Here is a 144,179-nt window from a genome sequence, read left to right on the forward strand (position 1 = left end):
AAGCCGTATGCACCCCAACAACCCCAACAACCTTCGGCATCATCTCCTTCAGGTACGTCCTTGGAAAGTGATCAAGCTATGCAATTACTAACCTCTATTTCGCAGGGGTTGCAAAATCAAAACAACCGGATAGCAAATAACGAGAAGGAGATGATGGATATGAAGAAACAAATAGGGCAGATTTCTGAGTTCCTTGGACAGATTAGAGAGCAAGGAAAGCTTCCTAGCTCAACCACAGTCAATCCAAATGGAGGATTCGAATCCGCTAAGGCCATCACCCTAAGGGGTGGAAAAGAAGTTGGGACCGAGCCAAACAATCCCAAATCTGCCCAGAAAGTAGATGAAGAGACGACACAACCTGAGGAAGTGTCTAGCTCACCCACGGCAAGGGTGAAAAACCCAATGCCGCATGCCCCCAATCACCCTAACTTGGCCAAATCAGGTAATTTAAGTTCAAATTCATGTACTTCACGTCCTAATCTGCCCAATGTACCTTTTCCTCGCAGGTTCATGCAAGAAAAAAAGGAAGAAAGCGAGAAGGACATTCTTGAAACGTTCCGGAAGGTGTAAGTGAACATACCGCTTCTCGATGCAATCAAACAGGTTCCAAAGTATGCTAAATTCCTCAAGGACCTATGCAATACAAAGAGAAGAAGGGCAAACAAAGAGGTAGTGAAGGTAAGCGAGAATGTGTACGCTGTTTTGCAACGTAAACTGCCTACCAAGTGCAAAGACCCCGGTAGTTTCACGATTCCTTGTGTGATTGGACATAATCGTTTTGAACATGCCATGCTTGATTTAGGTGCATCCATAAATGTCATGCCTTATTCTATTTATGCATCTATGAATTTGGGTGAATTAAAATGAGATGGTGTAATTATACAATTGGCCGATCGTTCTAACGCATATCCAAAAGGAGTTTTGGAAGATGTGCTTGTACAGGTGAACCATTTAATTTTTCCGGCTGATTTCTACGTCCTACACATGGAGGATTCAGCCCATTCTACATCTTTGCCGATTCTCCTTGGTAGGCCATTCATGAAGACGGCCCGAACGAAGATTGATGTATACAAAGGCACCTTGACAATGGAATTCGATGGGGAAGTGATTGATTTTAATATTTCTGAAACTATGAGATATCCCGTTGATGACCATTCTTGTTTTTCCATTGATGTTATCGATTCTTTGGCGCAGGTATACCTTGAAGAATTGAACGAGGACGCCCTGGAAACAACCATCACTAAGGCCATAGAGTGCAAAAATGAAGGATTTGGGCCAATGCAAGGCCACGGCAAGGAGGAGGAATTCTTTGCCATGGGTTCTAGTGAAGAAATAATTGAGGTTGTGGCAGCCCTTGAGTCATTGCCACAACAATATGGTAAGGTTCCACTCTCACTTTCAAATTCAGTTTCCACTAAGATGCTACCTTCTGTTGTTCAGGCACCATCGCTTGAACTTAAGCCGTTGCCGGACCATTTGAAGTATGTGTTTTTGGGAGAAGGTGAAACATTGCCCGTCATCATTTCATCAAGTCTCACGGCAATGGAGGAGGAGAAGCTTGTGAGGGTGCTGCGAGAACACAAAACGGCCATAGGGTGGACTTTGGCCGACATTAAAGGAATAAGCCCTACCACATGCATGCACCGTATACTTCTTGAGGAGGGGACTAAGCCATCCCGAGAGGCTCAACGCCGTCTCAACCCTCCGATGATGGAAGTGGTGAAGAAGGAAATAATCAAGCTTTTGGATTGCGGAGTGATCTACCCTATCTCCGATAACCGTTGGGTCTCTCCAGTTCAAGTCGTTCCCAAGAAGTCCGGAGTAACTGTTATCAAGAATGATGAGAATGAGCTCGTGCCTACACGCATTCAGACTGGATGGCGAGTATGTATCGATTACCGGAAGCTAAATGCCATGACTAGGAAAGATCACTTTCCTTTGCCATTCATCGACCAGATGCTCGAAAGGTTAGCCGGTCATGCTTTTTACTGTTTTCTTGATGGATACTCTGGATATAACCAAATTGTGATAGCCCCGGATGATCAAGAGAAGACCACATTCACATGTCCCTTTGGAACATTTGCTTATCGTCGCATGCCATTTGGCTTATGCAACGCACCGGCCACTTTCCAAAGGTGTATGGTAAGTATATTTTCTGATTTTGTTGAAAAGATCATTGAGGTTTTCATGGATGATTTCAGTGTGTTTGGGAGTTCATTTGATAATTGCTTGGATAATCTGACCTTAATTTTGAAACGATGTGTTGAAACTAACCTTGTCTTGAATTGGGAGAAATGTCACTTTATGGTGAAACAAGGTATAGTTTTAGGACATATTGTTTCAGAAAAAGGAATTGAAGTAGATAAATCGAAAATAGACCTTGTACGTCACTTACCCTCTCCTACTTCGGTTAGAGAGGTACGTTCGTTTCTTGGCCATGCAGGGTTCTATAGGCGTTTTATCAAGGACTTCTCCAAGATGTCCAACCCTCTTTGCCAATTGCTTCAAAAAGATGTGCCATTTAAGTTTGATGAAGAGTGTAATTCGGCATTTAACCAACTCAAGGAGAAGCTAGTCTCGGCCCCCATTATTGTACCTCCAGATTGGAGCCTTCCGTTCGAGCTCATGTGCGATGCATCCGACTATGCATTAGGAGCTGTTCTAGGACAAAGAAGAGACAAGCGGCCGCATGTCATATACTATGCCTCTCGGACTCTCGATGATGCCCAATTGAACTACTCCACGACGGAAAAAGAACTTCTAGCTGTGGTTTTTGCTTTAGATAAATTCCGTTCATATTTAATTGGTACTAAAGTAATCGTTTATTCTGATCATGCAGCTTTGAGGTACTTGCTCACGAAAAAGGAAGCAAAGCCGAGGCTTATCCGTTGGATTCTTCTTCTTCAAGAATTTGATATTGAAATCCGGGATAAGAAAGGAAGCGAGAATGTAGTGGCTGACCATTTAAGCCGAATGATCCACGAGGAGCATGAACATGCCGTACCTATCCCTGAAACTTTTCCCGATGAGCAGCTGCTATCCATTAAGGTAAGTGAACCATGGTATGCAGATTTAGTGAATTACTTGGTGGCTAAACAATTTCCAAATGAACTAAACAAGCACCAACGTGATAAGCTTAAAAATGATGCACGTTTCTATGTTTGGGATGACCCTTATTTGTGGAAGTATTGCTCAGATCAAATTGTACGTAGATGTGTGCATGATTTTGAATTTCACTCAATTCTAAGCTTTTGTCACACATATGCATGTGGTGGTCATTTTGGCACACAACGCACTGCCCTCAAGGTTCTAGAGTGTGGTTTTTATTGGCCGACTATATTTAGGGATGCTAGAACCTTTTGTATGTCTTGTGATCGTTGCCAACGAATGGGTAACATAGGTACCAAGGACCAAATGCCGCAAACCCATGTCTTTAATGTTGAAATTTTTTATGTTTGGGGCATTGATTTCATGGGCCCTTTCCCTCCATCTTATGGTTTCACTTATATCTTGCTAGCCGTTGATTATGTTTCTAAATGGGTGGAAGCAAAAGCCACCCGTACTAACGATTCTAAGGTGGTTGCAGAATTCGTGAAAACTAACATTTTTGTTAGGTTTGGAATGCCGAGAGTAATCATAAGTGATGGAGGGTCTCACTTTTGCAATCGGACCATTGAGGCGTTGCTAAGAAAGTACCATGTCAACCATAAGTCTCCACACCTTACCATCCTCAAACAAATGGCCAAGCCGAGGTGTCTAACCGAGAAATCAAAAAAAATTTGGAGAAGACCGTTGGACCAACAAGGAGGGATTGGAGCTTACGTTTAGATGATGCACTGTGGGCATATCGTACGGCGTACAAAACACCTATTGGGATGTCACCTTTTCGGCTCGTCTATGGTAAGCTATGTCATTTGCCCGTAGAGTTAGAGCACAAGGCACATTGGGCCGTGAAGACTTTCAACATGGACATAGATGCAGCGGGAGTTCATAGGAAGCTCCAATTGAATGAACTTGAGGAGATTCGGAATGAAGCCTATGAGAATGCCCGGATGTACAAAGCCAAGACCAAAGCATTCCATGATAAAATGATTCGAACCAAGACCTTCACAGTTGGGCATAAAGTGTTACTTTTCAACTCTCGCCTACGTTTGTTTCCTGGTAAGTTGCGTTCTAAATGGATTGGCCCATTTGTTGTTACTAACGTTTTACCTTATGGTGCAGTCCACATAAAAAGCTTAAGGAATGGCGTAGAATTCAAGGTGAACGGGCATCGGTTAAAGCCATATTACGAGCATGGTGTGGGGCAAGTGGTGGAAGACATTCCTTTCCATTCCGTGAGCTCAAATGAAGATTGAAGAAGGTCTCGTCCGACTGCAAGATGTAAAAGAAAGCGCTTCGTGGGAGGCAACCCAATACAGTGAATAAAGCTTGTTTATTGATTTCCGAGTGATTACAAAAAAAAAAAAGAAAAAAAAATGGCAGAAAGATGGAGCCTTCACAAAGGTTGTGTACGTGAGGTCCCACTAAGTGGCAACACTCTCGGAGCAAGAGGCATCGGAGCAGAAGGCATCGGAGCAGAAGGCATCAGAGCAGGAGGCATAGGAGCGGGAGGCACCGAGGATAGATCATTCAAGGCCCCAAACCTTGGTGGAACGCTGGATGACCCAGGAAAGAGGTGCCTCTGGAAGAAAGCCGCAAGCTTTTGACAGTCATCAAGCTCATCAAGCTTCCTCTTCATGCCTGACGAATAATTGTTGCCAAGCACGTGCAAACTTCGGTTCTCGTACTTAAGCTGTTTGATCTCCTGCTTAAGACTCTCCACCTCCGCCATCAAGGATTCAACCTGACGGGAGCGAGCAAGAAGGCGTTGGCCCATGTTGGACACAGAGCCAGCGCACTGAACACTCAGAGCCAGGGATTCTTGAACGGCCAACTCATCGGACCGTCCTGAAAGCAGCTGACTGTCTTTGGGAGTGAGGAGGTTCCGAGCCACTATCGTAGCCGTTGTTGGATCCGTCATCACAGAGTCCTCATCTGTAAGAGGGCCATGAGAAGATAAGAAAGACGGGCACCATACCTTATCCTGACGAGGCGCGACCGGGTCACTGCTTAGACTCAAATCTAAGCAAATGTTCGATGGGTTGGATGAGCCAGCCATTGTTCAAGAAGTTAAAAGAGAAGGGTTGGATGGAGGAAAATCTCGACGGGCCGAAGATGATTTTTGGGAAGTCTTCAAAGTGTGCAAATAGAGATGATCGATCACCTCTATTAAAGGAGAGGCGTTCACCGATTCAGAAATGAAGAGACACCACTCTTCAAAACCGGATTTCCTGGCGTAAAGATCGCCAGCTCTTCAGACGCAATCCAGGCTTTTCAGAAAACGTGTGCAAATTTGTCAAAAGCTCCCAGCTTTTCAGAAGACGCGTGGAAGTGATAGGAGCATATTCATGCGACTTAATTAGCTTGTTCTCGTGCATTTATGTTGTGTTTACTTATCTATTTCAGTGTTTAAGGCCACTTTTGTGTATTTTCAGATTATAAGGCCAAAGTGTGCAAGAAGATGCAAAGTGGAGCTTTTTGGAGCGAAAGAGGAATGAATGAGTTGAAGACGTGAAGAAACGACGAATTCCTACTCCAACGATGAATTCTTACCAAAACGAGGAATCCTACTCAAACAAGGTTTCCTATTTTAGGAAAGTTAACCCTAAGTTTCCCGTTTTGGTAACCTTTCCTAATCTTAAACGTCCGTATTTTCTAGCCAATTTGAAGTCCTTGTAGGCGCCTTAGGACACAAAACGAATGCCCTAGCCCAAATTCCAACCAATGCCGTGGGCTTTAGCCCAAGTCCCTTCCCTTGCCGTGCAAGGGGGGGGCATTTTAGGCCCTTTTATGCATTTAAACCCTAACCCTATTAACCCTAGTTCTACAATAAGTTGAAGCCGCACCCTAATTCAAATTGATGCACTTTAATTCATTTTTTTTCAGCCACCATATATCCCATATTCATTCCATCCGTGGGTTCCCTTTTTCTCCATTTTTTTATTCAGCCATTATCTCCCATTCCTCTCCATAATCCATGCACTTCCACATATATACCTATCATTCACACTAAAAAGCCCATTATCCCATTTTTTTGGCTTTTAGCCGCAAGCATTCCATCTTAAAATAACCCTAATCATTCAGCCATTCTTCCATTATCACAAACAGCCGCAACTTTTGATTCATTCCACCAAAACCCGTGCATACCATCACCCAAATCAAAAAAACCCGTGCATATCCCCTTAAATTCCAGCCGCCATCTCCACCACATCATTCATCCATCCAGCAGCCACATTCACATATTTTTAACCCATTGCCGCAGCCAACCATCATACATTCTGTCCAGCCGTGCCATCTCCACCACTCCCCTTCACAGCCGCAACTTTCCCCCATAATTCCACCACCTTGCCGCACCACCAATCCTCCCTAAATCCATCCCCAACCCAAAATAACATCTAAATCATCCATTTAACCTCACTGCCGCAGCAAGGAGAAGAGGAAAGAGGACTTAGACGCGCAGAAATTCAAGTGGATTCATTGGGCGTTCTAGGTGTAATCCATCCTTTGTTCTTTATGTTTAAATTCAATTGTATTTTTCTTGTTGTGAACATGAGAGGCTAAATCCCCCTAGTTAGCTAGGGGGTGATTCGAAACCATGTTTATGCTTGCAATATGAATTGATTATTTTTTGTTGGAATTTCATGAATGGTGAATTCAATTTGTTTAACTGCTTGTTCGATAACTTATTTATGTATGTTGATTGAGAGTGCACGCTTAATTTTCATGCATGAATATGATGCTAGAGTATAAGTGAATTTCACCTAATAGTTATGAACTTATATTCACAAGTAGTGGAGGTTGCTTATAAACAATCGCGTTAAATGAATTCTTGGCACTAGTTTCATGCTCATCATAGTAACGAATGCCTCGTCAACACTTATAGTTTTCATGATGCTTAATGATCTTTGATTGTATCTTTATTGTGCTTTTCACGTAAAGGACTTTTGGAGAATGTTTTGAATTGCGTTGCGCTAACCCATCCAATTCATCAACTTAAGGAGAACTTGACGGTTAATTTAAGCGGACCTAATTAACCTGGGGTGTTGAGTTTCATAATTTATCGAAAGACCAACTGAAAATCATTTTGTATGCAAGTGTAACATGTGTGGAGAAGAACCTTCTAGCTAGCATTCATTCCATATTTCATCACATTCATATTTAAATTCTGCATTTAAATTACAATTTGTGCATTTAATTTATTTTCGTCAAAATCTCAATCCCCCTTTACCTTAGTGTCTAATTTAGTTAGAAAGTGTCTTAATTTGTGTTTATAAGTGTTTTGTATTCTTTGAGTCTTTTGGTTTGTTTTAGTGTTCTATTGTTTAGCTTTGCATTCTTTGAGTCTAGTTTAGTGTTTTTAACGTTTGTTTTACGTTTTTGAGTCAGTGTCCAAGTGATTTAGTAATCCCTCCTAATCCCCGGTCTAGAACGATCCCTACTTGCATCTTTACTACAATTGTCACAAGAGGGTTTTAATTTGTGTGCTTACTTAGTTCGCATCAGGAAGGCGAGAAATCAGCTGCACACTTTAGCCGACAAACGTGGGTGACAAAGTCGAAAGCTCCCGGCTTTTCAGAAAGCGTGTGCAAATTTGTCAAAAGCTCCCGGCTTTTCAGAAAGCGTGTGCAAATTTGTCAAAAGCTCCCGGCTTTTCAGAAGACGCGTGGAGGACATTGCCGCATCCGCACTGCCATTTGCCATTACAATTCTTATATACATCAACATTCATGGCAAGGCATACACCCACAAATGCATAACTTTCTTTCTCAGCCGAAAATGTAAGCTGCAACCAACCCTCTCAAACATGTTCAGTTTTCTCCTTCTCTTGAGAACACACTTTCAACCATGGATGTATCCCCCAAAGAAGATACCAAATGCCTGGAGTACAAAGGAGGCAAGAGGAAACGGTGGATCGAAGCATGTGGATTCATTCGCTGCCTCTTCGAAAGCAAAGGTATCTCATATCATCAAGGGCGAAAGCAAAGGTATCTCATATCATGCTCTTTCCCTGTCTTTTCCTTTGTGCTTGATATTATTTGCATGGCAAAGTGAAAGAAGCAATCAGCCGGCACTTCGAGTATATCTGGACTCTATTCCCTGGTTGCTTACCTAGCTTTGCTGAGCTATCCTCTAACCCTCTTCAATACGAATTGGAGAGATTGAACAAAGAAACAGATAAAAGGAGGAAACTCAGACCTTCGGGGGAGACCAAAAGAATCCTGCTGCCCAATTCAAGAGTAGCACAAAGGAAAATCAACGATCGGAGGAAACCAAAAGAATCTCCAGCTCAGTTCAAGAGTAGCCTGTGGAAAAACTCAAGATGAAGCCTCACTACAATCACCAAGGAGAAGATGGAATTTACAATCCATAACCAGATTTGCATCCCTAAACTCTTCTCTTTGTTAGATACATTCTGCCATGTTTAGTATGTTTAATTGCTGTTTATATGTTTGCTTGTGTTTAGTGTGGTTTTAAGCTTAAAACATTGAGGACAATGTTTGATTTAAGTGTGGGGGAGTTACTAAAGTGTTTTGATGCAAATTCTTAGGGTTTTATCCACCATAACTTCAAATGTTGTTTCTTGCTGTTTTTAAGTATGTTTAGCGTTTAGCGTGTTTTGACTTAAAAATTTGAAAATCACATAAAATTTGGAAAAAACATGTTTTGAAAAGCCTAAAAAGAGTGTTTTGAGTCGTTTTTGTGTCATAGGTCACCTTCCAACACAATGATAAGGATTTGGTTTCTAATTGCATGACTATTAAAAAGAGTTATAAACATAGAGAAAAGTTTGATTTACTCTTGGTATATGCTTGGTTATGGTTATAATGTATGACTTCACATGCAATCATAAAAAATAAAAAATAAAAAAAATAATTAGTTATGTAACATGCTTGAAGGAAGGAACTCAAACAAACGCTACAACCCTGAGAGACTTGAGCCTATAACGTTCTTTGGAGAGTATAATCTGTGATTTCTTGTTTTCTAAAGTCGTTGCATGATCTCATTATTCTTTGCTTGGTTACTACTTAGAATGCGTTTCATCATATAGTTCCAAATGCTAGAACTCATGCCCATTTCATTCAAAGCATGTTATTGATTTGCATAACATATATCAAGATGAAGTTGTGTAGTTGCCACCATAGCCAAATAGCCTCACTTCCCATATTTCGTATATGTTGTAAGTTTTACCCCCGTTGAGCCGTGTTAGCCCATGTTCTTTGTTAACCCACTTTATCCTCACCTAACCTAGAATATGACCGTCCTTACCCTTGTTCTTGAAGCATAGTAAGCAATGAATTCCTTTTGATTAAGGTAATGCAGAAAATAAGTGTGGGGGAGTTACTAAAGTGTTTATGTAAGTTGATGTGCCATAGGCACGGCCAAAAAGAAAGAAAAAAAAAATTAAAAAAAAAAAAAAAGAGTTGAAAAGTATTGTTGGTTGAAGTAAGGGCCCAAAACAATAAATTAGGCCCTAAGAGTTGTTGAATCTCCCCCTTATGTCTATAAGTTGATTTCTGCATGCCAAGTGAATTATAAGCCTTAATTTCATTACTTTGCTTGCTATTGTTTAAAGAACTTTTGTTTATCCCTACCTTTCCTTGTGAGCCAATATCCCAAGCCCCGTTACAAACCTTGACTTCTATCTTGAGTGTTGTGCATTTCAATTGTCGAGTTTGAATTTGGTATGAGCATATGGTGTCACTGGTTCTCGCGTCTAAGTAGTAGCATTCCATTCATGAGATCATATCTAAACATGCTTATTAACTCCAGAAATTGCATTCTTTGTGATACATATATGTGAGTGTTCGTTTTCATGTTTACATCAATCTTCTCACATATGACTAGATTAGGGTGTGTAGTTAGAAATTCTGAGTGAAAATCGAGTGCATATCTTGTAAGGAATTGAGCAAATTCTCTAAGGCATGTTACTACATTCAAAACATGGTTTTAAATGCTTAATTGTGAACTAGTATATGGTGAATATGATTAAGAATGTACTTAAATGTGAAGATGACTAAAATCTGTGAGAATGATGATTTTTAACATGTCATGTGCATTGGAAATCCCTAAGACGGTTGTTGGAAGGTTTAAGTTGTGTTTTACGTGTTTAGTGTCGTTTTGTTTATTTGTTTTTATTCTGTTTTGCTCGAGGACTAGCAAAAGTTAAGTGTGGGGGAGTTTGATAGGAGCATATTTAGGCGACTTACTTAACTTGTTCTCGTACATTTACGTTATGTTTCTTTAGTTATTTTAGTTCTTTATGCTTCTTTTGTGTGTTTTCAGGATTATAAGACGTGTTTGACGAAAGGATGCATTGTGGAGTGTTTTGGGGCCTTTTTGGAGCACTATTGGGCTAAGGATGGATAGCTTATTCTTGGAGCCCAAGTGTTGGATGAAATTGAAGGCCTTGTATGCACTTGAGGACACAAAACAATGGCCCTAACCCAATTACAATCACATTGCCATGGGCTTAACACAAACACCATTCCTTGCCATGCAAGGGGGAGCAATTTGGGTCCATTTCATGCACTTAAACCCTAGCCCAATTACACACCATTGCAGCCAAATCCATTATTTGTCATGCACATTCACCACCAATTCAACCACATGCACTTATTCCTCCATCATTACACACCATTGCAGCCACATGCACAAAACACATTCCTTGCCGTCCAAACACATGCATTTCCCTTGCCATTTTCAGCCATCACACTTCATCATTGCAGCCACCATTCATCCTAGTTGTCAATCACATACTTTCCCATTGTATAATTCATCCACATGCATCTTTAACCAACAAACAAATCAGCCACAATGCACCAAAACACCCATGCCGTGACCTTCCTAGCCATTTCCAGCTTTTCCCTTTACAATTCACATGCATTCCATACTTTTCCTAGCTGTTTTCCATCATTATTTCAACCACCATTCACTCTTTAACCCACACACACTTCACACAAACAACATTCACATGCATTCACATGCATTTCCAACACAAAACACACTCAAAACCGTGGCCACCTTTGCATTTCAGCATTCCCATTTGCATTTTCAGATTTCCAGCTTTCCAACCTAGCCAAGTCACATGCATTCATTCATAATCATTCACCAAACATGCAGCCACATTTTCACCCACCTCCTAGCTATCATGTTCCCTCCATTACTCCTATAAATACCCTTGCATTCATTCATTCATTGATTCATTCCATTCACAACACAACACACAACACAAACACACATCCCTTGCCGTGCATATCCTTCCATTTCTGTGCAGTTTTTCTCCTCCATTGCAGCCACTATCCAACCACTTCCCATCCCTCCAAAACACTTCACACCATCACACAACCTATCCTTAGACCTTGTGCTACAACAACGAGGAAGAGAATAGTGCCTAAACGTTCATACAATTCAAGTTTGAGTTGTTGGAATGTTTAGGTGTTTCTTTGATTTCAAGGTTTAATTTCAATTCTCTTTGTTTTGTAAGTATGAGGAACTAAACCCCCCTTAGCTAGGGGGTGATTCGAAATATATGTTTATGTTCTAGGTGTAATTCGTTTTATGATTTCAATGTTTAATTTATTTTCCTTTCATTTTGCTATGAACATGAGTGGCTAAACCCCTATTGGTTAGGGGTGATTTCGAAGCCATAACTATGTGTGCAAGTTGATTTGATAAATTCCAGTTATGAGTTCTTGAATCGTGAATGCAATTAGCTTAACTGTGCGAGTAATAACGTATTTGTGTTTGTTAATTAGGGGTCGACACTTAATTGGCTTGCATGAATATGATGCTAGAATATAAGTTTGTTTCACATAATTGTCACACACTTATATTCACAAGTAGTGAAGGTTGCTAAGTCACAATCGCGTTAAGTTCAATTCCTAGCATAAGTGTCATGATGTCATAGTCACAAGTGTTTTGTCAATGCTTATAGTTTTCATTGAACGTAATGATCTTTGATTGTATCTTTATTATGATGTCATGTAAGGAACTTTTGAAGAATGCTTTGGGTTGTCGTATGATGTCATCCAATTCAATAACACAAGGAAAACTTGAGAATTAACTAGTGATGTCACGGTTAATTTGGGGCATTGTCATTCATAATTCTATGAAGGAATAACTGGAAATCGAGTCATTTGCATACTTGTCATGAGTGGAGAAAGAACCCCTAACTAGTCCATCATCCATTAAAAACCCCAAAAACGTTTCAAAATCAGTTTTACTTTGCAATCTGTTTTCTCAACTTTAATTTCGTCCAAATCAAATCCCCCTTTACTTTGAAGTCTCAATTTAGTTAGAAATTGTTTTGGTTCATGTTTTTAACTTTGTTTTGGAGTTCTTAGGTCAGTTTTCAAGAGTTTAGCAATCCCTCCTAATCCCCGGTTTTGAACGATCCCTCACTTATCCATTCTACTACAATTGTCAAACGAGGGTTTAATTTGTGTGCGTATAATTCTCGCATCAATAGGAAGCGGCCTCACTTCCACATTCACATAGGTAAGACTATCAAGGATATTCCTGTAGCTAGATATCCCACTCAACATAGAGTATAAACCTTATTAAGAAAAAGAATCTCAACCTAAAAACGCTTCAGGATGTCATGCTTCTTAGGGATGGACATGGAATAATATTCCAAATTAAAATTAGCAAGACTTCACTCATATCACTTGTGACTTGTTATTACCCTATGAACCTATTTCTTGGGATCTCCAGTCTATAGGTTGGGTTGCTATCACAAATGACTCAATTTTCTAGGGGCTTTAGTCCCATCCATTTTGAGGTTTTCCAAACCTTTTCTCGTACTAGTCCTTTTGTCAAAGGATCAGCCAAGTTTTCTTCAGACCGTATATGATCCACTCTTATAGCTCCATAAGAGATTACGCTGTGCTATCACAATGGATCAAAACTGCTGGAATCAATTTCTCCCATAAAGGTGTATCTAACAGTAGGTTCATAAATTTTAGAAGAATTAGAACCCCCACTATTTCGAAGATTAAAGGAAATTTATTCTCATAAAAATCAACATCAAGTGACCCAATTATGACATTTTAATAGCATCAACATTCAATTTAAACATTCCATGAGTAGCATATCCCTTTTCCCACAAAAACCCCATTTTTAGTAAGAGTATACATATCTGCTCCAATGGTTTGAGTAAATCTAGCCTTGTTGAGAAGAAAGCCCGAGACTAAATTCTTCCTTATCGCTGGAGCATGCATCACGTCTTTCAGTATCATGGTTTTTCCAGAGGTGAACCTCAGCTCCACCTCTCCAATACCAGCAACATCAGTTGAGTGTGAATCACCCAACAACACCTTCCTTCCCTCAACCACAGAATAGGTCTTGAAAAGGGAACGATCATAGCAAACATGGCGAGAAGTGCCAGTGTGCACCCACCACCCCTCGGATCCATCAACAAATTTGATTTCTGATATCATTGCAATCAATTGCTCTTCAACAAGATTTGCTTGTGGAGCAGGGCTTTTCTTATTTCTGCAATTCCAGGCAAGATAGCCTAGCTTGTGACAGTTATAGCATTCAAACTGTCTCAAATCAGAAGCAGCACATGAGGGAGGTTGGTACCTATTCTGAGGATGAGAGGGATTTTGATTCTGAACCTTGTTTGTGTTGTTGTTGAGTTGCTTATTGTGATTCTTGTTTAGAATCTTCATGTTCTTCCCATTTGGCTTCAGCACAACTAAAGTCAGGTTCCGGTTAAAGTTGGTAGCCTTCTGGTTGCTTGACACGACTAGAATTTCCTCCTTCAATTCTTATTTCCTAGCCTCTTCCTCAATGCTAAGTCGAGTGATCAAACTTTCTAGGGAGAACTATTTTGTCTTTCTGGCGGAGTGAGTTCTTGTAATTTTTCCAGGTTGGTGGCAATTTATCAATGATGACAGCAACTTGAAATTGATCATCTAAAACCATGCCTTCATAAATAATTTCATGAGAAATTTTCTGTAATTCATGAGATTGTGCTTCAACAGATTTATCATCAACCATCTGATATTTCAAATAACGACTAACAACAAATTTCTTAGCCCCAGTTTCCTCATTGTCATATTTTTTCTGAAGTGCCTCCCATAAATCTTTAGCAGTGCCATAATCAGAGTAGTAATCATAAAGGTCATCAGAGAATCCATTAAGAATATAATTCTTAGCAAGAAAATCATTTTCAATCCAAGTTTGTGAAGCTTTGGTATGTGCCATAGTGGGCTCTTCAGGGAGAGTTGGTTTGACAGTGGTGCAAAATGAAGCCAATTTTTTTGTGGTGAGAAAAAATAACATCTTCTGCCTCCAACGTTTAAAATAGAGACCCTTAAACTTGGAAGGCTTGTTAAGGTCAAGTGTGGTGTTATTTTCAGATTCCATGGCAGATTGATAACGTCTTAAAATTGTTGAAAACTAAAATAGAAAAGGAACGAAGTTACCCGAAAAATGTAGAAGCCTTGAGTGGTGAATGATTATTGGGATGAGTCGCGGACTAAGTTGCTCTCTTTAAGATGTTTCACGGCTCTGCCAAAAGTGTGCAACCAGTTCACAAACATCATGTCATCCCTAGGATAAAACAGCCCAAAACCTTCTTTTTCTGATAAAGTTCTTCCTTGCACAGTGGAAGAACCTTCGAACTCACACCCTCTCAATATGTTGCTTTTTAAATCAATATTTGTAAAACTTTTTTTCTCATATTCTTTTTTGTGCCATCGACCTATATATATAAGTAGACATTGTGGGGTGTACGAACATAAGAAATCAAGGGAGTTAATAGGGATTTATGGGGTGCATAACTGTCTACAATCAAATGCAGAAGAAAACAAAATGGACAAAATCAAAACGGAATAAAAAAATTTATGTAAATAGACTTGATCTTCTTCTCTATTCAGAGAAGGAATCCCATCTTTTCAAACTTAAAAGGAGATAACTCCTTATCTAATTGAAAAGTCAATGGCATGTTTCAAACTTAAAAAGCTGTAACTCCTTATCTCATTGAAATGCCAAAATCAATTGGCTATTATGTATAGAATAATGATAATAAAATAAAACCATTATGTATATCATATTGGTAATAAAACAAAACATAAATATATAAACATATATATTATTAAATAAAAACATATTTACTCCAACAGTAACAAATTCCAATTGCTAGGGCAGGACCACGAGCCTTAGCAATAATATGTAGTTTCTTTTCAATTTACTTATTATATTATGCATGCAAATTTTGAATTATTAATCACCGTGTTGAAACTATCTATTTATCTTAGTGATTGGCCACCATTAGGATATTTAGAAAAGTAATTTGATTCAATTTTGGGGGAGGGATGTCCCTAAAATTGACTAAAACTTCTTGTGGTTAATATGTGTAACTTCTTAGGATGAACGACACGTCTTAAGGGTTGTATGGTTTTTCAAAAGGTCTTCACAAAACTTAATGAGTCTTGCATGTTCATATTCGATCTGGACGCCACAGACGGGTTGCATGTTTGATATACGTTCTATGTTGTAGGTTTCAAGTAGAGCATACTTTGGGAAAACCTAACCTTCAAAATGTGCATGAGTAATTTATAAGTAATTGGAAGAACTACGTAGGATTGTTAAGGTGATGGTGGAACCCTAGTGCTTAAATTTATTTTTAAAACTATTTTCTTTTGTTTCCTTTACTTTGCCGATTTATTTAATTATTTTTGTTAAATTCGTTTTTATTATTTTAAATCACAAAAATACCTTTTTCCCAAACTTTGTTGGATGTAATTAATTAAGATTTAGTTTAATATAAATTATTCATTCAATTCCTGTGGAGAACAATCTTGCTATAGTTGCTATACTACAATTATCTTGTACTCTTGCAAGTATTTTAGGTGTTTTTATCCCTACTTTTGCAGGTGGTAAAAATCCTATCACACAAACTCATGGTGGAGGGAACATACTGAAGGAAAAATTTTGTCCTAGCTAAGAACATGTAAGAACATTTGAATACATATGCAAACTAATAACACTTTAAAGTAGGCATGCATTCAAAAACAATTCATAAAACCCATGACTTTCAAAGCCTAGTATATGGTGAACCATAAGACTCTTTAACAATATTAAAGAGAATAAGAATTTTAGAGATTCTTTACCCTTGAAGCTCATCCTTGATTGCACAAGGGATTCACCCAAGTGGAGGGCCTTCAAGTCACCTCCTTGCTCCTTGGATCTTCCTTGTGTTTTTCTCCCTTTTAGTGCTCCTTTTCTTCTTTGAGGATTTGAGGATTTGTTCTCCAAAACACCAAAAGTTTGGTGTCTCTAAGTCTCCACACCAAAGATGTTGTGTGAAGATGAAATGGATGACTTAGGGAAGAAAGATTGCTAGATCTCCCTCCCTAAGTGGCCGGCCTCCCTTAATGAAAATAGAGAGAATAATTTCATCAAGAAAAAACCCTTAACAAAATAAAGTTATAATTTTGAATTTATACTTCATTTCTTGTGAGTGGCAAACTTGTAATTAACACAAGTTTGGTACCCCTAACTATCCATGGCCGGCCTCTCTTAAGTGTTTGGGCTAATTGCCCATTTTGTTTTAGTTGTCATACAACTTAAACATAATGGGCCTTGTGGACCAAAACACTTTTGGGCCCCTAAACCGAAAACCAACTTAGAAGTCCAATACGAACGTTTCGTATAATTAATTAACTAATTAATTAACTTTGACCATACTTCAATTAACCATTTAATTGCTTATCCATTCCATTTAATTTCCTCACTTTCATCCTTACTCGGTGTACGATCCATTAGGTTCCAATTAGCGAGGCAGTGGGCAATGTTACTCTTAACTATCGATTGTGAATTTAAACCATATTTCAATTCTCCCTTAAGATTAGTGTTTGCTAATCTTTAGGGCTTCCACAAACCATGAGTGACACCTAGCAGCATGTCATGGTTACCTAAGCTAAGTAGAAGTGGTTGGAGAACCTATCCAGTTACAACTACAATGCAATACGGTCCTTCTCTAATACAATACTCTTAATCACATTGTTGAAGTGATAGTTTGTTTCATGTCTACTATCCAATGTGATACTTCCCTATATGATTCGCTTGAATAAGATTTGGAACAAACTTCCTCTAAGTCATATTCTTATGCTTTGTCCAAAGACTCTCGAATCATATCTTAGAGTATTCTCCTTCCACCATGGAAGGTTAGAGATCCCTTGTTGTGCATTCATATGCCTACATGACTAGATAGCTTGACCCCAACCATGCCGTGGACACTCCAAAGGAATGCCATTTGACACGATCAAAGATCAAGGACCTAACCATTAGACATCTATGATGCCTCAGGTCAAAGGACTACTTTGCATATTGTAACCATCGAGTTCTTACATGACATGTATGTTTGAACTCTCTTTTGATCATAGTTCAGTGTACTCGATTACTCTTTCGAGCACCTATGTGTTTGTCTTAGTGTCCAACACTAAATGACTTGAGACTTGTCATATCCATACTTGAGTCGACATAACACATACTAACCTTAGCGGATTGTCAATGCCCAATTGGCAACCCTATGGCTAGGAACGTTTTAGGAATGAACATAAGAGAAAGGTCTCGAAAATCTAACTTACTTAGATCACTTATCTCTTAGATCAAATACATTCCTTGGATTCCCTTATTGCTTAAACACAAGATACAATAAATAGTGATTAATAATAAGCTTTGCCCTTCATTAAACATATAAAAGTTTAATACATTAAGTATTCCAAAAAGCTATTACATCAAATGAGTGGCTTTGTGGGCATACTTCCAACACATACATCTATCACTAGCCAACACATACATATACCACTAACCTAATGGTTTTTGTCATACGGTGGCGCTTATGTATGTACTTTCTTACAAGCTATAGGCTTATACACTCTGATAAAAGCATATTTATGCGACTTTGTTATCTTATTTCTTTGCATTTACTTAGTTAATTTCCATTTATTGTAGTAATTTAAGTTATTTTCGTATTATTGTAGGTCCAGTTGGTAAATATGACAATAAATAGCCAAATGGAGCAATTTGGATCAGTTTTGGACTTGGATTAGATAGCATGCATGGATAGCATATGGGCTGGACATTTTTTGTGTTTAATAGGTGTTAAACATGTGCTAAACTTTGGAGAAATTAAAGTTGAGGCTTGGATGACAAAGAATTACACAAGAAAGAGGAATCCTAGTTGGAGAGAAACATTATCTTATCCTATCTTATCTTATCTTATCCTATCTTATCCAACATTATCTTATCTTATCTCTAGCTGCAAGGAGGAATCCTAATCACATTCGAACACTTTCTACTTGATTCTTAGAGTTCTAAAATAATTTAAAATGCCAAAACCCTTTCCTCCTTGGATTCAGCCATTCCCTCCCTATATATGAAACTCTTGCACTTTTTATCGTATGTCATGCCTACCTTTCATTCATCGAAGTTGCTAGAATTTCAAAGTTCTTTCTGTCTTTGTTTTAAGTTTCAATGTTTATTTTAAATTGTTTTTCAATTATGATGAAAATGTGTAACTAAGTTTCTTTTTAGCTAAAGGTGAATTCGAAGCCATGATCATACTCTCACATGATTATTCTAATCACAACCCAAAAGAGATGAGGAGATACCTCAAGAAAAAGTACTTAGGAATTAAGAAGTGGGAAAGACAGTGAAGAGAATGACAAAAAAAGTGGAGAGAAATTTGGGAGGAAAATAAAAGGGGGAAAGAAAGGAAAAAAAAAAAGGGAGAGAAGAAAAAAAAGGGAAACATTAGAATGATATATATAATATATTAATTAGTAGAAAAATAAATTTGAGAATTATATATATAAAAGAATGACAAAAGATTATATTTAAGACTTGTCACATGGCGAGTTTTGAGTGAATTGTAGTGCCACTTAGTGAAGTCCAGTGGCAAGGCAAGCCCCACATAAGTTTTTCTCCCAGTATTGAATGCCTATAAAATAAAACAATAGAATTTAGTTCATTTAACCCATTCATATATACAAAATCCAAAGGAGATATATGATAAAATATATGAAAATATGACCACGTCAAATTTATCATCTAAATGTTATCTCTCACCATTCCCCACTCCCAGCGCAGCCCCACCCTACCATTCCAACCCAATCCAGATCAACTAGACCCAATCTCTCCCGACCATTACCAATTGAAGAGGTGTTAGTGTAATGTCTCAAACTTGAAGGCGTTATGTGAAAACTCGATAAACCACAAAAGGTGTTAGTATAATTAACCCATAGTTGCATCCATCATGTTATTTTTGTAGTTTATTTTCAAAATAGAGCTAATATTGTTAAATTTGTTGCAAAATAAATAATGATAATCATTAATTCTTAAAAATCTCATAAAGGTTGGATTTCAGTGAATTTTCATTTTTACACTGATTTAATCTTTACTGGAATTAGTCCTTTATTTTTTATTTTATTTTATTTTTGCTAAAGAACAAAGAACTTCATTTAAAGAGTAAAACCCTTTATTATAACCAATTCCATTACAATCAAATGATGCGAGATTTTATACGCGCACAAATTAAACCCTCTTTTTGTCAATTGTAGTAAGTATGTAAGTAGGGATCGTTCTGGACCGGGGATTAGGAGGGATTGTTAATCTCTTGGAAACTGACTCAAAAACGTAAAAACAATATAAAACACTAAACTAGACTCAAAGAATGTGAAACTAAACGTTAAAACACTAAGACAAACCAAAAGACTCAAAATGCTTTAAAAACACAAACTAAATTGATTTCTAACTAAATTGAACATTAAAGCAAAAGGGGGATTGAGGTTTGACGAAAATTGAAATAACGAAACAAATTAATAAACTAGACAGAATGTAAATATGAAATTGATGAAATGGATGCTAGCCAAGGGGTTCATCTCCACACATGTTACACTTGCATAATAAAAAGATTTCCAATTGCATTTCAATGAATTATGAAACTCATCACCCCGGGTTAATTAGGTCCGCTTAAATTAACCTTCAAATCTTCCTAACGTTATTGAATTGGATGATTGCATATGACAACCCAAAACATTCCCCACAAGTCGCCTACATGATTGCATAATAGAGATACAAGCAAGAATCATTACGCTCTATGAAAATTATAAGTGTTGACGAGGCATTCGTTACTATGATTGCATGAAACTTATGCCAAGAATTTGTTTAACGCGATTGTTTATAAGCAACCTCCACTACTTGTGAATATAAGTTCATAACTATTACGTGAAACTCACTTATATTCTAGCGTCATATTCATGCATGAAAATTAAGCGTGAACTCTCAATAAACATACATAAATAGATTATCAATCAAATAGTTAAACAAATTGAATTCACAACTTATGAAACGCAATTAGAAGTAATCAAATCAAAACGCAAGCATAAACATATATTTCGAATCACCCCCTAGCTAAGGGGGGTTTAGTTCCTCATACGTACAAAACAAAGAGAATTGAAATTAAACATTGAAATCAAAGAAACGCCTAAACATTCCAACAACTCAAACTTGAATTGTATGAAAGTTTAGGCCCTCTTCTCTTCCTCTTTATTGTGGCACAAGGTCTAAGGGATGTTGTTGGTGTGTTGAATGGATTGGGGAATTATGGAAGTGGATGAGGAGTGGTGGAAATGGAAGAGGATTGGTGTTTTGGATTATAAGGGAAAGATGGGAAGCCACGGTAAAGGAAAGGATGGAAGTGTTTGTGGTGTGTTGTGTATGAAATGAGATGTGTTGAATGATGGGAATGCAAGGGTATTTATAGGAGGAGTGGAGGTGTATATGGCTGTTTGTTTAAGGTGTTTATGTGGAGGAATGATGGAAAAACAGCTAGGACAACATGTGAAAGCTGCAAATGGCATGTGTTTGCATGTGTATGTGCTGGAATTGGGGTGTGTTTGCACGACATTGAGTGTGGGATGAGTGATTTGTGGTGCAATGATGAAGAATGCATGTGGAATGGATGCAATGATGAAGGAATAATCTGGAAATGCAAGGTGGAAAGCTGGAAAGCATGTGAAGAATGCTGGAAAGGCAAGGGAAGTGCACGGCATGGGTGTTTTGGTGCATGTGTTGGCTGTTTTGTTTGTTGGTTAAAGCTTGTGTTTGCATGTGAATGTTGTTTGTGTGAAGTGTGTGTGAATGCATGTGGATTAAAGAGTGAATGGTGGCTGAAATAATGATGGAAAACAGCTAGGAGAAGTATGGAATGCATGTGAAATGTAAAGGGAAAAGCTGGAAATGGCTAGGAAGGTCAAGGCATAGACTTCTTTGGTGCAGAAATGGGTGTTGTTTGCATGTGAATTGAAGTTAGGGTGAATGATGATGAATGTATGTGGATTAAAGAATGAATGGTGGTGTAATGATGAAGTGTGATGGCTGAAAATGTCAAGGGAAATGCATGTGTTTGCACGGCAAAGAGGGAATGTTGGTGTGTGTAATTGCATGTGTGTGAATGTGGGTTAAAGTGATGCATGGCTAGGAAATGTGAGTGAATGATGTGCATGTGTGTGAATGCATGTGGAATAAAGAAGAGTATGGAAGTGAATAAATCATAATAGGGCTGCAAGTTTAAAGGGCTAGGGTTTAAGTACATAGAATGGGCCTAAAATAGGTTGGTTTGCATGGCATAGAATGTTTGATTGGGCTAGAGGTTTTCCATGGCTCAAAGGATTTGTTTGATTGGGCTAGGCCCTTTGTTTTATGTCCCCAAAGAGCATACAAGGCTTCAATTTCGTCCATCCTCTTTGCTCCATGATTAAGCTATCCAATCCATGCCCAAAAATGCCCCAAATAGCCTCAAAATGCACTTTCTTGCTCCCTAAGCCCTTAGAACCTGAAAACACACAAAAGAAGCATAAAGGACTAAAATAACTAAAGAAACATAACGTAAATGTACGAGAACAAGCCATTTAAGTCGCATGAATATGCTCCTATCATCAAACAACAAGACAAAAGAAGCAGAGATAGACCTATCCCAAACATGCATATCAAGAATATAAAGATTATGCTTCCACTCAACAATATCTTTAGTAATTGGTCTTTAGTAATTGGTCTCAATCTCCAAGGAATGTAACAATTATTTGGATAACACCAATAACAATCTTAGAATCTCCGTCCATACAAATATCATGAAAGCTCATCTTCTTAGCAAATTCTAAAGCATTATCCAGAGTTAAAGCATTCGTCATTGGGAAAGTGTTATTTCCCAGGTTCCTAGGCCCAAAGATCATAGGCTGCCCATTTTCATCTCTGATCACTAAATCAACAGCTGCATTGTTTCCCACCACAGCACCATCAAAATTGATCTTCATAAATGTGGACGCCGAGGGATGCCATTTGATGACACCGTAACCTGTCTTCTTCGTGTTATCTAGCATTGAACTTAAAGAAATACAAACCAACAACAATAGATAAGGAAATTGTTTTAGATAATATTACAGATTTTGGAACAAAAGGGTATTTTGGTAATTTCATTGGGATTGGGCTAGATATTTTGAATAGGTTGTTTTTTATCTTAATTTGTGTGCCTTGTGGGGCCATTTCTTTTGGATTTTATTCCCCCTAGCCCAACTCTCCTTTCTCCTCTCCCTTCCCCGTGACCTCCCTTATCTCTCTCTCCCCCTCACTTTACCTCTTTCTCTTTGGCTCTCCTCACCTCTCCTAACCTACATACACATGGCACCACTACCACACCATCTCTGGCGAGCCCTTAAACCACACCCCCAGATCACCACCCCTTGACGTTGGACCTTGTGAGCCATATGCCATGGAACCCCACAGTGACAGAGTCATTGTTCACTAACTTTCCCAGTGAGCTCCGACATAGTTCGTGGTATCTCCAACAATGGTAAGCTCCTAGAACCCCATAGATTGTGTCTTGGAGTGAGTTTGAGACGTCTTTGAGTAGTTTTTAGACAAAGAACCCTCGATAAAAGGCACTCCCCAGCTTTCCAACGAAACTTGAAGCTTGCAGGCCATTTTCTGGCCAACTCCGACCGCAACACGTCTTGAAATTGGTACGAATCTCTTCCTTGTTCCTAGGGCTTCATTTTGGTATATTGCATCATAGGTACCTTTATGTGCTTTGGTGCAATTATGTATGGCATTTCCATCCTCTCTTGTTTGCATGGCTCTTCGAAACTCTTCCGACCACAGCTATGACATCGGTTTACCGACATTCAACCGTTTTAGTATAGTTTTATTAATTGGTACCTTTATGTGCTTAGGTGCAATTGTGTATGGCATTTCTGTCCTCTCTTGTTTGCATGGCTCTTCGACGACAAAGTATCTGTGAATGGACCCCTTCCCAAATGCATACATGAAAAACATGATTTGTTGGTTACGTTTTATGAAACATTTATGAGTAAATTGGATTTACACTTTATGATATATTATGCTTTATCGACTTTACGTTCTTTGTGGTATATATGATTGAGTCATATACCTACTTATGAACGTGGTTTTATGATATGACTTTTTAGCTACTGGGTTCCGATTGAGATATATATAGAGGGAAGTGTTATTGGCACTCCAAAAATCTCATTCTACACTCCTCAGAAGTGTATTTTTCTTTCCAAATATAGAAAGTTTGGAGTGTAGAATGACATTTTTGGAGTGCCAATAACAATTCCCTATACATACATACATACATATGTATATTAGAAATATTATGTTTATGTTTATGTACTTATTTAGTGGTTATTCATATGAACTGCCTACAAGTGAATGATACTGCCTACAGCATGAATGATATCTATATATGGCTTTAGTCGGATGATGTAGGGGCCTATAAGTGAATGATATCTATATATGGCTTCGGTTGGGTGATGTAGGGGCCTACGGGCGAATGAAGGTTTGTATATTGGCTTTGGCCAAGAGATGTAGTGCCTACAGGCGGAAGATATTTATATTGGCCTATGGGTGGGAGATGTAGTACCTTCGGGTGATGCGAGAATTATACGCGCACAAATTAAACCCTCTTTTTGACAATTGTAGTATGGATGTAAGTAGGGATCGTTCTGGACCGGGGATTAGGAGGGATTGTTAACCACTTGGATTTGACTTCAAAAACGTAAAAACAAGATAAAACACTAAACTAGACTCAAAGAATGTGAAACTAAACGTTAAAACACTAAGACAAACCAAAAGACTCAAAATGCTTTAAAAACACAAACTAAATTGATTTCTAACTAAATTGAACAATAAAGTAAAGGGGGATTGGATTTGGACGACTTTAAACTAAAAATGGAAACTTGGAAACAAAACAAATTGTAAATATGGATTTGACGGAAATGAATGGATGGGAAGCTAGCTAAGGGGTTCATCTCCACATATGTTATACTTGCATACAAAACGATGTCTAATTGCTTTTCAATAAACCATGAATTCTCAACGCCCCGGGTTAATTAGGTCCGCTTAAATTAACCGTCAAGTTTTCCTTAAGTTAATGAATTGGATGATTGCATACGACAATCCAAAGCATTCCTCACAAGTTCCCTACATGAATTGCATAATAGAGATACAAGCAAGAATCATTAAGCATCATGAAAACTATAAGTGTTGACGAGGCATTCGTTACTATGATTGCATGAAACTTATGCCAAGAATATGTTTAACACGATTGTTTATAAGCAACCTCCACTACTTGTGAATATAAGTTCATAACTATTACGTGAAACTCACTTATATTCTAGCGTCAAATTCATGCATGAAAATTAAGCGTTCATTCTTAATAAACATACATAAATAGGTTATCAATCAAACAGTTAAACAAATTGAATTCACAACTTATGAAACGTAATTAAAAGTAATCAAATCATATTACAAACATAAACATAGTTTCGAATTACCCCCTAGCTAAAGGGGGTTTAGTTCCTCATAACTTTGAAATCAAAGAAACACCTAAACATTCCAACAACTCAAAACTTTGAATTGTATGAACGTTTAAGCACTCTTTTCTTCCATTTTTCATACGTACAAAACAAAGAGAATTAAAATGAAACTTTGAAATCAAAGAAACACCTAAACATTCCAACAACTCAAAACTTGAATTGTATGAACGTTTAGGCACTCTTCTCTTCCTCGTTGTTGTAGCACAAGGTTTAAGGATAGGTTGGTTGGGGGGATGGAAGTGTTGGGGAATTATGGAAATGGATGAGGATTGGTGGAAATGGAAGATGGTTTTTGGATTCTAAGGGAGAAAGGAATGTGTTTGTGGTGTGTTGTTGTGTTGTGAATGAGATGAGATTTGAATGAATGAATGCAAGGGTATTTATAGGAGGAGTGGAGATGTATATGGCTATTTGTTTAAGGTGTTTGTGGTTGCAATGATGAAGAATTGCATGTGGAAATAAAAGGGAAAATGTGGTGAAATGATGAAGTAGGAAGGTGGAAATGCATGTGACTTGTTTGTGGAATAAAGAATGAATGGTGGAATGATGAAGAGTTGCATAAAGAATGCATGTAGGGTTAGCTAGGTTGGCTTTGTTTGGGTGCATGTGTGTTAATGGTGGTTTTGCATGTGAATTGATGGATTGTTTTTTATGGAATGGATGGTTTTTTGCATGGCTTTTGAAGTGATTGTGGGCTTTGGAATTGGAAGGAAATGCATGGCCTTGGGGTTGGTTTAAGAGAGAATGGGCTAGGCCCTTTGTTTTATGTCCAAAATGAATACAAGGCCTTCAAATTCGTCCAACACTTTGGCTCCAATCATATGTTATCCATTCCAAGCCCAATTTTGCTCCAAAATGCTCCAAAATGCATCTTTTTGCTTCCTTAGCCATATGAACCTAAAAACACACGAAAATGGCTTAAACTACTAAAACAACTATGAATTAACAACATAGATGCACGAAAACAAGCTAAGTAAGTCGCCTAAATATGCTCCTATCAAACTCCCCCACACTTATCTTTTGCTAGTCCTCGAGCAAAACAGAATAAAAACAAACAAACAAAACGACACTAAACACGTAAAACACAACCTACACCTTCCAACAATCGTTTCAGGGATTTCCAATGCACATGACAAGTTAAAAATTATTATTCCCACAGAATTTAGCCATCTTTACCCTTAAGTACATTCTTAATCATAGTCACCACATACTAGTTCACAATTAAGCATTTAAAACCATGTTTTGAATGTAGTAACATGCCTTAGAGAATTTGCTCAATTCCTTACAAGATATGCACTCAATTTTCACTCAGATTTTCTAACTACACACCCTAATCTAGTCATATGTGAGAATATTGATGTAAACATGAAAACGAACACTCACATATATGTATCACAAAGAACGCAATTTTTGGAGTTAATAAGCATGTTTAGATTATGATCTCATGAATGGAATGCTACTACTTAGACGCGAGAACTAGTGACACCATATGCTCATACCAAGTTCAAACTCCACAAATTGAAACACATAACACTCAAGATTGAAGTCACGGGTTGTAATGGGGCTTGGGGCGTGTGGATAACAAAGAAGGGATATGGAAAACAAAGGTTCTTAAAGAAATAGTGAGCAAGGCAATTGAATCAACTTAGAATTCACTTTTGAATGAAAACTCAACTTTGGAACAAAAAGGGAGACAATTTAGGGCCAGAATTGGTGTTTTGAGCCCTTACTTCAATCACTCATTCTTTCATTTTTCAAGCTCTTTTTTCTTTCTTTCTTTTCTTTTCTGTTTTTCTTTTCTTTTGAAACTCAAAACATACTTAAGAACAAGCATTCCTTCTCCCACACTCATTTTCTTGCATAATGTAACTCAAAAGGAATTCAATTAAGTCATGCTCACTATCTTCTAAGAACAAAGGTGTGGATTATCCTAAACTAGGCTAGGTGAGGATAATGTGGGTTGACAAAGAATAAAGGCTAAACAAAGCTCAACGGGGGTAAAACTTACAACATATACGAAATATGGAAAGTGAGGTTATTTGGCTATGGTGGCAATTACACAACTTCATCTTGAATATGTTATGTAAATCAATAACATGCTTTGAATGAAATGGGCATGAGTTCTAGCATTTGGAACTATATGATGAAACGCCTTCTAAGTAGTAACCAAGCAAAGAATAATGAGATCATGCAACAACTTTAGAAAACAAGAAATCACAGATTATACTCTCCAAAGAACGTTATAGGCTCAAGTCTCTCAGGGTTGTAGCGTTTGTTTGAGTTCCTTCCTTCAAGCATGTTACATAACTAATTTTTTTCTTTTATGATTGCATGTGAAGTCATACATTATAACCATAACCAAGCATATACCAAGAGTAAATCAAACTTTTCTCCATGTTTCTAACTCTTTTTAACAGTCATGCAATTAGAAACCAAATCCTTATCATTGTGTTGGAAGGTGACCTACGACACAAAAACGACTCAAAACACTCTTTTTAGGCTTTTCAAAACATGTTTTTCAAATATTTTTTTTTTATGTGATTTTCGAATTTTTAAGTCAAAACACACTAAACACACTTAAAAACAGCAAGAAACAACATTTGAAGTTATGGTGGATAAAACCCTACGAATTTGCATCAAAACACTTTAGTAACTCCCCCACACTTAAATCAAACATTGTCCTCAATGTTAAAAACCACACTAAACACAAACAAACATATAAACAACAATTAAACATACTAAACATGGCAGAATGTATCTAACAAAGAGAAGAGTTTAGAGATGCAAATCTGGTTATGGAGTGTTCGTTCCATCTTCTCCTTGGTGATTGCAGTGAGGCTTGGATCTTTGTGATTCCACAGGCTTACTCTTGAATTGCGCTGCTCCCATCGTTGATTTTCCTTTGTGCTACTCTTGAACTGGGCAGCAGGCTTCCTTTGGTCTCCCCCGAAGGTCTGAGCTTCCTCCTCTTATCTGTTTCTTTGGAGTGCCAATAACAATTCAAAGTTTTGAATTGTAACAACATAGATGCACGAAAACAAGCTAAGTAAGTCGCCTAAATATGCTCTTCGAAACTCTTCCGACCACAGCTATGACATCGGTTTACCGACATTCAACCGTTTTAGTATAGTTTTATTAATTGGTACCTTTATGTGCTTAGGTGCAATTGTGTATGGCATTTCTGTCCTCTCTTGTTTGCATGGCTCTTCGACGACAAAGTATCTGTGAATGGACCCCTTCCCAAATGCATACATGAAAAACATGATTTGTTGGTTACGTTTTATGAAACATTTATGAGTAAATTGGATTTACACTTTATGATATATTATGCTTTATCGACTTTACGTTCTTTGTGGTATATATGATTGAGTCATATACCTACTTATGAACGTGGTTTTATGATATGACTTTTTAGCTACTGGGTTCCAATTGAGATATATATAGAGGGAAGTGTTATTGGCACTCCAAAAATCTCATTCTACACTCCTCAGAAGTGTATTTTTCTTTCCAAATATAGAAAGTTTGGAGTGTAGAATGACATTTTTGGAGTGCCAATAACAATTCCCTATACATACATACATACATACATATGTATATTAGAAATATTATGTTTATGTTTATGTACTTATTTAGTGGTTATTCATATGAACTGCCTACAAGTGAATGATACTGCCTACAGCATGAATGATATCTATATATGGCTTTAGTCGGATGATGTAGGGGCCTATAAGTGAATGATATCTATATATGGCTTCGGTTGGGTGATGTAGGGGCCTACGGGCGAATGAAGGTTTGTATATTGGCTTTGGCCAAGAGATGTAGTGCCTACAGGCGGAAGATATTTATATTGGCCTATGGGTGGGAGATGTAGTACCTTCGGGCGAATGAACTTAGTTTATACAAAGTTTTCCTTCAAGTGGTATCAAGAGCCTATGTCTAGTAGTTCGTGAACCATTTTGGGTTATCGATATTCATGGGTTTGATTTTGCTTCCATATTAAAAATGTATTAATGTTGGTTGCCTACTTTGTTTGTAATTTGATTTGGAAAGCCATGTATCTCAATAGTAGTAGATATGGGTAGAAATGAGCATGTATTTTGTAACTAAAATTTTGGAAAATTTTAGTTGGGGATTTTCAGCTAAAATGGGAAGTGTGGATTTTTGGGCTCCTATTGTCTTGTTACTTGAGAATTAAGTTGAAATAAGGATCCCTAAGGTAGCTACATAGTTGATAGCTTTGTTAACCATGTTACAATGGTTTTAAAATGAGTTGTGTGAATGAAAATGTGCATGGAACTTTCATGGGTTTTCTTTGAATGTTCTTCATTGTTCTTCATGAGTTCAAGAAAAGTGTTTGGATTTGATACACAAATGTTGTGGTCAACTTGATGGTGCATGTTTATGTGCTTTGTGTTCACACTACCACCATATCCTCGCACTTTTGAACTCTGAAAATTTGCAATTTTTCAATTTTCAAGTATGAATTTTGAAATTTTTGAAAACTTTGAAATTTTGAAGTTTGAATCTTGAAATTTCATCAAAATTTTCACTCATGCTCACCCCTCCAAATGAAGGAAGATTTGTGAAAAACATGTTCATTTAAGCAACATCAATAGCATGCAATTAATAATTAAAGGCGGAATCATGCTTGTATGCACTTAAAACAAAACATTTACCCATGAAATTCAAAGCCTAGTAGATAGGTGAACCAAGACTCAACTCAAAACAAAGTGAGTTGAGAAATCAATACCTTTGTAGATTCCTCTTTTGCATAAGCAAAGGCTAATCACCCAAAGAGAGGGCCTTCATTCCTTGCATCTTAGATCCATGGATTTGGATGGATGAAAAAGTTTCTCCAAGTTCCCAAAATTGAGAACCTCTAATGATTCATCACCAAGGCATAATGTAGAAGAAATAAGTGACCTTGGAGGAGTTTGACTGCTAGATGATCCCTCCAAGGTGGCCTAAATTTTAGAGAGAAAGGAGAGCTTGTGTTCTCATCCTTTCCCCAAAAATTACCATATGTAAATTTTTAGGCTATAAACGTCCTTTATATAGTCCCTTCAAATAAGTGACCTAACGGACCAAAAGCCCTATTCTTCTAACATGGCAAGCCTATAGGGTTTATTGGGCTTTCAAGCCTTTTGTTTATTCAAGTTGTCATACAACTTGAGTTAATGGGCTTGACATTCAAATCCCATTGGGCCTTGCGGCCCAAAACTAACCCGAGGTCTTTAACGAACTTATTCGTTTGATTAATTAACATATTAATTAATCCTAGCCTTAGATAAATAATTAAACCATTTCATTATTCTTACTCATCTCCGTTGTTTCTTCAAACTCTACCTTACTCGGTGAACGATCCATTAGGCTCCTTTTAGCGAGGCAGTGGGCGATTAAAACTCTTTCTAATCGATTGTGAATTGAAACTTACTTTCAATTCTCCCGTTAGTGATAATACACTTTTAGGGCTTCCACAAACCATGGTTGACGCCTAGCAGCATGTCATGGTTACCCAAGCTAATCAGAAGAGGTGGATAACCTATTCAGTTTTAGGATTACAAATGCAATACGGTCTTTCTCTAATACAATACTCTTGACCACATTGTTTGGTTTGATAGTTTATTCATGTCTACTATCCAATGTGAGTCTTGTGCTTGTATGATTACCTTGAATGTGATTTAGAACACATTCCTAAATCTCATTCATACTTTGGCCAAAGATTCTTAATCATATCATAGAGTATTCTCCCTCAAACAGTTTGAAGGTTAGAGATCCCTTGTTGCGCATTCACTTGCCTCCATGGCTAAGTGGCTTAACCCCAACGATGCCATGGACACCCTCCTGATGGCGTGACTTTGACATAATCAAAGATTAAGGACCTAACCACAAGACAACTGTGATGCCTCAGGTCAAAAGACTAATTTGCATTATCCCAACCATGAGTTCTCATGTGACATGAATATGAGAACTCTTCGTTGATCGTGTTCAGTGAACTCATTCTCTATTGAGCACCTACGTACTTGTCTTGATGTCACACACACCAATGACTCGAGACTAGTCACTCTCCCTGAGAGAAGACATAGCACGTACTGATCTTAACGGACTGTCAATGCCCAATTGACAATCCTATGATCAGGAACGTTTAGGATGTGTCAACGAAAGAATGGTCTCATGAATCTAACTTCTTTAGATCGCATTCTTCCAATCACATATTCCTTGGACTTATCGTTTAAGCATATAACATTTATATGAGACGGCTCAAACAATAATGTTTGCCCTTAATATTAAACTAGATTAGTTTAACATGTGAAATGTCCATAAAGTATCATCATATGATTGGTTTTAGGGCACATTTCCAACAATCTCCCACTTGCACTAGAGCCAATCAGCTTAGTCATCAGTGATGATACCTCTTCTGTAGTCATTTCATAAATGGCTGAGTAGTAGGCCTAAACAATGGATATCTATATGTTATCCATAGAAGCAACCTTGAGAATAACGACGTCACCATTATACATGATTGATAGGCGCATATTCATGCGACTTAATTAGCTTGTTCTCGTGCATTTATGTTGTGTTTACTTATCTATTTCAGTGTTTAAGGCCACTTTTGTGTATTTTCAGATTATAAGGCCAAAGTGTGCAAGAAGATGCAAATTGGAGTCTTTTGGAGCGAAAGAGGAATGAATGAGTTGAAGACTTGAAGAAACGACGAATTCCTACGCCAACGATGAATTCTTACCAAAACGAAGAATCCTACTCAAACAAGGCTTCCTATTTTAGGAAAGTTGACCCGAAGTTTCCCGTTTTGGTAACCTTTCCTAATCTTAAACGTCCGCATTTTCTAGCCACTTTGAAGTCCTTGTAGGCGCTTTAGGACACAAAACCAAGGCCCTAGCCGCACCCTTTAATCTTTCCCTCTTTAATTTCTGATTTTATTTCCTAAATTCTAGAAGCCTTTGAATTTATTTTCGTTAATAAAAATAAGCTAGGAACCAAACATATTTAAAACTCTAGGTTTTACATACTTAGCCGCACCTTTCCATATCCTCCCCTTAAATCCGTAGCCTTCCATTTTATTTTCATTTTTATAATAAAACAAAACAGCCACAAAAATCCCATTAGCCTTACAAGGCCGTGGCCCCCCCATTTATCAAAGTTAACCCTAATAAACCAAAAAGAAATCAAGGCCGTGATTATTCTCCCATAATTCCCATCTTCACGCAGCCACCAAGATCCCATTTTACTCCCTCACAACCCGTGCATTCCAAAAACCCTAGGCCATTCACTCCATTCATTCCCATTATTCATTCCAAAACCGTGCATTCCACTAACCCTAAATAAAATATTCAGCCATAATACCATTCCATTTAAGCCGCAAAAATCCCATTCATTTTTCCATTCTTTATTCAGCCATTCTCCCATTCAATCAATCCGTCCACACTAATCCATCATTCACACCCTAATTTTTACACATCCAGCCGCAGCACCATATATTTTATTTCTTCTCTGCCGTGCAAAGAGGGCAGCCATTCCACACTTTTTCCAGCATTGCCGCAGCCATTCCCCCCATTGCAGCCACCTTACAAGCCTTCCTACACCATCCACACCCATTGCCGAGCCATTAAACCACCATAAAACCTATCTATAACCCAGAAATTCACCCAAAAATCATAAAAACCCCAATCTGCCGCAGCAAGGAGAAGAGGAAAGAGGAGCTTCGACGCGCACCAATTCACGAGGATTCGTTGGGCGTTCTAGGTGTAATCAATCCTTTGTGCTTTATGTTTAAATTCATTTGTAATTCTCTTTTTGTGACCATGAGAGGCTAAATCCCCCTAGTTAGCTAGGGGGTGATTCGAAACCATGTTTATGCTTGCAATATGAATTGATTACTTTTGGTTGGAATTTCATAAGTTGTGGATTCAATTCGTTCATCTATTTGATTGATAACTTATTTATGTATGTTGATTGAGAGTGCACGCTTAGTTTTCATGCATGAATATGATGCTAGATTATGAGGGAGTTTCACCTAATAGTTACAATCTTATAATCACAAGTAGTGAAGGTCGCTTGAAAACGATCGCGTTGAATGAATTCTTAGCATAAGTTTCATGCAATTCATAGTAACAAATGCTTCGTCAATGCTTATGTTTTTCATAGAACTTAATGATTCTTGCTTGTATCTCTATTATGCAATTCATGTAGGGAACTTGTAGGGAATGTTTTGGGTTGTCGTATGCAATCATCCAACTTAATAACTTGTGGAAAAACTGAGGGTTAATTAGTGCAATTCACGGTTAATTTGGGGCGTTGAGTTTCATAATTTATCGAAAAACCAACTGAAAATCAAAGTGTATCCAAGTGTGACATGTGTGGAGAAGAACCTTCTAGCTAGCATTCATCCATATTTTCATCACATTCATATTTACATTCTGCCTTTAAATTACAATCGTTGCATTTAGTTTAATTTCGTCAAAACCTCAATCCCCCTTTACTTTAGTGTCCAATTTAGTTAGAAAGTGTCTTAGTTTGTGTTTATAAGCGTTTTGTATTCTTTGAGTCTTTTGATTTGTTTTAGTGTTTTATTGTTTAGCTTTGCATTCTTTGAGTCTAGTTTAGTGTTTTTAACGTTTGTTTTACGTTTTTGAGTCAGTTTCCAAGTGATTTAGTAATCCCTCCTAATCCGCGGTCTAGAACGATCCCTACTTGCATTTTTACTACAATTGTCACAAGAGGGTTTTAATTTGTGTGCTTACTTAGTTCGCATCAAATTTTTGGCGCCGTTGCCAGGGATTAGCAACTTTGCTAATCCCTTGGATTGTTTAATTTCTGTTTATTTATTTATTTTGTTGAAGTTTCTGATTTTGTTTTTTTTTCCTTGTTTTAGGTACTAGTGCATGACTCGGAGTTCTCAACCGATTTGTGAGCATATCTCAGACTTTGACAGCGATTTTGAGAGGACTTTGAGACGGACGAAGAAGCATCACGAATCAAATCCGCCAAGCCCGGAACCTGAGCTTGAAGAACAAGTTCTAGAAGAGGAAGAAGAGGCCACGGCAGGGATCTTTGAGGAACCCATGGCAAGGGCATTTGAAGAGCCACAAGTTATGGCCGTAGACAACCGGACACTTAAGGAGCTTTCTGCTTCCGGATTGGCTAATGCAGCACCTTTGTGCATTCAATACCCCCCGGCTGCCCAAGGTAAGACAGATGAGTTTGAATTAATGTCAAGTTTGCTTCATCATATTCCTAAATACCATGGCTTGTCCATGGAAGATCCTAACAAACATCTGAAAGAATTTGAAGTAGTTTGCTCTAGTATGACTCCCATCACTGTTGACGGAAAGATTTTGAAGATGAAGGTTTTCCCATTCTCTTTGATGGATAAAGCCAAAGATTGGTTATATGAGTTAGCTCCCGGAACCGTTACATCGTGGGAGAGCATGAAGAGGGCCTTTCTGGAGAAGTTTTTCCCAACTTCTCGCATCATCCTCCTACGCAAAAAGATAAGTGGAATCCAGCAAGAAGAAGGTGAGTCTTTCCCTACGTATTATGAACGATTTAAATCACTTGTTGCTTCTTGTCCACAGCATCAGATGAAGGAGGAGTTGCTCTTGCAATACTTCTACGAGGGGCTCCTACCTATCGAACGTCAAATGCTCGACGCATCGGCGGGTGGAGCATTGGTGGACAAAACGCCCAGGGATGCCAAGGTCTTGATCGCTAACCGAGCATTGAACGCTCAACAGTATGAGGGAGTAGGCCAAAGAGGACCTCCACGACACCAAGTACATGAGGTAAGTTCAACGTCCGATCTTCATTCACAATTGGCTAATCTTACTTCTATTGTTTCACAGATGGCCGAGGGAATGAAGATGCAAGGACCTGTGGTATGTGGTGTATGTTCTATCCAAGGACATGCCTCTGAAAAGTGTCCTCAACTCATCGAGAATGGCGGATGGGAGAGTGCGAATGCCATTGGGTTTTAAAGCCAAAATCAGTCAAGACATGATCCGTACTCCAACACGTATAATCCGGGGTGGCGAGACCACCCAAATTTCAAGTGGAGGGATTCCCAGCAACCTCAGAACCAAGGAGGCTTTAGGCAGCAACCCCCGGGGTTCTTTCCCAAACCTTACGGCCCACCCCAAAATCAAGCCCAATCCGGCCCAAGTGCCTCAGGTACGTCTCTTGACAATGATGCACTTCTTAAGATACTAACTAAGTTGTCTAATGGGCAGGAAGATCAAGCGAAGGCTATGCAAAATCAAGATAAGAGGGTGGATCAACTTGAGAAACAAATTGGGCAGATTGCTGAGTTTGTAGGTAAGTTTCGAGATCCCGGACAACTCCCTAGTTCCACCATTCCAAATCCGAAGGGAGGCTTCGAAAGCGCAAAGGCCATACAATTGAGAAGTGGAAAAGAAGTCGGGGCATGTCCTACACCATCACCATCAAGCCCCGAAGAGGATGAAAAACGAAGAATCGAAGAGGAAGAAACAAGGTTGCCCACGGCAAAGGTGATCCCATCATTGCCGCAAGTCCCTATGGTCCCAAATCTGCCCAATTCGGCCAATAAAGGTAAAAATGTGTTAAATTCAGTTCCTACTAATGTTTTCCCTTCGAATGTTCCTTTTCCTAGTAGGTTCAGGCAAACGAAGAAAGAAGAAGCTGAAAAGGACATCCTTGAGACGTTTCGTAAAGTTCAAGTGAACATACCCCTGTTGGATGCAATAAAGCAAGTCCCGAGGTATGCCAAGTTCTTAAAGGAGCTTTGCAACACTAGGAAGAGGATGTCGACCAAGGAAGTGGTAAAGGTAGGTGAGAATGTGTCCGCCATCTTGCAACGCAAACTACCGCCCAAATGCAAGGATCTAGGTAGTTTTACCATTCCTTGTGTCATTGGGAATACTAGATTTGAATCTGCCATGCTTGATTTAGGTGCTTCTATAAATGTTATGCCATATTCCATTTATGCATCTATGAACTTAGGAGCATTGAAAAATGATGGGGTAATAATACAATTGGCCGATAGATCTAACGCCTATCCAAAGGGAGTTTTGGAAGATGTTCTTGTACAGGTTAATCATTTGGTCTTCCCGGCGGATTTCTATGTCCTTGAAATGGATGAATCGGACCATGCTCCTTCGCTGCCCATTCTACTTAGAAGGCCATTCATGAAGACGGCCCGGATGAAGATTGACGTGTATAGTGGAACTTTGTCCATGGAATTCGATGGGGAAGTTGTTAATTTTAATCTTTCTGATTCCATTAAATACCCTAGTGAGGACCATTCATGCTTTTCTATTGATATAATTGACTCTTTGGCGCAGGGATATCTTGACGATTTGAATGACGATGCGCTTGAAAAAGTCATTACACGAGGCATGGAACTCAAAACAAAGGGGACAGATTGCATGCATGCCCACAGCACACACTCTCTACTCCATGCCGTGCCCCCTAGTGAGGAATTACTTGAAGTTGTGGCTGCCCTTGAGTCCTCACCTAAGCTTGATGGTAAGTATACTACCCGTGAGTCCATTCCCATTTCGACTAACAAATTGCTTCCATCTATAATTCAGGCACCTACCCTTGATCTCAAACCATTACCGGGCCATTTGAAGTACATTTTCTTGGGGGAAGAGGAGACATTGTCGGCCATCATTTCTTCATCACTCACGGCACAAGAAGAGGAGAAACTAGTGCGTGTTTTGAAGGAGTTCAAATCTGCCCTGGGTTGGACGTTGGCCGATATCAAAGGTATTAGTCCCACTACATGTATGCATCACATATTTCTTGAGGAGGGGGCCAAACCAACTAGAGAGGCTCAACGCCGTCTTAACCCTCCGATGATGGAAGTTGTGAAGAAGGAGATAATCAAGCTGTTAGATTGTGGAGTTATCTATCCTATCTCGGATAGTAAGTGGGTTTCGCCTATCCAATGCGTGCCGAAGAAATCTGGAGTGACAATTGTGGAGAACGCAGAGAATGAGCTAGTGCCCACTCGAGTCCAAACCGGTTGGCGCGTGTGCACGGATTATAGGAAGATAAACGCCACCACGAGGAAGGACCACTTCCCATTGCCGTTCCTAGATCAAATGTTGGAAAGGTTAGCGGGTCATTCATTTTATTGTTTTCTTGATGGATATTCTGGTTATAATCAAATTGTTATTGCCCCGGATGATCAAGAAAAGACTACTTTTCCATGCCCCTTTGGTACATTTGCTTATCGTCGCATGCCATTTGGTTTATGTAATGCACCTGCTACATTTCAAAGATGCATGATGAGCATATTTTCTGATTATGTCGAGAAAATCATTGAGGTTTTTATGGATGATTTCAGTGTGTTTGGTAATTCATTTGATGGTTGTTTGAGTAATCTTAGTTTGATTTTGAACCGTTGTGTTGAAACAAATCTTGTGCTTAATTGGGAAAAATGTCACTTCATGGTTAAACAAGGTATTGTTTTAGGACATATTATTTCTGAAAAAGGCATTGAAGTAGATAAATCTAAGGTAGACCTTGTTCGTCACTTACCCGCTCCAACTTCGGTTAAAGAGGTTTGTTCGTTTCTTGGTCATGCAGGTTTTTATAGGCGGTTCATTAAGGATTTCTCAAAGATTGCATAGCCACTCTGCCGACTGCTGCAAAAGGAGGTGCCGTTTGAGTTTGATGATGCATGCTCCACGGCATTCAAGCACCTCAAGGAGGCTCTCACTTCGGCTCCCATTATCACACCTCCAGATTGGAGCCTTCCATTCGAGTTGATGTGCGATGCTTCGGACTATGCGATTGGTGCTGTTTTGGGGCAGCGAAAGGACAAACAACCTCATGTTATTTATTATGCATCTAGAACATTAAATGATGCTCAATTAAATTACTCAACCACTGAAAAAGAATTACTTGCTGTGGTATTTGCATTAGATAAGTTTCGGTCATACTTACTTGGGACTAAAGTTATTATTTTTACTGATCATGCAGCTCTCAAGTATTTGCTCACGAAGAAGGAGGCCAAGCCTAGACTAATTCGATGGCTTTTGCTCTTACAAGAGTTTGACATTGAGATTCGGGATAAGAAGGGCGTGGAGAATGTGGTGGCTGACCACCTAAGCCGAATGGTGCATAATGAGGAGTCCCTACCCATTGCAGAGACATTTCCCGATGAACAATTAATGTCTATCCAGGTAAGTGAGCCTTGGTATGCCGATATAGTTAATTTTTTGGTGTCAAAACGTATTCCAAGTGAGTTCAATAGGCACCAACGTGACAAACTTAGGCATGATGCACGGTTTTATGTGTGGGATGATCCATACTTATGGAAATTTTGTCCCGATCAGATTATACGTCGTTGTGTGCATGATTCTGAATGTCATTCAATCTTGAGTTTTTGTCATACATATGCATGTGGAGGGCACTTTGGCACGCAATGCACGGCCCTCAAAGTGTTACAATGTGGATTTTATTGGCCTAGTATTTTCAAGGATGCTAGAACGTTTTGCTTAACATGTGATAAATGCCAAAGAATGGGTGGCATTAGTGCAAAGGACCAAATGCCGCAGGTTTCTATCCTAAATGTTGAAATTTTTGATGTCTGGGGTATTGATTTTATGGGTCCCTTCCCTTCATCGTATGGTTTCATGTATATTTTGCTTGCGGTTGATTATGTGTCAAAATGGGTGGAAGCCAAGGCCACCCGGACTAATGATTCTAAAGTGGTTGCAGAGTTTATTAGAACTAACATTTTTGCAAGGTTTGGAATGCCACGAGTGATCATTAGTGATGGAGGGTCACACTTTTGCAATCGGACCATTGAAGCGTTATTAAGGAAATACCATGTCACCCATAAGGTTTCTACACCTTACCATCCTCAAACGAATGGCCAAGCCGAGGTTTCCAATCGAGAGATCAAGCAAATACTCGAGAAGACTATTGGGCCAACAAGGAAGGATTGGAGCTTACGGTTAGATGATGCACTTTGGGCGTATCGTACGGCGTACAAAACTCCCATTGGGATGTCACCCTTTCGACTTGTCTATGGCAAGGCGTGCCATCTTCCCGTTGAATTGGAGCACAAAGCACTTTGGGCCATCAAGAAGTTTAACATGAACCTCGATAAAGCAGGAAGTCAAAGGAGATGGCAATTAAATGAGCTTGATGAGATAAGGCACGAGGCGTATGATAATGCAAGCATTTACAAGCAAAAGACTAAAGCTTTCCATGACAACATGATCCGTGGGAAATCATTCTCAATTGGGCAGAAAATGCTATTGTTCAATTCCCGTTTACGTTTGTTTCCTGGTAAGTTACGTTCTAAGTGGATTGGACCATTTGTTATTACTAATGTTTTTGTTCATGGTGCAGTCCAAATCCAAGGCTTGAAAACGGGACATGAATTCAAGGTGAACGGGCATCGTTTGAAGCCCTATTATGACACCTTTGTGGAGCATGCCGTGGATGACATACCCTTGGAAGCCGTGGGCCCTAGTAAGGAGTGAAGAAGGTTTCGTCCGGCTGGAAGACGTTAAAGCAAGCGCTACTTGGGAGGCAACCCATGCAATCAACAAAGGAAGAACTTGGGAATCGCTCCACACTCAGATTTGCGTTTCTAAACCCTTTCCTTTGTTGCTTACTTTATGTTTTGTGTAATGTTTTTAATTGTGTTTAAAACATTGAGGACAATGTTTAGTTTAAGTGTGGGGGGGTAACATTTTGTTTTGAGACTTTGTGCATGAAATTCGTAGGGTATTACCACCTAACATGTCTAAACTTGTTCTTTGCTGTTTTTAAGTGTTTTTAAGCTATTTTAGAGTGTGTTGTCTTAAAAATCCGAAAATACCATAAAAATTTGAAAAAAAGTGTTTTGAAAAACCCAAAAAGAGTTGTTTTTGTGTGTTTGTTTGTGTCGTAGGGTACCTTCCAACACAATGATGAGGATTTGGTTTTTAATTGCATGACGGTTAAAGAAAGTTACAAACATGGTTGGACGTTTGATATACTCTTTGGTTTATGCTTAGTTGTAGTTATAGTTTACGAATTCACATGTAATCACAAATGATAAAAATCAGTTTTTGTAACATGCTTGAAGGAAGGAACTTAAACAAACGCTACATCCCTGTGAGACTTGAGCCTAAACGTTATTTGGAGAGTTATAATCTATGCATCATTGTTTTCTAAGTCGTTGTATGATCTCATTATTCTTTGCCTGGTTACTACTCAGAAGGCGTTTCATCACTTAGTTCCAAATGCTAGAACTCATGCCCATTTCATTCAAAGCATGTTATTGATTTGCATAACACATATTCAAGATGAAGTTGTGTAGTGAACACCATAGCCAAATTGCCATATTTCCCTTTTCATTTGTTTTGTAGGATTTAACCCGTTGAGCCTTGTGTAGCCTATGTTCTTTGTTGACCCACATTCTCCTCGCCTAGCCTAGATTAGGACCATCCTTACCCTTGTTCTTGAAGCATAGTAAGCATGAATGAATTCCCTTTGATTAATGTGTGGCAAAAAATAAGTGTGGGGGAAGGATTATTGATGTGAGTTGATGTGCTATAGGCACGGCTAGAAAAAAAAAAAAAAAAAAAAAAAAAAAAAGAAAAAGAAAGAAAAAGAAGTGAAAAAGAGTTGAAAAGTATTGGTTGTTGAAGTAAGGGCCCAAAACAATGAATTAGGCCCTAAGAGTTGTTTGAATCTCCCTTATTTGTTTAAAAGTTGATTTCTGCATTCTAAGGGAATTCTAGGTCTTAATTTCATTACTTTACTTACTATTGCTTAAAGAACTTTTGTTTATCCCTACCTTTCCTTGTTAGCCAACACCCCAAGGCCCGTTACAACCCTTGACTTCTATCTTGAGTGTTATGCATTTCAATGGTGGAGTTTGAATTTGGTATGAGCATATGGTGTCACTGGTTCTCGCATCTAAGTAGTAGCATTCCATTCATGAGATCATATCTAAACACGTGTAATTACTCCAGAAATTGCTTTCTTTGTTATAACGTATGTGAGTACTAGTCTTTCATGTTTACATCAATCTTCTCACATATAACTAGTGTAGGGTGTGTAGTCAGAAATATCTGAGTGAAAATTGAGTGCATAACTAGTGAGGAATTGAGGGAATTCTCTAAGGCATGTTACTACATTCAAAATGTGTTTTAATTGATTAAATGCGAACTAGTGAATGGTGACTATGATTAAGTATGTGCTCGAGGGGAAAGAAGACTAAAAGCTATGTGAGTAATGATCTTTGACATGTCATGTTTCATTGGAAATCCCTGAGGCAATCGTTGGAAGGTTTAGGTTTTGTTTGTTTGCTTTGTTTCGTCTTGGTTACTTTAGTTGTTTTGTTTTGCTCGAGGACTAGCAAAAGTTAAGTGTGGGGGAATTTGATAGGCGCATATTCATGCGACTTAATTAGCTTGTTCGCGTGCATTTATGTTGTGTTTACTTATCTATTTCAGTGTTTAAGGCCACTTTTGTGTATTTTCAGATTATAAGGCCAAAGTGTGCAAGAAGATGCAAATTGGAGTCTTTTGGAGCGAAAGAGGAATGAATGAGTTGAAGACTTGAAGAAACGACGAATTCCTATGCCAACGATGAATTCTTACCAAAACGAAGAATCCTACTCAAACAAGGCTTCCTATTTTAGGAAAGTTGACCCGAAGTTTCCCGTTTTGGTAACCTTTCCTAATCTTAAACGTCCGCATTTTCTAGCCACTTTGAAGTCCTTGTAGGCGCTTTAGGACACAAAACCAAGGCCCTAGCCGCACCCTTTAATCTTTCCCTCTTTAATTTCTGATTTTATTTCCTAAATTCTAGAAGCCTTTGAATTTATTTTCGTTAATAAAAATAAGCTAGGAACCAAACATATTTAAAACTCTAGGTTTTACATACTTAGCCGCACCTTTCCATATCCTCCCCTTTAATCCGTAGCCTTCCATTTTATTTTCAATTTTATAATAAAACAAAACAGCCACAAAAATCCCATTAGCCTTACAAGGCCGTGGCCCCCCCATTTATCAAAGTTGATAGGAGCATATTTAGGCGACTTACTTAGCTTGTTTTCGTGCATCTATGTTGTTAATTCATAGTTGTTTTAGTAGTTTAAGCCATTTTCGTGTGTTTTTAGGTTCATATGGCTAAGGAAGCAAAAAGATGCATTTTGGAGCATTTTGGAGCAAAATTGGGCTTGGAATGGATAGCATATGATTGGAGCCAAAGTGTTGGACGAATTTGAAGGCCTTGTATTCATTTTGGACATAAAACAAAGGGCCTAGCCCATTCTCTCTTAAACCAACCCCAAGGCCATGCATTTCCTTCCAATTCCAAAGCCCACAATCACTTCAAAAGCCATGCAAAGAACCATCCATATCATCATAAACAATCATGCACTCCACATGCATTTCCACCCTTACAAGACCCTAAACATATCATCCACACAAATCTGCCATCATTCACACATTTCTCCACTCATTGCCGTGCACATTCACTCACCACTCCACATGCATTCATCAACATATCTAGTTGTCACTCACATGCATTTCTTTCATCATTTCCAACCCACATGTTCCTTTAATCATTCACACATACACCCATTCACCACCAGAAATCATCCTTGCTGTGAGTTCCCATCAGATTTCCATCATATTCACATGCATTCCATCCTTTAAAACATTGCACATGCATCCATAATCATTCATTTCAGCCATTCCACATGCACTCATCATCATCACTCTAGCTTTAATTCACATGCACATTCAACATTCCAGAAATTCTCCCATGCCGTGCACATTCTCCTTTCATTTCTGTCAAAGCACATGCATTCCCTTCATAAATAATTCACATGCATTCATCATCATTACCCCTTTAATCCACATGCTCTCCCATTTCAGATTCACCACAGGAAAACACCATCATGGCCGTGCACATGCATTCCCTTCCATTTTCTGCTTGCATTTCTAGCTTTGCACATGCATATATTCCTCCTCCTAGCTGTCATGTCCCCCCCATTTTACCTATAAATAAGCATCCATTGCATTCATTCTCATTCACTCTCATTTTCATACACATTTCAGTCACAACTTCTTCCATTTCAGAATGTAGACATCAAACCACCCTTGCCGTGCTCTCCCTTACAATCCAAAAAACCATCTTCCATTTCCATCACTCCCCACTCCAATCCACACTTCCATCCCCCCAACCAACTATCCCTAGACCTTATGCTACAACGAAGAGGAAGAGAAGAGGGCCTAAACGTTCATACAATTCAAGTTTGAGTTGTTGGAATGTTTAGGTGTTTCTTTGATTTCAATGTTTAAATTCAATTCTCTTTGTTTTGTATGTTTGAGGAATGGAAGAAAAGAGTGCTTAAACGTTCATACAATTCACGTTTGAGTTGTTGGAATGTTTAGGTGTTTCTTTGATTTCAATGTTATAAAGAACTAAATCCCCCTTTGGCTAGGGGTGGATTCGATGTAGCCTTGCAAAACTATTCCATGTTATTAAGTTGAAGTATTTGATTCACCAATCTGTGTTCTTGTTTCATTCACTGATTTTATAGTTTAATTTGTTTGTTAATCTTAATGTTTGATCACCATTAGGGCTGCTTATGAATTATTTGATCAAGGTTATAGTACACATCATGCTTAATCTTGGTAGACATGTGAATGAATGAAGAAACTGCTATGCATACATCCTGCCATGTGATTTCTTTGATTCTTTGAAGTTTTCTTGTTCTTAATGGATTCTTACTTGCTGATCTAAGTTGAACATCACAACTAGGTTGCATATTAGGAGTACTTGATCACAACCACACATCAAATGGATGATCATAAATAAGTAAAACGAACCCTAGTTGCAGATTGGAGAGTTGAATACGTTTTGATTTAACAAACATGGACTTGGTTTAGCAATGGTGAAATCGAATCCCTAGCTTCATCTCCATTGATACTATCTCATTTTATTAGTTGTTGATTCATTTATTTGTGTTTACTTCATTTCCTTATGCTTTTAAATTACAACAACACATCTGCCTACATTGATTAGTTTTATTTCTCTAGTAAAGAGTTCTTGCAAAACAAGTAATTATATAGGTCCAATTAGTCCCTGTGGATTCGATTATATGCATATGTTCATGTGTGGATAAGGAACCCACTAACTAGTTTCTCATCATTCTTCGTTTTACAATCTATTTTGTTCCCAAGTATTTGTTTTGTTTTCAATTTCATCCAAAACCAATCCCCCTTTTCTTTGTTAAGTCATTTTAGTTAGAAAGTATCTTAGTTTGTGTTTTTAAGCATTTTGATTCATTCTATTACTCAATTTCGTCCAAAGTTACCAAAGTGCTCAAAACTGCTGATGCGAGATTTATACGCACACAAATTAAACCCTCTTTTTGTCAATTGTAGTATAAGTATAAGTAGGGATCGTTCTGGACCGGGGATTAGGAGGGATTGCTAAAACCTTGGAAACTGACTCAAAAACGTAAAAACAAGATAAAACACTAAACTAGACTCAAAGAATGTGAAACTAAACGTTAAAACATTAAAAGGCTCAAAACTAATTTTGGATGAATTTAAGATTATGGCTTGATTCAAAATACTTTAAAACACAAACTAAACAGATTCGAAGCACTAAAGAACAAGAAAGTAAAGGGGGGGGGGGGGGGGGGGGGGGAAAGTTTTGATTTGACGAAAATTGAAATAACAAAACAAGTTAATAAACTGAGCGGAATGTAAATATGAAATTGTGATGGAATGAATGGAATGAAGGCTAGCTAAGGGGTTCTTCTCCACACATGTTACACTTGCATACAAGATTGATTCTCAGTTGGTCTTTCGATAAATTATGAAACTCAACACTCCGGATTAATTAGGTCCGCTTAAATTAACCGTCAAGTTTTCCTTAAGTTAATGAATTGGATGGGTTTGCGCAACGCAATTCACAACATTCTCCAAAAGTCCTTTACGTGAACAACACAATAAAGATACAATCAAAGATCATTAAGCATTATGAAAACTATAAGTGTTGACGAGGCATTCGTGACTATGATGAGCATGAAACTCGTGCCAAGAATTCGTTTAACTCGATTGTTTAGAAGCAACCTCCACTACTTGTGAATATAAGTTCATAACGATTAGGTGAAATTCACTTATATTCTAGCGTCATATTTATGCATGAAAATTAAGCGCGCATTCTTAATAAACATTCATAAATAAGCTATCAATCAAACGGTTAAACAAATTGAATCCACAACTTATGAAATTCCAACGAAAGTTAATCAATTCATATTGCAAATATAAACATAGTTTCGAATCACCCCCTAGCTAAAGGGGGTTTAGTTCCTCATAACTTTGAAATCAAAGAAACACCTAAACATTCCAACAACTCAAAACTTGAATTGTATGAACGTTTAAGCACTCTTTTCTTCCATACATACAAAACAAAGAGAATTAAAATGAAACTTTGAAATCAAAGAAACACGTAAACATTCCAACAACTCCAACGTGAATTGTATGAACGTTTAGGCCCTCTTATCTTCCTCTTTATTGTGGCACAAGGACTAAGGGATGTTGTTGGTGTGTTGAATGGATTGGGGGATTATGGAAATGGAAGAAATGGAGGAGAAATGGAAGGGAAACTCATGGCCAAAGGGGGAAGAATGGATGATTTTGAAGAGTGTTTGTGTATGAAAATGAGGAATGCCTTGAATGATGAGAATGCAAGGTATTTATAGGAGTAGTGGAGGGAACATATGGCTGCAATGCATGTGATAAAAGACTAGGAAAGTGGGTGGAAAGCTGAAATTTCACAAGGGGGCCAAAGGGAACCCACGGCAAAGGGAAGGATGGTGCATGTGTTGCTGATTTGTTTGTTGAATGAATGGGGTGTAAAGGTGGCTGCAAGGTTGAATGATTAAATGTGCATGTGGGTTGAAATGCAAGGTGAATGAATAATGAATGCATGTGTTGATGAAATTGCATTTGGAAAGCTGAAATGTGGAGGGGATGCACGGCATGGATGTTTTGGTGTGTGAATGGTTGTTGTTTTGCATGTGAAGTGTGTTGTGAATGTATGTGGGTTAAATGATTAAAGGGGGTGGAAGATGGATGAATGATGGATTGAATAATGAGGCTCTAGGGTGGAATAAATGGTGATGCATGAGATGGAATGATGAATGAATGGAATGAAGTGTGTATGCACGGTTTTGGTATGGAGAAAGGGGTGAATGTGCATGTGGGAGATGGAATGGGATGTATGTGAATTATGTTGGGAAAGCTATGAATGTGCATGGCACAAAGGTGTGGATGATTTATGAATGCATGTAGGGTTAGTGATTTGTGGTGCAATGATGAAGAGTGAATAAAGAATGCATGTAGGGTTAGCTAGGAAAGTGGGAATGTGGTTGAATGATTAAAGGGACATGCATGTGGCTTGTTTGATTGCTTGGTGAGATGATGCACGGCACAAAGGGGTGAATGGTGTGTGTAATTGCATGTGTGTGTGAGTGGTGGTAGTGGGGTGAATTATAATGAATGCATATGGAATAAAGATGGAGAAGGTGGTGTAATGATGCATGCTTGTAGTTTAGGGTGTTGAATATGGATTTGCATGGCTTTTGAATTGATTGTGGGCTTTGGAAAAGAGAAGGAAATGCATGGCAAAGGGCTTGGTTTAAGAGAGAATGGGCTAGGCCCTTTGTTTTATGTCCAAAGTGAATACAAGGCCTTCAAATTCGTCCAACATTTTGGCTCCAATCATATGCTATCCATTCCAAGCCCAATTTTGCTCCAAAATGCATCTTTTTTCTTCCTTATGCCCTTAGAACCTGAAAACACACAAAAGAAGCATAAAGGACTAAAATAACTAGAGAAACATAACGTAAATGCACGAGAACAAGCCATTTAAGTCGCATGAATATGCTCCTATCAACTGCCCAGAAAGTGATTTTAAGGCAGTTTTGAGTGTTTTGGGGCTGTTTTGAGTCTTTTGATTTGTTTGAGTGTTTTTATTGTTTAGTTTTGCATTCTTTGAGTCTAGTTTAGTGTTTCAAACTTTATTTTACGTTTTTGAGTTAGTTTCCAAGTGATTTTGCAATCCCTCCTAATCCCCGGTTAAGAACGATCCCTACTTACATTCTTCACTACAATTGACAAAAAGAGGGTTTAAATTGTGTGCGTATAATTCTCGCATCAAATTTTGGCGCCGTTGCCGGGGATTAGCAACTTTGCTAATCCCTTGGATTGTTTTACTTTCGTTTGTTTTTATTTTATTCCAGATTCTAAATCTTGTTTTGTTTCTTGTTTTAGGTACTAGTTCATGACTCAGAGTTCTCATCCGATTCGTGAACATATCCTGGAGTGATTGGGTTCTTCGTCCGGCTGCAAGACGTAAAAGAAAGCGCTACTTGGGAGGCAACCCAATGCACTGAATAAAACAAAGCATGTACAAAAAAAAAAAAAAAAAAAAAAATGGTAGAAAGATGGAGCCTTTACAAAGGTTGTGTACGTGAGGCCCCACTACGTGGCAACACTCTCGGAGCAAGAGGCATCAGAGCAGGAGGCATCGGAACAGAAGGTATCGGAGCGAGAGGCATAGGAGCAGGAGGCATCGGAACAGAAGGTATCGGAGCGAGAGGCATAGGAGCGGGAGGCACCGAGGATATATCATTCAAGGCCCCAAGCCTTGGTGGAACGCTGGATGACCCAGGAAAGAGGTGCCTCTGGAAGAAAGCCGCAAGCCTTTGACGGTCATCAAGCTCATCAAGTTTCCTCTTCATGCCTGACGAATAATTGTTGGCAAGCACGTGCAAACTTCGGTTCTCGTACTTAAGCTGTTTGATCTCCTGCTTAAGACTCTCCACCTCTGCCATCAAGGATTCAACCTGACGGGAGTGAGAAAGAAGGCGTTGGCCCATGTTGGACACAGAGCCAGCGCACTGAACACTCAGAGCCAGGGATTCTTGAACGGCCAACTCATCGGACCGTCCTGAAAGAAGCTGACTCTCTTTGGGAGTGAGGAGGTTCCGAGCCATTATCGTAGCCGTTGTGGGACCCGTCATCACAGAGTCCTCATCTGTAAAAGGGCCATGGGAAGATAAGAAAGACGGGCACCATACCTTACCCTGACGAGACGCGACCGAATCACTGCTTAGACTCAAATCTAAGCAAAGGTTCGATGGGTTGGATGAGCTAGCCATTGTTCACGAAGTTAAAAGAGAAGGGGTGGACGGAGTAGATTTTCAAAGGGCCGGAGACGAGTCTCAAGAATGGGAAATCTTCAGAGTGTGTAAGTTGGCAGGTGATCGATAGCTCTATAAAAAGCCAAGGCAACGCGTCCACCGATTCAAAAAGCCGGCAATTGGAATGTAAAGACAATCTTTAGTATTTTCCAATTTCTTTGGTAGTTCATATGAGGAAGTAAGTACAATCCGCTTTCGCAGAGATCTATATTTTATTCACTTTCCGAATGTGAAGTACTTTCTCTTCTCTCATTAATCTTCTACTTTTTATTAGCACACTTTTACAACAATTGTAAAACATAGTTACTAATACGGAATCAAGCATTCAAGTAGAAGAACCAACTGTTTTGAACTATTTCAAGAACATATTACAACACCTTCGAAAGGTGTGTTCTTGACACTTGCAAGACATTTCTTGCAAATACCCCTTCCAATGTCCATCCTTTCATAAAGAAAGTTTGTTCCCTTGGAGTTATTTTGCCTTCTTCATTTGACTTCCCTTTTGACTACAATAGTCATGGTCCCTAAACTCCCACTATCTCTCTTGAAACTTATTTCAAATGTGTTATACACATCAAACGATTTGGAGAGCGTGCGGTTATTGTTCACTATATAGTTTACAATAAACTTAGTGAACCATTAGGATAGGGACACAAAGGTGAAGTCCTTGCCTAGTTTCTGTCTCGTTAAGTGGTTTAACACTTCAACACTCAATGATTCAAAATCATCATAAGTCCATGTTGATGGACTATTTTTGTCAATCAACCATTATGTTCTAAACATAATAACAAACTTTCAAGAGTTGTTCAAGGCAACTCTCATTTCTTCATACAACATTTTGTAAGTGAAGAATCATGGCACATAAAGTGTCCATGCCCTTGTGCTTACTTCTCAAGTTCCTTGTTCGTGTAACAAAGAGACAAGCACTAAAGTTTGTGTTGATTAAGGGTTGTTCAAAGCAACTCTTATTTCTTCATACAACAATTTGTTTTTGAAGAATTATGACATTAAAAGTGTTGTCCTTCTCATGTTAGACTTATCTAACATATTCTTCCAATGATACATTATCAATAGGAAGATTGTGAGGATGAGACTACTTAGTTACATCTACAAGCCATTAAAGACAATCTATGGGATTGTAGAACTAAGTCCGGAAATTAAAGCATTCGGCTTTTCTTTGTCAAGTTTTGGATAGCGTTTGCAAATATATTGGTAAACAAATACATAACGAATATAAATTGATTGATTTTAAGCCATTTGATTCGGGTCTTTAAATCAAATAGCACCACCCACTATTTTTGGCAAATTCCATATCCCTCATCGGAATTCGAGAGTTTTGGAGGAAACTCTTAGTAGGGTATGGGAGGCTCACTATTACCAAGCCCACCTCACGATGATACGATATCGGCTAGCATTAATAATAATGAGAGAGTACGCTTACTCATTTGCATCTCTTGCAAGTACCCATCTTATTTGGCCTCTAGAGAATGTTGCCTCACAATGATATGATATCGGTGCCATTGCACTTAGTTAAGTTATTCCCACCATGCTTAGTTCATGAAGGGGTTCAAGAATAGCCTCACAATGATATGATATTGGCCATCCTCGTTGCCTACACTCACCTCATCATATGCGTATAGACTCCTCCTGAGTGTAAGCATGCACTTTGTACTCCCCCATGATAGGGTGAAGCCGGTGTACAAGTCACAAACGATTGGAGCCTACCACGGTGGAAGGCCACGAAGAGATATTCAAAGCATCTCTCGCTTATCAACTTAATATTGATTTGGTTGAGGGTTTTTAGGTCTCATCACATATAAACATACATTTTAATCCAATTAAAACATTTTGGTCCTATTACAACTATTGGTCCATATGATTGATTTAGTAGTATATAATACTCCCACTATGCTTTTAAAACGGGTTTTAAAGTAAGACTATATATGGTACTACTAACATAAGATTTGCATTCATTGATGGACTATATAGTTGCCTTAGGGCCTTAGGATGACTATGAACCTTTGATTTGATTCAAACACGAGCCTAGTGTTGAATCTCGGTCTAGGGATGGAGATTGATTTTAGTTACGCGTTTAATCACATTAAGGCGTGTTGTCTTATTGGGCGTTGGACCCAACTACTCCAATTTCATGCATATCGAATAAAACAAGAAAGGAGTACTTCAAAGTAAATAAGAGCTTATGCTCTTTTACAACAATTGATCAAATCAAATTACTTTAAAGTAAAGAAGAGCTTATGCTCTTTTACAACAATTGATCATATCAAATTACAACCAAAATTTAATCTACACATTCCCATGGTTCAAACAAATTTGAAACGGCCTTTCACATAGCTCAATTATCGTAGGCTTAGGTTCATAATCACCCTTTCTTTAATTAATTAATGCTTTAACTAATTAAACTTGAATGCAACATTTTCATTTGGTTTTTGTATCCATAGAATTGATTTAAATGGAGCTAAATGAAATGAAAATCCAATTCTCATTTAAAGAGACAAAACAATTTTTGTTCTCTACCAAATTTGGACCAAAATGCTATGACCTCAACTTGTTTGGGCCATAGTGCAATTAACCTCAACTTTTGGGCTATTTTGCAAAAACTTAAACTTTTGGGGTCACTTTGTAAAAACACAAAAGTCCACTACTTCATGTAATTACAACTAGAACCCAAAAATTTCCACAAAAAATAAAACTTCATTAAAGGAGCAAAACAATTTGTCCTTTTAGTGATTTTGGACCTTTACGTAAAAACGTAAACTTTTGGGTCAAAATGCAAATACACAAAAGTATCAAAACTTTATAATTGCACAAAAGCCCCACAAGGACCCTAATTGAGTAGGGTGGCTGATTTTGAAGCAAAGTAATAAAAAAAATTTCAAAGTTTTTTGTAAGTGGGGTGTGTGTAATGGAATAAATCATTACATACTTACCCACTAAAATTTCTTTAATTTTTCAAAACAAATATCTAATATATTTAAACATTAGAAATATTTCAAAACAAAAACTTTATGAAATAAATCAAAACTTTGAATCAAAACACCAAACCTTTTGTTCTTGGCAAGAACATATCAAGAACAATGAAGAACATCCATGAAAACCCATAAGAGCTCCATGAACATTCTTCACCCAAAAACATACCAAAACCACTCAAACTTAAGGGAAATAACATACAACCATACTAGGGTACATAGGGGTTCCAAAAGTCACTTTAAAACACTTTTAACAAGTCAAACAAGGACCCAAAAATCCACCTTTTGGATTTGGCCGAATTTCCCCAAAAACATGGCACCAAATTTTAGCTCCAAAATTCATGCTCATATGAACTACATCTACAACATTTGAGATGGCAAATTTTCTAACAAAATTTACATTCAAAGAAGCAAGAATAAAGCTTGTAACAATTACAACATTCAAATCACAAACTATGAACTACAAAACCCAAAAGGATTCACCAACTACTAGACTTAGGCTCTTGATACCACTTGAAGGAAGATTTGTGAAAAACATGTTCATTTAAGCAACATCAATAGCATGCAATTAATAATTAAAGGCGGAATCATGCTTGTATGCACTTAAAACAAAACATTTACCCATGAAATTCAAAGCCTAGTAGATAGGTGAACCAAGACTCAACTCAAAACAAAGTGAGTTGAGAAATCAATACCTTTGTAGATTCCTCTTTGCATAAGCAAAGGCTAATCACCCAAAGAGAGGGCCTTCATTCCTTGCATCTTAGATCCATGGATTTGGATGGATGAAAAAGTTTCTCCAAGTTCCCAAAATTGAGAACCTCTAATGATTCATCACCAAGGCATAATGAAGAAGAAATGAGTGACCTTGGAGGAGTTTGATTGCTAGATGATCCCTCCAAGGGGGCCTAAATTTTAGAGAGAAAGGAGAGCTTGTGTTCTCATCCTTTCCCCAAAAATTACCATATGTAAATTTTTAGGCTATAAAGTCCTTTATATAGTCCCTTCAAATAAGTGACCTAATGGACCAAAAGCCCTATTCTTCTAACATGGCAAGCCTATAGGGTTTATTGGGCTTTCAAGCCTTTTGTTTATTCAAGTTGTCATACAACTTGAGTTAATGGGCTTGACATTCAAATCCCATTGGGCCTTGCGGCCCAAAACTAACCCGAGGTCTTTAACGAACTTATTCGTTTGATTAATTAACATATTAATTAATCCTAGCCTTAGATAAATAATTAAACCATTTAATTATTCTTACTCATCTCCGTTGTTTCTTCAAACTCTACCTTACTCGGTGAACGATCCATTAGGTTCTTTTTAGCGAGGCAGTGGGCGATTAAAACTCTTTCTAATCGATTGTGAATTGAAACTTACTTTCAATTCTCCCGTTAGTGATAATACACTTTTAGGGCTTCCACAAACCATGGTTGACGCCTAGCAGCATGTCATGGTTACCCAAGCTAATCAGAAGAGGTGGAGAACCTATTCAGTTTTAGGATTACAAATGCAATACGGTCTTTCTCTAATACAATACTGATAGGAGCATATTCATGCGACTTAAATGGCTTGTTCTCGTGCATTTACGTTATGTTTCTCTAGTTATTTTAGTCCTTTATGCTTCTTTTGTGTGTTTTCAGGTTCTAAGGGCTTAAGGAAGAAAAAAGATGCATTTTGGAGCATTTTGGAGCAAAATTGGGCTTGGAATGGATGGCATATGATTGGAGCCAAAATGTTGGACGAATTTGAAGGCCTTGTATTCACTTTGGACATAAAACAAAGGGCCTAGCCCATTCTCTCTTAAACCAAGCCCTTTGCCATGCATTTCCTTCCAATTCCAAAGCCCACAATCAATGCAAAAGCCATGCAAATCCATATTCAACACCCTAAACTACAAGCATGCATCATCTCACCAAGCAATCAAACAAGCCACATGCATGTCCCTTTAATCATTCAACCACATTCCCACTTTCCTAGCTAACCCTACATGCATTCTTTATTCACTTTTCATCATTGCACCACAAATCATTCACCCACATGCATTCATAAATCATCCACACCTTTGTGCCATGCACATTCATAGCTTTCCCAACATAATTCACATACATTCCATTCCATCTCCCACATGCACATTCACCCCTTTCTCCATACCAAAACCGTGCATACACATTTCATTCCATTCATCCATCATTCATCCATCTTCCACCCCCTTTAATCATTTAACCCACATACATTCACAACACACTTCACATGCAAAACAATATCCATTCACACACCAAAACATCCATGCCGTGCATCCCCTCCACATTTCAGCTTTCCAAATGTAATTTCATCAACACATGCATTCATTATTCATTCACCTTGCATTTCAACCCACATGCACATTTAATCATTCAACCTTGCAGCCACCTTTACACCCCATTCATCCACAAACATGCAACCAACACATTTTCACCAACAAACAAGCATCATTGCCGTGCACTTCACCTTGTGAAATTCCAGCATCTTCACATGTATTTCTAGTTTTCCCTTGCATTTCCACCACTCATTCTTCATCATTTCAGCCACCTACATGCATTATTTATTAAACTTTTCATCATTGCATCCAGAAAATGAGCAAGAAAGCTTCCCAAACACATGCTTCTTTAACAAACAAATCAGCCCACATGCACCATCCTTTCCTTTGCCGTGGGATCCCTTTGGCCCCCTTGTGAAAATTCCAGCTTTCCACCCACTTTCCTAGTCTTTTATCACATGCATTGCAGCCATATGTTCCCTCCACTACTCCTATAAATACCTTGCATTCTCATCATTCAAGGCATTCCTCATTTTCATACAAAAACACTCTTCAAAATCATCCATTCTTCCCCCTTTGGCCGTGAGTTTCCCTTCCATTTCTCCTCCTTTTCTTCCATTTCCATAATCCCCCAATCCATTCAACACACCAACAACATCCCTTAGTCCTTGTGCCACAATAAAGAGGAAGATAAGAGGGCCTAAACGTTCATACAATTCACGTTAGAGTTGTTGGAATGTTTAGGTGTTTCTTTGATTTCAAAGTTTCATTTTAATTCTCTTTGTTTTGTATGTATGGAAGAAAAGAGTGCTTAAACGTTCATACAATTCAAGTTTTGAGTTGTTGGAATGTTTAGGTGTTTCTTTGATTTCAAAGTTATGAGGAACTAAACCCCCTTTAGCTAGGGGGTGATTCGAAACTATGTTTATATTTGCAATATGAATTGATTAACTTTCGTTGGAATTTCATAAGTTGTGGATTCAATTTGTTTAACCGTTTGATTGATAGCTTATTTATGAATGTTTATTAAGAATGCGCGCTTAATTTTCATGCATAAATATGACGCTAGAATATAAGTGAATTTCACCTAATCGTTATGAACTTATATTCACAAGTAGTGGAGGTTGCTTATAAACAATCGTGTTAAACATATTCTTGGCACGAGTTTCATGCTCATCATAGTAACGAATGCCTCGTCAACACTTATAGTTTTCATAATGCTTAATGATCTTTGATTGTATCTTTATTGTGCTGTTCACGTAAAGGACTTTTGGAGAATGTTGTGAATTGCGTTGCGCAAGCCCATCCAATTCATTAACTTAAGGAAAACTTGACGGTTAATTTAAGCGGACCTAATTAATCCGGAGTGTTGAGTTTCATAATTTATCGAAAGACCAACTGAGAATCAATCTTGTATGTAAGTATAACATGTGTGGAGAAGAACCCCTTAGCTAGCCTTCATTCCATTCATTCCATCACAATTTCATATTTACATTCCGCTCAGTTTATTAACTTGTTTTGTTATTTCAATTTTCGTCAAATCAAAACTTTTCCCCCCTTTTTACTTTCTTGTTCTTTAGTGCTTCGAATCTGTTTAGTTTGTGTTTTAAAGTATTCTGAATCAAGCCATAATCTTAAATTCGTCCAAAATTAGTTTTGAGTCTTTTGGTTTGTCTTAATGTTTTAAATTTTAGTTTTGCATTCTTTGAGTCTAGTTTAGTGTTTTATATTGTTTTTACGTTCTTAAGTCAATTTAGAAGGTTTTAGCAAGCCCTCCTAATCCCCGGTCCAGAACGATCCCTACTTACATCCATACTACAATTGTCAAAAAGAGGGTTTAATTTGTGCGCGTATAATTCTCGCATCAAATTTTGGCGCCGTTGCCGGGGATTAGCAACTTTGCTAGTCCCTTTTCTTTATTTTTATTTTTATTTTTTTTTGTTTATCGTGCATTCTTATTTCAGATTCTTAGTTTGTTCGTTTTCTTGTTTTTCAGGTACTGTGTATGACTCGTAGCTCTCGGCCTATTATAGAGAACATCTCCGACTTTGACGGTGATTTTGAACGCACTTTGAGGAGAACGAGGAGTCAACAAGAGCCACCACAACCTCCACCACAACCTGGGCTTGAAGAGGACGAAGTAGGTGTAGAAGAAAAGCCCACTGACCAATTTTTTGAAGAAGAACAAGCCATGGCAGCAGATAATAGAACCATCAAGGAGCTTTCGGCCTCGGGTTTGGATAATGCATTGCCTCTTTGTATCCAATACCCCACGGCTGCAGAGGGTACGACTGAGGTGTTTGAACTCAAATCCAGTTTGTTACACCATATTCCGAAGTTCCATGGCTTGTCTATGGAAGACCCCAACAAACACTTGAAGGAGTTCGAGGTGGTTTGTTCGAGCATGACCCCCGTCACTGTGGATGGGAGTATATTGAAGATGAAGGCTTTTCCATTTTCACTTATGGACAAGGCCAAAGATTGGCTCTACGAACTAGCCCCAGGAACGGTGACTTCGTGGGAGAGTATGAAGCGTGCTTTCTTGGAGAAATTCTTCCCTAGTTCAAGAGTGATTCTCCTACGGAAGAAAATTAGTGGTATTCAACAGAATTATGGTGAGACATTCCCGGCTTATCATGAGCGCTTCAAGGGCCTTGTAGCTTCATGTCCTCAACATCAAATGAAGGAGGAACTTCTCCTTCAATATTTCTATGAGGGCCTCCTTCCTATCGAACGTCAAATGCTTGATGCCTCAGCAGGAGGAGCATTGGTGGACAAAACACCAAGGGATGCCAAGATTCTCATAGCCAACCGAGCACTCAACGCTCAACAATATGAAGGAGTGGGCCAAAGGGAAGCCCCACGGCAACAAAGTGTAAATGAGGTGAGTGCTATTTCTGAAATTCAATCACAACTTGCTAATCTTACTTCTCTTGTTTCTCAGGTTGTGATAGGTCCAAAAGCACAAGAACACGAAGTTTGTGGCGTGTGCTCAATTCAAGGGCATCCATCCGACAAGTGCCCTCAACTAATCGAGAATGGTGGGTGGGAATCTGCCAATGCAATTGGTTTCCAAGGACAAAATCACAACAACCCATACTCGAACACTTACAATGCCGGATGGAGGGACCATCCAAACTTCAAATGGAGGGAGCCACAATAAGCTGCCCAACAAGGAGGATTTAGGCCAAACCCCCCTGGTTTTTATTCCAAGCCGTATGCACCCCAACAATCCCAACAACCTTCGACATCATCTCATTCAGGTACGTCCTTGGAAAGTAATCTAGCTATGCAATTACTAACCTCTATTTCGCAGGGGTTGCAAAATCAAAACAACCGGATAGAAAATAACGAGAAGGAGATGATGGATATGAAGAAACAAATGGGGCAGATTTCTGAGTTCCTTGGACAGATTAGAGATAAAGGAAAGCTTCCTAGCTCAACCACAGTCAATCCAAAAGGAGGATTCGAATCCGCCAAGGCCATCACCCTAAGGAGTGGAAAAGAAGTTGGGACCGAGCCAAACAATTCCAAATCTGCCCAGGAAGTAGATGAAGAGACGACACAACCTAAGGAAGTGTCTAGCTCACCCACGGAAAGAGTGAAAAACCCAATGCCGCAGGCCTCCAATCACCCTAACTCGGCCAAATCAGGTAATTTAAGTTCAAATTCATGTACTTCACGTCCTAATCTGCCCAATGTACCTTTTCCTCGCAGGTTCATGCAAGAAAAAAAGGAAGAAAGCGAGAAGGACATTCTTGAAACGTTCCGGAAAGTGCAAGTGAACATACCGCTTCTCGATGCAATCAAACAGGTTCCAAAGTATGCTAAATTCCTCAAGGACCTATGCAATGCAAAGAGAAGAAGGGCAAACAAAGAGGTAGTTAAGGTAAGCGAGAATGTGTCCGCTGTTTTGCAACGTAAACTACCTACCAAGTGCAAAGACCCCGGTAGTTTCACGATTCCTTGTTTGATTGGACATAATCGTTTTGAACATGCCATGCTTGATTTAGGTGCATCCATAAATGTCATGCCTTATTCCATTTATGCATCAATGAACCTTGGCGAGTTAAAACAAGATGGCGTTATAATTCAATTGGCCAATCGTTCTAACGCTTATCCCAAGGGAGTCCTTGAGGATGTTTTAGTGCAGGTCAATCACCTTATTTTCCCCGCAGATTTCTATGTTTTAGACATGGAGGATTCATGCCATGCTCCATCATTACCAATCTTGCTAGGCCGTCCCTTCATGAAAACAGCAAGAACAAAGATTGATGTGTATACGGGAACATTGACCATGGAGTTTGATGGGGACATTATTCATTTTAATCTTTCTGAAACCATTAAACATCCAATTGAGGACCATTCTTGTTTTGCTATTGATATTGTTGATTCTTTGGCACAGGTGCATTTGGATCAAATGAACGAAGATGCACTTGAAGTAGCCTTAACCCACGGCATGCAATCTGACCATATTGCCGTACCCCCTTGTGATGAAGTACTTGAAATGGTCGCTGCCCTCGAATCATTGCCCTTCCACTCTGGTAAGTCTCCAATCTCACTTTTAGATTCAGTTTTGACTAACAAGTTACTTCCATCTACTGAGCAGCCACCTACACTTGAGTTAAAGCCATTACCTAGTCACTTGAAGTATGTGTTCTTAGGCCAAGATCAAACGCTACCCGTCATCATTTCAAACTTAATCACGGCTCAAGAAGAAGACAAGTTGATAAGGGTGTTAAAAGAGCACAAATCTGCCATTGGATGGACTTTGGCGGATATCAAAGGCATTAGTCCCACCACGTGCATGCATCGCATCCTTTTGGAGGAGGAAGCCAAGCCATCTCGTGAAGCTCAACGTCGCCTTAATCCACCTATGATGGAAGTAGTGAAAAAGGAGGTTATAAAATTACTTGATTGTGGTGTTATATATCCTATTTCTGATAGTCGTTGGGTGTCACCTGTGCAGGTTGTTCCAAAGAAGTCTGGTGTCACAGTGGTGAAGAATGAAGAACAAGAGCTTGTCCCCACTCGTGTTGTGACTGGTTGGCGTGTTTGCATTGATTACAGGAAGTTAAATACCATGACAAGGAAGGATCACTTTCCATTACCATTCCTCGACCAAATGTTGGAAAGGTTAGCCGGTTATGAATTTTATTGCTTTCTTGATGGATATTCCGGATATAACCAGATTGTGATCGCTCCGGAGGACCAAGAGAAGACAACATTTACGTGCCCCTTTGGCACTTTTGCATATAGACGCATGCCATTTGGCTTGTGCAATGCTCCGGCAACGTTTCAACGATGCATGGTGAGTATATTCTCTGATTATGTGGAAAAGATTATTGAGATATTCATGGATGATTTTAGCGTGTTTGGCAATTCATTTGATCATTGCTTGAATAATCTGACTTTAATCTTGAAACGTTGTGTTGAAACGAATCTTGTACTTAATTGGGAAAAATGCCACTTCATGGTTAAGCAAGGTATTGTTCTAGGCCATATCATTTCTGAAAAAGGCATTGAAGTAGATAAATCTAAGGTAGACCTTGTTCGCCACTTACCCTCTCCAACTTCGGTTAGAGAGGTTCGTTCGTTTCTTGGCCACGCAGGTTTTTATAGGCGTTTCATTAAGGATTTCTCCAAGATTGCACAGCCACTATGCCGGTTGCTTCAAAAAGAGGTGGTTTTCGAGTTTGATGAAGCATGCTCCACGGCATTCAAGCACTTGAAGGAAGCTCTCACTTCGGCTCCTATTATCACACCTCCAGATTGGAGCCTTCCATTCGAGTTAATGTGTGATGCGTCGGACTATGCCATTGGTGCTGTTTTGGGACAGCGAAAGAACAAGCAACCCCACGTTATCTATTATGCTTCTAGGACACTAAATGATGCTCAATTAAATTATTCAACCACTGAGAAAGAATTACTTGCTGTGGTTTTTGCATTAGATAAGTTCCGACCTTACTTACTTGGTACTAAAGTTGTTATTTTTACTGATCATGCAGCTCTCAAATATTTGCTCACGAAAAAGGAGGCCAAGCCTAGATTGATTCGATGGATGTTGCTTCTACAAGAGTTTGACATTGAGATTCGGGATAAGAAAGGCGTGGAGAATGTGGTGGCTGACCACCTAAGTCGAATGGTACATGAGGAAGTAGCGCCAATTTCTGAAACCTTTCCCGATGAGCAATTAATGTCTATCCAGGTAAGTGAGCCTTGGTATGCTGATTTGGTTAATTTTCTGGTGTCTAAACAAGTTCCTAACACCTTAAGCAAGGCTCAACGTGATAAATCAAAAAAGGATGCACGTTTTTATGTTTGGGACGACCCTTATTTGTGGAAAATATGCCCTGATCAGATTGTGCGTCGTTGTGTTCATGAATCTGAATTTAATTCCATTTTGAGTTTTTGCCATACATATGCATGTGGTGGACACTTTGGCACACAACGCACAGCGTTTAAGGTTCTTAAGAGTGGTTTTTATTGGCCTACATTGTTTAGAGATGCTAGGGCTTTTTGCTTAACATGTGATAGATGTCAAAAGACCGGAAGTATAGGCCAAAGAGACCAAATGCCGCAAACCCCAATCCTTGTTGTTGAAATCTTTGATGTTTGGGGTATTGATTTTATGGGTCCATTCCCTATGTCTTTTGGTTTTACGTACATTTTACTTGCCGTTGATTATGTGTCAAAGTGGGTGGAAGCTAAAGCCACCCGAACTAACGATTCTAGAGTTGTTGCAGACTTTGTGAAATCTAACATTTTCTCTAGATTTGGGATGCCTCGAGTGCTCATAAGCGATGGTGGGACTCATTTTTGCAACCGCACCATTATAGCATTGCTCAAGAAGTACAACGTGATGCATAAGGTTTCCACACCTTATCACCCCCAAACCAGTGGCCAAGCCGAAGTTTCAAATCGAGAAATCAAGCAAATCCTGGAAAAGACCGTTGGGCCGAATAGAAAAGATTGGAGCTTGCGCTTGGAGGATGCACTATGGGCCTATCGAACGGCGTACAAAACGCCCATTGGTATGTCCCCATTTCGGCTAGTCTATGGCAAGCCGTGCCATCTACCCGTAGAGCTTGAGCACAAGGCACATTGGGCGGTCAAGACCTTCAATATGGATGTGGACGCGGCTGGAAACCATAGGAAGCTACAATTGAGCGAGCTTGAAGAGATTAGGCATGAAGCGTATGAGAATGCCCGGATTTACAAGGAGAAGACCAAGGCCGTCCATGACAAGATGATTAGAGGCAAAACCTTCTCAATTGGGCAGAAAGTGTTATTATTCAATTCTCGTCTTAGATTATTCCCCGGTAAGTTACGTTCAAAGTGGGTTGGCCCTTTTATTGTCACTAATGTTTTCTCTCATGGTGCAGTACAAATCAAAAGTTCAAGGACGCAGCAAGAATTCAAAGTGAATGGGCATCGATTGAAGCCCTATTACGAGACGTTTGAGGAGCATGTTGTGGAGGAGGTACCCCTCCATGCCGTGGAACTTAGTCAAGCTTAAACGGAAGTACCGTCCGGCTGCAAGACGTAAAAGAAAGCGCTACTGGGGAGGCAACCCAATACAGTGAATAAATCTTGTTCATTGATTTCCGAGTGATTGTAATCCAAAAAAAAAAAAAAAAAAAAAAAAAAAAACATGGCAGAAAGATGGAGTCTTCACAAAGGTTGTGTACTTGAGGCCCCACTACGTGGCAACACTCTCGGAACAAGAGGCATCGGAACAGGAGGTCTCGGAGCAAGAGGTATCGGAGAAGAAGGTCTCGGAGCAAGAGGCACCAAAGATAGATCATTCAAGGCCCCAAACCTTGGTGGAACGCTGGATGACCCAGGAAAGAGATGCCTCTGGAAGAAAGCTGCAAGCCGTTGACGGTCATCAAGCTCATCAAGCTTCCTCTTCATGCCTGTTGAATAATTGTTGGCAAGCACGTGCAAACTTCGGTTCTCGTACTTAAGCTGTTTGATCTCCTGCTTAAGACTCTCCACCTCCGCCATCAAGGATTCAACCTGTCGGGAGCGAGCAAGAAGGCGTTGGCCCATGTTGGACACAGAGCCAGTGCACTGAACACTCAGAGCCAGGGATTCTTGAACGGCCAACTCATCGGACCGTCCTGAAAGCAGCTGACTGTCTTTGGGAGTGAGGAGGTTCCGAGCCACTATCGTAGCTGTTGTGGGATCCGTCATCACAGAGTCCTCATCTGTAAGAGGGCCATGAGAAGATAAGAAAGACGGGCACCATACCTTACCCTGATGAGACGCGACCGGATCACTGCTTAGACTCAAATCTAAGCAAAGGTTTGATGGGTTGGATGAGCTAGCCATTGTTCACGAAGTTAAAAGAGAAAGGGTGGACGGAGTAGATTTTCAAACGGGCCGGAGACGATTTCTGGGCAATTTTCAAGTGTGCATGCTAGAGGTGATCAATCACCTCTATTAAAGGAGAGGCGTTCACCAATTCAGAATGAAGAGACACCACTCTTCAGAACCGGAATTTCCGGCGTAAAGATCACCAGCTCGTCAGACGCAATCCCAGCTTTTCAGAAGACGCGTGGAAGGCGAGAAATCAGCTGCACACTTTAGCCGACAAATGTGGGAGACAAAGCCGAAAGCTCCCGGCTTTCCAGAAAGAGTGTGCATATTTGTTGAAAACTCCCGGCTTTGCAGAAAACGCGTGCCACGTGTCAAAAGATCTCAGACAGAGCCGCATCCGCGCTACTACGTGTCGTTCAGAAAGCGAAGGGTGTCGTTCAGAAATCGAAGGGGCGACTGCTCAGAAATCAAAGAGGTGTCTTCAAAGATCGAAGAGTCGTCACTATTCCAAAAAAGCCGGATTTGCGGGATCAAAACGTTTGTTGACAACGGTAAAAGAACAGTACCACCACTTGCTATTGAATTCCCTATACATGTCGACCTTCATTTTTTTTGGCAAGACAGAACTGAAGAAAATGCCCAACTCTTTCTCACCTCTGAGGGTGCACTCCCAGCAAAGCCTTTCGAGATACTCCATTCTCTCTTCTTCCCCAAAGATGATACCAGATGCCTGGAGTACAGATGATCCAGGAGGAAGCAGCACAACAAATACATGTGCTGATTCATTCACCGCTTCTTCAAAAGCAAAGGTATCTCATATCATCAAGGGCAAAAGCAAAGGTATCTCATATCATGCTCTTTCCCGGTCTTTTCCTTTGTCCTTGATATTATTTGCATGGCAAAGTGAAAGAAGCAATCAGCCGGCACTTGGAGTCTATATGGACTCTATTCCCTGGTTGCTTACCTAGCTTTGCTGAGCTATCCTCTAACCCTCTTCAATACGAATTGGAGAGATTGAACAAAGAAACAGATAAGAGGAGGAAGCTCAGACCTTCGGGGGAGACCAAAGGAAGCCTGCTGCCCAGTTCAAGAGTAGCACAAAGGAAAATCAACGATGGGAGCAGCGCAGTTCAAGAGTAAGCCTGTGGAATCACAAAGATCCAAGCCTCACTGCAATGATCAACGAGAAGATGGAACGAACACTCCACAACCAGATTTGCAATTCTAAACTCTTCTCTTTGTTAGATACATTCTGCCATGTTTAGTATGTTTAATTGCTGTTTATATGTTTGTTTGTGTTTAGTGTGGTTTTTAACATTGAGGACAATGTTTGATTTAAGTGTGGGGGAGTTATTAAAGTGTTTTGATGCAAATTCGTAGGGTTTTATCCACCATAAACTTCAAATGTTGTTTCTTGCTGTTTTTAAGTGTGTTTAGTGTGTTTTGACTTAAAAATTCGAAAATCACATAAAAATTTGAAAAACATGTTTTGAAAAGCCTAAAAAGAGTGTTTTGAGTCGTTTTTGTGTCGTAGGTCACCTTCCAACACAATGATAAGGATTTGGTTTCTAATTGCATGACTGTTGAAAAAAGTTATAAACATGGAGAAAAGTTTGATTTACTCTTGGTATATGCTTGGTCATGGTTATAATGTATGACTTCACATGTAATCATAAAAGAAAGAAAAAAAAAAAAAAAAAAATTAGTTATGTAACATGCTTGAAGGAAGGAACTCAAACAAACGCTACAACCCTGAGAGACTTGAGCCTATAACGTTCTTTGGAGAGTATAATATGTGATTTCTTGTTTTCCAAGGTTGTTGCATGATCTCATTATTCTTTGCTTGGTTACTACTTAGAAGGCGTTTCATCATATAGTTCCAAATGCTAGAACTCATGCCCATTTCATTCAAAGCATGTTATTGATTTACATAACATATTCAAGATGAAGTTTTGTAATTGCCACCATAGCCAAATAACCTCACTTCCCATATTTCGTATATGTTGTAAGTTTTACCCCCGTTGAGCTTTGTTTAGCCTTTATTCTTTGTCAACCCACATTATCCTCACCTAGCCTAGTTTAGGACAATCCACACCCTTGTTCTTAAAAGATAGTGAGCATAACTTAAATGAATTCCTTTTGAGTTACATTATGCAAGAAAATGAGTGTGGGGGAAGGAATGCTTGTTCTTAAGTATGTTTTGAGTTTCAAACAGAAAAGAAAGAAAGAAAGAAAAAAAAAAAAGAGCTTGAAAAATGAAAGAATGAGTGATTGAAGAAAGGGCTCAAAACACCAATTCTGGCCCTAAATTGTCTCCCTTTTTGTTCCAAAGTTGAGTTTTCATTCAAAAGTGAATTCTAAGTTGATTCAATTGCCTTGCTCACTATTTCTTTAAGAACCTTTGTTTTCCATATCCCTTCTTTGTTATCCACACACCCCAAGCCCCATTACAACCCGTGACTTCAATCTTGAGTGTTATGTGTTTCAATTTGTGGAGTTTGAACTTGGTATGAGCATATGGTGTCACTGGTTCTCGCGTCTAAGTAGTAGCATTCCATTCATGAGATCATATCTAAACTTGATTATTAACTCCAGAAATTGCGTTCTTTGTGATACATATATGTGAGTGTCGTTTTCATGTTTACATCAATCTTCTCACATATGACTAGATTAGGGTGTGTAGTTAGAAATTCTGAGTGAAAATCGAGTGCATATCTTGTAAGGAATTGAGCAAATTCTCTAAGGCATGTTACTACATTCAAAACATGGTTTTAAATGCTTAATTGTGAACTAGTATATGGTGACTATGATTAAGAATGTACTTAAGTGTGAAGATGACTAAAATCTGTGGGAATGATGATTTTTAACATGTCATGTGCATTGGAAATCCCTAAGACGGTTGTTGGAAGGTTTAGGTGTGTTTTACTTGTTTTGTTTCGTTTCGTTTTGTTTTGTTTTTCTTTCTGTTTTGCTCGAGGACTAGCAAAAGATAAGTGTGGGGGAGTTTGATAGGAGCATATTCATGCGACTTAAATGGCTTGTTCTCGTGCATTTACGTTATGTTTCTCTAGTTATTTTAGTCCTTTATGCTTCTTTTGTGTGTTTTCAGGTTCTAAGGGCTTAAGGAAGAAAAAAGATGCATTTTGGAGCATTTTGGAGCAAAATTGGGCTTGGAATGGATGGCATATGATTGGAGCCAAAATGTTGGACGAATTTGAAGGCCTTGTATTCACTTTGGACATAAAACAAAGGGCCTAGCCCATTCTCTCTTAAACCAAGCCCTTTGCCATGCATTTCCTTCCAATTCCAAAGCCCACAATCAATGCAAAAGCCATGCAAATCCATATTCAACACCCTAAACTACAAGCATGCATCATCTCACCAAGCAATCAAACAAGCCACATGCATGTCCCTTTAATCATTCAACCACATTCCCACTTTCCTAGCTAACCCTACATGCATTCTTTATTCACTTTTCATCATTGCACCACAAATCATTCACCCACATGCATTCATAAATCATCCACACCTTTGTGCCATGCACATTCATAGCTTTCCCAACATAATTCACATACATTCCATTCCATCTCCCACATGCACATTCACCCCTTTCTCCATACCAAAACCGTGCATACACATTTCATTCCATTCATCCATCATTCATCCATCTTCCACCCCCTTTAATCATTTAACCCACATACATTCACAACACACTTCACATGCAAAACAATATCCATTCACACACCAAAACATCCATGCCGTGCATCCCCTCCACATTTCAGCTTTCCAAATGTAATTTCATCAACACATGCATTCATTATTCATTCACCTTGCATTTCAACCCACATGCACATTTAATCATTCAACCTTGCAGCCACCTTTACACCCCATTCATCCACAAACATGCAACCAACACATTTTCACCAACAAACAAGCATCATTGCCGTGCACTTCACCTTGTGAAATTCCAGCATCTTCACATGTATTTCTAGTTTTCCCTTGCATTTCCACCACTCATTCTTCATCATTTCAGCCACCTACATGCATTATTTATTAAACTTTTCATCATTGCATCCAGAAAATGAGCAAGAAAGCTTCCCAAACACATGCTTCTTTAACAAACAAATCAGCCCACATGCACCATCCTTTCCTTTGCCGTGGGATCCCTTTGGCCCCCTTGTGAAAATTCCAGCTTTCCACCCACTTTCCTAGTCTTTTATCACATGCATTGCAGCCATATGTTCCCTCCACTACTCCTATAAATACCTTGCATTCTCATCATTCAAGGCATTCCTCATTTTCATACAAAAACACTCTTCAAAATCATCCATTCTTCCCCCTTTGGCCGTGAGTTTCCCTTCCATTTCTCCTCCTTTTCTTCCATTTCCATAATCCCCCAATCCATTCAACACACCAACAACATCCCTTAGTCCTTGTGCCACAATAAAGAGGAAGATAAGAGGGCCTAAACGTTCATACAATTCACGTTAGAGTTGTTGGAATGTTTAGGTGTTTCTTTGATTTCAAAGTTTCATTTTAATTCTCTTTGTTTTGTATGTATGGAAGAAAAGAGTGCTTAAACGTTCATACAATTCAAGTTTTGAGTTGTTGGAATGTTTAGGTGTTTCTTTGATTTCAAAGTTATGAGGAACTAAACCCCCTTTAGCTAGGGGGTGATTCGAAACTATGTTTATATTTGCAATATGAATTGATTAACTTTCGTTGGAATTTCATAAGTTGTGGATTCAATTTGTTTAACCGTTTGATTGATAGCTTATTTATGAATGTTTATTAAGAATGCGCGCTTAATTTTCATGCATAAATATGACGCTAGAATATAAGTGAATTTCACCTAATCGTTATGAACTTATATTCACAAGTAGTGGAGGTTGCTTATAAACAATCGTGTTAAACATATTCTTGGCACGAGTTTCATGCTCATCATAGTAACGAATGCCTCGTCAACACTTATAGTTTTCATAATGCTTAATGATCTTTGATTGTATCTTTATTGTGCTGTTCACGTAAAGGACTTTTGGAGAATGTTGTGAATTGCGTTGCGCAAGCCCATCCAATTCATTAACTTAAGGAAAACTTGACGGTTAATTTAAGCGGACCTAATTAATCCGGAGTGTTGAGTTTCATAATTTATCGAAAGACCAACTGAGAATCAATCTTGTATGTAAGTATAACATGTGTGGAGAAGAACCCCTTAGCTAGCCTTCATTCCATTCATTCCATCACAATTTCATATTTACATTCCGCTCAGTTTATTAACTTGTTTTGTTATTTCAATTTTCGTCAAATCAAAACTTTTCCCCCCTTTTTACTTTCTTGTTCTTTAGTGCTTCGAATCTGTTTAGTTTGTGTTTTAAAGTATTCTGAATCAAGCCATAATCTTAAATTCGTCCAAAATTAGTTTTGAGTCTTTTGGTTTGTCTTAATGTTTTAAATTTTAGTTTTGCATTCTTTGAGTCTAGTTTAGTGTTTTATATTGTTTTTACGTTCTTAAGTCAATTTAGAAGGTTTTAGCAAGCCCTCCTAATCCCCGGTCCAGAACGATCCCTACTTACATCCATACTACAATTGTCAAAAAGAGGGTTTAATTTGTGCGCGTATAATTCTCGCATCAAATACTCTTGACCACATTGTTTGGTTTGATAGTTTATTCATGTCTACTATCCAATGTGAGTCTTGTGCTTATATGATTACCTTGAATGTGATTTGGAACACATTCCTAAATCTCATTCATACTTTGGCCAAAGATTCTTAATCATATCATAGAGTATTCTCCCTCAAACAATTTGAAGGTTAGAGATCCCTTGTTGCGCATTCACTTGCCTCCATGGCTAAGTGGCTTAACCCCAACGATGCCATGGACACCCTCCTGATGGAGTGACTTTGACATAATCAAAGATTAAGGACCTAACCACAAGACAACTGTGATGCCTCAGGTCAAAAGACTAATTTGCATTATCCCAACCATGAGTTCTCATGTGACATGAATATGAGAACTTTTCGTTGATCGTGTTCAGTGAACTCATTCTTTATTGAGCACCTACGTACTTGTCTTGATGTCACACACACCAATGACTCGAGACTAGTCACTCTCCCTGAGAGAATACATAGCACGTACTGATCTTAACGGACTGTCAATGCCCAATTGACAATCCTATGATCAGGAACGTTTAGGATGTGTCAACGAAAGAATGGTCTCATGAATCTAACTTCTTTAGATCGCATTCTTCCAATCACATATTCCTTGGACTTATCGTTTAAGCATATAACATTTATATGAGACGGCTCAAACAATAATGTTTGCCCTTAATATTAAACTAGATTAGTTTAACATGTGAAATGTCCATAAAGTATCATCATATGATTGGTTTTAGGGCACATTTCCAACACCAAAACCAGCCACCCTTTAAAGAAAGGGTCTTTTGTCTTTTCGGTATTTCTTGCAATTACATAAAGTTGTGTACTTTTATGTATTTGTGTTTTGGTCTAAAAGTTTATGCTTTCACATTTAGGTCCTCATTCGCTAAAGGGCAAATAGTTTAGTTCTTTTTTAATGAAATTTTACATGGTCCTGAATATTTTGGATCCTTGTTGTAATAACTTAAAAGTTTTGAACTTTTGATTATTTGCAGTTTTACCTCGAAAGTTTATGAATTTGCATTTAGGTCATCATTCACTAAAGGATGAAATTGTTTTGTTCTTTTCATGAGACTTAAAATATCCATGACCCTTATGGATCATGTTGTGATTATGTGAGGATATGAACTCTCATGTATTTACATATGAATCTGAAAGTTTGTCTGTTTGCTTTGTGACATAAACGTTGGTGAAAATTGCATTTTGACCTCGACTCTTTAAAATGACAGATTGTATCTCCTTTGATGAGAATTTGATTCTCATACTTAGTTCCATTTAAGATTAAATCCATGAGTCCAAAAACCAATTAATTTGTTGCATTCTAGTCTAATTGATTAATGTGATTAGTTAATTAATGAAAGGGTGATTCTTAACCTAAGTCACGATAATTGAGCTATGTGATTAGCCATCTATAAAATATGTTTGAACCATGAGAATGTGTAGATTAGATTTTGGTCGTAATTTGATTTGAACAAATATGTTATAAAAGATCTTATACTCTTTATTTCTTTAAAGTACTCCTTTTATATTTTCTTATATGCATGCAAATTAGAGTAGTTGGGTCCAACTCCCAACAGGGAAACATGCCTTTATGTGATTAAACACGTAACTAAAATTAATCACCCTCCTGAGATCGAGATCCAACACAAGGCTTGTGTTGGATCAAATCGAAGGTTCATAGTCATCCTAAGGCCTTAAGGCAACTATATCAGCCCATCAAAGTGCAAAACTATCGTTGGTAGTACCATATACTCTTGCTTCAAACAATGTTTTACATAAACATGGAAGTATCATATGCTACTTAATCAATCACATGGACCAGTAGTTGTGGTAGGACCAAATAGTCTTAATTAGATTAAAATGAATGTTGGCATGTGATGAGACATGAAATCCTCAACCAAACCAATATTAAGTTAACAAAAATGCGAGTGCTTTGAACACTCATTCATGGCCTTCCACCGTGGTAGGCTTCAATCATTTGTGACTCATACACCAACTTAACCCTATCATGGGGGAGTACACAATATGTACTTACACTCAGAGGAGTTTTATAGGCATACATGCTATTGTAAAGGGTAAGCAACGAGAATGGCCAACATCGTATCATTGTTAGGTTGTTCTTGAACTCCTACATGAACTTGCATGGTGGGAATGACTTAACTAAGTGTAATGACATCAATATCATATCATTATGAGGCAACATTATTGAGAGGCCAAATAAGATGGGTACTTACAAGACATGTAAATGAGCAAGTGTACTTTCTCATTATTATTAACTCTAGTCAATATCATATCCTTGTGAGGTGGACTTGGTAACAATGAGCCTCCCATACCCTACTAAGAGTTTCTTCCAAAACTCTCAAATTCCTTTTAAGGGATATGGAATTTTCCAAAGTATTGGCTGGTGCTATTTGAATTATAAACACAAATCAAATAGTTTAAAATTAATCAATTTATATTCTTTATGTATTATTTACCGATATATTTGAAACATGTTATCCAAAACTTGACAAAGGCTTTAGTTTCCATACTTGGTACTAGAATCTCATAGATTGTCTAAATGGATTGGATATGTACCTTACTAGTCCCATTCTCACCGTCTTCCTATTGATAATGTATCATTGGAAGAACATGTTAAAAATATCTAACATATAGAGGATAACACAACTACGTATACATGTGCTTATTCCTTTGATGAATGAATAAAGGAACTTAAGAAGTTAGCGCAAAGAGATAGACACTTTATGTGCCATGATGTCGCATGAAGAAATGAGAGTTGGAGTTGCCTTGAACAACTCTTGAATGTTTGTAATCTTGTTAGAAACAAGATAGTTGTTAAGGGACAATAGTCCATCAATATGGAGAATGATGATTTTGAATCATATGGACTAATGATGATTTAGAATCATTGAGTATTGAAGTGTTAACCCACTTTACTAGATAGAAACTAGGCTAGGACTTCACCTTTGTGTCCCTATTCAATGGTTCACTAAGTTTATTGGAAACTATGGAATGAAAATTACCACACGGCACCACGCTCTCCAAATTGGTTGATGTGCGTAACACAATTGAAATAACTTTCAAGAGAGACAGTAGTTTCGGGACCGTGACCATTGTAGTCATAGGAGAAGTCAAATGAAGAAGGCTAAATAACTCCGTGGGAACAAACTTTCTTTATGAAATGATGGACATTGGACAGAGTTTGTATGCATTGTCCTAAAAGTGTCAAGAACACACATTTTGAAGTTGTTGTCAATTGTTCTTCAAATAGTTCAAAACAGTTGGTTCTTCTACTTGTAAGTTTGATTTTGTACAAGCAACTATGTTTCCAATCATTGTAAAAGAGTGATTAGTAAGAAGTAGATGATTAATGAGTGAAGAGAAAAAAATGCTTCACATTTGAAACGTGAACAAAGATAAAGATATATGTGAAAACATGACTGAGAATAGATGGTTGAAAATAAACAGGGGAAAAAAGAAATCTCTAAGGATTAAATATCTCCTTGCCGTAAATGACTAAGAATAGATGGTTGAAAATAAACAGGGGAAAAAAGAAATCTCTGAGGATTAACTAATTGTTGAGAGAAGTTGATGTGATAGAAACTCACACACAAATTAAACCCTATAAATTATGCAACTATAATACGAGTAAGTAGGGATCGTTCTATTCCGAGGATTCGAAGGGATGCTAATGAACACAAATTAAATTTATAAAACTGAAAACTAAGTTAAAGTAACAACAAAACAATGAGGGGGGATTTTGGATGAATTTAATTAAAACAAAAGTAAAATACAACAAGTAAATTAAGTTGTGAATGAAATATGGATGAAAGGATAGTGAAAGGATAGATAAAGGATTCTTCTCCACACATGAATCATATGCATACAAATGATTTCCAGTTTTTCTTCCTACAAACCATGAATGACAATGCCCCAAATTAACTGTGAACAACACTAATTAACTCTCAGATTTTCCTAAGTTCATTGAATTGGACTTAGCGACACAACCAAACTATTCTTCTCAATTTCCTTAACTATGAAAAGCATGATAGAGATACATCTCAAAGGTCATTAAGTTCTGTGAAAATCATAAGCATTGACAAAGCATTCGTAACTGTGAAAAGCATGATACTCCTGCCAAGAATTTACTTAACTCAATCATGACTAGTGACTTTTACTACTTACAAATATAAGTTCATAAATTAGGTGAAATTCCTTTATATTCTAACATCAAATCCCTGCATGCAAACTAAGTGTGCACCCTTAATAACACAAACAAGAATAAGTTCTCTATAAAGCAGATAAGTAAATTGCATTCATATTTTATGAAACAATAACTAGATGTAATCAATCTATATAAAACATATGATCATGGTTTCGAATTCACCTCTAGTTAAAAAGAAACTTAGTTACACATGTTTTAGGAGTTGCTATTGTATTCTTAAGCATAACATCTGCCCACCAATGACATATTCTATTGCTTTCTACAGCTGCCAGTGCCTAAACCCCCAACAAAATGGAAACTTTTGTTAGGTAAATCATTATTGCAGAAGCCGAACAGTACCTTTACTCAGTTTTTTTTTTTTTTTGCTTTCTTCTTCCCCCCTTCAAGGCTTTGTTTTGGTTCTCATACGTGGCCATTTTTGGTCAATGAGAAATGTAGTTGGATTTAAGATTTTGCGAAATTGGAACATCTTTAGGAAAATGATAGAATTTGGGATTGGACCTGTCAAGTTGTTATAAGAAAAGTCATAGTTATTCACGGACATGATTGCTATCCATTTGAATTTTGTTACAATAAATTTCCCTTGAGCATAATGGTTGCACTGAATTCGTTTTGTGATGATTCAATTTTGGGTTTGAAAAATGCTCACTGTTTGAAATTTGAAATTCTGTTGATTTTCCATTCAGGTTGAACAAAAATATCTCCAGGATTCCCATTTTTTTAATGGTGCTGTTAGGGTAAATTTTCTTTATTCTTCTTGCAAATTAATTTTCGATGGATTATGTCGTTTGAGTAGTATACAAGCCGAACATTGTATCTTTGAGAATGTTTATGGTGTATAGTTCTGCATAATTTGATTTTAGGAGTGGTATATAACCGTATATGGAGCTACGTGGTGCATGCACTGGAAATTTTATGTTTTAGGATTTTGTTTTGATTTCCTCCCTCTAGTTGTTTTATGTATGGTGGATGAGTTGAATTTGGAAGTAAAGCAACTCAATGGCTGTCTTTTTCTTTTTTATTTATTGCAAGAATGCTACTAGAAGAATGGCAGATTTTATCATGACTGTCATTGAAGATTTATCTTGAATCCGATCAGGTTTTTGTCAATTGTTATTTACGAAGGTTGTGATTGTTTGTGCTGGCACCGAAATAAAGTTTGTAGAAGGTTGCTGACCAACAATAAAAGGTAGCTTGCAATTTTTATTTTAATGAATCTTATTAAATGCATTTGAGTACCACGAAAATTTACTCAATTATTTATTAGGAAAATCACTCTCTTCATTTACATTAACAACTTTTATTTTTCCAATTTGTAACAGAGAAGCATGTATATCATGAAAAAAAAAAGACGACAGTTCTGAAGTGACAACCAAGATAGTTTAGTGAAGGAAGATTTGTGAAAAACAAGTTCATTTGAGCAACATCAACAACATGCAATTAACAATTAAAAGGCGGAATCATGTTTATATGCACTCAAAAACAAAACTTAACCCATGAACTTCAAAGCCTAGTAGATAGGTGAACCAAGACTCAACTCAAAACAAAGTGAGTTGAGAAATCAATACCTTTGTAGATTCCTCTTTGCATAAGCAAAGGCTAATCACCCAAAGAGAGGGCCTTCATTCCTTGCATCTTAGATCCATGGATTTGGATAGATGAAAAGGTTTCTCCAAGTTCCCAAAATTGAGAACCTCTAAGTCTCCACACCAAGGCATATTGTAGAAGAAATGAGTGACCTTGAGGAAGTAAGATTGCTAGATGTTTTCCTCAAGGGTGGCCGGCCTCTTTTAGAGCAAAGGGAGGTTTGTGTTCTCATCTTTACTCCTAAGAAAACCCTAAGGATGAAATGGCTATAAAAATGTCTTTATACCACCTCACAATGGAGTGGCAAACTTGCAATTAAGCCAAGTTCACTACCCTCCTCTAAATGGCCGGCCATATGGGATTTATTGGGCTATTTGGGCCTTTATGAATCATTATTCATTAAGTTGTCATACAACTTAAGTCAATGGACTTGACGTTCGAAGCCCATTGGGCCTTAAGGTCCAAAACTATCCCGAGGTCTTTTAACGAACTTATTCGTTTGATTAATAATCATATTAATTAATCCTTGCCATAAACAATTAAACCATTTAATTATTCTTACTCATCTCCGTTGAATCTTCAATCTCTACCTTACACGGTGTACGATCCATTAGGTTCCTTTTAGCGAGGCAGTGGGCGATTCAAACTCTTTCAAATCGATTGTGAATTGAAACTTACTTTCAATTCTCCCGTTAGTGATAATACACTTTTAGGGCTTCCACAAACCATGGTTGACGCCTAGCAGCATGTCATGGTTACCCAAGCTAATCAGAAGAGGTGGAGAACCTATTCAGTTTTAGGATTACAAATGCAATACGGTCTTTCTCTAATACAATACTCTTGACCACATTGTTTGTTTTGATAGTTTATTCATGTCTACTATCCAATGTGAGTCTTGTGCTTATATGATTACCTTGAATGTGATTTGGAACACATTCCTAAATCTCATTCATACTTTGGCCAAAGATTCTTAATCATATCATAGAGTATTCTCCCTCAAACAGTTTGAAGGTTAGAGATCCCTTGTTGCGCATTCACTTGCCTCCATGGCTAAGTGGCTTAACCCCAACAATGTCGTGGACACCCTCCTGATGGAGTGACTTTGACATAATCAAAGATTAAGGACCTAACCACAAGACAACTGTGATGCCTCAGGTCAAAAGACTAATTTGCATTATCCCAACCATGAGTTCTCATGTGACATGAATATGAGAACTCTTCGTTGATCGTGTTCAGTGAACTCATTCTCTATTGAGCACCTACGTACTTGTCTTGATGTCACACATACCAATGACTCGAGACTAGTCACTCTCCCTGAGAGAAGACATAGCACGTACTGATCTTAACGGACTGTCAATGCCCAATTGACAATCCTATGATCAGGAACGTTTAGGATGTGTCAACGAAAGAATGGTCTCATGAATCTAACTTCTTTAGATCGCATTCTTCCAATCACATATTCCTTGGACTTATCGTTTAAGCATATAACATTTATATGAGACGGCTCAAACAATAATTTTTGCCCTTTACATTTAAACTACATTAGTTTGAAATGTCCGTAAAGTATCATCATATGATTGGTTTTAGGGCACATTTCCAACAATCTCCCACTTGCACTAGAGCCAATCAGCTTAGTCATCATTGATGATACCTCTTCTGTAATTCATTTCATAAATGGCTGAGTAGTAGGCCTAAACAATGGATATCTATATGTTATCCATAGAAGCAACCTTGAGAATAACGACGTCACCATTATACATGATTCTCAATCATGTGGTTCAGTCTCTCATTTGAGTTCGGACCTTGATGAGACCTTGATTCCCTGGCTTGAGCTATCGCCCCATTAGTGTCATACACTTTCTGGTTGGAACCGAATGGAGAGTTCATGAATGAACTTTCCCATCCAAACAACAATGTTGTAAGCTTCTATATGGCAATATATTTTGCATACATGATGGAACACATTTACTTTTAACGTTTCCACCCAAATATCTCTTTAGTCATAATAAAGAGATATCTCATTATCACTTCATTCATAATGAAGAGATATTCTATGATGGATTAGATTCATAATCTAATACATTTACGCTTCCATTACGTTACTCTAATTCTTCCTCATTCTTGAGGAATCCATCCTTAGTATTTCTTAAATACCTAAGGATTCACTTGACAGTTGCCATGGTTCTGATCCTGGGCTTGCACTGATATCATCTTGTACCGTTCTAGGTACAACTTATATCAATGTTTTCATACAATATGTAATACATAAATCACCTTTCTGCATATGCATAAAGGATTCTATTTACGCATTATTTCTTTGGGAGTCAAAGGGTACATTCCCTTTGAGAAGAACAACTTCCTAGTCTCACTAGAATTGTCATTCTAATTGAAGTTTATCATCATATGAGAAACTTCCTAGCATCTCTTGTCTATTTTAGGGATTGATATAATCCAATTATATCTTGAAATCTATCATTATAGATTTCCATCCCATGTATATAGACTATGTCTCCCATATACATTCTATCATTATAGAATGTTTAAAGTCATAACTTTAACGATGAAGAATTCGTTTCATTTTCAAAATTAATAAATATCATGTATATATATTCAAATTTAGGAATATGATCAACTCCCACTAATCTTTTGTAAACCTAGTAAACAAAAGATTCATTTACATCTTTATTAGAAATCAAACAATTGATCTTTTCTCATAAGACGCTTATAGCTCCCACTAGCTTGCTAAGATCCATGATGGATGGATCTCTACAACTAACATGTCTTAGAAGTATATATCATATATATATGGGTAATTGATAATGTCCAACGAACTAAATCTTATTTATGTTCATTCTTCTCCTAATGGAGAAATTCATTATCTTACGATGCTACTTTCCTTGATATTTTTCAAGGAAATTAATCTAAAGTGTTACTTTTTTCTTGGATCAAATCTAAGGAGGTAAATACTTTAGACGTCTTACTCATCTACTTACATTTCTTGAATTCTTTGAAACCTTTTGCAAAGTATTCGGACTTGTGTTTATTCAAAATAAACTATAGTCCAACCGAGAGTGATCTTCGGTGAATGTCATACAACATGAGTAGTATTATGTTGTGGACAAGTGCCACTAACATCTAAGTGAATTAACCTCAACAACTTTGTGATTCTTTCTTCTTTCCAAAAGAATAAAGATTCGAACATTTCGCCTCTATACAATTTGAACAAGAAGGTATTGGATCCGGATCTAACGATCCAAAGCATCCATCTATGACCAACTCGTAACTTATGTTTTAGAGGTATCACAACTCAGTTGGGATTAGTCACTACCTTGCAACCTTTTGGGTTTTAAGCATCATCGTATTTTAAACAGTAAAACTACCACATCATCTCTGCTATAGAGACAACCAATTAAATTACAATAATCTAATTATTGATTAATAAAGAACAATGTTTTGTCAAACAAAACATTCATCCTTCTCTACTATAGTGACGGATTTAAGTTCCTTAAAATTGGAATGTAAAGACAATCTTTAGTATCTTCCAATTTCTTTGGTAGTTCATATGAGGAAGTAAGTACAATCCGCTTTCGTAGAGATCTATATTTTATTCACTTTCCGAATGTGAAGTACTTTCTCTTCTCTCATTAATCTTCTACTTTTTATTAGCACACTTTTACAACAATTGTAAAACATAGTTGCTAATACAGAATCATGTATTCAAGTAGAAGAACCAACTGTTTTGAATTATTCAAGAATATTTTACAACACCTTCAAAAGGTGTGTTCTTTGACACTCGCAAGACATTTCTTGCAAATACCCCTTCCAATGTCCATCCTTTCATAAAGAAAGTTTGTTCCCTTGGAGTTATTTTGCCTTCTTCATTTGACTTCCCTTTTGACTACAATAGTCATGGTCCCTAAACTCCCACTATCTCTCTTGAAACTTATTTCAAATGTGTTATACACATCAAACGATTTGGAGAGCGTGCGGTTATTGTTCACTATATAGTTTACAATAAACTTAGTGAACCATTAGGATAGGGACACAAAGGTGAAGTCCTTGCCTAGTTTCCGTCTCGTTAAGTGGTTTAACACTTCAACACTCAATGATTCAAAATCATCATAAGTCCATATAAATGGACTATTTTTGTCAACCAACCATTATGTTCTAAACATAATAACAAACTTTCAAGAGTTGTTCAAGGCAACTCTCATTTCTTCATACAACAATTTGTAAGTGAAGAATCATGGCACATAAAGTGTCCATGCCCTTGTGCTTACTTCTCAAGTTCCTTGTTCGTGTAACAAAGAGACAAGCACTAGAGTTTGCATTGTCCTCTTCATGGTAGACTTATCTAACATGTTCTTCCATTGATACATTATCAATAGGAAGATTGTGAGGATGAGACTACTTAGGTACTTTTACAATCCATTCAAGACAATCTATGGGATTGTGGTACCAAGTTCGGAAACTAAAGCGTTCGGTTTTTCTTTGTCAAGTTTTGGATAGCGTTTGCAAATATATTGGTAAACAAATACATAACGAATATAAATTGATTGATTTTAAGCTATTTGATTCGGGTCTTTAAATCAAATAGCACCACCCACTATTTTTGGCAAATTCCATATCCCTCATCGGAATTCGAGAGTTTTGTTGAACTCTTAGCAGGGTATGGGAGACTCACCATTACCAAGCCCACCTCAGAATTATATCATTTTGGTTAGCAAAAATAATGATGAGAGAATAACACTTTAGTCATTTACAACTCTTGTCATTACCCATCTAGTTTGGCCTCTAGAGAATGAATGCCTCAGAATTATATCATGTTGGCACCATTGCACTTAGTTAAGTTATTCCCACCATGCTTAGTGATGCGTGAATTATACGCACACAAATTAAACCCTCTTTTTGTCAATTGTAGTATAAGTATAAGTAGGGATCGTTCTGGATTGGGGATTAGGAGGGATTGTTAATCTCTTGGAAACTGACTCAAAAACGTAAAAACAATATAAAACACTAAACTAGACTCAAAGAATGTGAAACTAAACGTTAAAACACTAAGACAAACCAAAAGACTCAAAATGCTTTAAAAACACAAACTAAATTGATTTCTAACTAAATTGAACATTAAAGCAAAAGGGGGATTGAGGTTTGACGAAAATTGAAATAACGAAACAAGTTAATAAACTAGACAGAATGTAAATATGAAATTGATGAAATGAATGGATGCTAGCCAAGGGGTTCATCTCCACACATGTTATACTTGCATAATAAAAAGATTTCCAATTGCATTTCAATGAATTATGAAACTCATCACCCCGGGTTAATTAGGTCCGCTTAAATTAACCTTCAAATCTTCCTAACGTTATTGAATTGGATGATTGCATTCGACAACCCAAAACATTCCCCACAAGTCCCCTACATGATTGCATAATAGAGATACAAGCAAGAATCATTACGCTCTATGAAAATTATAAGTGTTGACGAGGCATTCGTTACTATGATTGCATGAAACTTATGACAAGAATTTGTTTAACGCGATTGTTTATAAGCAACCTCCACTAGTTGTGAATATAAGTTCATAACTATTACGTGAAACTCACTTATATTCTAGCGTCATATTCATGCATGAAAATTAAGCGTGAACTCTCAATAAACATACATAAATAGGTTATCAATCAAATAGTTAAACAAATTGAATTCACAACTTATGAAACGCAATTAGAAGTAATCAAATCATATTGCAAGCATAAGCATATATTTCGAATCACCCCCTAGCTAAGGGGGGTTTAGTTCCTCATACGTACAAAACAAAGAGAATTGAAATTAAACATTGAAATCAAAGAAACGCCTAAACATTCCAACAACTCAAACTTGAATTGTATGAACGTTTAGGCCCTCTTATCTTCCTCTTTATTGTGGCACTAGGTCTAAGGGATGTTGTTGGTGTGTTGAATGGATTGGGGAATTATGGAAATGGATGAGGAATGGTGTTTGGATTATAATGGAATGGGGACTCACGGCTAGGAAGAAGTGGATGTGTTTGTGGTGTGGTGTTGTGTATGAAATGAGATTAAGTGCATGTGGCTGAATTGAATGAATGCAAAGTGAATGAATAATGAAATGGGAAAGCATGACCAAGGTGGAAATGCATGTGAAATGTTGGAAAGGGATTGGGAATGCACGGCATTGAGGGAATGTTGTTGTTTTTGTGTTGGTTTGAATGGTTTAATTAATGGGAGTGCATGTTTGAATGATTAAAGTGCATGTGGTTGAATATGTGGCTGATTTATGAAAGGAATGCATATGTTGATGAAGTGGAATGACAACTAGGTTATGAGGGGAATGCATGTGATGCATGGCAAGGTTTTAGAATGGGCTTAAAATAGGGTTGTTTTTTATGGAATGGATGGTTCTTTGCATGGCTATAAGGGAGAGAATAAGAGAGAATGGGCTAGGCCCTTTGTTGTATGTCCTAAAGTGCATCAATGGCCTTCAATTTCGTCCATCCTTTTGGCTCCATGGATAAGCTATCCAATCCATGCCCAAAAATGCTCCAAATAGCCTCAAAATGCACTTTCTTGCTCCCTAAGCCCTTAGAACCTGAAAACACACAAAAGAAGCATAAAGGACTAAAATAACTAGAGAAACATAATGTAAATGCACGAGAACAAGCCATTTAAGTCGCATGAATATGCTCCTATCAAACTCCCCCACACTTATCTTTTGCTAGTCCTCGAGCAAAACAGAAAAAAAACAAATAAACAAAACGACACTAAACACGTAAAACACAACCTAAACCTTCCAACAACCGTCTTAGGGATTTCCAATGCACATGACATGTTAAAAATCATCATTCTCACAGATTTTAGTCATCTTCACACTTAAGTACATTCTTAATCATAGTCACCACATACTATTTCACAATTAAGCATTTAAAACCATGTTTTGAATGTAGTAACATGCCTTAGAGAATTTGCTCAATTCCTTACAAGATATGCACTCGATTTTCACTCAGATTTTCTAACTACACACCCTAATCTAGTCATATGTGAGAAGATTAATGAAAACGAACACTCACATATATATATCACAAAGAGAGCAATTTCTGGAGTTAATAAGCATGTTTAGATATGATCTCATGAATGGAATACTACCACTTAGATGCGAGAACCAGTGACACCATATGCTCATACCAAGTTCAAACTCCACAAATTGAAACACATAACACTCAAGATTGAAGTCACGGGTTGTAATGGGGTTCGGGGCGTGTGGATAACAAAGAAGGGATATGGAAAACAAAGGTTCTTAAAGAAATAGTGAGCAAAGCACTTGAATCAACTTAGAATTCACTTTTGAATGAAAACTCAACTTTTGAACAAAAAGGGAGAAATTAGACAATTTACGGCCAGAATTGGTGTTTTGAACCCTTTCTTCAATCACTCATTCTTTCATTTTTTTCAAGCTCTTTTTTCTTTCTTTCTTTCTTTTCTTTTCTGTTTTTCTTTTCTTTTGAATCTCAAACATACTTAAGAACAAGCATTCCTTCCCCCACACTCATTTTCTTGCATAATGTAACTCAAAAGGAATTCATTTAAGTCATGCTCACTATCTTTTAAGAACAAGGGTGTGGATTGTCCTAAACTAGGTTAGGTGAGGATAATGTGGGTTAACAAAGAATAAAGGCTAAACAAAACCCAACGGGGGTAAAACTTACAACATATACGAAATATGGGAAGCGAGGCTATTTGGCTATGTTGGCAACTACACAACTTCATCTTGATATATGTTATGCAAATCAATAATATGCTTTGAATGAAATGGGCATGAGTTCTAGCATTTGGAACTATATGATGAAACGCCTTCTAAGTAGTAACCAAGCAAAGAATAATGAGATCATGCAACGACTTTAGAAAACAAGAAATCACAGATTATACTCTCCAAAGAACGTTATAGGCTCAATTCTCTCAGGGTTGTAGCGTTTGTTTGAGTTCCTTCCTTCAGGCATGTTACAAAAACGAATTTTTCTTTTATGATTGCATGTGAAGTCATACATTATAACCATAACCAAGCATATACCAAGAGTAAATCAAACTTTTCTCTATGTTTATAACTCTTTTTAACAATCATGCAATTAGAAACCAAATCCTTATCATTGTGTTGGAAGGTGACCTACGACACAAAAACGACTCAAAACACTCTTTTTAGGCTTTTCAAAACATGTTTTTCAAATTTTTATGTGATTTTCGAATTTTTAAGTCAAAACACACTAAACACACTTAAAAACAGCAAGAAACAACATTTGAAGTTATGGTGGATAAAACCCTCCGAATTTGCATCAAAACACTTTAGTTACCCCCCCACACTTCAATCAAACATTGTCCTCAATGTTTAAAACACACCAAACAAAAGTAAACACATAAACAGCAACTAAACATACTAAATATGGCATAATGTATCTAACAAAGAGAAGAGTTTAGGGATGCAAATCAGGTTATGGAGTGTAAATTCCATCTTCTCCTTGGTGATTGCAGTGAGGCTTCATCTTGAGTTTTTCCACAGGCTACTCTTGAACTGAGCTAGAGATTCTTTTGGTTTCCTCCGATCGTTGATTTTCCTTTGTGCTACTCTTGAACTGGGCAGCAGGATTCTTTTGGTCTCCCCCGAAGGTCTGAGCTTACTCCTTTTATCTGTTTCTTTGTTCAATCTCTCCAATTCGTATTGAAGAGGGTTAGAGGATAGCTCAGCATATGCTTGTCTCCTCATGCTTCAATGTATCATTTTCCTTTGCCTTACTTGCTCCCCTTTGCAGAAGTGGTCCCTTCTCTGGAAGTGTATCAACCGTTGAAGATGACTACTCGAGAGCAACGCTAGGTAAGCAACCAGGGAATAGAGTCCAGGTAGACTCCAAGTGCCGGCTGATTGCTTCTTTCACTTTGCCATGCAGGTAATATCAAGGACAAAGGAAAAGACAGGGAAAGAGCATGATATGAGATACCTTTGCTTTCGCCCTTGATGATATGAGATACCTTTGCTTTCGAAGAGGCAGCGAATGAATCCACATGCTTCGATCCATCGTTTCCTCTTGCCTCCTTTGTACTCCAGGCATTTGGTATCTTCTTTGGGGGATACATCCATGGTTGAAAATGTGTTCTCAAGAGAAGGAGAAAACTGAGCATGTTTGTGCGGGTTGGTTGCAGCTTACATTTTCGACCGAGAAGGAAAGTTATGCATTTGTGGGTGTATGCCTTGCCGTGAATGTTGATGTATATAGGAATTGTAATGGAAAATGGCAGTGCGGATGCGGCAATGTCTTCCATGTGTCTTCTGAAAAGCCGAGAGCTTTTGACAAAGTGGCACGCGTCTTCTGAAAAGCCGGGAGCTTTTGACAAAGTTGCACTCGCTTTCTGGAAAGCCGGGAGCTTTCGGCTTTGTCACCCACATTTGTCGGCTAAAGTGTGCAGCTGATTTCTCGCCTTCCACGCATATTCTGAAAAGCCGGGAGCTTTTGACAAAGTGGCACACGCTTTCTGAAAAGCCTGGATTGCGTCTGAAGAGCTGGCGATCTTTACGCCGGAAAATCCGGCTTTGAAGAGTGGTGTCTCTTCATTTATGAATCGGTGAATGCCTCTCCTTTAATAGAGGTGATCGATCACCTCTATCATGCACACTCTAAAAATTGCCCAGAAATCGTCTCCGGCCCGTCGAGATTTCACTCCATCCAACCCTTCTCTTTTAACTTCTTGAAAAATGGCTAGCTCATCTAACCCATCGAACATTTGCTTAGATTTGAGTCTAAGCAATGATCCGGTTGCGTCGTGTCAGGATAAGGTATGGTGCCCGTCTTTCTTATCTTCTCATGGCCCTCTTACAGGTGAGGACTCTGTGATAACGGATGCAACAACGACTACGATAGTAGCTCGGAACCTCCTCACTCCCAAAGATAGTCAGTTGCTTTCAGGACGGTCCGATGAGTTGGCCGTTCAAGAGTCCTTGGCTCTTAGCGTTCAGTGCGCTGGCTCTGTGTCCAACATGGGCCAACGCCTTCTTGCTCGCTCCCGTCAGGTTGAATCCTTGATGGCGGAGGTGGAGAGTCTTAAGCAGGAGATCAAACAGCTTAAGTACGAGAACCGAAGTTTGCACGTGCTTGCCAACAATTATTCGACAGGTATGAAGAGGAAGCTTGATGAGCTTGATGACCGTCAAAGGCTTGCAGCTTTCTTCCAGAGGCACCTTTTTCCTGGGTCATCCAGCATTCCACCAAGGATTGGGGCCTTGAATGATCTATCTTCGGTGCCTCCTGCTCCTATGCCTCTTGCTCCGATGCCTTCTACTCCGATGCCTCCTGCTCCGAGAGTGTTGCCACGTAGTGGGGCCTCACGTACACAACCCTTGTGAAGGCTCCATCTTTCTCTTTCTTTGTTAGATACAATTGTAATTTCTCGAAAAATCAATGAACAAGCTTTGTTTTATTCACTGTATTGGGTTGTCTCCCAAGTAGCGCTTTCTTTTACGTCTTGCAGCCGGACGAAGCCTTATTAGGCTCAATTGGAACCCACGGCATGGAATTTTCTTTTACGTCTGTCAGCTAGTTTGTCATTATTTACGATCTCTCTCTCACTCTCACTCAAACTCTAAAACACAGAATCCATGGAAGGTCGGAGATTCCTGTGTTTTTTCTCCCTTTCCCTCTGCATAGGCCTAGTCCTTCTCTTCACTTGGTCCCACCTCCCCTACGCGCCCTTTGTACGTCTCCAACCTCCTCGACTGCACAACAAACTCCGCCTGGTGCTCCTCTAAAAACCGCATCTAATCCAAACCCCCTATCCCAACACGCCGCCTCAAAGACCATAGCTCCGACACCCCCACTAGCCTTTCGACCCCCTCATCATCCAAGAACTCAACGCCATCCGCACCATCCTCAACACCCACGCGCTATTCACCTCCACCTTCTCTTACGCACTCCACTCTATGGATCTCCAAGAGCCCGACAAGTCCCTTGTCCTCGGATGGAAGCACGGCGACCCTTTCTTCCCCAGAAAGGCCTCTATCATCGTACGTGTCGACAGTAAGTCGTTTGTGCTAACCGTCGACCTAACCACGTTCAAGGTGACCGTTCACGAGATTGGCTCCCACTACGGTTACCCGATGATGATGCTAAAGGAGCTGATCGCTGCCACGTTCAGCCCCTTCAAAAACGTTGATTTCAACCATACGATCATCAAGCGCAGGGTCGATTTGGCAGACCTGGGGTGTCTCCCTCTTTCCACGAGGTGGTACGGCGCGGCCGACGAGAACACAAGGTTAATTAAGGTGCAGTGCTACTCCACCAAGGATACTGTGAACTTCTACATGCGTCCAATCGAAGGGTTAATTGTTCTCGTTGACTTAGACACCAAACAAGTGGTGGAGATTTTGGATAAGGGCAGGAGCATCCCCATACCAAAGGCCGCCAATACAGATTATAGGTACTCAGCCCAAAGGCCTAATGAAGTGAAAAACCTGATCAAGCCCATATCTATAGAACAGCCGGATGGGCCGAGTTTTACGGTAGAAAATGATCATTTGGTCAAATGGGCAAATTGGGAATTTCACTTGAAGCCTGACGCCAGGGCGGGCATCATCGTATCTCGGGCCAAAGTCTGGGACCCGGACACCAGGGAGTTAAGGGATGTGATGTACAAAGGGTTTACGTCAGAGTTATTTGTGCTTTACATGGACCCCACCGATGAGTGGTACTTTAAGACCTAATACGGGTTCGGGTTACAGGCAATGCCTCTGGAGCCGCTTAACGATTGACCGCATAACGCCTACTATATGGATGGTGTGTTTGCGGTAGCTGATGGAAAACCATACGTCCGATCAAACATGGTTTGCATATTCGAGAGCTATATGAGCGATATCGGGTGGCGGCACACAGAGTGTTCGATAACGGGCATGGAGGTAAAGAACTTAATGTTAAATGTATCGTATTTATTAGTTTTATGTTACATTATTAATATTTTGAATAGTAGTAATACTCATCTATACATGCACTTTCATTTCTATTAAACAAAATATTTAGTATATTATGATGTTTTTAGCAAGTGTATCAGTTTTATGCAAGTAAATAGCATTGGCGATGATAATATATAATTAGTACAAAAATAATGCGTTGTGACAGGTTAGGGAAGTGAGGCCAAAGGTGACATTGGTAGTTAGAATGGCAGCATCAGTTGCTAACTATGATTATATCGTCGACTGGGTAAGGTTAGTGGTGATTACTTCTCCTATAATTACAATCATTTTTTCATTTTATGTTTCCTTTTGAGTTTGATTAAAATCCTGATATATATATATATATATATATATATGTTCTATTAGAGTATAATTAGGATTAATAGTGCATGGTGTATCATCTGATTGATTGTGGTTGTTTCTACTTTATGAGTCTCACAAACATGAATATCTCTGATTGTGGTCGTTTATTTATGAGTTTTACAAGCTTGAATAACTAGAATTGGCAGAGGGACTAATCCTGTCATTTATTGTATTTTTATGGAAATTCACCATAATATTTTGTATTTTAAGATTGTTAATACTACATATAATACGTGTGTGCAACAAACATATAGGTTGGACTTAGTGGCATTTTGATGGTGAAAGGCACCTCCTATGAGAACATGAACCAAGTCTCATCTCGCCAAGAGAATCTCTATGGCAGCCTCTTGTCGGAGAACGTTATTGGCGTTATTCACGATCATTACGTCACAATTCATCTTGATATGGACGTGGACGGCTCAGATGATGCAAACTCAGTTGTTCAAGATTTCAGCCAATGCAAACTCAGTTGTGTTGGAGGAAGTGTCAGTCCCCCCCCCCTCCACCACCATATCCTGTCCACAAAAAGTTGTGTTACTGTACTAAATTGGCTCTCAGGAAACAAGGGAAAACAAATGCTCGTGTGGAAAGTAACTTCCATACATGTAGGGCTAAAAACTTGAAACTGGAAACCTAAAATCTAAGCGATTAGCTACCAATGTTAGGCTAAAAACTTAACGTAGACTGTAAAGCAATCAACCATGTCAATAGGTGAGATTAAATTTGAGATTTAGGTTGTCTTAATGCATAATATTTCGAGGGAAGACATAACCACATGCACACAGAAACATTGAATGAAAACTTACGAATTTGGTGGTTAAACTATTGGACAGTCTTGCCACTTAGTACTACAGTCTAGTGGTATTCATCTTCACTTGTAAGTGACAGGTCTTAAGTTCGATTCTCGCCAAAAGCGAATTTGAACCACATTATTGCTAGCCTATTGTGAGACTAAGCGCACTCATTTCCCTTTTAATATAGATAATATAGTTTGTTAAAAAAAACAAAAAAAAAAAAACTATTGGAAGGTCTTAAAATTCCCTTTTTCTTTTTGAACTCGGGTATACGGAACTCGAATTTATCCACAAACTTGTCATGTACAAACCTTTTTGAAAAGAAGAAATCATGATGTAGGACAAAATGAACGGATGAGATGAAAGATGAGTTTAGAAGGGACAGCGACATTGTAAATCCAAACATGAAAATAGTGCAGACAACAAAACCATGGAGACTCTCATGGACCACATGCACTTAATTGGGTAGCCACAAACGTCCATTTAGAAAAGAATGATAGTGTTGGGTAGGCATAAACTTCCAATTAGAAAATGATTACCGAATTGGTTTTCTCTTTGTTTGCATATTTGTTTCATAGCTAAAAACCAAAAACTAAAAGTTATATTTTTTGAATTTTCAAACTTTACCTTTCAATTTTTAATTAAGTATTGTTGGTGCATTTTTTGTCTTTTTTTTTTTTTTCAACAAATGATAGTATCTACAGTGAAGGGGTGGGGGAGTAAGCTAATATTTACAATGTGCTAATGTAGTTCAATTTCGCTTTTGGCGAGAATTAAACTTAAAACTTCTCACTTACAAATAAGAAGGAATATCACTAGACCGTAGTACTAAATAGCTTGTTGGTGCATTTTTAATAGGGTTTTTATCATAAATGGTGCCTGAAATTGATCCATCTCATCAACATGGTCCTTGAAATTGAAAATCAATCAATATTGTCCCTGAATATAGGTGTTGCAAATCAATATAGTCCTTCTGTTAGAATTCTGTCAAATAATCTGTTAGTGTGTTGATGTGGCACACATATGAATTCATATATCCAATTAAAATGAACCATGTGGATTAGAATTGGCATTCATGTCGTGTTTCTCATGTTCGTCTCGTTTTCATGTCATACTCGATAGCTTAACGGGTCGTGTCGTGTTGTGTAATACCCGTTAAAGTAAACGGGTAATATGACCCGACCCAAAATCAACCCGTTAATATTATTAGGTAATATGACCAGACCTATTACTCGTTAAGAAAAATATCTTTTAAATCAATAAAAATTAAAATTAAAAACATAATTTGACCCAAAAAAATGTAAAACATAATACTAAATTAGTATATACATACTAAATTTCAGAGTTGACCCCTTCATGAAAGTTGTAAAACTTTTCATTATGAGTGATCACATTTTTCACACTTCTACAATAATTATTATTAATTTTATTAATTTTGCACTCAAATAAAAAATAATGTTCATGAGATTTGGAGGGTTTTAAAAATCTAAACGACTATGTAACCATCGTCTAAGCGTTGAGGATGCAATTATGAACGTTTATTATGCTTTCACATCTTTAAAACTGATACATTAATGATTATGAATTTTGTTTATTTTGAACTCCCTTAAAAATACTATTCATGAGAATTTGTATGGTTTTAAAAATTCAAACGATCATATACCCATCCTTAAAGGGTAGAGGATGCAACTACGACTATGAGCGTTTGCATATTTTTTCATATTTTTCGCACATGTTAATTAATTATTATAATTTTTTTAATGTAGTGGGTATTTTTAAATTACTTGATATTTTATTTTTAATGTGTTTTATGATTTTTAATCTCAATCTTTGCCTATATTATACTATAAAAATAAATAAATAAAACTTAAATTTTAAATTTTATATAGAATAATAATTAATAAACAATATATACATATTCATTATATCTATTGTATTTTATAGTAAGTTTTTTTTAGTAGTTTAAAAAATTAAAATCATCAAAATAACTTTTTTCTTATCATGTCGAAATGGGTTACCCGCGTGTTACTTCCGTGTAAATCTGTTAAAGTCCCATTATTAATGGGTTATTATTGTGTGACCCGATAATGACCCGAATAGTTATAGTGTTGACCCGAAACTCGTTATTTTTGTGTCGTTTACGTGTCGTGTTAACGGATCGTATAAAAAATTATCAGTTCTAATGTGGATTATGTTTTATTTTTTAAATAAAAATGAGTTTTTTTTTTTTTCCAAAGCTTTGAAAAAAAAAAAAAAAAAAAAGGAACAGCAAGCCACAGCCACCCCAACTACTTAAAGCTGCCGTTCCCATCCCTCCCCAACCCACTCAAAGCTGCCAAAGTCCCCCACAACGTGATGGCTTCTCTCTCCCTCTTTCACGCCTACCCCTTTCTTTCTTTCTCCCCCCTCTCCGATCGAACCTCCCATCTGCGCACACCCATCTTTCTCCCCCCACTCGCAATTTCCAGTTTTGATTTTCAAGATTTTTTTTTTTTTTTTTTGTTTAGACATCGCCAGTAATCCCATAGCTATAGAGATACCACAATTTTCTGTAATCTTCGTTATCTATGCATAATCTGGTCTGATAAGTCACAAAGACCAAAATCAATAAGATTCATAACAAAATGAGATTAAAATTTTAATCACATGCTGACATCACCCCTCTTGTTCCATTGACCATGGTCAAAACCGGGAGAAGATGAGACCAAGTCTGAGGGAGAATCGGTTCTTCGATTACGATCCAAAAGATCAAAAACAGTGGAAGGAACTAGAGAGTCGAGAGATCCTAAAAGCAAGAACGACTAAACTTTTGTTTATTTCTTTCTATTTACTCAGGTTTATTGTTTTCAGAATTTTGATCATTCTTAAAAATAATAGCTTGATATAATCCACATGTTGCTATTTAATAGGGTACATGGGTCTATAAATGTGTCACATCAACACACTAACAGATTATTTGACATAATACTAACGGAATAACTACATTGATTTGTAGCACCCATATTTAAGGACGACATGGATCGATTTTCAATTTCAAAGATCATCTTGATGTTGATGGGATGGGCCAATTCTAATGGCCATTTGTTATAAAAATCCTTTTTAATATTAAATAAATAAATTATAATTATAATTATTTGACTGCTAGTGGGGAGTTAAGTTTGTTTGTCGTTATTTGTTATTAATACGAAATTAAGTGGAGTCTTTTAACCTTTCACTTGTTGTAACTCTTGTAGCTCTTATTATTGTTAATTATAGGTTTATTACCTATTCACTTAAGGGTGAGAATAAACAATAATTAGTAGCATTTTCTTCATCATATTTTTATTTATCATCCCACTAGCATTTTCCTCTACATCTATTGTTCTTCATGCCTCCATCTTTTCCATCTTTTACTTACTGGGCACTGAAGGGTGTTTTTGTGGACTCTTCATTTTTGTGCAGCTAGGTTTTAGTCATGTTATATTCTGGAGGGGGCAAGTTAGGATATATATTGCTGCACCAGTTTGAGAACTTTTGTCAAACCATAGTGGGTGTGAATCTCTTTAAAGAGAGTGAGATACCAACGTCTCAACCTAATGTCTAGGCGATTCAATATCACAATTTTATTGTAATTTTTCGGATTTCACTGGGAATTAGTCCTATCCTTCGGACTTGAGCAATTTGAAATATCACTTTTCATCATTTGACCAGAGAAGAATAAAACAAGTCAAATCCGGAAATGCTTGAGAAAATAAAACCGTAGAAAGGGGACAACAGCTTGAAGTTTTCAATAACAAATGCTCTTATACCTAGAAATTTCTAGGAACATAAGTTTGGTATAAATTCATAATCTACATATATATATATATATATATATATATATATCTGTGTGTGTGTGTGTGTGTGTGTATATATATATATCGATATCTCACAATAGAACATTATCGTAAACATGTAGTTTTCGAGAAATATTTTTGGGCTTAAGTTGGTATTAATTATTACAAGTGAAGTATTCTAAGGAATTTGATAGTAGCATTGTTCTACTCATAAAGTGTTGGATCTGATAACCTTGGAGTTGGGATGGCAATCAAAGGTATCTTCTTCTTCAACACAATCCCAAACTTCTCCGAAAGATCCAACTTCTCTCCCTCTGGCAATTTCCAATCAAAAGAATGCAAAAGTGTAGCAAGTGAATGCATCACCATCCTCTCAGCCATTGCAATTCCAGCACATATTCTTCTGCCTGATCCAAATGGAAAATAGTTGAAGTCTTTCCCACTATAGTCCCATTTGCTATCCAAGAACCGCTCTGGATTGAACTCCAATGGGTTTTCCCAAATCGAAGGGTCTCTGTGTATGGCCCAAACATTGATGAAAATCCGAGATCGTTTTGGAATGGTATACTCTCCCACAATGCATGTTTCACTTGGGCAATGAGGGACTAACAGAGGCAAGGCTGGGTGCAAGCGCAGAGTTTCTTTCATCACAGCTTGTAAGTATGGCAATTTGCCGATGTGGAATTCTTCTACAATGTTGTGCTTGCCAACTACGTCTTCTAACTCTTGCTGGACTTTTTCCATCACCTCTAGTTTGTTCATGATTTCAGCCATTGCAAACTCAATTGTGTTGGAGGAAGTGTCAGTCCCACCCACCACCATATCCTGTCCATAGAAAGTTGTGTTATTGTACTAATTGGCTCTCTGGAAACCAGGGAAAACAAATCCTCATGTGGAAAGTAACTTTCATACAGGTAGGAGGTTAGGTACTTTGTACAAGAGTTTCCATTAGCTAAAACTGAAACTTGAAACCTAAAATCTAAGCAATTAGCCGCCAATGTAAGGCTAAAACTTAACGTACCCTGTAAAACAATCAACCATGTCAATAAGTGAGATTGAATTTGAGATTAAGGTTGTCTCAACGCATCATGTTTCAAGGAAAGACATAACCTCATGCACACAAAAACATTGAATGAAAACTCACGAATTTGGTGATCAAACTATTGGACGGTTTTGCCACTTATTACTACGCTATAAGGGTATTCCTCTATACTTGTAAGTCAGGGATCATAGGTCATAGGCAGAGCCAATTAATGCCTAGCATGGTCAGCTGACCCTCCTCACCGTTTGCCAAGTTTGTAATCATTTATTGTCTTTAGACTTATTTGGTTTCATATAAAACCTGACCCTTCTCACAAATAAATTTCTTCAGTACATTATCCATATTCCTCTAACTAAATCAAACCTGATTTGTCAAGATATATGGATCATGGACATCATATGGTATGTTTATATCATTCCAAACTCAGAACCATAAATTAAAATGTAAAATATAATTCAAAGGATAATACTTGCATTCCCTTTTAGAGATGAATTCATCTATGCACTTGCAAATAATGTATCTTCAAAACAGAAATTTCACAATCGAAACCATTCAACCTCTTAATTTCATTCTATGAAAAAATCATTTGAATTAGCGATTGTTTAGTCATCTGAATATATCAAACAAATTAATGGTGTAGGTATCAAGTAATATAATCATGATGAACTTTTGATCCTACAGACGAATTCTTGTGATCACATTCTCCATCTCCTAAAATTTTCCTGAACTAAAGAAGAAAATTGACCCTCCTTAACAAAAATTATGGCTTTTCCATTGTTTTAGGTTTGATTCTCGTCAAATGCGAATTTGAACCATATTATTGCTAACCCAATGGGAGTAAGCTCATCCCCTCCCATTGAGTATAGATGATATAGTTTGTCTAAAAAAATTAAAAAGCTACTTAATATTACGGTTTAATGATATTCTTCTTCACTTATAAGTGAGAGGTCTTGAGTTCGATTATCGCCAAAGGCGAATTTGAACGACACTATTGTTAGCCCATTGTGATGTGATCCCTTCCCTCCAACTCTAGTCCCCATGCCTCACACCAGCCAAGACAGTCAGACACTCCAACCATTTTGACGCCTTGAAAATAGGAAACTTCTAGTCTTTTTTATTCTTTCCTTTACCTCATCCTCTTCATCATCTTTCCATTTCCTCCCCTTTTTTTTTTTTTTTTTTTTTTTTCCCTGTAAATTTAAATTCTCCCTTTTTTTTAATGTTTCCTCTTAATTCAAATATAAATAGTATTTAATGAAAACTGACCGCACGATGTACGATAAATGAACATGATTATGGGATCCCTAGGAAAAGGATCCTCGCCGGATCCTTTTCCATTATTTGTTATTAGTAGGGAATTAAGTGGAATCGTTTAACCCTTCACCTATTGTAACTCTTGTAACTCTATTTATTGTTAATTATAGGTTTATTACCCTATTCACTAAGGTGCGATAATAAACTTATAATTAGTAGCATTTTCTACATCATATTTTTATTTATCATCCCACTAGCATTTTTCTATGGTGTCAGTGCATTTATCATGTAGCGTTTTGCTGAACCGATTCGTGAATTATTGTCAAACTGCAGTGAGCTTAAATCTTCTTATAGAGAGTGAGATACTCGTGCTTCAATCTAATGTATACCCGCTTCTTAGAAAAATATCACATTTTTTTTGTAATTTTTCCAACAATAATTCGATAATGCGTTACTAAACAAGTTTTAGTGAAAAAAAAAAAAAAATGTGAAAAGTAAAACTAAAAGCTTGCCACAAATTCAAAGTAAGTCAAACATTTACTTACCATGAGCAAGGCTTTGAGATGAGTCATGGTGAAGGGCGTCTTGGAATCTCCTCCTTCCTCCTTCAACTTCAACAAAAACGTCAAAAAATCCTTATTCCCCTCCTCCCCTTCCTTGTCAATCCTCAGCCGTTGATCTATTATCTTCTCAAATATCCCATCAAACCTCCGGGCCAACCAGCCCATCTTCTTCACCACCCCTTGCAAATCAAACCTGGCCAAACCCGGATAAAAGTCCGAAACATTCGGCTTCCCCAAAAGCACCGTCATCTCCGACACCACTTCCCGATACTCCGCCGCGAGCCCCGCCTTCTCGTCTCCCTGCACGGTCCCGCCCCACAGCATGTTTGTAATAACATTCATCACGTTCAGGAACATCTGCTCCCCCACGTTGACCGGCGATCCGATCCGATCGTAGAAGTACCCGACGGTCCGTCGGAGCTGTTTCCGCCGGAGCGCGTACACAGAGTCAAGAGTGGTGTTGCTGAGCATTTTTTGCACGCAAACTTTCCTCAGCATCCGCCACTCCGGTCCGTATGGGGTCCACACGATGTCGGATCCCCCGTACGACGCGGCCCGACCCGCGGAGGGGACGTCGCGGTTGGCGAAGGTGATATCATGGTCCTTGAGAATCTCGCGAGCTAAGGAAGGGGTGGTGACTACAACGCCGATGGTGTTGCCGAGGCGGAGCTTGAAGATGGGGCCGTATGATTGGGCCAGGCCCGCGAAGTAGGAGTGGAGTTCTGGGTCGAGGGAGAGGAGGTTCCCGAGCAAGGGCAGGGCCCGTGGGCCGGGTGGCAGCGGCGGGTTCGGGTTGTTAGATTTTTTGACCAGCCAGTGGTACAGAAAGACGAGGAAAATGGCGGAGATGAAGGTCAGCAAAGTTTGGTCAGTACTTGATGGGCGGGATTGAGACCAGAGGGAGTACAGGTAGCTAGAATGGGAACCGGAAGCCATTGTTGTACACTGGGTGCAGTGTTTGGGAACGGCAATTGATTGGGAATGCAGGAGGACTGGATTAATATAATAATCAAGTGAAGGAATATTTTGTTGGCTTGCCGGCTCTACATGGTATCTTTCTAATTAGATGCGTAAGACTAAACTTATATTTGCTTTAGATTTTAACCCTTACAATTCATTATTTCTAAATAAAAATTCTTTAAAGATCCAATTTAAGCCCTAATTTAAAATTTGCAAACATATAAGAACACTATTGACCTATTAATGCAATTTATTTACACTCATGCCACTCATACTTTATGGTCCCTTTTTCAAATTCTTAAATTTATGCCAAATTAAAAGTAGTAGAAAAAGTGAAATAAAATGAAAAAAGTGTTTGCATTAACCGTATCTATGTTAAACTAGAAAAGTAGTTTTTTTTGTTTTTTTTTTCGTGATATATTTTGTAGCAATTTTATCCATATTAATTGGTAGGTAAATTAGTTTGTTCCAATTATTTAAAAAAAAAATACAACACCTATATTATATATTTTGAATCAAATAACATTCCTCTAACTTGTAGGTAAATTATTTTCTATGTATTGTTATATATGTTAGACACGTTTTGTTGTTGTATAAACATGAGTTGAACATAATATTGTTGATTTTATACATCAAACTGCATTTCTTTTGTTATAGGTAAATTATTTTCCATGTACAAGTACTTATGTTAGGCAAGTTTAGTTGTTGGTACCTACACCCATGGTATAATTGGTGTAGGTAAATTATTGGAAATTAATTTGTAGTTAGGTAATGAACATTTTGCATCATTGGAAATGAACATTTCAAAGAGTAGGTAGGTAAATTAATTTGTTCTAATTATATAAAAAAAATTACACGACACCTAGTTATATTTAATTTTTCCAATTATTAAAAAAAATTATGCTACACCCAACCAAATAACATTTCTCTAACTTGTAGGTAAATTATTTTCCATGTATTGTTAGATATGTTAGGCACATTTTATTGTTTTATAAACATGGGTGTAACATAGTATTTTTAATACTGTGCATCGAACTACATTCCTTCTTAATATAGGTAAATTATTTTCCATGTAATTAGTACATATGTTAGGCACGTTTTGTTGTTGCTATATTATTTTGCATCATTGTAAAAAAGAGATATTATATTACACCCATGGTATAATTGTTGTAGGTAAATTAATGTGCATGTAGATAATGAAATACAATGTTCTAATATATTAATAAAAAGGGATAAATTCAAAAGTATTCAAGAGTAGGGTGAAAAAACTAAATCGAATAGTTTTATGAAAATTCAAAACCTTTCTAAAAAATTAATATGCAATAAATTTTTAACATTAATGTCTTTTTTTTTTCTTGTTGCAAAATCATTTACTATTTCCTTACAATTAATTGTCTACATCAAGTATGTAATAGGGGTATTTTAGGCATGTGAAAAATGTAAATTGTGTGAATTAATATGAAGTTAATGAATTTGCTTATGTGGATCCTAGTCATTGGGTTTTCTTTGAGTAAAAAAGTTATGTAGGGTTTTATATGAAGAAAATTGAGTTTGAAGGGCTAAAGTCATATTTTCACTAAAAAATACAAGTTAAGAGATTAAGCTCATGAACCACAAATTTATACAAGTATTAAAATCAGAATTCGATGAATATAATGATAAACAAACCGGTAAAAAGCAGTAAAAGAAGAAGCCAAGTCAGACTTCAAACAGTGCACCTTCTCCTCTCTTGCAAAACCAAAAGTACTCAAACTAAAAATAGGTCTTAGTTCAATATTGAGTGTATATTTTGTGAGAGCAGTGACTTATGTTTTTATACTAAACATAGATTGCCTTATTACAATCCTACAAGGAATACAAGATTGCATTCCTTATATCAGTATGAGTCTTATAAACGAGCAAACACAAGAGTCCTTAATATACCAATATGATTGGATTAACTCTTGTCAACATGATTTACACTTGTTTATAATGTCAATTATCCCAAAACTTGTAAGAATCATACTCATACTCTTATATTCTCCCACTTGAGTATGATTCATCACAACCGATAATCATTTCAAATTATTATAAAGGTGATCGCATAAGTCATTCATCAACAGACTAGTACATAGACACAACCAACTTACATAAACCAAAACAATGAATTTATAATTGCCTCTGCAACACAAAATACAGATTTAACTTACAAATCACAATGTCCAGTTCATGTTCATAGCAATGTATCTAAGCTGAAAAGTAAACCAAGATGTCTACTCCCACTCATATAGCCCAAGATGTCTACTCCCACTCATATAGCCCAAGATGTCTACTCCCACTCGTATGATCCAGTCAACAGCTTTATCATGTTCATAGAAGTGATCATCAAATCTTTTGGATAACAAAAGCTTAACCTCACATACAACTTACCTATGCATTTTAAAGTATTGAACTTAAGAATCTTTTCTGCTACATTGCATAATTAACTCAAAAGTCACAACATACTTAATTGGCACTTTGTAATTATGTGAACCAATTTAGCAAAACCAAACCAATTTGCTCCCACTTATCTAGACCATACTTAACACAACAAAGTTAAGTAAAATTTGTGCTATAGCAACTATATTAACTAAAAAATAATTCCAATACAATGAATGACTAATTAGAATCCATATGAAAACCAAATTCGTTTCCTTTTGAATGCTAACCAACATAATAGGATCCTTCTCGTTACTTAAACAAATTAAGTAACACAAATAATTTAACGAAATGAATTATAATGGCCGGCCTAACTTTTAGCCTTATGCTTACATTTGAACATATGATTCTCCCACTTAAGCATAAGCAGAATATACTGCACAGCCAATAAAGAAACTAGAGATATGAATCAATTGGTTCCGGATTCCTCACCAATCGCATAATCTTAGTTTAGTCATAAACACCTAAACCATTATGCAAACTGTCTATGTATCAAAAGACAATCACAATCCATTCGGACAAACTTATCTTACATAAACCCAAAATCACCAGTTTCAACAACGATCACAATCAGAATAGCACAATATTTTTGCATTCAATTTGATCCTAACTAGTTCAATATCTAGTTCAATATCCATCAAGCAAGATCAACCAAATTTTGATAATGTTCGGATATATATCACAACAACATGTCTTGATTAAAACGAGATAATCAAGACCACTATTTCTTCTGGAGAACTCAAAGTTCATCTTCCTCCCTATTTGTGATTTCAACCAAAACATAATAGCGGAAGCATGCATCATAAATGAAATGAAAAATATCCATATACAATAAGCATGCATCTTAAACTCCATAATTTTCACAATAGAATAAACAGACCATGGACAATAACAAGTCTATTAATCCTAAGATTTATACATGATAACATAAGTTGACAATAATCCAAAATAAAAAATCTTCATACCTTTAATTCATCGTCAACACCATCATCAATTATATACAGATTTGTAAGCAAGTCATTGGAGAAAATAATGACAGCCACATATCATTAATCTTATGACTTTCCAATAAGATGACAAAATTATTATTTGCTTTCCGATTCATAATAGAATATACATTTTGTAAATGGCTATTGTCGCAATACTCATTGTAGGCAGTCAATAAACATCTACCTTAGACTCTTTATTAAAAATAGAAGAGTATATATAGACCAAATGCTACACTATTTTTTTTTTTTTTTAATGCAGCAAAAGATGATTTCAAACATCTCACATTAATCACAAGTTGGCATCTATATAGGGATTTCGAGTTTAATCATGCTTTCACAATATATATAAAAAAACAAGCATACTCGAAATAACAAAAGCCCTAATTCATCATGCTCTAACTCATCACACTATAATCATGCATATAAGAGAACAATTAATCATGCATGAAACAGTGAATTGAGTTACCCGATTGCATCACTGGACTCATATTTATCAACCCGACTGAGATTCCTCGACTCCACATCAACGAAACAAACTATCCATCAATGCTTGAGAACCATCCATGAGGATTGCCTTCACTCCAGATTCATATCAATCCCGTAATATTGCAGATTACCGAAGTAAATCTCCAGTGTTACAAGTTCACCGAACCAAAATCATCGTCAAAAGTTATCGGCCGGTATCTCGTCAACACAAATTCCCGTAAAAAATTATGAACGTTAGTATCTCTTAGAATATGTTAGACAACATATAAATGTCTTCAAACCAAGAAACCTCAAAACCAATATTTCATAATTACAAATACACAAGTTGCATTCAAGATAATCCTTATAAAAATTACAAATAATAGTTTCTTGCCTCAAAAACTGATTGTGTCACATCCATTAATGCTTCATTAGTCTAATATCAAACCATTAATTTAATGACAACAACAAATAAAAAGGTTAATTATTAGACTAACCATTAGATGCATCAAGACACAAAACCATGGCCTCCAATATCGACATATGCAATTCAATATATATTGACATATGTACAATAATAATTCTAGCTCAAAATAAATATCACAAGTGCATGTATGCGTTCATATATTCACAAACCTCAACAACCCCTTGATCTTTTGCAGAATGATGGTTTAGATAGAACACGATTTTCCCACTTTTCAAAATTGCAATCGTCAAAATAATTTTGAAAACAACACTACCTAATCTTTTGCTTAAAGTCGTCCTCTCTATTATTTCTTTATCTCAATTAAAATTGGATGATCAAGATTTCAAAGAGACAATATTGACCAATTGAATAATTCGGCCCACAAAAGCACAATGTTCAATTTGCTCTGATACCACATGTAAGACTAAACTTATCAAAAATACAAGTTAAGAGATTAAGCTCATGAACCACAAATTTGTACAAGTATTAAAATCACAATTCGATAAACATAATGATAAAATAACCAGTAAAAAGCAGTAAAAGAAGAAGCCAAATGAGACTTCAAACAGTGCACCTTCTCCTCTCTTGCAAAACCAAAAGTACTCAAACTAAAAATAGGTCTTAGTCCAATATTGAGCGTATATTTTGTGAGAGCAGTGGCTTATGTTTTTATACTAAACATAGGTTGCCTTATTACAATCCTACAAGGAATACAAGATTGCATTCCTTATATCAGTATGAGTCCTATAAACGAGCAAACACAAGAGTCCTCAATATACCAACATGATTGGATTAACTCTTGTCAACATGATTTAGACTTCTTTATAATGTCAGTTATCTCAAGATTTGTAAGAATCATACTCATACTCTTAGAAGATGAACTTGGCACTTAGCAAGCTTTGTCATTATACATAATAGTTTATTTCTGATTATTAAAAAATAAAACGATTTCGTAACCATAACGTGCCGGTGCCACAAATCTCTGTAAATGTATGGTGAAATGTCAGATAAATACCCATTTTTGAAACAAATATAATCCAAAATAACAAACAAGAGCTGCTGTCCTAGATGTTTGGAGAAGAAAAAGAACATATATCACTCTTCCCACTGCACTATGAACCAGTCTTAGGCCTCGTTCGGGAGTGTTATAGACAACACTTTTACTCATAAATGCTTTTATAAGAAGTCATTTTCTTATGAACTAGTTGAAGTGTTCATGTCAAATGCAATAAAGAACACTTCTACTTATAAACGCTTCTGTAAAACAAAAGAATTTTTAAGTGTTCATGCCAAACGCATTAAAATACACTTTTTGTACGCTTAACGCCATTCTAGAAGCATCACAAACAAGCCCATGAAGGGGAACTGAGAAGGTACATGTCTTCCATACTCAAAATCAGTATGTCAGACCTGTTTCACTTCACACCAAAATGAAAGCTAATAACGAAAAATGAAATAGTAGTCGAGCAGGCTGTAAGTAGTCAGATTGCATTAGTTGGCAACCATAATTATATAACCAGGACATGCTCCAAAAATGTTTTGTTTTATTATTACTGTTGTTCAACATGTTTGATTGTAATTGCAAGTTTACGTACCTGGGGCATTCAGTGTCCTTCCCATGATTGCAAAATCCGCCCCAAAAGCGCCTTTTACATGCATTGACATTCAGTGTGGTAGCTTTGGTTCCTCGTCAAGAGGTGGGACTTAATTCTCACTCTCATGACTCCTTATGTGTGGTGAATTTCGATTTTATCTTCACTCTCATGACTCTTTATGTATGATGAATTTTCAAACCTAATATGTGGACAATATAAATGGGGTGACGTGAAACACATGTGGCTATTGAGCTTCACACGTGGGCCAACCTGCTATGATACAATGAAGAAAGTTAGGTTCCACCATAAAATCAATTGACAATATGAGAAGTTGGCCAACTTCGTATAAGCCTTTACATAGTTTAGTCCCTCATTGATATGGGAGGTTATCCTCACATTCTCACAGAAAACATGTTCCTTAAATTATCCTCCTGAATCACAATGGACCTCAAGGTGAGGAAATTAGTCACGAATCTACCAAGTTTCGGCAATAGCAATTCCGTTCCGCCAGTGAATTTTCTTATCATACTCAAAGTCCATGCGTGACTGTATGTGAACCTTGCGATGGTCTTTGCCTCTACTAGAACTGTAGCCACCCACTTCTCTTCGGTGTCCTCCAGCATTTTATTAGTACAATAAGATGCACAAGAAGACCAAAACAATTTGTTATACTTGGTCATAAGAAGCCTTCCTGCATAAACATAACTTGCAGAAGTATTCGTTATAACTTGCCCAATATTCTCAACACGAACCTCCAAGACAAAAGACTCAATCAGTTCAACTCAAACAAGAAAGGCCATCTCCAACCGGGTCGGCTAAAGGGCCGTAGGCTAAAACATAGCCCGTTTGGCACATTCTTCATATTCTTTACATTATTTAAACTCATATCCGAAAAATTATTGTTATTATTCTTCACATTCTTCGTTTTATTTCAATTCTTCACATGCTTTAAACTTATATCCGAAAAATTATTATTATTATTATTTTCAAAACGGGCTATTTTTCGGTCTATGACCTTTTGGCCAGCCCAGTTGGAGAAGGCCTTAGGCCATCTCCAACCGATGGCTGGCAGAGGGCTTGTTTTAGCCCTCTGGCCCTCCAAGATTCTTCAAGATATTAATATTTTAATGAACAATATAGGGCCATATTTGCTTCCATTTCCAACCGAGGGCCAAAGGGCCAGAGGGCACGTTTTAGGCCTATCACAAAAAACCATCTCCAACCGAGGGGTATAGGGCCAAACATAATTTATTATTTAAAAAGTACAACTTAAATGTTGTTAAATGTTTTTTTAACAAATATGAAAAACTAGAAATGTTTTTAATAATTTGTTAAATGTTGTTAAAAACTACAAATTTTGTAAAATAAAAGTTATAGGAAAAAAATAGAATTTAAAAAAAAAATGAAAAATAGAAGTTATATGAAAAATTTCGTAAATAAAAAATAATAATAAAACTGTGACATCCCGTCCCGGAAATATCGAAAACGCACACGTGAAATGACCTTTCTACCCCTAGTTTGTTTTTGTTTTGTTGTTTGGTGGTTTTGTGTGGTGTGGCATGTGTTGGGCCACACACACATACACTGTCACTTTCTCTGTCTCTCTATCCCTTTCTCTGTCTCTGTCCCGTGTCTCTCTCTCCCTTCCCATTCACCATAAACGTACGGACATACACACAACTCACTCAAATCATCACAGATCGAGGAAACCAAGTACACCTTTGAGCTCGTGAGGTTGAGAGGAGCACGATCGTACCATTTTCAGGTAAGAACTCTAACGTTTTCACGTCATTTCGACAATGGCAGTTTTGAGTACTATTCATGCAAACTTATTTCACCACGTTTTTGGGATTTTGAAGTTCATAGATAGCTTGGTGGTGTCCCAAGGAGCCTCGGAGTGCTTCGTTGGAGGAGTTTGGACGTCGGGATCGTCCTGTTCGAACTTGGCCGGTTTTGGAGGTTGGTGACAGGTGAGTTTTCGTAGGTTTTAGCCCTTAAAAGTTGTATGGACGTGTTCTACTAGTCTAGGGCTTCATTTTGGTTCAAGAATCGTGAAAATTGGTTGAAAATCGAGTGAGAAAACACGAATTGCAGGTTTTTCCAGTTTCCGGCGCCGGCGACGTCGCCGGAGAAGGTGACGGAATATTCCGTCAAATCTGACAGAATATTCCTGACGCCGTTGACGGAATCCATTAGAACTAATGGAATATTCCTCACGGCGTCAGTTGACGCCGTCAGTGTGCCAGGCACGTGCTTGCGCGTGGCCGGCGCGTGCGGCGGAGAAATTTTTTTCTAAAAATTCTGGTGTGATCCTGAGGTTGTGTAGAGCACGTTGGTATATTCATTTGTCCAATTTGAGCAATGTATGAGAAGTTATTACGAGAAGTTGGTTATGTGCTTTAAAATTAACGTTTTTATAGTTGTTTCGCATATAAGTGATACGTATCCCGAGGACGAGCGTGGTCACTCGAGGCAGGGGGGCTACGACCCTTCCACATAGCAGTGAGTGGGCTTTTGTTTTCCGTATATACCTATATACAATTATTTTCCCAGAAATTGAGTAAAAAGGGTTATTTTTCTTATGCCATGCATATTATTATTATTGATTATGCACCCTTAGCCGCATTATTAGTTGCATACACATACATATGCATATTGGGTGCTGTGGACGCACAGGTAAGTGCCAGGTAAGTGTTATTTATGTTTATAATTCAGTAGTGGTTTGAGATGCTTAGAGAACTCATAACCTGCACCCCTAGTGTTAGTGCTCCCGCCCAGAGTAGGGCACAGTCCTTCACGTGATGTTCACCTCCCGCACCACACGCTCAGCTTGGATCCAAGTTAGGTGCACAGTCCTGTCGTACAGACCACATTAGGTGGTTCCGACTCGTAGGTGACCCGCGATTATTCGCACAGTCTTCACGTGATCGTAGCACTAGAGCGTATATATGTATTACACCTAGGCCTGTCGTACAGACCACTTTAGGTGGTTCCGACTCGTGGGCAGGTTCAGTTATTGAGTTTGAGATTTGAGTTCTATATGCAGCCGTACAGGTCACGTTAGGTGACTCCGGCTGCCAGATTATATGTTATCGTTATGAGATACACCTGAGCACTTGCATTTCATTATGAGGTTTCGACATGGCATATTCTTGAACATGTTTGGCATATTCTTGAGCATGATTGGCATACCCTTGAGCATGTTTGGCATATCTATACATACGTATATATGTTATTTTCTGGGAAGTATACAGGTTTTACGGCGAGGGGTTAGAATGTATGTTTACTAATGGTTTTCGAAAAGCTTTGTTTTTGCCCACTCACGCTTTTGTTTTGCGCCCCTCCAGGTTCTAGTTGATTAGCCGTTTCGGTGGTTTCCCAGAGGGCTTTTCCGACATTTCTAACAGATACTCACCAGCGTAGGGTCACCTTCGGGTGTACTATTGTCACTTCCTTTCTTTTGGACTGCTGTAGACTTGCTCTGAATTTGTGTTTCACTTACGCTAGCACTTGTTTTAGTACTTTGTATGCTAGTTTTTAATTATTCGTACTTTCTTATTATTATTCTATTAGCTTCCGCACGTGCACATGGTTACGTCACCTTCGTGTGACGGCCAGCACTCCCTGATCTCGGTCGGGGTGTGTCAAAAACTGTAAAAAAAAAAATTCAAATCAATCTTGTCGGTTAAAACCGACAGTAATACATGCATATTATTTAGTATAAATGTATTACTGTCGGTTATAACCGACAGGATTGATTTGAATTCTGGCTAGCCTCGGGCTGGCTGGCTTGCTGCATGTAGCCAGCCCTCCAGCCCTCTTCGATTCCGTGGGGCCATCTCAGATTCCACAGCCCTCTGGCCTAGCCATCAGTTGGAGACGGTTTTCGGGTTATTTTCGGCCCTCTGGACCCTTTGGTTGGAGATGGCCTAAGAAGCATCGTCTTCATGACCTTATACATCAATTGACTTCAGAAAGAGAGTTCCCTTTAGATATATAAATGTTGACTGCAAGTGCCTTATCTTTTATTGTCAAACGATATTTTATTAGATTAGATGTTAAATTAGCCACCGACGAGGTTCAAACTCACACCGTCATGCAAGGGCTCAACTCCTTTTCACCATTGTGGTAAAGAGCCACTTGCGCAAGTGCCTTATCCACCATTAGGTTCATGGGAGTTTTCTGTTTCTTGGGAGTGCTTATTATGCTTAAAATTTGATCTCGCACATCAGTCGGAACTTCTGTGCAGGGAGCTATATCCTTGTTTTTAATTTGAGCTAATTGTGAAAGTTCATCCGGTATACGCCTCCACTGAACTCCCATTGACAATAATTACACCAAACCTTCTGTTTTGTTGCATCAACCAGGACAAAGTGTTCCCCAACACGCATCTCTTCCTCGACCAGACTCCACATAAAATCATTGGTTCCAAGTGATCATTATGTTAATCCAAACAGCAACCGAACTTGTAAATAAGTATTCAAAAGTTCAGTTAATAAATTAACGGAAGTATAACTTTACCCCTTAAAAATGAATTTTGTTTACCTAAAACCTAACGTAGTATTTTTCTCTAAATAAAACTCACTGACTAGACTCCACTAAGCAAAATAATTAATTAAGTTTGACTTCACATTTTGTAAAAGTTCTGAATGCCTAAAATTCCCCTAATTACGTGATATATATATATATATATATATATATATATATGAAAATTAACGTTATAAAATTTAATGCATGCTTTAGTGTCATGGTATATACTGTGTGGCAAAAACACCGCATTAATGATATAATTTCAATGCATTATTAATTCCGCCTGAATTTAGTTTTCGAAGCTAAGAAGATTAACAAAAATTCAATTCCTCACTCCTCATATTGTTCAGGTTTCACCAACTCAGAGTTGAAAAAAGAGTAATGTTAGGAAAACTCAATTTGGAGACTAAAATTGCAAACTAAATGATGTGTCACTAATAGAAATGAGCAAGTCCATCAACGCTTAACTAATAAATCAATCATCAACTTCCATGTTTTTTAGTTTTCAAAATTTAGTCTACAAACAACTGTAGATCAATCAAAGAATCATACATGTCATGATTTCAAACCAAAAACTGAATCAAATGAAAATGTAAGGTCCAACAGATAAACTGCGCCACAAGACCTTCTTAACAGTCATCTCCCCAATTTGCACCATCTTTAGTAGGTCTAGTTCTCACCACAACCTATGCAAATATCAAAAACCCAAAAGTAATGATACAATAAATAAATAAATCAATAAATGACAACTCACATTTCAATTACCTTCACTGATGGGTCCAGATGTGGCAGGAGTTTCCCCTCCGTCGATCGATCAATCTCACCCTGAAAATTAAGCAATTTCAAAATTAAGCTTCAGATGTTTAAATTTTAAGTAAGTCTCAGATTCTGAAATTAGACAATATACATCTTCACCACCGGCAACACTTGTTTCTGGCCGTCCGATTCTGTGATCTTAGATTTGGACGAGAAGCTGGAGACGAGAAACACTTGTAAGTGGGGAAGGACTTCAAGTTTTGACGTCGGCTGCCAGAGGAGAAGCACCAAGTCAGACCGATTCTATTCAAATTTCTATCAAAGGAAAAAGAGAAATCGCAGCACAAGTTACATGCAATATAAGACGAAACACATACATGAGCATATTGGAACGTAGTCTTCAGATTTTTACCTTACAGAAGAAGCCGCGGACTTGGGTGCACAATTTGGCGCCGCTGTGGTGTGTAGCAGAGGAACCCATGTTGTTGCAGAGAAGGAGGGGAGGACGTGTTCACAACTCGCCGGGTTTGCTTCTGATTTCGAAAAGGTGTAATTGTGCTCGGGTTTGCAGAGGTGGAGGCGTGTGGAAATTTTTGGATGAAGGCATAGATAGAGAGAAATAGAGAAGATTTTGATGAATGCGACTCTGAGATTTTGAGAACGAAATGAAGGATGGAGGTTAGGGTTTTGTTTCTGAAGAGGAAAGGCAAAGTTGCAAGAGATGAAAAGGAGGAGAGAGCGCTAAACGGCTCTCTTTGGAAATAGAGAGTTAAGTTTTGGGAAACTTTCATGGAAAGGATTTAAGCTAAGTTTATTTTAATAAAAAAATTATATATATTATAATTTTATTTAATTAAAAAAACTTAAATTTTAATGAAAAATTCTTAAATTTTAATAAAAATGACAAAAGAACTTAAGTTTTAATCAAAAAGATATAATTTTAATATTAAAAAAATTTTAAAAAAATCTGACGAGCGGCTCCACACATCCTCACATAAACTGTTTATGAAACTTTCTACACAGTTTATGAAACTTAACGGTACTACATTGTTAATAAAATTTACGACACTATTTATGAAACTTATTACATTGTTTATGAAAACCTATGACACTGTTTATGAAACTTACTGCACTGTTTATGAAACTGAACGATACTACACTATTTATGAAATTTAACGGTGCTACACTGTTTATAAAACTTAACAGTACTGCATTGTTTATGAAACTTAACGACACTACATTCTTCTCTCTCCTTTTCTTGAATTTTCTTGGCACATTCTCACCTTCCAAACACATTTTCTTCTTCTAATTTTCTTCGATACTCATCAAATTTTCTTTGTATCTCTTCAATTTTTAACCTTTTACACCAATTACTTAATTTTCTTCTATTGTCCGCCCATCTACGGCTTCCTCTTCTCCTCCACCAACAATCTTAACTTTCTACACCACATGTTATTATGTAAGTGGTGGGAAATTTTATTTTTTTAACACAAGAATCTCACCACTTGTATAGAGACGTGGTGTATCACTCCATGTTCCAGGCACATTGAAAAATATCTCGTCATTTTGACTACTATTGGGAAACAACACCATAAAAATAAAACTGGGAAAATGTAATTCTTTCTCTTATTCTATGCAAAATAATAATAATAATAATAATAATAATAATAATAATAACAATAATAATAATAATAATCTCCACTAATTAATGAAACTCTCTTTGTCAACCAAAAGAGGGTGAAAAGATAAATTAATCTTCTAATATCTCGTCATTTTGACTACTATTGGGAAACAACACCATAAAAATAAAACTGGGAAAATGTAATTCTTTCTCTTATTCTATGCAAAATAATAATAATAATAATAATAATAATAATAATAATAATAATCTCTACTAATTAATGAAACTCTCTTTGTCAACCAAAAGAGGGTGAAAAGATAAATTAATCTTCTATCACAAAAAAAAAAAAAAAATGATGGCCAATAATGTAATTTCACAAGTCCAAATTTTACTTATCATTTTAAATTTCGGGGACGAAATTTTCTTAAGGGGGGTGAAAAGATAAATTAATCTTCTATCACAAAAAAAAAAAAATGATGGCCAATAATGTAATTTCACACGTCCAAATTTTACTGATCATTTTAAATTTCGGGGACGAAATTTTCTTAAGGGGGGGTAGATTGTGACCACCCATCCCTAATTTTACAATTTTATAAATTTTAAAAACATGATTTTACGAAAATGCCCTTAAAGGCGAGGGTGTTGACCTTAGTTGACCATCGGTTATAAACATGTGGAACTTATTCTTTTAGTATGTCCTTGTAGTACTCGTTGGTACGAACGCATAGGCGAAACCTTTTGCGAGTTCGGATTATAAAGATTTAGTTACAGACATTGAAATTGGTTACTTGTTAATTAAATAATTTTGAACTCCCACCATGTGGGAATAGTGGACCAATTAAATTAAAGGGACAAGGAACCAATTAGAAGAGAGGAGGAAAGCCTTCAGCCAATCAGAAAGAAAGAAGGAAAAAAAAAAAAAAAAAAAAAAGAAAGCTCCCAGCTTTCTCGTGCATTTTTTCCCTTGCGACCACCCATTTTCCAAGGTCGATTTCGGCCAACTCCGATGGATTTTTTCGATGCCACCACCATCATCTTGAAGCTCTCATTCCCCTCTACAAAACCAAGAACCACCTTGATTAACCACGGTATGTGGCGGTTTGAGGCCACGAAAGTTGACGGTTCTCACGGTGCTCCGGGCACCCTTTTTGATTTTCCGGAAAATCGGCAAAGCGATGGCCGATGCCACCACTTTGGCTTTGTAGCCCATCATCCTAGGAGCAAAACCCAACCAACCTTGATCCCGTTGGACCACCGTAGATGACGAATCGACGTCGGGAAGTTTTAGGCACCCGCCGGCTTTATGGGCAAAATTGACCATCTTGCGTCCCCTTTTGGACTTCGTGGCAGGTATGAAAGTTTCTCCACTCACTGAGATCTTCATTTCTGTGAAGTTTGAGAATTTTTGGAAATAGTTGGATTTTCCGACGAGTCAGGGCAGCCGACCCGCACCCACGGCGGTGCGTGCAGCGGCGCTTGGCCAGTGGGCTGCCAATGCTATTTTTAGGCTATGTCGAATGTCTTGAGTTCAGTTTTCTTAGTTGAATGACGTAGGTTGATCGTTGGAACCTAAATTCGTTACGATGCGTTACTTGATAAAAATGTGAATCGACGATCCGACCGTTGGATTGTCACCAAACTTGGATAGATTGTAATACGTAATATTTAAAGATCATAGGAATTTATGGATCAGGAATCCGATATAGGGATCTTCCCAAATTAGATTTGTAAGTTAGTAAAATAAATGTTACTGCTACTTGGTTTTGGGCAATTGGTGAAGATTCGACCGTTGGATCGTAATGAAATTTTAATATGTTATTCTAGAAACATATTGTGGATCTTTGGGAGTTGCGGATTGGAAATTTGATATGCGAATTTTCCGGGTCGAGTTATACAGGGTTGTAGACCATACCATCGATCTTTGATTGACTGTTGACTTGTGGTCAATGGGTCTCGAACTATTTTAGAATGCCCTTGAGGTTGTGTTTTATGTGAATTACGTATTCTATTGATAAGAGTTCTGAAATGTGATTCGATAATTGGTCACAGGCGCCAATCATTCAGGACGCCTCGATGCATGCGATAGAGAATCATAGCATGGACTCCGGGTGAGTGGATCTTTTCCTTTTTATTGTACATATTATTGAGAGTTCTATCGACACTTATAAATTGGTTTAGATATATTACCGTCATATAATTAATGTGAATGCTTGAAGTACTAATATGAACTACGAATGGCTTGATCCCTGTTTAGGGTACGTAGGCAGTCTAACAAGACGTTAGATGCAACCATAATATATTTGAGACAAATGCCTTATTTAGGAATTTGAGCAATGTGAAGGAAGTTGGTGGAAAGGTAAGATTTAACCTTATGTTTTTGGTGGTTAAATGTTGGTCATAAATCAATGTGTGAGGCATTGAGAGAGTGAAGTAAAGAATCGTAAATAATGATGGTTAATTAAACTAATATTTAATTGGACTTGTTACCGATAATTATACCCAAAATAAATAGTTCGGGAATGGGGTGCTACAGCTTACGCATATTATGCCATTTGTATATATGTTTTTATATTTGGAAATATTATGATACGGTTGAATTTTAGATTTACATTCTGGTATGTCCATGTGTGTTACCTGGACATAATTATTGTGAATGCTTTGAAGTGCGAAGGTGAACGCAGGACACCCAGGTAATTTTAGGTGAGTTTATAGTATTAGTCGGATCGATGGAGTTATGGCTTGACTACATTTATGTGTTAGGCAACTTTGACACTGTCATATTGGTTGCCCACGAGTTGTACATGTTGTATTGAGATGCATTGAGAGCTCATAAACCTGCACCATGGTGTTAGTGTTCCCGCCCGTGGCCAGGGCATAGTCCTTCACATGATGTTCACTTCCCGCACCTTACGCTTACCTTGGATCCAAGGTAGGTGTACAGTCCTGTCATATAGACCACTGTAGGTGGTTCCAACTCGTAGGTGACTCGCGATTATTCGTACAGTCTTCACGTGATCGTAGCACTTAAGCGTATTTATTTACACCCAGTCTTGTCGTACAGACCACTAGAGGTGGTTCTGACTTGTGTGCAGGCATGTTTGATGAGCTATGGATAAGTCGTACATGTCACTATAGGTGACTCTGACTTATATGCTCGCATTAATTGATGAGATATGTGATAAGATATTGATTAAGTCGTACATGTCACTATAGGTGGCTCCGACTTATATGCTAGCATTGATTGATGAGATATGTGATAAGATATTGATTAAGTCATACAAGTCACTATTGGTGACTCCAACTGATATGCTAGCATTAATTGATGAAATATGTGATAAGATATTGATTAAGTCGTACAGGTTACTATAGGTGACTCCCGACTTATATGCTAGCGTTGATTGATGAGATATGGATAAGCCATACAGGTCACGCGAGGTGACTCTGGCTAGCATGTTGATGAGCTATTGGTTTAGCCATACAGACCACAATAGGTGGATCCGACTAATATACCTTTTCATATTGATTTATATCACTTGGTTTACTTATTCTTGTTGAGATATTTGACATGGCGTAATAGTGAGACGATTATTTTGGTTATGGTTTTGAGTTATAGTCACGTCTGTTATTTTTCTAGTAAATTATACAGGTATTACGGCGAGGGTTACCGCCTTTGGTAATTGAAATTGATTTGAGAAGTTCCGTATCGATGAGGATTCGTGGCACTTTTCAGTACATATGTCTTCTTATGTTGGTATAAACATTATCTTACCTTACTGTACTTTACCTATGCTCTGTATCACACGTGAAATGGGTCTAGACCCGCTCTTCGCGCACTCGTGTACTTAAGCACTTTTAGGTTTTAATTTATTCACATTTAATACACAATCACACTTATGGTTTCATCACCTTCCTGGTGTCGGCCAGCATAACTCGATTCAGGGTCCTAGTGGACATTCTGGGTTGGGGTGTGTCATCACCTACAAGTGATGTTAAAATACTTTCAATATTAAAAAAAAAGACCAAAAACAAAACCTCCCACTCCCCCCCCCCCACGTTCTCTCTCTCCCTGTCTCCTTATCATTTTCTAAAAAATGTGTTCATACACAAAAAGTATGTAGGCAAATGCTAGTAGTAGTAATAATAATAATAATAATAATAATAATAATAATAATAATAATAATACCTTCAATATTTAAAAAAAAAAAACCCAAAAACAAAAACATTCCACTCCCCTCACGTTCTCTCTCTCTCCCTCTCTCTATATCATTTTCTAAAAAAATGTGTTCATACACACGAAGTGTGGAGACAAATGCTAGTAGTAGTAGTAGTAGTAGTAGTAGTAATAATGCTAATAATAATAATCTATATCATTTTCTAAAAAAATATGTTCATATACACAAAGTGTGTAGGCAAATGCTAGTAGTAGTAGTAGTAATAATAATAATAATTATAAGTGTGAGAAGTAGTAGTAGTAGTAGTAATAATGTCTTAATGATAGCTGACAATGGGGAGAAACCAGAGTGGAAAATAATAATAATTTTGTCCCTTATCATAAAATATAGTTACTGGATGATTTTTTATTAAAATGCAAAGATTTGAAGCATTTTTTCATTAGTTTTCCTTTAAGTTTTTTGGCTCCATGCCAAAATTTTCTTAATGATAGCTGACAATGGGGAGAAACCAGAGTGGAAAATAATAATAATTTTGTCCCTTATCATAAAATATAGTTACTGGATGAATTTTTATTAAAATGCAAAGATTTGAAGCATTTTTTCATTAGTTTTCCTTTAAGTTTTTCGGCTCCATGCCAAAATTTTCTTAATGATAGCTGACAATGGGGAGAAACCAGAGTGGAAAATAATAATAATTTTGTCCCTTATCATAAAATATAGTTACTGGATGATTTTTTTTTATTAAAATGCAAAGATTTAAAGCATTTTTTCATTAGTTTTCCTTTAAGTTTTTGGGCTCCATGCCAAAATTTTCTTAATGATATTTGACAATGGGGAGAAACCAGAGTGGAAAATAATAATAATTTTGTCCCTTATCATAAAATATAGTAAGTGGATGATGTTTTATTAAAATGCAAAGATTTGAAGCATTCTTTCATTAGTTTTCCTTTAAGTTTTTGGGCTCTATGCCAAAATTTTAGCTGTAACATCCCACATCGCCTAGGAGAGTGAATCATGTAGGCCTTATATGTATATTCCCATCTCTACATAGCACGTGGCCTTTTGGGAGCTCACTGGCTTAGGGTTCCATCAGAACTCCGAAGTTAAGCGAGAAATGGGCCAAAGCATTCCCAGGATGGGTGACCTACTGGGAAGTTCTGCTCACATGAGTTCCCAGAAACAAAACTGTGAGGGTGTGGTAAAGGCCCAAAGCGGACAGTATCGTGCTACGGTGGAGTCGAGCCATTGCCCAGGGGAATGGATCCTGTAAGCCTTATATGTATATTCCCATCTTTACCTAGCACAAGACCTTTTGGGTGCTCACTGGCTTCGGGTTCCATCGAAACTCCGAACGTAAGCGAGAAAGGGGCCAGGGCATTCCCAGGATGGGTGACCAATTGGGAAGTTCTACTCGCATGAGTTCCCATAAACAAAACAGTGAGGGCGTGGTTGGGGCCCAAAGCGGACAATATCATGCTACGGTGGAGTCGAGCTCGGGATGTGGTGAAGGCCTGGGCCGGGATGTGACAATTTGGTATCAGAGCCAATCCTTGGCCGGAAGTGTGCTGACGAGAAGGGGGTGGATTGTAACATCCCACATCGCCCAGGGGAGTGGATCCTATAAGCCTTATATGTATATTCCCATCTCTACCTGGCACGAGGCCTTTTGGGAGCTCATTGGTTTCGGGTTCCATCGGAACTTCGAAGTTAAGCAAGAAAGGGGTGAGAGCATTCCTAGGATGGGTGACTTACTGGGAAGTTCTGCTCACATGAGTTCCCAAAAACAAAATCGTGAGGGCGTGGTCGGGGCCCAAAGCAAACAATATCGTGCTACGATGGAGTCGAGCCTAGGATGTGGTGGGGGCCCAGGCGGGGATGTGACATTAGCAATCCTCCAAAAATTTTGTCTCTCGACTCCTCCAAATTTTTTTAATTATGAATGATTCTAATTTTTGTTTTGTCAAAATGTATGATTCTATTTGAATCTATCATTTTAACGGGATATGCATTCTACGAAATAAATTTCAACGATTCAACTGTTAAACTTGTTTGTATATACTCTGAGGTTGCATACGTAAAAAATCGCAAAAATTTAATATTCAAAGATTGGTTAATATGGCAATTTTTTTATTTTTTTAATTTTTTACGGTTGATTCAACGGTTAATTTAACTCCAACTTTGATAATTTTTTATAGCTACACTCCTCGACCCTATTAGAATACAATGAACGAATTCGATCTTCAATTTAAAATATTTACACTAGTCGATACTGACACACCTCGACCGAGATCAAGGCATGCTGGCCGTCACGTGGAAGTGACGTAACCATGTGCACAGTGCGGAAGCTAAGAAATAATAATAAAAGTACAAATAAAAACAAACCTAGCTATACACAAAGTAAATAACATACATGTGCAAGCGTAAGTGTGAAAAAAACCAAGTTTAGAGCACGGAAGACCTAGTGCAGTCCGGGAGAAACAACACTCAATAAACACACCCAAAGGTGGTCCTACACTGGTGATAATCTGTCAGATAAGCCGAGAAAATCCTCTGGGGAGCCACCAAAAGTGCTAGCCAACTAGAACCTAGAGGGGCGCAAAACAGAAAGCATGAGTGGGCAAAAACAAAGCTTTTCAAAAAATCATTTCATAAACAAAGTTCTAACCCCACGCCGTAAAACTTGTATACTTCCCAGAAAAATATAATATATACATATACATAAATCATGCTAAGAAATATGCCATGTCAAATGCCTCTAAATAAGATGCAAGTACTCAGGTAATGCCAATCCATGCCATATAATCTGTCAACCGGAGTCACCTAACGTGACTGATAGGAGCATATTTAGGCGACTTACTTAGCTTGTTTTTGTGCATTTATATTGTTAATTCATCGTTGTTTTAGTCGTTTAAGCCATTTTCGTGTGTTTTTAGGTTCATATGGCTAAGGAAGCAAAAAGATGCATTTTGGAGCATTTTGGAGCAAAATTGGACTTGGAATGGATAGCTTATGTTTGGAGCAAAAGGAATGGACGAAATTGAAGACCTAAAGATCTTATGTTTGAGCAACATTGAAGACTCCTATGCATTTTAGAACACAAATCAAGTTTTCCTTGCAACCTAATTGCCTTGCCGTGGCCTTCCATAAATGGTTCCCTTCCTTGCCGTGCAAGAGAGGTCTTTGTTGCCTATTCTATGTCATTAAACTACATTCCTTAATCTCAGCCACACTTTACATACTTTTTCTATCCTAAATCCTTCCCTAATTTCAGCCTTAAAACACATTCCCTTTCTTACAATTCAATGCCGCAAGTTACTTTCCCTTTTTCCTTTGATTTCTGATTTCATATCTCCTTTTCCTTAAGGATTTGGGGGTCCAATCCTTTCCTAAATTATGTAATAAACCTTAGGATATTTTCTGCCCAAAATTTCCCACCATAGCCGCACCCTACATACATGCACTCCCATTCTTTAATCCATTGTAGCCACATGCACTCACATCCTTTAATCCATTACAGCCACATGCACTCCCATCCTTTAATCCATTACAGCCACATGCACTCCCATCCTTTAATCCATTGCAGCCACATGCACTCCCATCCTTTAATCCATTGCAGCCACATGCACTCCCATCCTTTAATCTATTGCAGCCACATGCACTCCTATTCTTTAATTCAGCCACATTCATATATCAGCCCTTAAGCCATTCACACTTATTTCCCATTCTCTCCCAAAACCGTGCATCCCATCACCCATTCACCCTTTGCCGTGCATTACTCCCTTCATTTCAGCCAATCCACACACCTCTCCAACCTAGCAGCACCCTTTAATCATTCACCCTAGCTGTCACTCCCATGTTCTCCCATTAATTAATTCAAGTCCATATCTGATTACCCTAGGGTTTTAAGTGCCTATATATACTCATATTAACCCCTAGATCAGATCACCACCTCTCATACACATTCATTCATTCCAGAAATTCGTCCAAACCTCTCCACACCCTTGCCACAGCCACCAAACACCTTTCTCCTTAGTTTTAAGCTTTGCCGCACCATCCCCTTCCCCTAAACACTACTACATCCCTCCATAACCATGCATCCATACACCTAAGGCCCTAAACCTGTCCTTAGACCTTGTGTAACATCCCGGCCCGGGGCGGATTACTTCCCGGCCCGGGGCGGATCACTTCCCGGGCCCGCTCCACCACCGTAGCACGATATTGTCTGCTTTGGGCTTACCATTCCCTCACGGTTTTGTTTTTGGGAACTCACGAGCAACTTCCCAGTGGGTCACCCATCATGGGATTGCTTTAGCCCCCTTCTCGCTTAACTTCGGAGTTCCAACGGAACCCGAAGCTAGTGAGCTCCCAAAAGGCCTCGTGCTAAGTAGATATGGGAATATACATATAAGGATCATTCCCCTGGGCGATGTGGGATGTCACAATCCACCCCCTTAGGGGCCCGACGTCCTCGTCGGCACACACGCGACCAGGGTTAGGCTCTGATACCAAATTGTCACATCCCGGCCCGGGCGGGACTATTTCCCGGGCCCGACTCCACTACCGTAGCACGATATTGTCCGCTTTGGGCTTACCATTCCCTCACGGTTTTGTTTTTGGGAACTCACGAGCAACTTCCCAGTGGGTCACCCATCATGGGATTGCTCTAGTCCTCTTCTCGCTTAACTTCGGAGTTCTGATGGAATCCGAAGCCAGTGAGCTCCCAAAAGGCCTCGTGCTAGGTAGGGATGGGAATATACATATAAGGATCACTCCCCTAGGCGATGTGGGATGTCACAATCCATCCCCCTTAGGGGCCCGACGTCCTCGTCGGCACATTCGCGACCAGGGTTAGGCTCTGATACCAAATTGTCACATCCTGGCCCGGGCGGGACTACTTCCCGGGCCCGACTCCACTACCGTAGCACGATATTGTCCGCTTTGGGCTTACCATTCCCTCACGGTTTTGTTTTTGGGAACTCACGAGCAACTTCCCAGTGGGTCACCCATCATGGGATTGCTCTAGCCCTCTTCTTGCTTAACTTCGGAGTTCCGATGGAATCCGAAGCCAGTGAGCTCCCAAAAGGCCTCGTGCTAGGTAGGGATGGGAATATACATATAAGGATCACTCCCCTAGGCGATGTGGGATGTCACACCTTGTGCTGCAACAAAGAGGAGGAGAAGAGGGCCTAAACGTTCATACAATTCAAGTTTGAGTTGTTGGAATTTTTAGGTGTTTCCTTTTCCTTGATTTCAATGGTTAAATTTACTTATCTTTGTCTTGTACGTATGAGGAACTAAACCCCCCCTTGGCTAGGGGGGATTCGAAATACATGTTTATGCTTGCGATATGATTTGATTACTTCTAATTGCGTTTCATAAGTTGTGAATTCAATTTACTTATCTATGTGAATTACATTGATTTGTGTGTGTTGGTTGAGAGTGCACGCTTAATTATCATGCATAAATTGGATGCTAGGATATAAGGAAATTTCACCTAATCGTTATGGAATTATATTCACAAGTAGTAAAAGTTGATGATCTCAATTGCGTTAAGTAAATTCTTGTCATAAGTTTCATGCAATTCATAGTAACGAGTGCTTCGTCAATGCTTATGGTTTTCAAAGAACTTAATGATTCTTGCTTGTATCTCTATTATGCAATTCATATAGGGAACTTGTGGGGAATGTTTTGGGTTGTCGTATGCAATCATCCAATTCAATAACGTTAGGAAAATCTGAGGGTTAATTAGTGCAATTCACGGTTAATCTGGGGCATTGAGAATTCATGGTTTATCGAAAAGCAATTGGAAATCGTTTTATATGCAAGTATAACATGTGTGGAGATGTGATGCGAGTTTTATACGCGCACAAATTAAACCCTCTTTTTGTCAAATTGTAGTATAGGTGCAAGTAGGGATCGTTCTGGACCGGGGATTAGGAGGGATTGTTAATCTCTTGGAAACTGACTTAAAAACGTAAAAACAATATAAAACACTAAACTAGACTCAAAGAATTCAAAAATACTTTAAAACATAAACTAAACAGATTCTAACAAGTTCAAAAGACTCAAAACTCTTAAAAACACAAACTAAATGGATTTCTAACTAATTTGACATTAAAGTAAAGGGGGATTTAGGTTTTGACAAAATTAAACTAAATGAACAAATTGCAATTAAAACAGAATGTAAATATGAATGTGAATAAAATATGGATGATGGAATAGCCAAGGGGTTCTTCTCCACACATGTTACACTTGCATACAAGATTGATTCTCAGTTGGTCTTTCGATAAATTATGAAACTCAACGCCCCGGGTTAATTAGGTCCGCTTAAATTAACCGTCAAGTTTTCCTTAAGTTAATGAATTGGATGGGTTAGCGCAACGCAATTCACCACATTCTCCAAAAGTCCTTTACGTGAACAGCACAATAAAGATATAATCAAAGATCATTAAGCATTATGAAAACTATAAGTGTTGACGAGGCATTCGTTACTATGATGAGCATGAAACTCGTGCCAAGAATTCATTTAACGCGATTGTTTATAAGCAACCTCCACTACTTGTGAATATAAGTTCATAACGATTAGGTGAAATTCACTTATATTCTAGCGTCATATTTATGCATGAAAATTAAGCGCGCATTCTTAATAAACATTCATAAATAAGTTATCAATCAAACGGTTAAACAAATTGAATCCACAACTTATGAAATTCCAACGAAAGTTAATCAATTCAAATTGCAAATATAAACATAGTTTCGAATCACCCCCTAGCTAAAGGGGGTTTAGTTCCTCATAACTTTGAAATCAAAGAAACACCTAAACATTCCAACAACTCAAACTTGAATTGTATGAACGTTTAGGCACTCTTCTCTTCCTCGTTCCTCATACGTACAAAACAAAGAGAATTGAATTTAAACTTTGAAATCAAAGAAACACCTAAACATTCCAACAACTCAAACTTGAATTGTATGAACGTTTAGGCCCTCTTATCTTCCTCGTTGTTGTAGCACAAGGTCTAAGGTGAGGTTTGGGGAATTATGGAAATGGATGAGGAATGGTGGAAGGGGGACTCACGGTTAGGGAATAATGGAAGTGTTTGAGGGGTGTTGTGTTGTGAATGAGATGAGATGGAGTGCGGAGTGAATGAATGAATGCAAGGGTATTTATAGGAGTAGTGGAGGGAACATATGGCTATGTCATTTGTAGGTGAAGTAGGTGGATGTTGTAGGTGAAGTACGTGGATGTTGTAGGTGAAGTAGGTGGATGTAGTAGGTGAAGTAGGTGGATGTTGTAGGTGATTATGAGTGATAAGTGATAAGTGTATGATATGTTAAGTGATAAGTGAATGATTATGATAAGTGATGAATGACATGTGGTGAATGATAAGTGGTAGTGTTTAAGTATTTAAAATAGGGAACAAAGCCCTTTCTTGCATGGCAAGGAAGGGAGACACAAGGAAACACACGACAATGTCCTAAGGTTGCTAGGAATGTTGTTTTTGTGTTCTAAAATGCGTAGGAGTTTTCAATGATGCTCAAACATGAGGTCTTTTTAGGATTTAACTTTCCTACTTCAAGTCTTCAATTTCGTCCATCCTTTTGGCTCCAAGCATATGATATCCATTCCAATCTCTAATTTGCTCCAAAAGGCTCCAAAAGGCATCCTTTTGCATACTTTGCCCTTAGAACCTGAAAACACACAAAAGAAGCATAAAGAACTAAATTAACTAAAGAAACATAACGTAAATGTACGAGAACAAGCCATTTAAGTCGCATAAATATGCTCCTATCAAATACCCCCACACTTAGCTTTTGCTAGTCCTCGAGCAAAATAGAAAAACAAAACAAAAAGAACAAAACACAACCTACACCTTCCAACAATCGTATCAGGGACTTCCAATGCACATGACAAATTAAAAATCATTATTCTCACAGATTTGAGCCATCTTTACACTTAAGTACATTCTTACTCATAGTCACCACATACTAGTTCACAATTAAGCATTTAAAACCATGTTTTGAATGTAGTAACATGCCTTAGAGAATTCCCTCAATTTCTTACTAGATGTACTCTCGTTTTTCACACAGATTTTCTGACTACACACCCTACACTAGGTATATGTGAGAAGATTGATGTAAACATGTAGACGAACACTCACATATGTTATAATAAGGAAAGCATTTTCTGGAGTTAATAAGCATGTTTAGATATGATCTCATGAATGGAATGCTACTACTTAGACGCGAGAACCAGTGACACCATAAGCCCATACCAAGTTCAAACTCCACAAATTGAAATACACAACACTCAAGATAGAAGTCAAGGGTTGTAACGGGGCTTGGGGTATGTGGATAACAAAGAAGGGATATGGAAAACAAAGGTTTTTAAAGAAATAGTGAGCAAAGCATTTGAATCAACTTAGAATTCACTTTTGAATGAAAACTCAACTTTTGAACAAAAAGGGAGAGTTTAGACAATTTACACCCAGAATTGGTGTTTTGGAACCTTTCTTCAATCGCTTATTCTTTCATTTTTTTCTTTTCTCTTTTTTTTTTTTTTTTTTTTTTTTTTTTTTTTTTTTTTTTTTTTTGAATCTCAAAACATCAACACTTAAACATTCTCTCCCCCACACTTATTTTCTTTCATAATGTAACTCAAAAGGAATTCAATTAAGTCATGCTCACTATCTTTTAAGAACAAGGGTGGGGATTGTCCTAAACTAGGCTAGGTGAGGAAAATGTGGGTAAACAAAGAATAAAGGCTAAACAAGGCTCAACGGGGTTAAAACTTACAACATATACGAAGTATGGGAAGTAAGGCTATTTGGCTATGGTGGTGGTCACTACACAACTTCTTCTTGAATATGTGTTATGCAAATCAATAACATGCTTTGAATGAAATGGGCATGAGTTCTAGCATTTGGAACTATATGATGAAACGCCTTCTAAGTAGTAACCAAGCAAAGAATAATGAGATCATGCAACGACTTTAGAAAACAAGAAATCACAGATTAAACTCTCCAAAGAACGTTATAGGCTCAAGTCTCTCAGGGTTGTAGCGTTTGTTTGAGTTCCTTCCTTCAAGCATGTTACAAAAACGAATTTTTTTTTCTTTTATGATTGCATGTGAAGTCATACATTATAACCATAACCAAGCATATACCAAGAGTAAATCATACTTTTCTCTATGTTTATAACTCTTTCTAACCGTCATGCAATTATAAACCAAATCCTTATCATTGTGTTGGAAGGTACCCTAAGACACAAACACACAAAAACGACTCAAAACACTCTTTTTAGGGTTTTTAAAACAAGTTTTTCAAATTTTTATGTGATTTTCGGAGTTATAAAACAAAACACACTAAAACACTCTAAAACAACTTAAAAACACCTTAAAAAAGCAAGGAACAACATTTGAAGTTATGGGTGATAAAATCCCACGAATTTGCATTAAATAAACTTAGTTACCCCCCCCCCACACTTAAATCAAACATTGTCCTCAATGTTTTAAGCATATGGTTCACACAAAACATAAGTAAACACACAAAAAACATTTAAACATACTAAACATGGCAGAATGTAATTAACAAAGAGAAGAGTTTAGAGACGCAAATCTGGTTATAGAGTGTAAATTCCATCTTCTCCTTGGTAATTGCATTGAGGCTTTTGATCTTTGTGATTCCACAGGCTTACTCTTGAACTGGTTTCTGCCCATCGTTGATTTTCCTTTGTGCTACTTCTTAAACTGGGCAGCAGGATGGTTCTTTTGGTCTTCCCCGAAGGTCTGAGCTTACTCCTTTGGTCTGTTTCTTTGTTCAATCTTTCCAATTCGTATTGAAAAGGGTTGGAGGATAACTCAGCCTATGTTTGTCTCCACATGCTTCAATGTATCATTTTCACTTGCCTTACTCGCTCCCCTTTGCAGAAGTGGTCCCTTCACCGGAAGTGTATCAACCGTTGAAGATGACTACTTGAGAGCAACGCTAGGTAAGCAATCAGGAATAGATTCCAGGCAGTTGGCTCCAGAACGGAAGACTGACTCCAAATGCCGGCTGATTGCTTCGTTTACTTTGCCATGCAAGTAAGAACAAGGACAAAGAAAAAGACAGGGAAAGAGCATGATATGAGATACTTTTGCTTTTGACCTTAATGATATGAGATACCTTTGCTTTTGAAGAAGCGGTGAATGAATCAGCACATGTATTTGTTGTGCTGTTTCCTCCTGGGTCATCTGTACTCCAGACATCTGGTATCATCTTTGGGGAAGAAGAAAGAATTGAGTATTTCGAAAGGCTTTGCTGGGAGTGCGCCCTCAGAGGTGAGGGAGAGTTGGGCATTTTCTTCAGGTTTGCCCTCCATAAAATACGAAGGTCGACATATATAGAGATAATAGCAAGTGGTGGTACTTTTTACCTTTGTCGACAAACGTTTTGATCCCGCAACTCCGGCTTTTTGAAATAGTGGCGCCTCTTCGATCTTTGAATACGCCTCTTCGATTTCTGAGCAGGCGCCCCTTCGAGTTCTGAGCGACACGTGGTAGTGCAGATGCGGCTCCTTTTGACAAAGCTGCACGCGTCTTCTGAAAAGCAGAGAAAGCGTCGCCGAACTTTGCGCTTGTCGGCTAAAGATGTGTAGTTGTGATGATGGCCTCCACGTGTTGTCTGAAAAGAAGAAATCTTTTGACAAAGTTGAACGCGCCTTCTGAAAAGCCGAGAAAGCGTCGCCTAAATTACACCGGAAGTTCCGGCTTTTTGAATTGGTCGACGCGTTGCCTTGGCTTTTTTATTGAGCTATCGATCACCACAACAAACACACTCTGAAGATTTCCCATTCTTGAAAACCGACTCCGGCCCTTTGAAATTTAACTCCATCCACCCATTCTCTTTGAACACTTTTGAAAAAAAAATGGCAAACTCATCGAACCTTAGCTTAGATTTGAGTCTCAGCAGCGATCCGGTTGCGCCCCGTCAAGGTAATGTATGGCGTCCTTCTTTTTTATCTTCTAACGGTCCTCTTTCAGGTGAAGACTCTGTGATGCAGGACGCCACAACAGCTACAATAGTAGCTAGGAACCTCCTCACTCCAAAAGATAGTAGGCTGCTGTCAGGACGGTCCGATGAGTTGGCCGTTCAAGAGTCCCTCGCACTTAGTGTTCAGTGTGCGAGCTCTGTGTCCAACATGGGCCTACGCCTGCTTGCTCGGTCCCGCCAAGTGGAATCGTTGATGGCAGAGGTGGAAAGTCTTAAGCAGGAAATCAAACAGCTTAAGTACGAGAATAGAAGTTTGCATGTGCTTGCAAATAACTATTCGGCGGGCATGAAGAGGAAGCTTGATGAGCTGCAAGAATCTGAGGGTCGAATTCACAACGACCGTCAAAGGCTTGCGTCTTATCTCCAGAGGCACCTTTTTCCTGGGTCATCCAGCGCTTGGCCAAGTATTGAGGCCTGGAATGCTCTAGCTCCGATGGCTTCCGCTCCGATGCCTCCCGCTTCTATGCCTCCCGCTTCTGCGCCTTCCGCTCCTATGCCTTCCGCTTCTATTCCTTCTGCTTCGATGCCTCGTAGCGGGGCTTCACGTAAACATCTGTGAAGGCTCCATCTTTCTCCATGTTTAGTATTTTTTTTTTTTTTTTTTTTTTTACATAAATAAAATGAAACGGCATGGAATTTATCTTTGAATGGGCGGTGATACTTGAAATGATCCGGTAATAGTTTAAATTCCAGATTGGGTGCCTGAATCATTAACCACATGTTAGTATAAAAGAAAATTGAAATTTGGGGAGGCGGCTTACTTGTGTGCTCCAAAATGAACTCCAGAATAAACACCCCTTCGAAAGTTATGACTTGTCCCGTGTCATAAAATCCAACTTCCTTGGGAATTGTGGTTTCAAATATGTCCTCTTTGATGCCTTCTACATCTTCTCCAGCCACTACCTTCTCTTGAATCATTCTTCTTGGTGTACAAAGTCCTTTGAAGAATTCAACACCATCTAAAACTTGCTGTGTTGCACCAAGAATTGGAATAGCATTTTGCACCTTTGGGAAGGCTTCCACGATGTCCTTTTTACTCTCTTCTTGGTTGGGAATCAAAAACCTGCTAGGAAAAGGGACATTGGGTGGAATAGCATCAGAATAACATGGAATTGGGACGTCCTTACTGGTGGTGGGTGGTTTAGAGGGCTTAGGGGGCTGGGGCAAGGGTTGTTCTACCCTTGCCGTGTGCATGTCTTCTTCCTCCTCCTCAATTAGCAGCTCTTCCACTTCTAGGCTATGTTTGGACATTTTTAGGTCAGCTCCAACCTCCATAGCACTTCCCAAAGTGATAGCATTATGGATTTCAAAATCTTCCTTCGAGTTTTCAATAGTTGAGTTGGAGAGTTCACTTTGCTCTTGAATTTGTTTCATGAACTCCATAATCTGCCCAAATTGCTCGTCCAATTTACCCAACTTCTTGTCTTGATTTTGTTCGTCCTGCGTCAAAGAGGTTAGTAATTGAAAATTTTTATCATTATCCATGGACATACTTGAACTTGATTGGAATTGTTGTGGGGGAGGTTGTGGCGGCTGCATAGGTGTTGTATTGAACTCTTCATATGGTTGCCAATATGCTTCTTGTTGAGCCTCCTTGGCTTGATTTTGTGACCCCTGCGCCAAAGAATTTATTTCATTAAGAATTTGATTATAATCTATTGGCGAACTTGAATTTAATTGAGCATATTGCATATGAAGTTGTGGTGGCTGCATAGGTCTTGAATAGAACTCCTCATATGGTTGCCAATATGCTTCACGTTGAACTTGTTGATCTTCCCACCATATAGAGTTTGAATGATCCCTCCAATCTCTTTGTGGACATTGATTGGCTTGAAATCCTTGCCTATATGAAGCACCAAATGTAGGGACACTCTGCATTGTGGTCCTTTCGGCATACGGCGACAATTTAGAAGTAAGATTTGCCAATTGAGCTTGAATGCTAGCAAAATCCATATCTTACTTCTCTAGTACCTAAAATCAAAGAAAGAGAACTAAATCAAATATCAAAAGTAACAACAAACAAAGAAAACAACACTAAGTTAGAAACTAAAACGAAAACAACTAAACCAAAAAAAAGAAAAGAACCAAGGGATTAGCAAAGTTGCTAATCCCCGGCAACGGCGCCAAAATTTTGATGCGAGTTTTATACGCGCACAAATTAAACCCTCTTTTTGTCAAATTGTAGTATAGGTGCAAGTAGGGATCGTTCTGGACCGGGGATTAGGAGGGATTGTTAATCTCTTGGAAACTGACTTAAAAACGTAAAAACAATATAAAACACTAAACTAGACTCAAAGAATTCAAAAATACTTTAAAACATAAACTAAACAGATTCTAACAAGTTCAAAAGACTCAAAACTCTTAAAAACACAAACTAAATGGATTTCTAACTAATTTGACATTAAAGTAAAGGGGGATTTAGGTTTTGACAAAATTAAACTAAATGAACAAATTGCAATTAAAACAGAATGTAAATATGAATGTGAATAAAATATGGATGATGGAATAGCCAAGGGGTTCTTCTCCACACATGTTACACTTGCATACAAGATTGATTCTCAGTTGGTCTTTCGATAAATTATGAAACTCAACGCCCCGGGTTAATTAGGTCCGCTTAAATTAACCGTCAAGTTTTCCTTAAGTTAATGAATTGGATGGGTTAGCGCAACGCAATTCACCACATTCTCCAAAAGTCCTTTACGTGAACAGCACAATAAAGATATAATCAAAGATCATTAAGCATTATGAAAACTATAAGTGTTGACGAGGCATTCGTTACTATGATGAGCATGAAACTCGTGCCAAGAATTCATTTAACGCGATTGTTTATAAGCAACCTCCACTACTTGTGAATATAAGTTCATAACGATTAGGTGAAATTCACTTATATTCTAGCGTCATATTTATGCATGAAAATTAAGCGCGCATTCTTAATAAACATTCATAAATAAGTTATCAATCAAACAGTTAAACAAATTGAATCCACAACTTATGAAATTCCAACGAAAGTTAATCAATTCAAATTGCAAATATAAACATAGTTTCGAATCACCCCCTAGCTAAAGGGGGTTTAGTTCCTCATAACTTTGAAATCAAAGAAACACCTAAACATTCCAACAACTCAAACTTGAATTGTATGAACGTTTAGGCACTCTTCTCTTCCTCGTTCCTCATACGTACAAAACAAAGAGAATTGAATTTAAACTTTGAAATCAAAGAAACACCTAAACATTCCAACAACTCAAACTTGAATTGTATGAACGTTTAGGCCCTCTTATCTTCCTCGTTGTTGTAGCACAAGGTCTAAGGTGAGGTTTGGGGAATTATGGAAATGGATGAGGAATGGTGGAAGGGGGACTCACGGTTAGGGAATAATGGAAGTGTTTGAGGGGTGTTGTGTTGTGAATGAGATGAGATGGAGTGCGGAGTGAATGAATGAATGCAAGGGTATTTATAGGAGTAGTGGAGGGAACATATGGCTATGTCATTTGTAGGTGAAGTAGGTGGATGTTGTAGGTGAAGTACGTGGATGTTGTAGGTGAAGTAGGTGGATGTAGTAGGTGAAGTAGGTGGATGTTGTAGGTGATTATGAGTGATAAGTGATAAGTGTATGATATGTTAAGTGATAAGTGAATGATTATGATAAGTGATGAATGACATGTGGTGAATGATAAGTGGTAGTGTTTAAGTATTTAAAATAGGGAACAAAGCCCTTTCTTGCATGGCAAGGAAGGGAGACACAAGGAAACACACGACAATGTCCTAAGGTTGCTAGGAATGTTGTTTTTGTGTTCTAAAATGCGTAGGAGTTTTCAATGATGCTCAAACATGAGGTCTTTTTAGGATTTAACTTTCCTACTTCAAGTCTTCAATTTCGTCCATCCTTTTGGCTCCAAGCATATGATATCCATTCCAATCTCTAATTTGCTCCAAAAGGCTCCAAAAGGCATCCTTTTGCATACTTTTCCCTTAGAACCTGAAAACACACAAAAGAAGCATAAAGAACTAAATTAACTAAAGAAACATAACGTAAATGTACGAGAACAAGCCATTTAAGTCGCATAAATATGCTCCTATCAAGATGAACCCCTTAGCTAGCTTCCCATCCATTCCATTCCATCAAATTCGTTTTTACAATCTGTTCTAATTTCACAAAGTTTTAAGTTTTGTTTTCAAATTCGTCAAAACCTCAATCCCCCTTTACTTTAGTGTCCAATTTAGTTAGAAAGTGTCTTAGTTTGTGTTTCTAAGTGTTTTGAATCAATTTATTATCCAATTTCGTCCAAAGTAGTCAAAGTGCTCAAAACTGCCCAGATTGTGTTTTTAAGGCAGTTTTGAGTGTTTTGGTGCTGTTTTGAGTCTTTTGGTTTGTTTTAGTGTTTTAAGTGTTTAGTTTTACATTCTTTGAGTCTAGTTTAGTGTTTTATATTGTGTTTTTACGTTTTTGAGTCAAATCCAAGTGATTAACAATCCCTCCTAATCCCCGGTCCAGAACGATCCCTACTTACATACTTACTACAATTGATAAAAAGAGGGTTTAATTTGTGTGCGTATAAATCACGCATCAAATTTTGGCGCCGTTGTCGGGGATTAGCAAACTTGCTAATCCCTTGTGTTTGTGTCGGGTCAAAGTGTGTCTTAAGGTCAAGAGTCGAGTGTGTGTATTTGTTCTTTCTTTTTATTTTTTTTTGTGTTTGCCGTGCATAATCTGTTTGCTTTTGTTTGTGTGCCGTGACATATTCCTTGTTTTGGGTGTGTTTGCCGTGCTTCTAAGAGAGTTGCTAAATTCTTTTGCTTCATTGTTGTAGATACAAGTGTATGACTCGTAGTTCTCATCCCGTGCGTGAGAATATCTTGGAGTTTGACGACGATTTTGAACGAACTTTGAGAAGAAACAGGAAGCAACCAGAACCTAATCCACCTAGTTCTAGTTCTGAGACCGAATCTAAAGAAGAAGAAGTGGAGGAAGAAGAACAGGTCATGGCGATAGAGAATCGAACAATCAAGGAGCTTTCTGCCTCGGGATTAGATAATGCCATGCCATTATGCATTCAATATCCTAGGGCGGCCCAAGGCAAGACCGATGAGTTCGAATTGAAGTCAAGCTTGCTGCATCATATTCCCAAGTACCATGGGCTGTCCATGGAAGATCCAAACAAGCATTTGAAGGAGTTTGAAGTTGTATGCTCAAGCATGACACCCATTAACGTTGATGGGAATATTTTGAAGATGAAAGCTTTTCCATTCTCTCTTGTGGAAAAGGCTAAGGATTGGCTTTATGAATTGGCACCCGGGACCGTTACTTCTTGGGAGAGCATGAAGAGAGCGTTCTTGGAGAAGTTCTTCCCTACTTCAAGAGTCATTCTCTTGAGGAAGAAATTTAGCGGAATCTAACAAAGTCAAGGAGAATCTTTTCCGGCATACTACGAGCGTTTTAAAGCCCTTGTTGCATCATGTCCTCAACATCAAATGAAGGAGGAGCTTCTCCTTCAATACTTCTATGAGGGCCTTCTTCCCATTGAAAGGCAAATGCTCGATGCTTCGGCGGGAGGTGCATTGGTGGACAAAACTCCTATGGCAGCCAAGACCCTAATTGCAAACCGTGCTCTAAATGCACAACAATATGAAGGACTTGGGCAAAGGGACCCCCCATGGCAACACTTGAATGAGGTAAGTTCTCAATCCGATATTCAATCTCAGTTAGCTAATCTTACTTCTATTGTGTCTCAGATGGCTGAAGGAATGAAGATACAAGGACCGATTGTATGTGGTGTATGTTCTATCCAAGTACACCCTTCGGAAAGGTGCCCTCAATTGATTGAGAATGGGGGATGGGAGAGTGCAAATGCCATTGGATTTCCAAGCCACAATCAACCAAGGAATGATCCATATTCCAACACATACAATCCGGGTTGGAGAGACCATCCAAACTTCAAATGGAGAGATCCTCAACAACCTCAACAACAAGGAGGCTTTAGACAACAACCCCCGGGGTTCTACACCAAGCCATTCGGCCCCAATCCAAACCAAGCACAACCTGCCCAAAACAATCAAGGTATGTCGTTGGACAATGAAACACTTCTTAAGTTACTTACCAATTTGTCTCAGGGGCAAGAGAATCAAACCAAAGCCATGCAAAACCAAGACAAAAGGGTGGATCACTTGGAGAAACAAATTGGGCAGATTGTGGAGTTTGTAGGACAATTCCGAGACCAAGGCAAGCTCCCTAGCTCAACCATTGTCAATCCAAAGGGAGGATTCAAATCTGCCAAGGCAATCATGTTGAGAAGTGGTAAGGAGGTCGGAACCACCCTAAGCCCGTCCAAAACAAGTCAAGAAGAGGACGTGTTGCTGCAAGAAGAGGAGGAACAAGCAAAGAAGGCCACGGCAAGGGTGAAAGAAACTTTGCCGCAGCCCCCTATTGTGCCAAAACCGTCCAACACGCCTAAGGTAAGTCCAAATTCAACTTTGACAAGTTCTATTCTACTAAACGTGCCCTTTCCTAGCAGGTTTAGGCAATCAAAGAAGGAGGAGAGTGAAAAGGACATTCTGGAAACATTTAGGAAAGTTCAAGTCAACATTCCGCTCCTTGATGCAATCAAGCAAGTCCCTAAGTATGCCAAGTTCTTAAAAGAGCTTTGCACAACGAGGAAGAGGATTTCAAACAAGGAGGTGGTCCAGGTAAGTGAGAATGTGTCTGCAGTGCTACAAAAGAAACTACCACCTAAATGTAAAGATTCGGGTAGTTTTACAATTCCTTGTGTTATTGGAAATACTAAGTTTGAACATGCTATGTTAGACTTAGGAGCGTCAATTAATGTCATGCCTTATTCAATTTATGCATCTATGAACTTAGGAGAGCTTAAAAATGATGGTGTGATTATTCAATTAGCCGATTGTTCTAATGCATATCCAAAAGGAGTTTTGGAAGATGTTTTGGTGCAGGTTAACAATTTAATTTTCCCAGCGGACTTCTATGTGCTTGACATGGAAGATTCGGCCCATTCTACCCCATTGCCGATCCTCCTTGGGAGACCTTTCATGAAAACGGCCCGCACCAAGATAGACGTGTTCAAGGGGACATTATCAATGGAATTTGATGGGGAAGTTATTGATTTCAATCTTTTTGAAACTATAAAATACCCTAAAGATTTTCATTCTTGTTTTTCTATTGATATATTTGATTCATTGGCGCAGGATTATCTTGACTCCTTGGAGAGGGACCCCCTTGAAACGACCATTACCAAAGGAATGAGACTTAAAACCGAAGGGGTAAGAGAGGATAAAACCCACGGCATGCATGTGGAATTCCATGCCATGCCTACATGTGAAGATGAGGCCGAGATGGTTGCTGCCCTTGAGTCGTTGCCACACCACTTTGGTAAGCCTCCAAACCCAATTCCAATTCCTGTTTCTACTAACAAGTTGTTACCTTCAGTGATTCAGGCACCCATTCTTGAACTTAAACCATTGCCAGATCATTTGAAGTATGTCTATTTGGGAGAGAATGAGACGTTGCCCGTCATAGTTTCCTCATCCCTCACGTCAATGGAGGAGGAGAAATTGATTCGGGTGTTGAAAGAGCACAAAACGGCCATAGGATGGACCTTGGCCGACATCAAGGGTATTAGTCCTACAACTTGCATGCATCGCATACTTCTAGAGGAGGGGGCTAAACCAACTAGAGAGGCTCAACGCCGGCTCAACCCTCCAATGATGGAAGTTGTGAAAAAGGAGATTATCAAGCTTCTAGATTGTGGGGTGATTTATCCTATCTCGGATAGCCGTTGGGTTGCACCGGTTCAAGTTGTGCCCAAGAAATCCGGAGTGACTGTGGTGAAGAATGCCGAGAATGAGCTTGTGCCAACTCGTATCCAAACAGGTTGGAGAGTGTGCATTGACTATAGGAAGCTTAACGCCACCACAAGGAAAGATCCCTTCCCTTTGCCATTCATTGATCAAATGCTTGAAAGGTTAGCCGGTCATTCTTTTTATTGTTTTCTTGATGGTTATTCGGGATATAATCAAATTGTTATAGCTCCAGATGATCAAGAAAAGACTGCTTTTACTTGTCCATTTGGTACTTTTGCTTATCGTCGAATGCCATTTGGTTTATGTAATGCACCAGCCACCTTCCAAAGATGCATGTAAGTATCTTTTCAGATTTTGTAGAAAAGATTATTGAAATTTTCATGGATGATTTTAGCGTGTTTGGTGATTCGTTTGATGATTGTTTAGATAATCTCACATTAATCTTAAAACGATGCATTGAAACTAACCTTGTTTTAAATTGGGAAAAATGTCATTTTATGGTAAAACAAGGAATAGTTCTAGGACATATTATTTCGGCCAAGGGTATTGAAGTGGATAAATCCAAAATAGATCTTGTACGCTACTTACCCTCTCCTACTTCGGTTAGAGAGGTTCGTTCTTTTCTTGGACATGCAGGATTTTATAGGCGATTCATCAAAGACTTTTCTAAGATTTCCCAACCCCTATGCCGACTTCTCCAAAAGGAGGTGCCATTCAAGTTCGACGAGGAATGTGAGAAGGCCTTCAAACACCTAAAGGAGATGCTTACTTCGGCCCCTATCATAGTTCCACCAGATTGGAGCCTTCCTTTTGAGCTTATGTGTGATGCCTCAGATTATGCATTAGGAGCTGTTTTAGGCCAACGGAAGAACAAGCAGCCGCATGTCATATACTATGCATCTCGGACCCTAAATGATGCTCAATTGAACTACTCCACAATGGAAAAAGAACTTCTTGCTGATGTTTTTGCTTTAGATAAGTTTCGTTCTTATTTACTTGGTACTAAAGTGATAATCTATTCTGATCATGCAGCATTGAAGTACTTACTTACGAAGAAGGAGGCCAAACCAAGACTTATTCGTTGGATGCTCCTACTTCAAGAGTTCGACATCGAAATCCGGGACAAGAAAGGAAGTGAAAACGTGGTGGCTGACCACTTAAGCCGTTTGGTGCATGAGGAGGATGCCGTGCCTATCCCAGAGACATTCCCAGATGAGCAGTTACTGTCCATCGAGGTAAGTGCACCATGGTATGCCGATTTAGTGAACTATTTAGTGTCTAAACAAGTTCCAAGCACCCTAAACAAGCAACAAAGTGATAAACTTAAAAAGGATGCATGTTTTTATGTGTGGGATGACCCATATTTGTGGAAATATTGCCCTGATCAGATTTACGTAGGTGTGTTCATGAAACGGAGTTTAATTCAATTTTAACTTTCTGTCACACTTATGCATGTGGGGGTCATTTCGGCACTCAAAGAACAGCACATAAAGTTTTAGAATGTGGATTTTATTGGCCTACTATATTTAAGGATGCTAGAACTTTTTGTGTGACTTGTGATCGTTGTCAAAGGACGGGCAATATAGGTGCCAAAGACCAAATGCCGCAACATCCCATCTTTTCTGTCGAAATCTTTGATGTTTGGGGCATTGATTTTATGGGTCCTTTTCCTTCATCTTATGGTTGTGTTTATATTTTACTTGCGGTTGATTATGTTTCGAAATGGGTGGAAGCTAAAGCCACCCGTACTAATGATTCCAAAATGGTTGCAGAATTTGTGAAAACTAACATATTTGCAAGATTTGGAATGCCAAGGGTTCTTATAAGTGATGGAGGCTCTCACTTTTGTAATCGGACCATAGAGGCATTGCTCAAGAAGTACAATGTCACACATAAGGTGGCAACACCTTATCATCCTCAAACAAGTGGGCAAGCCGAGGTTTCTAATCGAGAAATCAAGCAGATTTTAGAAAAGACTGTTGGGCCAACTCGGAAGGATTGGAGCTTGCGTTTGAATGACGCGTTGTGGGCATATCGTACCGCCTACAAAACACCAATTGGAATGTCTCCATTTCGGCTCATTTATGGGAAACCATGCCATCTTCCCGTTGAATTGGAGCATAAAGCACATTGGGCCATAAAAACATTCAATATGGACATTGATGCTGCTGGAGTTCATAGGAAGCTTCAATTGAATGAGCTGGAGGAGATAAGGAATGAGGCTTATGAGAACGCGCGCATTTACAAAGAGAAAACAAAGGCTTACCATGACAGGATGATTTGGAGCAAGACATTCTTGATGCGAAAATTATACGCACACAAATTAAACCCTCTTTTTGTCAAATTGTAGTAAGTATGTAAGTAGGGATCGTTCTGGACCGGGGATTAGGAGGGATTGTTAATCACTTGGATTTGACTCAAAAACGTAAAAACACAATATAAAACACTATACTAGACTCAAAGAACGCAAAACTAAACTTTAAAACACTAAGACAAACCAAAAGACTCAAACATCACCCAAAACACTCAAAACTACCTTAAAAACACTTTCTGGGCAGTTTTGAGCACTTTGGTGAATTTGGACGAATTTGTGTAACAAATTGAATCAAAACTCTTATAAACATAAACTAAGACACTTTCTAACTAAGTTGGACACTAAAGTAAAGGGGGATTAAGGTTTTGACGAAACTAAATTAAATGGACAGATTGCAATTAAAACAGAATGTAAATATGAAATTGATGAAATGGAATGAATGGATGCTAGCCAAGGGGTTCATCTCCACACATGTTACACTTGCATAATAAAATGATTTCCAATTGCATTTCAATAAACCATGAATTCTCAATGCTCCAAGTTAATTAGGTCCGCTTAAATTAACTTTCAGATTTCCCTAGATTCATTGGATTGAATGGAATACGCATTACAACCAAATTATTCCTAATCAAAGTCCCTAACTATGGAATACGCATGATAGAGACATTCAACAAAGATCATTAAGTTCAACGGAAATCATAAACATCGACGAGGCATTCATAACTATGGAATACGCATGAAACTTATGCCAAGAATTCATTTAACGCGATTGTTTATAAGCAACCTCCACTACTTGTGAATATAAGTTCGTAACTATTAGGTGAAACTCACTTATATTCTAGCGTCATATTCATGCATGAAAATTAAGCGTGCACTCTCAATAAACATACATAAATAAGTTATCAATCAAACAGTTAAACAAATTGAATCCACAACTTATGAAACGTAATTAGAAGTAATCAAATCAAAATGCAAGCATAAACATATATTTCGAATCCCCCCCTAGCCAAGGGGGGGGTTTAGTTCCTCATACGTACAAAACAAAGAGAATCAAAGAAACACCTAAACATTCCAACAACTCAAACTTGAATTGTATGAACGTTTAGGCCCTCTTCTCTTCCATTCCTCATTCGTACAAAACAAAGAGTATTGAAATTAAACATTGAAATCAAAGAAACACCTAAACATTCCAACAACTCAAACTTGAATTGTATGAACGTTTAGGCCCTCTTATCTTCCTCTTTGTTGTAGCACAAGGTCTAAGGTGAATTTTGGGATTATGGATGATTTTCTGAAAATGGAAGAGTGAATCGGAATTGTGGCTGCAATGGATGCTTATTTATAGGTGAAGAAGAGGGAATATGACAGCTAGGAGGTTGGTGGAAATCTAGAAATGCATGTGGAGTGGCTGCAAGGTGTGAATGATTATGAATGCATGTGCAATGTTTTGGGAGAAAATGGGAGTGCATGTGGTTGCAATGGATTAAAGGGTGAATGCATGTGCAATGATGAAGTGGGATGGCTGAAATTGTAAGGGGAATGCATGTGGAAATGCTGCTAGGTTGGTGATAGGAGCATATTCATGCGACTTAAATGGCTTGTTCTCGTGCATTTACATTATGTTTCTTTAGTTATTTTAGTCCTTTATGCTTCTTTTGTGTGTTTTCAGGTTCTAAGGGCTTAGGGAGCAAGAAAGTGCATTTTGAGGCTATTTGGAGCATTTTTGGGCAAGGATTGGATAGCTTCATCATGGAGCAAAGAGGATGGACGAAATTGAAGCCTTGTATGCTCTTTGGGGACATCAAACAAAGGGCCTGGCCCAATCAAACAAATCCTTTGAGCCATGGAAAACCTCTAGCCCAATCAAACATATTATGCCATGCAAACCAACCTATTTTAGGCCCATTCTATGTACTTAAACCCTAGCCCTTTAAACTAGCCCTATTATCACTTATCACTTTCATTCACTTATCACTCACCACATATCATTCATTTATCACTTAACATATCATTCACTTATCACTTATCATACTCATAATCATCTACACATTTCAACCATTTAAACATATGCATTTCAACTCACATGCACATCCACCTCTTTCCACCTAATCCACATGCTTTCACAACCTAAAACACATGCACATGCACCACTAATCCCTTCACTTTCATGCCATCATTTCTTCCCCCCCCAATGCCGTGCACTCCTTGAGCATTTCCAGTTTTTCCCCTTCTCTTTGTATTCACAAGTCACATGCATTCACTTCATCATTACACCACCACTCATTCTTTAAATCCACATGCACATTTAATCATTCATTCAAGCCCCCTTGTGCCATGTTTCCCCCTTTGTTCCCACCCATCACATGCATCATCATCAAACAAACACTCAATGCCGTGCACTCCCACTTCATTATTCCAGCTTTCCAACTTAGTTCACATGCATTCCATCCTTTAATATCCAACCCACATGCACTTTAATCATTCAATTACCCCATTCACACACCTTTTCTTCAAACCTAACCCATGCATTCCCTTGTATTTCCACAATCTTAATCAGCCAACACATGCACAAATCCATCCATGCCGTGGGTTCCCTTTGCTCCCCTTGTGCAATTCCAGTTTTCACATGGTTAAACAAATTGATAAATAAGTTATCAATCAAATGGTTAAACAAATTGAATCCACAACTTATTAAATTCCAACCAAAAGTAATCAATTCATAATGCAAGCATAAACATGTATTTTGAATCACCCCCTAGCTAAAGGGGGGTTTAGTTCCTCATAACTTTGAAATCAAAGAAACATCTAAACATTCCAACAACTCAAACTCGAATTGTATGAACGTTTAGGCACTCTTCTCTTCCATTACAAAACAAAGAAAATTGAATTCAAACTTTGAAATCAAAGAAACACCTAAACATTCCAACAACTCAAACTTGAATTGTATGAACGTTTAGGCACTCTTCTCTTCCTCGTTGTTGTGGCACAAGGTCTAAGGTGATGTTTAGGGCTTTAGGTGTATGTGGAATGGAGTGAGGAGTGGTTGGAGATGGAAGAAAAGATGCAGGAAATTGAAGTGGGACTCACGGCAATGGAAGAATGGAATGTGTTTGTGGTGTGTTGTGTATGAAATGAGATGTGAATTGAATGGGGAGTGAATGAATGAATGCTAGGGTATTTATAGGGGTAGTGGAGGGAACATATGGCTGTTTGTTTAAGCATTTGTGTGGAGGAATGATGGAAAAACAGCTAGGACACATGTGAAAACTGGAATTGCACAAGGGGAGCAAAGGGAACCCACGGCATGGATGGATTTGTGCATGTGTTGGCTGATTAAGATTGTGGAAATACAAGGGAATGCATGGGTTAGGTTTGAAGAAAAGGTGTGTGAATGGGGTAATTGAATGATTAAAGTGCATGTGGGTTGGATATTAAAGGATGGAATACATGTGAACTAAGTTGGAAAGCTGGAATAATGAAGTGGGAGTGCACGGCATTGAGTGTTTGTTTGATGATGATGCATGTGATGGGTGGGAACAAAGGGAGAAACATGGCACAAGGGGGCTTGAATGAATGATTAAATGTGCATGTGGATTTAAAGAATGAGTGGTGGTGTAATGATGAAGTGAATGCATGTGACTTGTGAATACAAAGAGAAGGGGAAAAACTGGAAATGCTCAAGGAGTGCACGACATTGGGGGGGGGGGGGGGAAGAAATGATGGCATGAAAGTGAGGGGATTAGTGGTGCATGTGCATGTGTTTTAGGTTGTGAAAGCATGTGGATTAGGTGGAAAGAGGTGGATGTGCATGTGAGTTGAAATGCATATGTTTAAATGGTTGAAATGTGTAGATGATTATGAGTATGATAAGTGATAAGTGAATGATATGTTAAGTGATAAATGAATGATATGTGGTGAGTGATAAGTGAATGAAAGTGATAAGTGATAATAGGGCTAGTTTAAAGGGCTAGGGTTTAAGTACATAGAATGGGCCTAAAATAGGTTGGTTTGCATGGCATAATATGTTTGATTGGGCTAGAGGTTTTCCATGGCTCAAAGGATTTGTTTGATTGGGCCAGGCCCTTTGTTTGATGTCCCCAAAAAGCATACAAGGCTTCAATTTCGTCCATCCTCTTTGCTCCATGATGAAGCTATCCAATCCTTGCCCAAAAATGCTCCAAATAGCCTCAAAATGCACTTTCTTGCTCCCTAAGCCCTTAGAACCTGAAAACACACAAAAGAAGCATAAAGGACTAAAATAACTAATAAAACATAACGTAAATGCACGAGAACAAGCCATTTAAGTCGCATGAATATGCTCCTATCAAATACCCCCACACTTAGCTTTTGCTAGTCCTCGAGCAAAACAGAAAAACAAAACAAAACAACAAAAGAACACGAAACTAGACAAAACGAACAAAACACCACCTACACCTTCCAACAATCGTCTCACGGATTTCCAATGCACATGACAAGTTAAAAATCATTATTCCCATAGATTTTAGCCATCTTTACACTTAAGTACATTCTTAATCATAGTCACCACATACTAGTTCACAATTTAAGCATTTAAAACCATGATTTGAATGTAGTAACATGCCTTAGAGAATTTGCTCAATTCCTTACAAGATATGCACTCGATTTTCACTCAGAATTTCTAACTACACACCCTAATCTAGTCATATGTGAGAAGATTGATGTAACATGAAAACGAACACTCACATATAAGTATCACAAAGAACGCAATTTCTGGAGTTAAAAAGCATGTTTAGATATGATCTCATGAATGGAATGCTACTACTTAGACGCGAGAACCAGTGACACCATAAGCTCATACCAAGTTCAAACTCCACAAATTGAAATACACAACACTCAAGATAGAAGTCAAGGGTTGTAACGGGGCTTGGGGTATGTGGATAACAAAGAAGGGATATGGAAAACAAAGGTTCTTAAAGAAATAGTGAGCAAAGCATTTGAATCAACTTAGAATTCACTTTTGAATGAAAACTCAACTTTTGAACAAAAAGGGAGAATTTAGACAATTTACGCCCAGAATTGGTGTTTTGGAACCTTTCTTCAATCACTTATTCTTTTCTCTTTTTTTTTTTTTTTTTTTTTTTTTTTTTTTTTTTTTTTTTTTTCTTTTGAATCTCAAAACATAAACACTTAAACATTCTCTCCCCCACACTTATTTTCTTTCATAATGTAACTCAAAAGGAATTCAATTAAGTCATGCTCACTATCTTTTAAGAACAAGGGTGGGGATTGTCCTAAACTAGGCTAGGTGAGGAAAAAGTGGGTTAACAAAGAACATGGGCTAACACGGCTCAACGGGGGTACAACTTACAACATATACGAAATATGGGAAGTGAGGCTATTTGGCTATGGTGGCAACTACACAACTTCATCTTGAATATGTGTTATGCAAATCAATAACATGCTTTGAATGAAATGGGCATGAGTTCTAGCATTTGGAACTATATGATGAAACGCCTTCTAAGTAGTAACCAAGCAAAGAATAATGAGATCATGCAACGACTTTAGAAAACAAGAAATCACAGATTATACTCTCCAAAGAACGTTATAGGCTCAAGTCTCTTAGGGTTGTAGCGTTTGTTTGAGTTCCTTCCTTCAAGCATGTTACAAAAACGAATTTTTTTTTTCTTTTATGATTGCATGTGAAGTCATACATTATAACCATAACCAAGCATATACCAAGAGTAAATCAAACTTTTCTCTATGTTTATAACTCTTTCTAACCGTCATGCAATTATAAACCAAATCCTTATCATTGTGTTGGAAGGTACCCTAAGACACAAACTCACAAAAACGACTCAAAACACTCTTTTTAGGCTTTTCAAAACAATTTTTCAAATTTTTATGTGCTTTTCGGAGTTATAAAAACAAAACATACTAAACACTCTAAAACAACTTAAAAACACCTTAAAACAGCAAGGAACAACATTTGAAGTTATGGGTGATAAAATCCCACGAATTTGCATTAACAACATTAGTTACCCCCCCACACTTAAATCAAACATTGTCCTCAATGTTTTAAGCATAGATTCACACAAAACATAAGTAAACACACAAACAACAACTAAACATACTAAACATGGCATAATGTAATTAACAAAGAGAAGAGTTTAGGGACGCAAATCTGGTTATGGAGTGTAAATTCCCTCTTCTCTTTGTTGATTACATTGAGGCTTGATCTTGATGATTCCACAGGCTTACTCTCGAACTGGTTTCCGCCCATCATTGATTTTCCTTTGTGCTACTGGGCTGGAGGATTCTTTTGGTCTTCCCCGAAGGTCTGAGCTTACCCCTTTGGTCTATTTCTTTGTTCAATCTTTCCAATTCGTATTGAAAAGGGTTGGAGGATAACTCAGCCTATGTTTGTCTCCACATGCTTCAATGTATCATTTTCACTTACCTTACTCGCTCCCCTTTGCAGAAGTGGTCCCTTCTCCGGAAGTGTATCAACCGTTGAAGATGACTACTCGAGAGCAACGCTAGGTAAGCAATCAGGAATAGATCCCAGGCAGTTGGCTCCAGATCGGAAGACTGACTCCAAGTGCCGGCTGATTGCTTCTTTTACTTTGCCATACGAGTAAGAACAAGGACAAAGAAAAAGACAGGGAAAGAGCATGATATGAGATACTTTTGCTTTTGACCTTGATGATATGAGATACCTTTGCTTTTGAAGAAGCGGTGAATGAATCAGCACATGTATTTGTTGTGCTGTTTCCTCCTGGGTCATATGTACTCCAGGCATCTGGTATCATCTTTGGGGAAGAAGAAAGAATTGAGTATTTCGAAAGGCTTTGCTGGGAGTGCGCCCTCAGAGGTGAGGGAGAGTTGGGCATTCTCTTCAGGTTTGCCTTGCCATAAAAGACGAAGGTCGACATATATAGAGAAAATATCAAGTGGTGGTACTGTGTTTTTACCCTTGTCGACAAATGTCTCTTCGATTTCTGAGCAGGCGCCCCTTCGATTTCTGAACGACGCCCCTTTGCTTTCTGAACGACACGTAGTAGTGCGGATGCGGCTCCTTTTGACAAAGCTGCACGCGTTTTCTGAAAAGCAGAGAAAGCGTCGCCGAACTTTGCGCTTGTCGGCTAAAGAGGTGTAGTTGCGATGATGGCCTCCACGTGTTTTCAGCTTTGTCAGATATCTTTTGACAAAGTTGAACACGTCTTCTGAAAAGCCGAGAAAGCGTCGCCTAAATTACGCCGGAAAATCTGGCTCTTTGAATCGGTGGACGTGTCGCCTTGGCTTTTTATAGAGCTATCAATCACCCCAACACACACACTCTGAAGAATTCCCATTCTTGAACATCGTCTCCGGCCCTTTGAAATTTTTACTCCATCCCTTCTCTTTGAACACTTTTGAAAAATGGCAAACTCATCGAACCTTAGCTTGGAATTGAGCCTTAGCAGTGATACGGGCGCGCCGCGTCAAGGTAACGTATGACGCCCTTCTTTCTTATCTTCTAACGGTCTTCTCACAGGTGAAGACTCCGTGATGCAGGACGCCACAACAGCTACAATAGTAGCTAGGAACCTCCTCACTCCAAAAGATAGTAGGCTGCTGTCAGGACGGTCCGATGAGTTGGCCGTTCAAGAGTCCCTCACACTTAGTGTTCAGTGTGCGAGTTCTGTGTCCAACATGGGCCAACGCCTGCTTGCCCGCTCCCGTCAGGTGGAATCATTGATGGCAGAGGTGGAAAGTCTCAAGCAGGAGATCCAGCAGCTGAAGTATGAGAATAGAAGTTTGCACGTGCTTGCAAACAACTATTCGACGGGCATGAAGAGGAAGCTTGATGAGCTGCAAGAGTCTGAAGGTCGGTTTCACAGTGACCGTCAAAGGTTTTCGTCTTTCCTCCAGAGGCACCTTTTTCCTGGCTCATCCAGCGCTTGGCCAAGTATTGAGGCCTGGAATGCTCTATCTTCGATGCCTCCCGCTCCGATGCCTTCTGTTCCTATGCCTTCCGCTCCGATGCCTTCTGTTCCTACGCCTTCCGCTTCAAGAGTAAAGCCACGTAGTGGGGCCTCAAGCAAACAACCTTTGTGAAGCACCATCTTTCTTTGTTTAGCAGTGCCTATCAATAAATCAAACATTTTCTCAATGTTACAATCATAGACTCACACAATTAATAAACAAACAAACAATAACAACTAAACAACCTAACAAGGCAGAAACGAAATAGCAACAAAGAGAAGAGTTTTTTAGGAATCTGGATTTGGAGTGCTTTCTAAGTCTTCCTTTGTTGAATGCATGGGTTGCCTCCCAAGTAGCGTTTTCTTTTACGTCTTGCAGCCGGACGGTACCTCCGTTTAAGCTTGACTAGGTTCCACGGCATGGAGGGGTACCTCCTCCACGACATGCTCCTCAAACGTCTCGTAATAGGGCTTCAATCGATGCCCATTCACTTTGAATTCTTGCTGCGTCCTAGAACTTTTGATTTGTACTGCACCATAAGGTAAAACGTTAGTAACAACAAACGGGCCAATCCATTTAGAACGCAACTTACCAGGAAACAAACGTAGGCGAGAGTTGAAAAGTAACAGTTTCTGCCCAACTGTGAAGGTCTTGGTTCGAATCATTTATCATGGAATGCTTTGGTCTTGGCTTTGTACATCCGGGCATTCTCATAGGCTTCATTCCGAATCTCCTCAAGTTCATTCAATTGGAGCTTCCTATGAACTCCCGCTGCATCTATGTCCATGTTGAAAGTCTTCACGGCCCAATGTGCCTTGTGCTCTAACTCTACGGGCAAATGACATGGCTTACCATAGACGAGCCGAAAAGGTGACATCCCAATGGGTGTTTTGTATGCCATACGATATGCCCACAGTGCATCATCTAAACGTAAGCTCCAATCCCTCCTTGTTGGTCCAACGGTCTTCTCCAAAATTTGTTTGATTTCTCGGTTAGACACCTAGGCTTGGCCATTTGTTTGAGGATGGTAAGGTGTGGAGACCTTATGGTTGACATGGTACTTTCTTAGCAACGCCTCAATGGTCCGATTGCAAAAGTGAGACCCTCCATCACTTATGATTACTCTCGGCATTCCAAACCTAGCAAAAATGTTAGATTTCACGAAATCTGCAACCACCTTAGAATCGTTAGTACGGGTGGCTTTTGCTTCCACCCATTTAGAAACATAATCAACGGCTAGCAAGATATAAGTGAAACCATAAGATGGAGGGAAAGGGCCCATGAAATCAATGCCCCAAACATCAAAAATTTCAACATTAAAGATAGGGGTTTGCGGCATTTGGTCCTTGGTACCTATGTTACCCATTCGTTGGCAACGATCACAAGACATACAAAAGGTTCTATCATCCCTAAATATAGTCGGCCAATAAAAACCACACTCTAGAACCTTGAGGGCAGTGCGTTGTGTGCCAAAATGACCACCACATGCATATGTGTGACAAAAGCTTAGAATTGAGTGAAATTCAGAATCATGCACACATTTACGTACAATTTGATCTGAGCAATACTTCCACAAATAAGGGTCATCCCAAACATAGAAACGTGCATCATTTTTAAGCTTATCACTTTGGTGTTTGTTTAGTTCATTTGGAAATTGTTTAGCCACCAAGTAATTCACTAAATCTGCATACCATGGTTCACTTACCTCAATGGATAGCAGCTGCTCATCGGGAAAAGTTTCAGGGATAGGTACGGCATGCTCATGCTCCTCGTGGATCATTCGGCTTAAATGGTCAGCCACTACATTCTCGCTTCCTTTCTTATCCCGGATTTCAATATCAAATTCTTGAAGAAGAAGAATCCAACGGATAAGCCTCGGCTTTGCTTCCTTTTTCGTGATCAAGTACCTCAAAGCTGCATGATCAGAATAAACGATTACTTTAGTACCAATTAAATATGAACGGAATTTATCTAAAGCAAAAACCACAGCTAGAAGTTCTTTTTCCGTCGTGGAGTAGTTCAATTGGGCATCATTGAGAGTCCGAGAGGCATAGTATATGACATGCGGCCGCTTGTCTCTTCTTTGTCCTAGAACAGCACCTAATGCATCGCACATGAGCTCGAACGGAAGGCTCCAATCTGGAGGTACAATAATGGGGGCCGAGACTAGCTTCTCCTTGAGTTGGTTAAATGCCGAATTACACTCTTCATCAAACTTGAATGGCACATCTTTTTGAAGCAATCGGCAAAGAGGGTTGGACATCTTGGAGAAGTCCTTGATAAAACGCCTATAGAACCCTGCATGGCCAAGAAACGAACGTACCTTTCTAACCGAAGTAGGAGAGGGTAAGTGACGTACAAGGTCTATTTTCGATTTATCTACTTCAATTCCTTTTTCTGAAACAATATGTCCTAAAACTATACCTTGTTTCACCATAAAATGACATTTCTCCCAATTCAAGACAAGGTTAGTTTCAACACATCGTTTCAAAATTAAGGTCAGATTATCCAAGCAATTATCAAATGAACTCCCAAATACACTGAAATCATCCATGAAAACCTCAATGATCTTTTCAACAAAATCGGAAAATATACTTACCATACACCTTTGGAAAGTGGCCGGTGCGTTGCATAAGCCAAATGGCATGCGACGATAAGCAAATGTTCCAAAGGGACATGTGAATGTGGTCTTCTCTTGATCATCCGGGGCTATCACAATTTGGTTATATCCAGAGTATCCATCAAGAAAACATTAAAAAGCATGACCGGCTAACCTTTCGAGCATCTGGTCGATGAATGGCAAAGGAAAGTGATCTTTCCTAGTCATGGCATTTAGCTTCCGGTAATCGATACATACTCGCCAACCTGTTTGAATGCGGGTTGGCACAAGCTCATTCTCAGCATTCTTGATAACAGTTACTCCGGACTTCTTGGGAACGACTTGAACTGGAGAGACCCAACGGCTATCGGAGATAGGGTAGATCACTCCGCAATCCAAAAGCTTGATTATTTCCTTCTTCACCACTTCCTTCATCGGAGGGTTGAGACGGCGTTGAGCCTCTCGGGATGGCTTAGTCCCCTCCTCAAGAAGTATACGGTGCATGCATGTGGTAGGGCTTATTCCTTTAATGTCGGCCAAAGTCCACCCTATGGCCGTTTTGTGTTCTCGCAGCACCCTCACAAGCTTCTCCTCCTCCATTGCCGTGAGACTTGATGAAATGATGACGGGCAATGTTTCACCTTCTCCCAAAAACACATACTTCAAATGGTCCGGCAACGGCTTAAGTTCAAGCGATGGTGCCTGAACAACAGAAGGTAGCATCTTAGTGGAAACTGAATTTGAAAGTGAGAGTGGAACCTTACCATATTGTTGTGGCAATGACTCAAGGGCTGCCACAACCTCAATTATTTCTTCACTAGAACCCATGGCAAAGAATTCCTTCTCCTTGCCGTGGCCTTGCATTGGCCCAAATCCTTCATTTTTGCACTCTATGACCTTAGTGATGGTTGTTTCCAGGGCATCCTCGTTCAATTCTTCAAGGTATACCTGCGCCAAAGAATCGATAACATCAATGGAAAAACAAGAATGGTCATCAACGGGATATCTCATAGTTTCAGAAATATTAAAATCAATCACTTCCCCATCGAATTCCATTGTCAAGGTGCCTTTGTATACATCAATCTTCGTTCGGGCCGTCTTCATGAATGGCCTACCAAGGAGAATCGGCAAAGATGTAGAATGGGCTGAATCCTCCATGTCTAGGACGTAGAAATCAGCCAGAAAAATTAAATGGTTCACCTGCACAAGCACATCTTCCAAAACTCCTTTTGGATACGCGTTAGAACGATCGGCCAATTGTATAATTACACCATCTTGCTTTAATTCACCGAAATTCATAGATGCATAAAT

General features: G+C 38.3%; 1 protein-coding gene and 1 pseudogene across 1 annotated transcript; one reads left to right on the top strand and one right to left on the bottom strand.

Moving 5' to 3' along the window:
- The first annotated feature begins 23,965 nt into the window (after positions 1-23,965).
- Positions 23,966-86,626, top strand: LOC103955518 (annotated as a pseudogene).
- A 3,778-nt stretch (positions 86,627-90,404) lies between these two features.
- LOC125470933 (flavonoid 3'-monooxygenase CYP75B137-like) lies at positions 90,405-94,347 on the bottom strand. The gene is made up of 2 exons (XM_048570749.1): positions 93,141-94,347; positions 90,405-91,124 (listed from the first exon to the last, which is right to left on the bottom strand). The coding sequence occupies exons 1-2, from the start codon at positions 94,092-94,094 to the stop codon at positions 90,504-90,506; spliced, it is 1,575 nt and encodes a 524-aa protein (XP_048426706.1). The 5' UTR covers positions 94,095-94,347; the 3' UTR covers positions 90,405-90,503.
- Positions 94,348-144,179: the final 49,832 nt, after the last annotated feature.

The sequence above is a fragment of a genome, unplaced genomic scaffold, assembly GCF_019419815.1.
Source record: "Pyrus x bretschneideri cultivar Hongxiangsu unplaced genomic scaffold, Pyrus_bretschneideri_v1 Contig103, whole genome shotgun sequence".
In the NCBI taxonomy this organism is placed as follows: domain Eukaryota; kingdom Viridiplantae; phylum Streptophyta; class Magnoliopsida; order Rosales; family Rosaceae; genus Pyrus; species Pyrus x bretschneideri.

Bases quoted from the DNA above. Each gene is read 5' to 3' on its own strand.
- LOC125470933 (XM_048570749.1), bottom strand. From the start codon at position 94,094: ATGGCTTCCGGTTCCCATTCTAGCTACCTGTACTCCCTCTGGTCTCAA. The intron at 91,125-93,140 runs GTAAGTAAATGT...TTCTATGGACAG, and splicing joins ATCTCAAAGCCTTGCTCATG to GATATGGTGGTGGGTGGGAC.